Source organism: Callospermophilus lateralis, chromosome 11, assembly GCF_048772815.1.
Source record: "Callospermophilus lateralis isolate mCalLat2 chromosome 11, mCalLat2.hap1, whole genome shotgun sequence".
Lineage (NCBI taxonomy): Eukaryota > Metazoa > Chordata > Mammalia > Rodentia > Sciuridae > Callospermophilus > Callospermophilus lateralis.
The window spans coordinates 42398703-42540388 of record NC_135315.1 but is presented as its reverse complement, the minus strand read 5'-3'; the positions used below and the strand labels follow the sequence as shown (position 1 = coordinate 42540388).

At 47.8% G+C, this 141686-nt stretch overlaps 2 protein-coding genes and 1 non-coding gene across 19 annotated transcripts in view; 2 read left to right on the top strand and 1 right to left on the bottom strand.

The window, feature by feature from the left end:
* Cryba1 (crystallin beta A1) overlaps window positions 1-6635 on the bottom strand; it is a 7484-nt gene extending 849 nt beyond the window's left edge. Inside the window, exons 1-4 of one of the 2 annotated variants that reach the window (XM_076870857.1) lie at window positions 6605-6635; window positions 4432-4496; window positions 3326-3444; window positions 1833-1974 (exon numbers count right to left, since the gene is read on the bottom strand). In XM_076870857.1, the coding sequence (XP_076726972.1) occupies window positions 1833-1974; window positions 3326-3444; window positions 4432-4496; window positions 6605-6635 (357 nt within the window). The remainder of the gene's footprint in view (window positions 1-1832; window positions 1975-3325; window positions 3445-4431; window positions 4497-6604) is intronic. The other variant, XM_076870858.1, reaches the window with a different exon arrangement.
* A 35839-nt stretch (window positions 6636-42474) lies between these two features.
* Window positions 42475-141210, top strand: Myo18a (myosin XVIIIA). 16 transcript variants are annotated; one of them, XM_076870894.1, is made up of 47 exons: window positions 78177-78236; window positions 80774-80849; window positions 84078-84179; window positions 86701-86759; window positions 89169-89876; window positions 91676-91753; window positions 92970-93005; window positions 94969-95056; window positions 95267-95373; window positions 95489-95665; window positions 96019-96232; window positions 96462-96604; window positions 97199-97299; window positions 98108-98171; window positions 98348-98492; window positions 100660-100836; window positions 101062-101152; window positions 101409-101601; window positions 102459-102545; window positions 104517-104658; window positions 104812-104971; window positions 105763-105949; window positions 106270-106513; window positions 108824-108933; window positions 112407-112472; window positions 115593-115721; window positions 116428-116571; window positions 117072-117161; window positions 117293-117412; window positions 117606-117717; window positions 118083-118210; window positions 118504-118658; window positions 120383-120506; window positions 120591-120791; window positions 121316-121426; window positions 121867-121971; window positions 122302-122448; window positions 122856-122969; window positions 124313-124429; window positions 124632-124715; window positions 125162-125299; window positions 127316-127501; window positions 127975-128114; window positions 128892-128936; window positions 132413-132535; window positions 133880-135165; window positions 139835-139924. In XM_076870894.1, exons 3-46 carry the CDS (start codon window positions 84140-84142, stop codon window positions 135159-135161), a joined length of 7212 nt encoding a protein of 2403 aa, XP_076727009.1. In that variant the 5' UTR covers window positions 78177-78236; window positions 80774-80849; window positions 84078-84139; the 3' UTR covers window positions 135162-135165; window positions 139835-139924. The 16 variants fall into 16 exon arrangements, with proteins under 16 accessions (XP_076727021.1, XP_076727005.1, XP_076727018.1 ...); XM_076870893.1 differs by lacking the exon at window positions 80774-80849 and having other exon boundaries at window positions 78175-78236; window positions 84063-84179; XM_076870899.1 differs by lacking the exon at window positions 80774-80849 and having other exon boundaries at window positions 78181-78236; window positions 84063-84156; window positions 86700-86759.
* On the top strand, window positions 48405-48507 carry LOC143411046 (U6 spliceosomal RNA). Its single transcript, XR_013092773.1, has one exon. It is a non-coding gene; the product is annotated as a U6 spliceosomal RNA (small nuclear RNA).
* Window positions 141211-141686: the final 476 nt, after the last annotated feature.

Sequence of the window (141686 nt, the reverse complement as noted above, 5' to 3'; positions counted from 1 at the left end):
ATTCAATACAGCAGAGGGGGGAAAAACCCCAGCCAACCAAGGGATTAATACCCGTGATGTGGAAATTCCCCAATACGTATGTGCAGGTATGTGCATTTGAAATAGCATGTTCAATAGGGGACAAATACAATGCAAACATTTAAAAGGTAGAGAAGAAGCTCGGTGCAGTGGTGCACGCCTGTAATCCCAGTGGCTCTCGTGGCTGAGGCAGGAGAATCGCAAGTTCAAAGCCAGCCTCTGCAAAAAGCAAGGCACTAAGCAACTCAGTGAGACCCTGGTCTCTAAATAAAATACAAAATAGGGCTGGGAATGTGGCTCAGTGGTCAAATGCCCCTGAGTTCAATCCCTGGTGCCCTCTTCGCAACCTACCCGCAAAAAAGGGCAGAGAAGAACCTGTATGAATTTTAAAACAAAGTAACCCAGGTAGCCAGGTGTGGTGACACATGCCTATAATCCCAGTGGCTTGGAAGGCTGAGGCAGGAGGATTGCAAGTTCAAAGCCAGCCTCAGCAACTTAGTGACCCTGTCTCAAAAATTTTTAAAAAGGCTGTGAATGTGGCTCAGTAGTTAAGTGGCCTGGGTTCAATCCTTAGTACCAAAAAATAAAAAAAAAAAAAACAATAACAACCCTGGTGGTAGTGGCCTGGGAGTAGTTGACTAGAAAGGGGTGCCAGGGAATTTTACAGGGTGATGGGATTATATATATATATATCTGGCTAGGTGTTGGATACATGGGGGGTATACATTGTTTCAAAATTCATGAGAGTGTACGCTTGGAATCTGCATTTAATATATGAACTAAAAATAATAATAATAAAATCAGTTCCAGATAAGTATTTTTTAGGTTTAGAGTCATTTATGTTACTGTCTGTAGGAGTTGTATTTTAGTCCGACTTTGAACTAAGGAGACCATTAATAATTAAAATCAGAAAAAAATCACATGAGTATTTAGAAAATTTTTAGCCAAGCCTTACTCCCAGTACAGGGATCCTTTTTAACACATATCCAAAGGTTGTCCTGCTTCAGTTTGAAATCTTCCAAAGATTTTAAATGCAGCCAGATGCGTTATTGATTGATGCTTAGTGTTAGAAATAAGATAATTGTGAATCAATGCAGATAAGAGGTACTGGAAGGGCTAGGGATATACCTCAGTTGGTAGAGTGTTTGCCTTGCATGCACAAGACCCTGGGTTCAATCCCCAGCACCAAAAAAAAAAAAAAAAAACGATACTAAAAGACTTTGTCTATTCATTTGTTTCCACTTTTTCAAAGGTTGTTTAAGCATTTCCCTGTTTCTGCAGTAAAATATTTGGATTGAAATTTAAATGGCTAAGAATTTACTTTCTACTACAAGGTAGGCGCTTTCTTTGCACTGGTCCTATAGACACTTTGGCCTTGAATGTTACTTCTGCCACCCTTACATACATATGTACATACATACATACATACATTTATTGTAATACTGGGGATTGAATCAGAGGCACTCTACCACTGAACTACATCCCCAGCCCTTTTTATTTTTTATTTCGAGATAGTGTCTTACTAAATTGCCCAGGTTGGCCTCAAACTTGAAATCCTCCTGACAGTCTCTGGAGTTGTTGGTATTACAGGCAGGTGCCACTGCATTGGGCCTGTGACCCTTACTTTTTAGCTTGAGAAAAAATACCACCAGTGAAGGAAAATGGCCGACTTAAAGGGAGTGGTGGTATTCTTTTCTCTTTTAAACTTTTTCTCTTCCTACCACATTCAGCATAACAAGAGTAGTAACTGTCAGTCTGTTCATGCCCTCTCTGTCCCCATCCCAAGCACAGAAGTGGAAATTTCAGAGACTCACAGCTGAACAGATGGGGCGGAAGGACATGAGACGCTCAATGTGGTAGGCATTGCTCCCACTCCAGGCATCCCAGCGAGGGTATTCTCCTCTCTCCAGGATAAACTGTTGCCCACAGAAGCTGGTATGCTCATAACCAATCCAGCTGTCAAAGACAAGTAGTGGTTTCATTCATGATATTCAAAGTCTATATGGCCTCAGGGATAAGGCATCTTTCATTTAAATAAGTTTATAATGAATAAAATATCAAAGCAATCCCAATAGAACCATACAAAGTAATAAATTTATCATAAGGGGGGAAATGAGCTAGGAGCTACACTAAGCAGGTTTGTAAATGCATTTGTTTTGAGATTATCCACTGAAATGATCTACTTCACTGGCTCAGTAATGTGTGTTAGCAAAGTGATCTTTCTTTTCCCCCCCAAGTCACCTATTCTCTATCTTTAGCTCCAGGTTCATGATCTAGTGACTGACTATTGCTTTGGCTTCAGTCAAACCTGCAAGGAGGCAAAGAGATGAATAGGCAGCTGATGAACAACTAAACTTGTTTTCTTGTCACTTTGTGGGTTCTTTCTCCTGCTACCTCATACTGAAAATACACTCATACCCTGAAAACACCCTTGCTCAATTTTTCACAATTGGGTCTTGGTTACTGATGACATCTTAAGGTGTTGTCCATTTTAGGGTTGCTGTTTTGGTGGCAAACAGCTTGTGGAATGCTGGCCATATGCAAATTTAGTTCTGCCTTGATTATTGTTGTGTGTGGTGGTTTTTTTTTTTTTTTTTTTTGGTGCTAGGGATTGAACCCAGGGCCTAGTGCATGCAAGGCAAGCACTTTACCAACTGAGCTATATCCCCAGCCCTGTTCTGCCTTGAACTTGTGCTCTCTTAGGCCAAAGGAGAGTTCTCTCTTTTTGTGTTTTCACATTAATGATAAAGGCCTGGATCAGTCTGCTGAGAGTCAGAAGACAAAAGCAAGAGAATCTTCCTCACGAAGATTGACCATCAACAAGGGACTTGTGGGAGGCTAGAAACTGATAGGTCTCTGGGGTCTTGGGTTGAATTCCTTTTTATATGGAGAAATTACATAATAGTGTCTTTTCTAGGACATTCATGAAGTGAGTTTGCCATAAAAAGGCTGCCACTTGGCAGTTTCTTCTCCTTACCTATATTTTGTAGGCATGAAAAATACGAGGGCCTGTAATTATTTTGAGGGAATCCTAGGTAGCATCCTGTTTACTACAAAAACATAGACCTGATTACTGTTACTGCTCCCACCCGATTGTGTATATTTATTTAATTTCACTCCTCCACCAACTCTGGTACCAAGCCACTAAAAACCTCATGTTCCTTCTAGCTTTTGATTACTAAATTATGCATGGAGGTCAAGAAGTGACTAGTGGGTTAGTGTCTGGGGGACATTATACCCCTATCCCTATCTATATCTAAAGGGACCCAAAACAGGGGCCTGTCATTCTACTGAGATCCATACTCACGCGCCACATTCCACCTTGAGGGACCTGACATTATCAAAACTGCGCTCAGAGACATTTGGGCAGGAGCTGGTGAACTCCATCCTCTTGCCCTGGAAGTTCTCCTGATCGTAGATGGTTATCTGAAATGGGATAGAATGGGACAAGAAAGCTAGAACCTGGTACAGCATGAAAAAGAGAAGCTTAACTAGGATCTATCCTGTATTTTCTATCACCAGCAGTAGCCCATCAGGCCTAATGAGGTCTCTTCCAGTGTAGATAGGATAGAAAAGGGTTTGAATTAACACTACTGGTTGGTGATATGCAGTGCTCAGGATAGGAATAAGATCTGTGGGGGGACTGGTTTATAACAGGAGATTCTTGTCAGGGGTGAAGATTAGCCCAATGGACAGACCAAAGGGCTTGTGTACTCTTCAAAGCTTCCTAAATAAGTGTGGCCCAGAGGCCAGAGTTCAGAGAGTCCCAGGAGCTCCTTGTAGATTACTACTTAGCTTCTTCAGCCACACTCACTATAAAAACCTGAAGTGTATAGGGAGGGTTTGATAAACCTCCTTGATCCCTTCATCTAGAATTTGGCTCTTGAACCTGGCCAGAGGACAACTCCTGAAGTTGTAAACTGGCCTCAGAGTTGACAAGTGATGGGGGCAGGGTAGGAAGTGCTGGGAAAGGACTGAGGATCAGCACTTCAACCCATGGTTAACCTCAAACTCAGGTTGATAGAATACCTGGGTCCTATGGCTTATTTAGGATCTGATGCCAAATCTCTCTTCACTTATGGCTTCTAATTTTCTCATTGGGCATAATCCCCTCTGGGCTACTCTATTTTGAGATGATTTTAGCAGTGCAGAGGAGAGTTGACTAGAAACTAAATATCATCTCTCACCCATCATGAGTTTCCAGGGTAATTCTTCCTCTGTCTTAACAAGTGTCACCCTGAGAAATCTTTCGACAGTGTCCAGATGTTGGGTGGACTCTCCCCTTATGGACTGGTGTTTTATTGATTGGCCACTATCTCATGATCAAGTATAGCCCTGGTGGCTTCTCTGTAGCAGCACACAACCCTGCTCTGTGGGATCCCTTGATTTTCCACATGATAGGGGTGGGCTTACCTTCCATGGCCCCAAGGACCCAGGCATAGGGTTGGTCTGAGCCATCTTGGTGGTTGGAACGGTTTCTGGAAGACAGATCACACACCAGTGATATGACTTCTGGGCAGGGAGAGTGAGGTGAGAGAACATAGGGAAAAGAAAAAGCAGCTAGCAGTTCAATAGACAGACTTTGGTTGGGGTCCTGACTCTGCCACTTACTACCTGAGCCTCAGGTTTCCCATTGGGAAAGTTCTACATGCAGAGTTATTATAAGGATCAGAAGCAATGTAGCAGGTAAAGCACAAGCATTGTGACCTTGTGATAAATGTGGCTTCTGTCCTTTTGATTGCCTCTAGGTGATAGCATCGCCTCAGTCTCACATACTCCAATATCGACTTTTTGGCAAGGGTCTAGTCCAGATCCTTCATGCCACTGGCCACACAGCATGCCATGATCCCCTCCATCCTCCCCACACCGATTCAAGGGCAGCCTGAGCTCTGACCCTTCACTCTTAGCTGGCTTCTCATAGCATTTACACTGACTGGCTCTAGTGTCTGGGCATGGTACCATTCTCTCCCTGCTTCTCTATCTTCTAGACTTACCTCGTCTTGATCTTGCTGCCTCACAGAGATTTTCTTGCTTCCTCCATCCTGCAGCTACTAGCTTTCTCCCTGTATTTTTTTTTAAACTTTTTTTTTAAGTTGTAGATGGACACAATATCTTTGTTTTATTTATTTATTTTTGTGTGTGGTGCTGAGGATCGAACCCAATGCCTCACTCATGTGAGGTGAGCACTCAGTCACTGAACTACAACCCCAGCCCTCTCCCTGTATTTTTAACACTTATAGTAGCACTGAATTTTTTTTTTTTTTTTTTTTTTTTTTTTTTTTTTGTGTGTGTGTGTGTGTATGTGGGGGGAATACCAGGGATTGAACTCAGGGGCACTTGACCACTGAGCCACGTCCCAAGTCCTATTTTGTATTTTATTTGGAGATTAGGGTCTCACTGAGTTGCTTAGTGCCTCACTTTTTGCTGAAGCTGGCTTTGAACTTGCGATCATCTGCTGGGATTATAGGCATGCATCACCATGCCTGGCCTTAGCACTGATCTTGTTCCCATTGAATATATCTTGGCTGAGCATTTCAGTCCCAGGATGATTGATATAGCACCATGCCCAACCAGTTTGGATGGGTCTGAGGATTAAAAAAAAAAAAAAATACTTGGGCTGGGGATATAGCTTAGTTGGTAGAGTGCTTGCCTCACATGCACAAGGCCCTGGGTTCAATCCCCAGCACCACAAAAAAAAAAAAAAAAAGACTTATTGAAACTGACATGCTGGCACAGGTCTCTAATCCCAGGCTCAGGGGACTGAGGCAGGAGGATTGCAAGTTTGAGGCTAGCCTCAGCAATTTAGCAGGATGAAATGAAAAATGAAAAATAAAAAGTTTTAGGGACATAGCTTAATGGTAGAGTTGCAGTACTAGAGCCAGCAGCGGGAGAGGAAGGAATTACTGAAGGAAAATGAAAAAAGAAAAGGAAGTGATAATAATAGTTAACACTTAACAACGGCTCACTCTATGTGAGTGAATATTCTAAATGCTTTGCATGCATTAATTAATGCGTTTAATCCCCTCAAAAAGCCTAGAAGGTAGTTACTATCATTATCCCCATTTTATAGATGAGAATCATAGAGGTCTGGGAGACAGAAAAAATGGTAGGATAAGTAAAGGAAAGAAGGATAGGAGGAAGAAGGGGGAAGGGAGGGAAAAAAGAAGATAGGCAGGTGTGCAGCAGATTTCTTGACTCAGGACAATCATTTGTGACCCTTCCCTCTGTCAGCATGGGGTCCAGGAAATAATGCATGTAAACTCTGATATTCCTTTATATTCTGAACCACTGAATGAGCATCATCTCCCAGCTCCTGCTTGATAGACCTTCTCCCTGTGCCCAGGAGCCTGCTCATTTCTTGCTGTCCCTTGTGCCCGTCATGGTTTCTAGGGTAGTGGTTATTGCCATATCAGTGACTGCTGTTGGATGGCAGAAGAAGAAGGCCCTCACCGAGAATCCCACACTCCTCTCCAGCTAACCTCAGAGACTCTGACCTCTGGGCAGGAAAACTGGGCTCTCTCCGGTATGTCTGTTCAGGGGAGGGAGAGAAGGGCAAAGGCAAGGGCACCCTCAGGGCCTTACTCACCCAGCTCCCGCTGCACAGTCTGGGTCTCCATCTGGTGCCACTTCCTCTGCAGTGCCCCTCTTTATAGCCCTGTGACTGATGGCCGAAGTCCCTGTCAGCATTCTGCTTTCCCTCTCCTTTTGTTTCCCCTGATCCCCAGAGCTTTGGTGGCTCAGCCTACTGGGCAGGCTTTTGTTTAAAACTAGGGTTATTGAAGTCCAGGGAGGCCCCACTGCCTGGGCAAGGCTGGCAATTGCAGGCCTTGCCTGCTGTGGTCTCAGAACCGCTGGGAGCTGAGGACAGGTCTCTCCTATCCTTCTCCTGGTTTATCATGTCATCCCAATATCTTTCTAAGATGTTGGGAGATCTTGTCAGATGCATAAAAATGCACCTTATTTCTATATGGGTATTCATTTCCTGTTGCTTAAAAAAAAATCAAAGGATTATTACAATTTTAAATGTTGTTGAGGAAAAAATATGGCTTACAGTGTTTTTGAAAATCTTTATTCTACCCTAGCTACTTATAACTAGTAAGAGCTAAATTTAATTACAGTTGGATTAGTAGATATGAGTCTCACTATAGCTAGTTTATTAAATATTCATTTTAATGTTGCAGTTTGCTTTTAAAAATTTGGAGCCAATAAATCTTCTGGGGTTTTAATATATGGTTTTAGGACAGAAGAAATCTCTCAGGCCCAAGGTATTATGCCTATAGTATCCTAAAGAGGAAAATGAGTTTCCCTGGGAACTCAGGCACTGGGTGAAGGTAGGATACAGGAATCATGGAACTTTGTCAAGGTCCCTGAGGGGAAGATGTGCTGTCCAAGGTAACAGCTGCTGTGAAAAGCAACAGGGTGAAGGGGTAAGGAGGACCCAAGTAGATATGGGTTCAAATCCCAGCTCCCCTGGCTGGATGACCTCAGGCAAGTCACCCAATCTCTCTTTCTCAACTTCAGAAAAGGAGATTATATCTAATAGTACTCTTGTCCTGGTTGTGGACACTATAGAAAATCTATACAGCAACTTGGAGAGAGGAGGAAAGTTTTCCCAGTCCCTCTGTAATCATTCTTGACTATAACTCAAGTTTCACTGGAGCATCTTTTTTTTTTTTTTTCTTTCTCAGAGCCAAAAATTAGGGGGTGAGGTCTGGTATATATGCAAGTATTTGCAGTCTTGGGCGGAACGTTCTAGGCATAGAAATCCAATGCTAAGAACAGCGTACAACCTCAGGGTGTTTCTGCTGTCTTGATTAGTGGTGATGTTGAACGACTGGCTGGCAAGGGCCGGAGTTGCCTGAGGATAACAACAGGCCCCAGCTGCCTCGTCACTGTGCAAAGGGCACAAGGAACTAGCTGTCTGACTAGTAGCTCTCTCCCTCTTTTCCTTGTCTTCCTTCTTCTTCTTCTTCTTCTTTTTTTTTAATCCTCTCAGAACTGGGGAAACATTTCTTTGAGCATGTGTTCATTCGTTTTCTAACTACTGAGATGGCTTAGGTACCACCAAAATGTGCCCTTTGGGAATCCTAGACTCCTCCAGTTTCCACATTGATCATGCTATAGAAATTTCTTTAGGAATTAGAAATATTTGGCTCCAAAGAGGGATTTGGAGCTGAGGCACTTGGAGCTCAGGTATAAGACAAACCTTTTATATACACATGCACATGAAAAATATATGACTTATTTATCTATATGTCTATATATAGATATATGTATTTTTCCCCAATACTAGGCACTGATCCCAGGGGCATTTTACCTTTGAGCTAATTCCCAGTCTCTTTTATTTTTTATTTTGAGACAGAGTCTCATTAAGTTGCAGAGGCTGACCTTGAACTTGTGATTCTCCTGTCTCCCAGCCTCTCGGGTAGCTAGAATTACAATCACAAGCCACCATGCCTGGCTTCCAGTATATATATTTTAATATTTAAATCTTGAACATCAAGAACATATTTTCTTTTTGATAGGGGGTGGTACTAGGGATTGAACTTGGGACACTTTACTACTGGTCTATGTCTGCAGCCCTTTTTATTTTTTTTTTTGGGGGGGGGTATTGGGGATTAAACTCAGGAGTGCTCAAACACTGATCCACATCCCCAGCCCTATTTAGTATTTTATTTGGAGACAGGGTCTCACTGAGTTGCTTAGTGCCTCACCAAGACTGAGGCTGGCTTTGAACTTGTGATCCTCCTAAGTCAGCCTCCCATGCAGCTGGGATTACAGGTGTGTGCCACTGCATCCAGCTCCTCTTTATTTTTTAAATTTGAGACAGTGTCTCAATGAATTGCTGAGGCTGTCCTCAAACTTGTGTTGCTTCTGGATCAGCCTCCTGTGTCACTGGGATTACAAGTATGTGCCACTCTACCTGGATGAGAATGTCTTCTTCTTCTCCTTCTCCTTCTTCTTCTTCTTCTTCTCCTTCTCCTTCTCCTTCTCCTTCTCCTTCTCCTTCTCCTTCTCCTTCTCCTTCTCCTTCTCCTTCTTCTTCTTCTTCTTCTTCTTCTTCTTCTTCTTCTTCTTCTTCTTCTTTCTTCTTCTTCCCCTTCTTCCCCTTCTCCTTCTTCTCCTTCTTCTTCTTCCCCTTCTTCCTCCCCTCCTTCCCCTTCTTCCCCTTCTTCCCCTTTCTTCCTCCTCCTCCTCCTCCTCTTCTTCTTCTTCTTCTTCCTCCTCCTCCCCTTCTTCCTCCCTTCTTCCCCTTCTCCTTCTTCTTCTTCTTCTTCCTCCCCTTCTTCCTCCCCTCCTTCCCCTTCTTCCCCTTTCTTCCTCCTCCTCCTCCTCCTCCTCCTCCTCCTCTTCTTCTTCTTCTTCTTCTTCTTCATTGGGGATTGAACCCAGGGGTGCTTAACCACTGAGCCACATCCCCAACCCGTTTTATATTTTATTTAGAGGGAGGGTGTTGCTGGGTTGCTTAAGTCCTTGCTAAATTGCTGAGGGTGGCTTTGAACTTGTGATCCTCCTGCCTCAGTCTCTCATGCCACTGGGATTACAAGTTTGTGCTACCACACCCAGTCTATATTTTCTATTTAAATTATTTTTTTATAATAAAAAAACCTGATTGCATCATGGTCTACTTCTTCCATTAGACCGCATGCTGTATGAGGGCAGGGGCCTCATCTGTCTTGTTCATTGTTATATCATCATCTCTGAGCAAAACTCCTGGCTTGATATATATATTCTGAATGAAGGAATGAACAAATGAGTGGGTTTTGTGACTCTGGGGAACAGAGGTAACTGTGGTATGTTCCAGACTGCTAGGAGCACCTGCTGAGTATGGCCCTCTCATCCCGGCCACCACTGGCCTGCGTGTGCTGTGTGTGGGCTTCATATACTCTCAGCGTCTTATCTGGGATATTCACACCTTACCACATTGTTGGTGCAATGAAAACTGATTTTGCGTTTTTTTACAGAAAAGTAGAGCTTTTACAATTGATTGAAAAAGCCCAACCCATGCACAAAACTATTGTGGGGGATCAGTTATTGGGCAAACAATCTACAAAAACCCATCAAACATTCCTGGAGTTATAAATCACCGTATGTCCCCAGAAGCTTGAGGATTGTCACATCTCCTGCAGTAACCACCAAGCCTCCCAAATGTGGTGCTGGGGATTGAACCCAGCCACCTGCACATGCTAGGCAAGTGCTCTGTGATTGAGCTACATCCACAGCCCCTTGATGTTTTAAAACTAAGTCCTAGAGAACCTCCTCTCTGATATTGTCACCATTGTCTTTACCTGCCCCGTGTTCATCATGGCCTTAGAGCACCAGCTACTGGTCCCATCTCTTTTCAGGAAATTTAAGGGAAAAGCTCCTGAAGGAACAGAATTAAAGGAATGACAGTTTGTGATCCCATTTCCATGCTGGGCTTGGGTCTTTTCCTGTTCATCCTTAATCACAATAGCTACAGCTCACCTGGCATTGACTATGAACCAGATAGTGACTTTCTAATCCTCCCCACGACCCATGGAGTAGAAAGTTGTATTAACCATTTTACAGATGAGCAGACTGAGGTTCTGGGAGGCTAAGTTCCAGGTCAGGTAACCTAGCAAAGACTTGACTTCAGCTCATAGCTGACTCCAAAGCCCATATTCTTTCCTCTCTGGCAAAAAGTAGGACGAATAATTCCTACTTTACCCACTGCTGTCAGATGAAAGAAAATAAAGGTATTTAGGACAGTGGTGGGAACTCAAAACTCAACAAACAGTAGCTGTTTTATTGGTTGTCCCAAATCAGATACCATCTTGTGCTAGGTTCTCACAGAGACAAGTAGGAGGAGCAAGCTGCCAAGATTTTAGAAAAATTTATCAGATAAAAGAACTCTTCCTTCCTCTCTCCCTTCCTTCCTCCTTCCCTCCGTCCCTCCTTTCCATGCTAGGGATTGAATCCCAAGGCCTTCTGCATGGTAGGAACATGCTCCACCACTGAGCCATAGGCCCCGCCATCATCAATCCAGTTTTCTGAAATTCTGCTGGGGACATGGACTGTGAATCATGTTCTCAGGCCACATATTCATTGCACAAGCCCGTGGGGCAACTGTGTGTCCACTAGAACGAACTATTAGCTTTAGGGGTGATGGCTGACATTAAGGGGAATGTGACAACCCTCCAAGTTTAACCAGGACAGTTTGAACAGTGGGCTTCTTGACACTAAGGCCACATGTCAAGAATGGTCGGTGCCACTCAGTAGAAGTTTATGGATGGCTCGGACCCCCTGGCATTGTCTCGGGGGGGGGGGGCGGGGGCAGGAGGTGGGGGAGTGAGGTCATGGGGGCCAGAGAAGCCCTTGGACTCAGCACTTTATGGTGACAACACAATGGGACCAGCCAGGCGGTTGAGCAGCACTTTCGTTGTTTGAGAATAAGCAGGACAGTTACAAAGCAAAGGGCTCAGTCAGCGTTCAGGCAGCGCCTACCTCCCCCACAAGTGGCTGCCCCTGGGGGATCTTTTTAGCCCTATCTTTTTTCTACCTCTTTCAGGAAGCATAGAACTGGGGTCTGGCTGGGTCTGAAAAGGCAGCCGGCCAGGTGCTGGGGGAGAACTTGGGAGGCATCTTGAGCCTCCAGTTTTTTGTGGCCCTTTCTGAGGTCATCCAGTCCTCTTCTTCCAGACCTGGGGGCCCAGCCGCCTGCTCCCTCTGTATGTAAGCAGCTGGAGAGCATTTCACTTCATTCAGTCTCACTGAATTTCCCAATTCTCCAGCTGGAAAGCCCTTGAAATTCTTAGAAAAAATAGGTACGAGGATGGAACTTGTCCTGGTGGACGATGCTTAGCCTATTGTCTCTACTTCAGCCTGCAGTCCAACTTGGTCTCATTCGGGATCACCAGATTGAGCAAATGAAAATGCTGGGCACCCAGTTAAATTTGAATTACAGATAAACAATGGATTTTTTTTAGAATAAGTAAGTCTCAAACTTTTTTTTTTTTTTTTTTTTGGTACCAGGGATTGAACCCAGGGACACTTAACCACCAAGCCACATCCCCAGCTCTTTTTTTATATTTTATTAGAGACAGGGTCTCAATGAGCTGCTTAGGGTCTCAGTGAGTTGCTTAGGGCCTTGCTAAGTTGCTGAGGCTGGCTTTGAACTCGAGATCCTCCTGCCTCAGCCTTCTGAGCCACTGAGATTGCACCTCTGCACCTGGCAGTCTCAAAATTAAAAAAAAAAAATAATTTGTAGTATAAAAGAGTCTTTTGACTCTTTGTTATTTGAAATTCACATTTTATTGGGCACCTTGCATTTTATCTGATACTCAAGTCTCCTAATGCTTTGGTCTGCATCCTCCTGTGATGCTTCTCTGCCAATCAGCTTCTCATTTGTCCTTTGGAAAAGTGTAAAAAGTCACTACCTACTAGGTATATATAACATCTTATATCCCTCCCCAGTCGCTGGGATTGCAGGCATGCACAGCTGTACCTGGCCCTCTTATCTAGTATTCTAAAAAATGATTTCTGCCAGGCATGGTGGCACACACCTGTAATCCCAGCTACTAGGGAGGTGACGCAGGAGGATTTCAAGTTTGAGGCCAATCTGGACAATTTAGAGAGACCCTGTCTCAAAATAAGGACAAAAGGGCTGGGGATGTAGCTTATTGTAAGAGACTTGCCTAACATGTGAAGGCACTGGGTTCAATCCCCTCCACCACAAGAAATCCTTATATTTATTATAAAATTATATGTAACTTAAGAAGTTATCTATTTTTGTGGGGGAGGGGGTGTACGGGGATTGAACTCAGGGGCACTCGACCACTGAGCCACATCTCCAGCCCTATTTTGTATTTTATTTAGAGACAGGGTCTCACTGAGTTGGTTAGTACCTTGCTTTTTGCTGAGGCTGGCTTTGAACTTGCAATCCTCCTGCCTCAGCCTCCCAAACCACTGGGATTACAGGTATGTGTCACTGTGCCCAGCAATCTATTCTTTTTTTTTTTTTTTTTTTTAAGAGACAGACAGAGAGAATTTTTTTAATATTTATTTTTTCAGTTTTCAGTGGACACAACATCTTTGTATGTGGTGCTGAGGATCGAACCCGGGCCGCACGCATGCTGGGCGAGCGCGCTACCGCTTGAGCCATATCCCCAGCCCAACAATCTATTCTTATATAATAATTTTTCTGGTGTATAAAAGGTGGAGGACACAATATTTTTTTTAAAACCCAGCAGGTTAGTCCCCAGAGGTTACTATTTTCAATTCTTTCAGCTTTTCTTCTGATATTTATCAATTTTAGACATTGTGTATTGACTTCCTGACTTGGTGGATAGGATTTTATCTCTCTTACTGCCTATTTCCCCTCCCCTCCATTCTATAGGCACATCACAAATTTTGCTGAAATCCACATTCAGTGATTACATTTCTATGACTTTGTTAGTATCGCTCATGCTGAACTATAATATGTGATGACATTTCCTTTCTTGAACCACATTTGGCTTTTCCTGTAGTTTAAAATTTTCTGTACCCCATAAATATGTAAAGTTCCTATGTGTCCATTAAAAGTAAAAAGAGATTTTTAAAATTTACTTTAATTTTTCATAGGCTGTTTTCCACATCTTCATTAACACCTCTTATGCCATGTTCTCCGTGCTCTGACCTATCAGATTACCTATCAGCTTCATTTACCCCAAGGAATCCTCCTTTCTGGAAGCCTCCACACTTTTCCAGCCTGCAGAAGTTTCCCCCTATGCTGTTGTATAGCTACTGACCACAGATGTCTCTTGACTGACATCCTGGGAATTCCCTTGCTTCTCTCTTGTGAATCCTGCGTCTTTTTCTTTCATGGTGTACCTTGTTTTTTAAAAAAATTTGGGGGGCTGGGGTTGTGGCTCAGTGGTAGAGCGCTCGCCTAGCATGTGTGAGGCCCTGGGTTCAATCCGCAGCACCACATAAAAATAAATAAATAAATAAAGGTATTGTGTTTAACCAAAAAAAAAAAAAAAAAAAATTATAGTAATATGGGCTGGGTTTGTGGCTCACAGGTAGGGCACTTGCCTGGCATGTGTGAGGCCCTGGGTTCAATCCTCAGCACCACATATAAATAAATAAATAAATAAATAAATAAAATAAAGGTCTATTGAAAACTAAAATATATTTATATATATTAAAAATAAATTTTGTAGTTATAGATGTACAGCATACTTTTATTTTTTATATGTTTCATTTTTATGTGGTGCTTAGGATCAAATCCAATGCATGCTAGGCAAGTGCTCTGCCACCGAGCTACAGCCCCAGCCCCATGGCGTACCTTCTCTTTTGGGTAAAGTACATTCTCTAATAAAGTTCTGAGACATGAAGAAAATGTGTTTCAGATCAAAATGTCTAAAAACCTATCTTTTTGTATGGTCACATTTGGTTACACGTTCAGCTAGATTTAGAGTACTTAAACCTCTAAGCTGTTTCCCCTTTGTCCTTTATGTGCAATGTTGCTATTGGAGAACATGATGATGTTTTGTTTTGTTTTTGGTACTAGGGATTAAACCCAGGGGTGCTTTACCACTGAGTTATATCCCCAGCCCATTTGTTTATTTTTGTTTTATTTTATTTTGAAACACAGTCTTGCTAAATTGCTAAGGCTGGCCTCAAATTGTGAACCTGCTCAGATTCCCCAGTTGCTGGAATTATTAACATGTGCCACTGTGCCCAGCAGTATGATGACTTTTTTTTTTTTTAAAGGCATTCCCTCTAAAATCTAGAACAAGACAGGGATGCCCTCTCTCACCACTTCTATTCAACATAGTTCTTGAAACACTGGCCAGAGCAATTAGACAGATGAAAGAAATTAAAGGAATAACTATAGGAAAAGAAGAACTCAAACTTGCACTATTTGCTGATGATATGATTCTATACATAGAAGACCCAAAAAAAACTCCACCAGGAAACTTCTAGTACTGGTAAATGAATTAAGCAAAGTGGCAGGATATAAAATCAACACCCATAAATCAAAGGCATTTCTGTATATCAGTGACAAATCCTCTGAAAAGGAATTGAGAAAAACTACCCCATTCACAATATCCTCAAAAAAATGAAATAAAATAAAATAAAATACTTGGGAATCAACTTAACAAAAGAGTGAAAGATATATATAATAAAATATATATCTTTATACATATATACAATAAAAACTACAGAACCCTAAAGAGAGAAACAGAAGAAGACCTTAGAAGATGGAAAGATCTACCTTGCTCATGGATAGGCAGAGTTAATATTATTAAAATGAGCATGCTACCAAAAGCGCTATACAGATTCAATGCAATTCCGATCAAAATGGCATCCCTCATAGAAATAGACAAAGCAATCATGAAACTTATCTGGAATAATAAGAGACTCAGAATAGCTAAAGCAATCCTTAGCAAGAAGAGTGAAGCAGGTGGCATCGCTCTACCAGACCTTAAACTATACTACAAAGCAGTAATAGCAAAAACAGCATGGCACTTGCACCAAAACAGATTGGTAGACCAATGGTACAGAATAGAGGACACAGAGACTAACCCACAAAATTAGAACTATCTTATATTAGACAAAGATGCCAAAAGCATGCACTGGAGAAAGGATAGCATCTTCAACAAATGGTGCTGGGAAAACTGGAAATCCATATGCAACAAAATGAAATTGAATCCCTATCTCTCACCATGCACAAAAGTTAACTCAAAATGGATTAAGGTAGACCAGAGACTCTGCATCTAACATATGAAAAAGTAGGTCCTAATCTTCATCATGTGGGTTTAGGCCCCAATTTCCTTAATAAGACTCCTATAGTACAAGAATTAAAACCAAGAATCAACAAACAGGATGGATTCAAACTAAAAAGTTTCTTCTCAGCAAATAAACTATGAAGTGAATAGAGAGCCTACATCCTGGGAACAAATTTTTACCCCTCACACATCAGATAAAGCACTAATCTCTAGATTAGATTAGGGTATATAAAGAGCTCAACAAGATAAGCACCAAAAAACCAAATAATCCAATCAACAAATGGGCCAAGGACCTGAACAGACACTTCTCAGAAGAGGATATACAATCAATCAACAAATATATGAAAAAATGCTCATCATCTCTAGAAATCAGAGAAATGCAAATCAAAACTACTCTAAGATACCATCTCACCCCAGTAAGAATGGCAGCCATTATGAAGACAAACAACAACAAGTGTTGGCGTGGATGTGAGGAAAAAGGTACATTCATACACTGCTGGTGGGACTGCAAATTAGTGCAGCCAATATGGAAAGCACTTTGGAGATTCCTTGGAAAGCTGGGAATGGAACCACCATTTGACCCAGCTATTCCTCTTCTTGGACTATACCCAAAGGACCTAAAAACAGCATACTACAGGGACACAGCCACTTATAGCAGCACAATTCACAATAACTAAACTGCAGAGCCAACCTAGATGTCCTTCAGTGGATGAATGGATAAAAAAAATGTGGCATTTATATACAATGGAAAATTACAAAGCACTAAAAAATAATAAGATCATGGCATTTACAGGGAAATGAATGGCATTAGAGAAGATTATGCTAAGTGAAGTTAGCCAATCCCAAAAATACAAATGCCAAATGTCTTCTCAAAATGGGGTTGGGAGGGATAGTAAGGGAGGAAGATTACCTCTAGATAGGGAATAGGGGTGGAAGGGAAAGGGAGGGAGAATGGAAATAGCAAGGATAGTGAAAGGAGATGATCATCATTATACAAAATTCGTGTATAAAGATGTGAATTTGGTGTCAACATACCTTATATACAAACCGAGATTTGATAAATTGTAGTATAAATGTGTATTAAGAATTGCAATGCAAAAAAATATGAATGTAATGCACTCCTCTATTGTGATGTAAGAAATAATAAAAAATAAATAAATTTTTAAAAATGTGTTATAAATGGGTAATAATGAGTGTAATGAATTCCGCTATTGTCATGTATGTAATAATAAATAAATAAATAAATAAATAAAAGGGAAAAAAAGAATTTAACCTTTTTATTTATTTATTTATTTATTTGTATGTGGTGCTGAGGATCAAACCCAATGCCTCACCCATGCTAAGCAAGCGCTCTACCACTGAGCCACAATCCCAACCTAGTATGATGATGTTTTGATTCCTTGTTATTTTTGTGATTTGTTTATTTATTTTCTAGAACCTTCTGAGGCTATGCCTTAGTGAGATTTTTCTCCCTTTATTTTTCTGGGCATTTGGTAGACTCTTTAAACTCTCAGAAAATGTATGTTCTTCAATTATTGGCAAAGTTTCTGTATTCTTTTTCTGCAACTTGCATTGTTTGGATGTTGGACTCCCGAATTGATGCTCTAATTTTCTTGTATTTCTCTTCTATTTTATGTGTCTCTTCCCCCCGACCCCCAACTCCTAAGAAATTTTCTTGATTTTGGCTTTTAATCCTATTAACTTCCTATTGCTGCTATAACAAAACACCACAGACTTAGTGGTTTAAAACAACACAAATTTATTATCTTACAGTTCTGGAGTCAGAGCTGCCTTCCTGCTGTGGTGTATGTCTGTAATCCCAGCAACTTCGGAGGCTGAGACAGGCGGATCGTGAGTTTTAGGCCAGCCTCAGCAATTTAGCAAGGCTCTAAGCAACTCAGCAAGATCCTGTCTCAAAATAAAATATAAAAAAGGGTTGGAGATGTGGCTCAGTGGTTAAGTGCCCCTGAACTCAATCTCTAGAACCAAAAAAAAAAAAAAAAAAAAAAAAGCAAAATGAAACTGCCTTTCCTGCCTTCCCTCTGGAAGTTTCAGGGGAGAATCAGTCTGTTCCTTTGTATTTTCCAGCTTCTAGAGGCTGCCTGTGTGTCTTGGCTCATGGTCTTCCTTCCATCTTTAAAGTCAGCAGCATAGTATCTTCAAATTTCAAGCTGTCTCTTCCTTTGATCCTTCCATTTGCCTCCCTCATAGGGACTCTTGTGAGTACCCAAATAATACAGCATCGTTCTCCCATCTCAAGTTTATTAATCTCATCTGCAAAGATGCTACATTGCCCAGCTAGTCCTGGGCTCAAGGGATCCTCCTGCTTCATCTTCCATGCACTGGGACTAGAGGTATGCACCCCTATGTCGGGTTCCATTTTTCTTGTGTGTGACAGCTCTATGCTATTTGGATAATTGAACATTTATTTCCTTCTTTATAAACACTCTCCACTGTTGCTCCTCCTAAATCTTCTTTGTCCATTCCTTTTCTTCCGGCTCCCTTTGTGTCAGTCTTCCTCTTGGCCTTTTTTTCATTCTACCCTCCTTGGGGTCCCCTCATCTACTTCCAAGAGTTCAACAACCACTTTGCACTGATGATTTCCAAATCATCCAAATTCAAGCATCTCTTTGTATTAGTTTCCTAGTGCTGCTGTAACAAATTGTTACAAACTTGGCATACAGCAGCAGAAATCTATTCTCCTACAGTGCTGGAGATTGAACTCAGGGTCTCCCTCATCTTTGGCTAGCATTCTGACACTAAGCTATCTCGTGCTATCTCGTGCCATCTCGTGCCATTCTGAAGGCCGGAAGTCTTAAATTCAGGATTGGTTCCTCCTGGAGTCTCTGAGGCAGTGACTATGTCAGGCTTCTCTCCTTGCTTCTAGTAATTGCCAGCAATGCTTAGCATTCCTTGGCTTGCAGATGCACCCTTCCAAACTGCCTCTGCTGCACTGAGCATTCTTCTGTCTTCACCTGGGTGGTAGGGATTAAATCCAGGGTCTCGTACACCCTAGACAAGTACACTACCACTGATCTCTAACCACTGCCCACACAGTCTTCTTATACGGACATTGGTTATTATATTTAATACTTACCATAATCCATCTGGTCTTATTTTAATTTACCTTATTTTATCTGCAAAAATCCTATTTTCAATTAGGGTCTGACTGAGGTTCCAGGTGGGCAATCAACTTCAGATTTGAGTAGTTAACTACCTCTGGAATGTCCCCAGTTAGATGATGTTCAAACATCATCTACCTCAAACCTAATGTAGCTAAACTATTCAGATGATCTCCACTGTTGTCCCTAACCCCAACCTGATCTTCCTTTGATGTTTCCCAGCTCAGAGGTGATCCCACTCAAGCTAGAAATCTGGGAATTCAATCTTTTTTTTTTTTTTTTTTTTAAGAGAGAGAGAGAGAGAGAGAGAGAGAATTTTAGTATTTATTTTTTAGTTTTTGGCGGACACCACATCTTTGTTTGTATGTGGTGCTGAGGATCGAACCTGGGCCGCACGCATACCAGGCGGGCGTGCTACCACTTGAGCCACATCCCCAGCCTGGGAATTCAATCTTGACACCTCTCTCTTTCTCTTCTCACCATCTCCAACATTTGACTGAATCCTGCTGATTCTACCTCCCTGATAGTTCTTTATGTGCCTACTTCTCAGCTCCGTTATATCAACCATTGTTAAGTTTGGCTCTTCGTAATTGAAGACCTAATGCAACTTGGCTTAGACAATAAGAAAACTACATACTTCACTTAAAAGAAAACAATGCAATAAAGTTAGCTTCAGACTGGGTTGATCCAATGATGTTTCAATGACCTGGGTTTTTTCCATCCCTGTTCTCCTGACTTCAGTGTTGACTTCATTCTAAGGCTGGTTGCTTTCATCATTATTGGATATTTTCCAGCAGCACTTGGGGCTGTGTGCTTCATTGTTCACATCCATGGGGAGACAGGGAGAGAGGAACTTTCTCAGTACCTTAGCTCATGCCTTCCTCATCCAAATTAACAAAAGTTAGCATTTTGTCATATTTGCTTCCGATTTTTTTAAGAAAACCTACATTTAAAATTGAAGATTTCTTGGGCTGGGGTTGTGGCTCAGTGATAGAGCACTTGCCTTGCACATGTGAGACACTGGGTTCAATCCTCAGCACCATATAAAAATGAATAAATAAAATAAAGATATTGTGTCCATGTATAACTAAAAAACATTTTAAAAAATAAAATTAAAGATTTCTTTGTACTTCAGTCTAGTCATATATATATATATACACATATATATAATTTAGTATTTATTTATAAGTAAAATAATATTTATAAGTAAATATTTACAAATGAAATAAAAGTGTTGTGTCCAACTACAACTAAAATTATATTTTATTTACTTTTTATGTGGTATTGAGGATTGAACCTGGTGCCTCACATGTGCAAGGCAAGTGCTCTACCACTGAGCCACAACCCCACCCCTTCAACCCAGTCTTATTTTCCTTCTTCCTGCCTCAGAGGGAACTACTATCTTAAAGTTGGTATGTATTCTTTCCATCTGTGTGTGTGTGTGTGTGTGTGTGTGTCTGTGTATTTGTGCATATATATATATATATACTTAGTTGTAGATGGACACAATACTTTTATTTATTTATTTTTATGTGTGCTGAGGATCAAACCCAGTGCTTCACACATGCTAGGCAACTGAGCTACAACTCCAGCCCTATTTAATTTTTTTGAGGTAGGGTTTTGCTAAGTTGTCAAGAATGGCCTCAAATTTCCAATCCTCCCAAGTCAACAGGATTACAGGCATGCACTACCACATTTGGCTTAGACGATAAATGTATTCAGTTTCTCTGTCCTTTTGAACAAGATAGAGATAGAAATTTTCCATTCCTTTCCTCCATGTTAGTATTTTTTTAAATTTTCTTTAAGTTACATACTTATTTATTTATGTTACATACTTATTTCTTTATGTTACATATTTATTTATGCATACCTGTATTAAAATGTCACAAGGGGACTGGGGATGTGGCTCAAGCGGCAGTGCGCTCGCCTGGCATGCGTGCAGCCTGGGTTCGATCCTCAGCACCACATACAAACAAAGATGTTGTGCCCGCCAAAAACTAAAAAAAAATAAATAAATATATAAAAAACATACTCTCTCTCTCTCTCTCTCACTCTCTCTCACATTCTCTCTTTAAAAAAAAATGTCACAAGGTAACCATAAATATGTACAATTACTATGTATCAATTAAAAATATATTTTTTTAATTTGACATTTGTTTATGCACTTTACCTCTCCTTTTTAAATTTGTCTTCCTTGTTGTTGACGTAATTCTTAAATAGTTCTTTTAGCAAATCAACTTTCTCATTCATCACATCTACCACCTTTCTGTCATGGTGTTTGCATCTTTATTAATTTGTTTTTGCACAGGGCAAGATCTTGATCATTCTCTAGGTTTTGGACAAATTCCTTTTGGGAGGGCTCCACTTTGTGTTTCTTTCTTTCTTTCTTTTTTTCTTTTTCTTTCTTTTTTTTTTTTTTGGTACTGGGAATTGAACTCAGGGTGCTTAAGCATTGAGTCACGACCCTAGCCCTATTTTGTATTTTATTTAGAGACAAGGTCTCACTGAGTTGCTTAGGGCCTTACTTTTGCTGAGGCTGACTTTGAACTCACCATCCTCCTGTCAGCCTCCAGAGCCACTGGGATTACAGGTGTGCACCACCACAGCCAGCTTGCTTTGTGTTTCTTCATTCGAGCCCTTTATGTGTTTTGCCACTTCTGAACAGTGTTTAGTAATTTCATGAGTGGGGTTCTGAGCAAGTCTAGTGTGTACTCAGATGCTATAGCTGACATTTGCACAGTGTACAGGCCTGATTTTTCCTTCCCACAGACTCCAGGTGGATACCTAGCTCTCTTAGTGCGTTTCACAGCCCAATGGCTGTAGTTTTTCTAGAACCTGTTTTATCTACAAGACAACCCTTTTGTTGTTGGCTTTGAGCAGGAAACCTCGTTCCAGCTTCTGGGCCTGAGGCCACATCTCCCATTCCCAGAAGGGCATTAAATTCCTGATTCTGATACCCTGTGGGACTCTGGGCTTCAACTTGTGATATGTGAGACCTGAGCATGTTCTGTAACTGGTCATGAGGAATCCACCAAGAGTTGGTTTTTTTTTAGGTAAGATTTTTTTTCTTTCTTTTGAAATCTAACATACTTACAAAAAGTACACAAATTATGAGTGAAATTTTTGACAAATGTTTATCAAGTTCACACACTTATGCAATGGCCACTTAGACCAAGAAATTGACCATTACTGGCAGCCCTTCCCCAGAACCACTTCAGCACCCCCCCACTACTTTCCACTTAAAGTAACCACTATTGCAATTTCTAACAGCATGGATTCATTTTAACCATTTTGTGTTTCATAAACATGAAATTATATCATATGTGCTTTTCAGTGTCTGGCTTATCTCTCATCATTATATTTGTGAGCTTTACCCATGTTGTTGCATGTTGTTGTGGTTTGTTTATTCTCATTTCTGTATAGTATTCTAGTCTATGAAAATATCAATTTTTAAATCCTTTTTTTTTTTTTTTGGTACCACAGACTGAACCTAGGGGTGCTTAATCACTGAGCCACATCTCCAGCCCATTTTATTTTTTATTTTGAAACAGGATCTCACTAAATTGCTGAGGCTGGCTTTGAACTCGTGATCCTCCTGCCTCAGCCTTCCGAGCCACTGGGGATTTCAGGTGTTCACATCCACACCAGGCTTAAATCCATTCAAATGCTGATCACTTAGGCATTTTTCAATTTGGAGGCTATTTTAAATAGCATTGTTATGATCATTCTTGTATGTTAGCATATATCATATGCATTTCTCTGGGGAATACACCTAGGAATGGAATTCCTGGATCTTGGACATGCTCTGTCTTAGCAGATACTGTTCAAACAATTTTTCAACATTTACTAATTTATACTTCATCCACGGTGTGGAACAGTTTTGATGTCCATGAGTCGCATAGAGGATTCAGAACCAGAGCAGATCTTGTCCCTCAACTATACTGGATTGAGAATTGTTACTGTTCTTCTCAAGGCAAATGAATCAAGACTGATGTGAGAACCCCTGGTACATCTTTTATACTTCATGACATACAACCACAAAGTGCATCAAAAGCATTACAAGTCTTTTGAGCTCTTACCATGTACCAGGCTCTGTCCTGAGAGACCAGCTCATTCTCATCACACCCCAATGAGGTAGGTACGATGATTAGTCACATGGCTCAGGTGAGGTAGCCGTAGCTCAGAAAGATGAAATAACTGTCCTAGGGGTCACAGAGCTTAAAGCAACAGAGTGGCAGCAGCCTGACACCAGAGCCTGGGTTCTTCCATCTCATTCCAGAGCTTGAGCTCAGCCTTTTTCACAAAACTCTTTAGTGGGTTTCCTAAAGACCTAGAGTTCAGGGCCATATATTGTCAGATGAATAATTGGATCAGATAAAATTGCCCAATTGCAGCTTCAAATAGATGTCTTTGTATCAGTGGATGAAAACAGCTGAGCAGTCACTTTGAAGAATTCTGTTCCCAAAAGTCTCCCCTCTGTCAGGTATGTGATGTGTTTTATTGGCTCAGTGCTGGCACATAGTGGTATCTCAGTAACAGTGACTGAATGGGATTCTAGAAAAAATCACATTTGTGCTGTCGACCTGGACACTGTTGGCTGCTCTTTTGGTCTCTCATCTCTGACCACCAGGGGGCATCTGTCTGTTCCCAGAGCACCCTCATTCCAAGTCTACTTCTGATGATGAGTTACAGGGGACCAGGGAAGGGAGGGACTCCACTAGAAAACTCTGAATTTAGAATTATTTTTTTTTTCAGAGTGTGGCCCACATTCCACGAAGTCACAATCATCTAGAAGGCATGGTTTAAATGAGGACTCTGACTTTCTCACCCCAGGCCTAGAGAGTCACTTTCTAAGGGCAGGGCCTGGGAATTGCATATTAAAATCAATAGGTGATCCTAGCCCCCCACCCTGCATGTGGAACTGTATTAAAACTATATCTGTTCAATATTGATTTTTTTACATATTAACTATACGACTTCCAGTAATTCAATTAACCTACAACCCAATATTATCCTACTAGGGGACAATAAAAACACACCTTGCTTTTGCAGTTGCTAAAATAAATCAATCTATGTAAAGATTCCTTGCAGCTCCTATATACCTATTAAGATAGCATTATCATTGAATAATATTAGGAGGGAATGTGATGAGAGGGCAAGAACATGTTGGCTGGGAACTGAAAGAAGTTTGAGAAGTGAAGATTGACTACATAGATGTATTTACTGGGATTTGAACATTATACAATGTATCTATGTATCAAAACATCACATGCTACCCCACAAATGTGTAGAATTTAAATGTGTTTATTAATATTAAAAATAAATAAATATATAAACAAAGAAAGAAGTGTGAGATATATGGTTCCAGTCTAGCATGCTCATGCACCAGCTGAATACTGCCAAGTGCCCAAAGTCAATGGCACAGGAGAAAAGAAAAAAAAAAAAGTCCATCTGAGCCCTGCCTGGAAGTCATATAAACCACCACCATGTATATCAGCACTGACCAGAGTATAGTCACATGGCCGCAACAAGCTGAAAAGAAGGATTGGAAGTAAGGTCTTTATTCTAGGTGGACATTGTCCAGCTATAAATAAAGGGTTGTATTCTTACTGGGAAAATGGAATCTCCTATTAGGGAAAGGTTAACGGTCTCTGTTACAGAGAACACGTGTGCGAGTGCACGCACATGCATGTGCGAGTGCACGCACATGCATGTGCGAGAGCTTGCACACAGTGAGGGAGCATCCAGGCAGTAGCTAGACTTGAACTTGCAGCTTCTGATCCCTCTTGCCCACCAGGACCATAGTGCTATCACCTGCTGTATCTGGCATCTACTTCCTGCTACCCACAGTTGCTCCTGGGTGGAGGAGGAGATGATTGGATTAGGGCGGTGGTTTTCCAGTATTGGGGAGATAGGCAGGAGGCTCCAGCCTAGACTCCTGCACAATAGTCCTGAGCCTAACCTGGGGAGCCCCTGGCCAAGTGGGTCAACCTGGCTGAAGGACCCAAGGTTGGTCCTTGAGAGTAACCTTCCTCCTAAGCAACTCCTGCTTCTGCATTGGGAAACTGGCTCATGTCAAGGTTTCATCACACCTTCGTGTAGGGAGGCACCCATCTGCTCTGCTCATGTATGGTGTTTCTTGATGCTGGTTAACAGGCAGCCTGCGTGACTCTGGTGAGTGTTTGTGGTACATGTAGATAGTGTGTCTCAATGGTGGAATGATCTTGCACCAGGTGTTTTTCTCTCTGAGGATCAGTTTCTCCATATGTAAAATGGGGACAATAAAACATGCTTCTTAGGATTTTTATGAGCCTCAAATGAAATAATACAGGTAAAGCAATTATCCTAGCACCTGGTCCATAATAAACACTCAAAAGATATTATAAAGATGATGGTGATTACTAAGGCCAGTAGGACTAGAACATCTCCACCCACAAGAAAAGGGAAACAGGGAGAAGTAATAATCATAATTTTATATATGGTTATTATGGTTTTTGGAGATCTTATGCATTTTTCCTCCTTACTGGTGCACTTAAAGTTTTTTTTTTTTTTTTTAGTTGTAGATGGATGCAATACCTTTATCTTATTTATTTTTGTGTGGTGCTGAGAATTGAACCCAGTGCCTCACACATACTAGGCACTGAGCCACATTTACCAGCCTTACTGGCATTTTAACACCTCATCCCTACACTGTCTACTTTTTAAAAAAATTTTAATATTTATTTATTTATTTATTTTGAGAGAGAGAGAGAGAGAGAGAGAGAGAGAGAATTTTATTATTTATTTATTTTTTTTTAGTTTTTGGCGGACACAACATCTTTGTTTGTATGTGGTGCTGAGGATCCAACCCAGGCCGCACTCATGCCAGGTGAGCACGCTACCGCATGAGCCACATCCCAGCCCCCACTGTCTACTTTTTAAGGGCTACATTCTTCTGTGCTTATTGCCGGAGTGATGAGGCCTCAGAAATAAAGTTGCTTTCTGACTTCACTCTCCAGAAATTTCACTTTTAGGGCAATGAAGAGTTCTCCTAGAGTTGATTGAAAGCCAAGGGAATTATTGTTAAGTGAAAACTGGGTAGAGTAGGTGTGTGGGCTGGATGGAAGGGAGTAGAAAACTAGAGAAACTAGAATGAGAGAAGAAATTAGAGACACTTTCTCCAGGTTGAGGGTAGAAGAGACAGAGGGGAAGGGATGCTCTGTTGGTGGCCATGAGTCCCAGCAATTGTATCATATATTGCCGGATAGAGTGGATAATGGCAGTATATGGCTCTGGAAGGATCCTTCTGTGTTTCTGGGGCCAGATCCTTGGGGAGCAGAAGGACAACAGCAGCATGAAAAGCTGGTCAAGTGACAACTTGGCCCCCAGCACCCCTGGGATCACATGCCTGGCATGGATGGAGCAAAGAAAGCCACCAGATCAGACACAAAGGATATCTCAGAAGTAACTTATATGTGGGTCAATAACTACTTGGCAGTAGGTGACCCAGTGATATCAGTCAAGGACAGATGACAGAGAGGGGCAGAGTACCTGCATCCCTGCCTCAGTTGCATCTTGACAAAATCCTGCTGAGGAAGGGGGAGCCTGAAACTGGGGTTAAACTGAGTTATACAAAAGTTCATTTCTGTTTCCCATACCCCACAGTTGAGGACACAGACATCCCTGCTACACTTGTGCCAAGTACTGGATGATTGATAACATGGAGCTATAGAGTTTGAATCAGTCAATCAGTCAACCTGAGCTAAGTAACCTATCAACCTCTCTGCCTCTCAGGGCTCCTCCGTTACTTTCCTCTGCTACGACATAGGGATTTTTTTTTTTTTCCCAGTCCTGGGATGGAACCCAGGGCCTCCTGCATGCTAGGCAAGTGCTCTACCACTGAGCTACACCTCCAGCCCCAATGCTGGCATTCTAATATCTAATAGGGTGAGGAGGATTTGAGTGAATGGAAAGCTTCTAGGTGTTTGGCACCGAAAAGCCATCTCATATTTGTTGGTTCTGTTATACACATAAGGACCAGTGAGGGTGAGTTACCCAGAGTCACCCAGGAAGTGATGGAGCCCTGGACCCCTGATTTCAGGCTCACATGCTGAGAGAAGAAGACCAGAAGAGCTGGGAATTTTCTTGCCAGGACTTATCTTTTCTGGGCCTCCTCTTTTCTTGCTGGTTTCTATTTCCTGTGTAGTTCAAAGGGAGACTCAGAGAATGCTGGCCCTGCCACTTCCTCCAGCCCCAGAAGATCTGAATTCAGAGGCAAAGGACGATTCACCCAGGTCAAGCTGATTGGCATGACGGGGCTTGTCGGTTGCTGAAACCCAGGGATTTGACCCTCCTGACATTGCAATTTCCTTCCTGTGTGACTTTGGGTGGCTGGCTGGAGTGTCATCATTTTCTATGACACAGACTTCTGCTCTTCTCTCTTACCTCTCCGCCAGTCTCAGCCTCTTGTTCACCCAGTTCTGTAGGTTTACCTTTCGGATCCTGGGATGAAAAGTCAACTTTTCCCTTCCTTCCTTCAAAACACTTTGCTTAGCCTAGATCAGTTGTTCTCAAGTGGGTGGCAGGGGACAGTTTTGTCCTTCAGGGAATATTTGGCAATAGATAATTTTATTGTCATGACTGGTGGTTGGAAGGGCTACCATCATGTAGTAAGTAGAGGCCAGAGATGCTGCTGACCTCTGACAAGCCACGGCATAGTCCCCACCACTGTAGAATTCTCTGGTCCCAAATGCCAGTGTGCTGAGCTTAAAACCGAAGTTGAGAAACCCTGACCTAAAAAGATAAATCTCTGCCCCATATTCAAAGTTCTCCTGGGAGACTATGTTCTCTTCCATTGCCTTAAAGCTCCAGCAATCAGAAACGTTTAACCTCATTCACTCATATTGTAATTTTCTTTTCCTAAAACCTTTCCCCCCCAACCTCAGCTAAAGTTCTTCAATCCCACCCTCCTCTCGGCTAATTGGCATTTTCCTTTCACTACTGCTAAGCCTCCTTGATTTCTTTTTTCTTTCCTTTTTAAATCAATTAATTAACTGGCACCAGGAATTGAACCCAGGGGTGCTTAACCACTGAACCACATCCCAAACCATTATTGTTATTATTATTATTATTTATTTTGAGACACTAGGTTGCTTATAGCCTGACTACATTGCTGAATCTGGCTTCAAACCTGCAATCCTCCTGCCTCAGCCTCCAGAGCAGCTGGGATTATAGGCATGTGCCCACCACACCCAGAGGCCTCCTTGATTTCTTTCCTCTCCACCCTTCTCCTTCCAGAACAAAAATTCAGGGAACCATTGGCTCAGTTCTGGTTTCTTGGATTTGGGAAGGAGCCAGAGCCTTTGTTCTGTGGAGAGGCAGAGAGGGGGAGCTACCAAATGAGTTTCAATCTGTCACAGGTGGAGGACTGACCAGGATGAGTAGGAAGCCCACCAGAGTAGGATTAATACTTTTGGGTTTTTTGGTGCTGGGGATTGAATGCAGGGCCTCCTATGTTCTAAGCATGGGCTCTACCACTGATTAATGTGTGTGTGTGTGTGTGTGTGTGTGTGCGCGCACGCGTGTGTTTTACTAGGGATTGAACCCAGGATTGAACTCTACCACTGAGCCCTTTTTATTTTTTGAGACAAGGTTGCTCAGGCTAGCCTCAAACTTGCAATCCTCCTCCCTCAGTCTCGTGAGTAGCTGATATTATAAGCATGTGCCACCATACCTGGTTGGTTAATACACATTTGATCAATGATGGATAGGTAGTTTCCTCTTGCCACCAACACCTGGCTGGTTTTTCTTGTCAAGAAAAGAAAAAAGTTCTAGAGGCCCCCATCTCCTGGGTGTCCCCTCTCTGACTGAGGAGGCCAACACAGAATGCTAGCCCTATTGTAGCTCCTACTTCCTTGGAGGGAGATAGCTTGAATAATCAATCTGGGAGTTCCAGTATCTTCTTCCTGAAGGAGCATAAAGGTTATAAACTCAGACTTGGATTTAGATGTCCAAAGCTGTGTGACCTTGGGCAAGTTGCTTGACATCTCTATGTTTCCATTTCTTCATCTGGGTAATGGAGATAATAATGGCTTTTAGCTCATGAGTTACTTAAGTTAGTATACCTAAAGGATATAGAAAAGTTCCTGGCAGCCAGGTGCAGTGGCACATGTCCATAATTTCTGCAACACATGAAGATAAGGTAGGAGGATCACAAGTTTGAGGCCAGGCTGGGTAACTGAGTGAGACCCTGTCTCAAAAAATAGAAAGGACTGGGCATGTAGCTCAGTGGTAAAGTGCCCCAGTTAAAAAAAAAAAAGTGCTTGGCATATAGTAAGTGCTTCATTAATCATAGATATTATTATCTGTCCCAGGAACTTACCCTTCTTCCTGTCTTGGTGAACAACACCAGCATCCAAGCCAAAATCCTGATCACTACCCACAATTCCACCTTTTTGCTTCTTCTTCACATTTAATTGGCAACCAAGTCCCCTCGATGCTCCCTCCTTAATATTCCCACCAACCACTGCCTTCTCATCATAGCCACTACACCTCTCCTTCCTGAGAGAGTAAGTTCCTGTTCACCAAGACAGGAAGAAGGGTAAGTTTGGGGAACAGATACTAATACCTATGATTAATGAAGCGCTTACTATATGCCAAGAACTTTTTTTTTGTACTGGGCACTTTACCACTGAGCCACATGAACATGCTGGATTGAAGATGCTCATGACCATCCTAACAGAGTGCATTTGCCAGAACCAACCTGCAAGAGGTTTGAGGTAACTTGAGGACACAAAGAATATTTTAATCAAGGAGAGGAGAAGAACAGCACCCTGACTGCAGTGGAGCAAGGGCTTCCTGAAAGCTAGGGGAGGAGAGGGAGGGTACCAGCAGCAGCTCCATGATACCACGTTGGAGGGGAATAGGGAAGACCATCAGTTGCAATGCAGGCTTATCTCATCCTGGTTCTGGGTGTGTGCGCTGCTGCTGCTACATCCAAATTGTGTGTCTATTTGGGAGGCTGAAGAGAGGGTGTTGGTGGGTGTAAATGCTCCCCTCAACTATCCCTTGCAAATGTTTTCAGTAATTTCCAGGGCCAGACTTGCAGAAATGTAAAAAAAGATGAGATGTTCTGCCAATGTGAGCCCTTAAAGAGCATTCCCTGGTCAGGGTCAGGGGAACATGAGACTTGTCTTTACCAACCCCTGACATAGTGACAAAAATCATGTTTCTCTGGAATCTGGAGGGAAAACAATCTAATGCATCGTCATGCCTTGCCCACTCTGGCATCTTAGGGAAAATATGCCCGGTATGACGGAGGTCTCAAGAAAATGTCCAGGACACTTGAAAGGCATAAATGTCTATTAAGGAATATTTCTATAGAAGCCTAATTGCAAGATAAGGGTGTGGCCTATTGGTTAATTTTGGGTTGCATTGGGGCTTCTTCTGGGAGCTGCTGCTTCCTGAGTGTCCTTTTCTAGCTTGTTCCTCCCGTCCTTGTCAGGCAGAGTGGCATGCCTGGGCGTCAGGCACAGATGGGAACTGGAGCTCTTGCTGTGATCCAGAAATAGCTTTGCAAATATCTGACTGCAGGAGCTTTATGTTTCCATCCCCACCTCTCCCTGTCCCTACCCCCTCAATTTCTCCTTCAAGGCTTGTGAGTTTTGTGTCCTCCAGATCAGTGACTTGGTCATTGGCCCCTTATTCAAGTGTGGAATCCTTCCATTGTGGTTGGCAGGTGAGGCTCTCCATCCTCCTGGTCTTCCACATGCTGCTGGTTACCTCGGCGGGAGATGTGTCTATGGGCGCCATCCAAGTTCCTGTCTGGCTGCACCAACCACTCCGTCTGCTTCTTGCCCTTTCCCTCTTCCATTTCTGGGCTTTCTGGAATATGCTAGTGACATGCCCTGTACCTTCTGTGATGTCTGGGTGAGAGAGGAGAGAATGGATATAGAGAGGAGGTGCCTGCTGGAGACCTCTTTGCAAAAATCAGCAGGCAGGGACAGCTTAGTAGAAAAGGAGGTCCTTCCTAGATGCCTCAGGGCTATAGCCTGGTACCCCAGCCTGCAAGTCACAGGGGATCTTGCCATTCACATTGCCCACATGGTGCTTCCTGTTGGAGCATTTCTCTCTGTTTAGATTTGGTGCTTCATAGGATTTACTGCTAGTCCTCTCTCTGTCCCACCAGTGCCCACTACTTTGTGTCCAGGACCATGGAGGAGTTGGTCTTTCTGAACTTCCTGTTCAGGTGAGGTATGCTGCTTCCTCCTGAACCAGATTGGGACGTACTACCTGGGCTGGGTCTTGGCTTTCCAGGAACTCTTTGTGGCTTGTACCTACTACTCCAGCTTCTGAGGCTGCCTGCCCATCCTCTTCTGTTCCACTGTGCTGAAGAAGGACTCAGCTCCAGGTACACTCCTGCTGGTCAGTGCCTGGGCAGGGCAGGCCCCAGTGCCACCAGCTCACATCTTGGTGGTGAGAAGCAGCCAGCTGAGACCTAAGTTCTGACCAGGCAATGCCACCCAGTGAAAAATTCTACCATCTTGATTGATCCTCGAGGGTGGGGAATGTGGGAAGCCCTGCTTCCTCTTGAATCTGTTGCCTCTACAGATATAGCATAGTAAAGTGAGCAAGGCCTTTGGAAACAGACTGTCTGGGTTCAAATCCCAGCTCTGTCACTTGCCATCTGTGTAACCTCAGAGAAGTTGCTTAACCTCTCTGCACCCAGGTTTCTTTACCTGAAAAATGGGAATAGTAATAGATTCTGTCCATAAGAATGTCATGAGAACCCATTAATTCATAAACATAAATATTTTTAAGAGTTAGAAAAAAAGGATGACATGAGGATGAAGGTTTATGCTTGTAAAGTGATTACCAATTGTAGCAGATAACAATAACATCAGTCCTTGTATTAAACGTAGCCGTTTGGGGCATAGCTTTGACCTTGCTGCCTGGTTTGCTCAGAATGGTGGAATCCATTGTCAGCTCCTCCCTCGGTGACTCTGATAGTTATTAGTAGATAAGTCTCCATAGAAATCTTCCTTCTTCATCTCTCCTACACCTGTCCCCTGCATCATTCCCTGCTTCAGGCTGCCATTCTACTTTCGCTGGACTGCTATTTCTGAACCTGCCAAGCGCCTCTCTACATTGCCCACTTCTTCCATTCCAACCTGCACCGCCTCCCCTTGAGCTCTCCTGCAATAATTCTCTTGAAGCTCCTCAACATCTCACATCTTCTGTGAGACAACCCAGACCTCTCCTGAACCAGATTGGGATGTACTACCTGGGCTGGATGTACTACCTGGGCTGGTCACCCACTTTTTTCCATAGAAGCTCTCAATTTTGGCTGCCCTATGAGCTAGTCTGGAACCTCCATGGGCTTCCTCATCTCCCACCCTTTGCTGATGCATCTCCCAGGGAGCTTTGACCTTTGAGGTGTCAGAGCCAAACAAAGTTTAAGTCCTGCTGTGCCATGGCTGAGCATGGTGGTGTTTGCCTGTAATCCCAGAAGCTCTGGAGTCTGAAGCAGGGCGATCGGAAATTCAAAGCCAGTCTCAGCAATTTAGTGAGGCCCTGTCTCAAAATAAAAAGTGCTGGGGATGTGGCTCAGTGGTTAAACACCCCTGGGTTCAATCCCTGGCACCATATAAATATCTAAATCTTGCCCTTTTATTTGCTGGTCTTGGGCAGGCTATCTAGTGCTTTGGGGACAATTTGCTTATCTATTAAAAAATGACTAATAATACCTGTTGTGAGGATTAAGTAAGAAAAATGCAAGTAAGTGCCAGACACACAGACACTCCTCAATAAGTAGAATTTTAATTCTGGGATGGAGGCATACTTCAGTGGTAGAGTGCTTGCCTAGCATGTTAATCCCAGGTACCAAAGGAAAAATTTTAAAAAGGAAAGAAAAAAAAAAAAAAAAAAAAAAAGAAAGAAAGAAAACCCATTAGATGCTCACACACTACCCCCTCCTTTTTTTTTAAAGCCTTTCTTGACCACTCCTCTGCGCCTTTTCTCCTCTGAGACTTCACTTGATAATTAGTCATGCATAGTTTTGTGACTTCCTCTTTGTTGCAGTCTTGAGCAGTTATTTAAATCCATCCTGTGTGTGTAATTCTGCACGTGTCTCTGACTGGCCTTTTCATCTCAGGGTCCCAGAGGACTGGTAGTGATGGGCTTTGCAGAAGGACACACAGTTCTTCTTCCACTTAGTGTTTTGCATGGAATAGGGGTTGCACTCACATATGTCAGTTTCATTCCTCTGAAGCAATTCTTGAGCCTAAAAATGACAAGGAGCAATATCAAATATAACTAGAGATGTGAAACTCCTGATACCCAGCCGTTTGTGTCTTTAGATATAGAAAATCTCTTGCACTATTAGCACCCGCTAGGCACCTGCGGATGTAACTTAGTGGTACAACCCTAACCTAGTATGCATGAGGCCCTGTGTTCAATCCCCAGCACTCTGGATTCTCAGAAGGCTGAGGCAGAAGGATTGCAATTTGAGGTCAGCCTGGACAACTTAGTAAGATCCTGCTTCAAAATAAAAATAGAAAAGGGCTGGGGGTGTAACTCAGTAGTAGAGCACTTGCCTGGCATATATGAAGCTTTGGGTTTGATCTCAGCATGTAAAAAAAAAAAAAAAAAAAAAAGATTTTTTTATATGGAGCCATTTTCCAAGGAAAAAATGAGGGTGATATAACATTTTAATTTACTCTGTTTGTAAGAAAAATTATTCCTTTTCCTTTATAGCTGGGAAGTCTGAGATGGAGAGGGTTTAAATGACATGCTAGAAGCTATGTGAGAAATCAGGAGACCTATAATGGTGCCTCTTCTTTGGATTTGTGGAAATTGTGTTTTTTGAGCTAATGAGACCTGAATTCTATTCTGTTCTGTGTTCTCTCTGTCTCTGTCTCTCTGTCTCTCTCTCTCTGTGTCTCTTTCTGTCTCTCTCTCTCTCTCTGTCTCTTTCTGTCTCTCTCTCTCTCTGTCTCTTTCTGTCTGTCTCTCTCTCCCCCTTCCTTTCTTCCTTTCTTTTTTTCCCTCTCATTCTCGTCTTCTTTCTCCTCTTCCTCCTCCTCCTTCTTCTTCTTCTTTTTCTTCCTCTTCTTCTTCTTGCTGCTGGGGATTAAACCCTAACCCTTATGTGTGCTAAGCACAAGCTCTAGCACTGAGCCAAACACACCTAGGTTAAATTTCTCATACCACAAAAATAAATAAATTCATAAAGTTTTTCAATAGCTGTTACTAACCCATCATGATCCAGGCAATGAACTTGGCATGAGGAAGGAGGGAGGAAGAACTATGAGCAAAACTGGTCTTAAGTTTCATGGTTGAATGATGGTTACAAAGAAGTGTACTCAGAATGATAGATGTGGCAACAGAAACAGGTAGAAAGTGCTGGAATAGGTGAGGGAGAACCAATCCTTCCCAAAGGAGTTGTGGAAGTGATATTTGAAATAGACCTTGAAGAATCATTGGACACCTTAGACTCAGGACGTGGGGAAGAATGTGATGTATTCAGGGAGGAATAAGGCATTTCCATTTCTGCTGTAAGGGCCTTTGGTTATGTGATGAAGCCTGGATTCTATTCCTGAGGCTAAAAGTTGGCAAACTATAGTTCTTAGGCCCAATCTGTCCCACCACCTGTTGTTTTTCCCCTTTCTTTCTTTCTATCATTGTTATCGAAGTGCTGGGCATCAAACCCAAGGCCTTCCACATTCTAGCCAAGTGCTCTGCCACTGAAATACACTTCCAGCCCCTACCACCTGTTTTTGTAAATACTGTTTTATTGGAGCACAGCCATGCCCATTCATTTATGTATTGTCGGTTGCTGCCTTTGATGCTATTTTTGAATAGTTGAGACAGAGACCATCTGGTTTACAAAACCTAAAAATTTTACTGACCCCTACACTAGGCCATTGGGAAGCTTTCAAGAAATCCAAACTAGGAGGCAACATGATCAGATTTGTATCTTAGAAAAATAACTCTGACAGCCACATGGAGAACGGGTTGGAGAGAATGGAAGCAGGTAACTGTGGTTGCTGCAGTTATCTAGACAAGAACTAATGAGGCCTGTAAAGAGGCAATGACAGTGGGGATGAGCAGATGATGAAGATTGGAGTGTTATTATGGAGTTCAGTCAATAGGCCTTGGTGCCTGAGTAGATGGGGGCTGAAGGAGAGGGAGGTGGTAGGGAGAATGAACTTGTGCATCACTTACCGAATGTTAGGGTCATTATTAAAGAAAGAAGTTGGAGAGCGGCTATACATTTGGCTTTGGGCACAGCTGATTTTGGAACTTGCAAATGATGCTGGCAATTTGACCTGTCATTAGAATGGTGTCTGCTAATAGAGAATTTGGGAATTATCCATTGTGTGGAAAGTAATTGGGAGGCCTGGGAATGAACAAGATCTCCTACGAAGGTATAGGATCATAAGAGCAGAAGACAAAGAAATTCTGAGAACTGCCAAGATTGAAGTTTGAATAGAAGAAGTATATCCAGCATGGAAATTCAGAGTGGGTTTGGAGGCCAATTTTAGATAGGAGATAGATCAAATATGCAAAGGTCAGTGGGCCTGAGAGGTCACTCCTAGAATTGGCAATTGAGAGATCACTGTTGTTGTTTTTTTTTTTTTTTTTTTTTTTGTACTGAGCCCACGAATGGTTTATTACTGAGCTATATCCCCAACCATTTTTGGGGGGTTTTATTTATTTATTTATTTTTGGTATGGAGGATTGAACCCAGGGGTGCTGAATCCCTGAGCAACATCATCATCACTTTTTATATTTTATAGGGTCTCACTGAGATACTTAGGGCCTTGCTAAATTACTGAAGCTGACTTTGAACTCAAAATCTTCCTACCTCAGTCTCCCTAGCCACTGGGATTATGGGCATGCACCACCATTCCTGGCTTCCCCAACTGTTTTTATTTTTTACTTTAATACAGGATCTCACTAAGTTGCTTAGAGCTTCACTAAATTGTGAGGCTGGCCTCGAACTTGTGATCATCCTGCCTCAGCCTATCAAATCACTTGATTATAGACCTGTTACAACACGCAGCAGGTGTTAACTCACACCTGGGACTTTCCCAGTTTTAGCACTGAAAAATCCCATGTCCTCAGTCTCAGGCAAACCAGAACTGTTAGTCACTGAATTATTAGCCTTACTAAGAGTGATATCACAGGAAAATTTAGCTTGCAAAGTAGATGACAATTTTCCGATGAGTTTATAACCTAAATCCTAGGTTTATCCCCTTTGAAGCATTCCAAACATAATAGTGAAAAGCTCTCTCTTTGTACAGTACTTGGCCATTATATGACCTAATTCAGTCTTTATAAAAACTCTTCGAGGTAAGAGTTTGTAGTCCAAGTTCATAGGAGTGGCAACTGAGTCATTTGATGAAGCTCTCATGGAAAGCAAGTGACAAAGTTAGGGCCCAGCTCCACCCTTTGAATTCCAGAAACACTTGCCCTGGCGGCCTCTACCGTCCACCTTGTAGATGTCTGTGGTCTGGGATGCTGGGTTTATGGCTGGTGGGACTATGGATTGCTGTAGAGTCAGGCAGATGTCAGGAAGTTCTTGGAAGATAGAAGGAGTCCCATAGTTATGTGTAGGTAAGTACAGGAGTAAGGCTGCAGATTCAGAGAAAGGCCAGCATATAAATGGAGGCCTTCATGGGTTGTAAAAGGGGCCATATTTTATGCAATGACTGGGCTCTTAAAAAAATGTGTGTATGTGTTAAGGGGCTGGGGATGTAGTTCAGTTGGTAGAGTGCTTGCCTAACATGCACAAGGCCCTGGATTCAATCCCCAGCACCATAAAAAAAATGTATGTGTGTGTTAAAATATTAATAAATAAATCTTACCATTTTAACCTTTCTCTTTTCAGTGCTGGGGATTGAACCCAGGGCCTCACACATGCTAGTCCAGCGCTTTCATCCCTGGTTCCTTTTTAACCATTATTAGATGTACAAGTCAGTAGAATTCACCATGACTTACGTGAAGTACGTTCACAATGTCATATAACCATCACTTCTGTTTCTAGAAGTTTTTCATCATCCCTAACAGAAACGCTGTACCCATTAAATAATGACTCCCCATTGCTCCCTCCCACCAGCCCCCAGTGACCCCTATTCTATTTTTTTCTCTGTATGAATTTGCATAGTCTAGGTATCTCAGATAAGTAGAATCACACCATATTTGTCCTCAATGTCTGGCACCCTTCACTTAGCATGTTGTTTTCAAGGTTCATCCATGTTGTAGCATCTATCAGAATTTTATTCCTTTTTATGGCCAAATCATATCCATTGTGTTATATGCCACACTTGTTTACCCATTCATCTGTTGATGGAAGGGCTCTTTTTATATTCTTATATTTCAACTAAAGACAAGCATAAAGACATGATGTCTTAAAACATAATTTCAGAGACAACCAGACACCACGTGCTTCCCGATGAAGATGGTCTCTCACTTCTAAAGTGTTCTTGTCCCAAATATCAAATTCAGATCTGATCAGGCCTCTAGATCTATCTACCAGTTTATAGGATATTAAATAACAATATACTTTGCCATTATATGGGGAGGCAATCAGCAATATTCAGACTGTGAAAAAATATATAGCATAAATGGATTATTTTTTTTTTCTACAAATAAATTGCAGGAGGAAAAAGAAAGACTAGAAGGGAAACCTATAGATTAGAATATACTTAAAAGTCATATGGATTAATTCCAATGTGTGCATCTTTTTTAAAAAAATTATTTAGCTGTAGATGGACACAATACCTTTATTTTATTTATTTATTTATTTTTATGTGGTACCGAGGTTCGAATTCAGTGCTTCATATGTGCTAGGGAAGCACTCTGCCACTGAGCTACAACCTCAGCCCCCAACATGTGGATCTCGATTCAAACAAATTATTTCAGAAACATGTTTATGTTCAAATTATTAGAATCTGAACTTTGAAGCCGAGTGTGGTGGCACATGCCTGTAATCCCAGCGGCTCAGGAGGCTGAGATAGGAAGATCTCAAGTTCAAAGCTAGCCTCAGCAACAGCGAGGTGCTAAGCAACTCAGTGAGACCCTGTCTCTAAATAAAATACAAAATAGGGCTGGGTATGTGGCTCAGTGGCTGAGTGCCCCTGAGTTCAATACCCTATACCACCCCCCAAAAAGAATTTGAACATTTAAGTATTTTACATAAAAAAAATAATAAAATTATTGTTAATTTTTTTGAGGAGTGACAGTGGTATTGTGGTTTTATATGAAAATAGTTTTTATGTTTTAGAGATGCACAGTGAAATATTTTCAGATGAAAGAGCATGATCTCTGGGATTTACTTCACAGTTATACTGGGAGAGAGAAGTGGAGAGTTAGCTGAGAGAAGATTTCATGAGCTGATAACTATCGAACTGGTGTAATGCATACTCAAGGACTTATTATATTATATTGTTTATTTTTATATGTGTTTTAACTTCCCCAAATAAAAAAAATTAAATGTCATTTCAGGGATTTGCAACTTACTTTTGAATTAATCTTCGCTTAATACTCTAAGAATTTAGCTTTCAGTTTTCTAGAAAGCATTCTTCACCCACACTCCATGCTTCTATGAAAAGGAGTAAAAGATGATAAATTAACACATGCATTTTGAGGAACAATATTCAAAGATATGCTTTTGTCATCTGAAGAACATCAGATATGAGGGAGTTTTGTAATTCTGTGGACCTTTAAAAAAACGGTCTTACTTTCTTTCTTTTTTTTTTTGATGCTGGGGATAAAACCCAGGACCTTGTGCATACTTACAGCCCAGTCTTATTATTATTTTTTTTTTGACAATCTTTTATTATTGTTGTTGTTCCCCAGGCTGGCCTGGAACTCCTAGACTCAAGTGATTCTTCTGCCTCAGCCTCCCACGTAGCTGAGACTATAGCCCTTGCCTCCATTTTTTTTGAGGGTCATGGTATGGTAATTTACCATGCAAGAGGTATTATTTCGTGTGATTTATATTTGCTGTTCTTTATTAGCCTAATAGTAACTCTTTCCCATACATAGTATCAGCCCCCATTTCACAGATGAAGAAATGGAAGGTCAGAGAGATTAGTAATAGCTGACATTTATTTGTTAATAACTTACTGTGTTTCAAGTTCTAGGATAATTGCTTTAAGTGAATTTGCTTATTTAATCCTCTCTCAACCTTCTTAGGTAAGCACTATCATTATTCCCATTTTATAGATGATGAAATTGAGGTTTAGAGAGGCTAAGGAGCTTGCTGGCAGTTGCTAGGGCCAAGCATCCTCTCTGTGTGGTCCCAAATCCCAGGCACTCTCCATTCATCACTACCAAGATGCAGCCTAGCAAATGCTTCTGAGCAAGGATTGGAGCTCTGCTATTTATTAGCCACACTGCCTTGGGCAAATTACTTGGCTTTCCTAAACCTGATTTCTAATCTGTGAAATGGGGATAATAATAGCAGCTCCCTAATAGGGTAATTGCAGAGATTAAATGAGACAGTGTATTAAAGAGGTTAGCATAGTGTTTGACCCATACTCAAGGGTCAGTTGATGTAATTTTTTGTGGTGCTTAGAAATTGAACCTAGGGCCTAGCCCAGGCTAGATATCACTTTACCACTGCACTGCATCACTGGTCCTTTTCATTTTCTAATTTTGAGACAAGGTTTCCCTAAATTGCCCGGGTTGACCTTGAATTTGTGATCCTCTTGCCTCAGCCTCCCACCTAGCTGGGACTACAGATCTGTGCCACAGTGCTCAGTGATGTTTCTGGGGAGGCTTCTCAAAGTCAGATTGCCTTACACCTTTAGGAATCTTCTGGAAGAACTGGCCTTTCCATGACCATCTGGACTATTTCGTGTGGACACTACTCTGGATTTTTTCTGTGAGGGGGAGAGAGGTTCTTTCTTTCTTTCTTTCTCTCTCTCTCTCTTTCTTTCTCCCTCCCTCCCTCCCTCCCTCCCCCCTTTCTTCCTTCCTTCCTTCCTTCCTTCCTTTCTTTCTTTCTTTCTTTCTTTTTCTTTCTTTCTTTCTTTCTCCTCAAGATTGAACCCAGGACCTTCAGAATGGTGGGCACTGTACCACTGAGCTACATCACAAGCTCTTACTTACTTTTACTTTAATTTAGATCCAGGACTGGTATTATTCTGACCTTCCAGAAATAAAACACTAAAAACCAAGTGACCAAGAACCAGAACCACTGTGTCGGTATGGGTATTGCCCTGGTGTTTCAGTCTTGTCTGGTGTCTGGTTCCCAATTCCAGCAATAGGAGCCCTTAGGGACACTGTGTGCTACCCCAAGAGTCCTAGATGTGGACATATACAAATAAAGAGTTGTTCTCATGCCTGTTCACTTCACTTCCATGGTATAAGGAAAAGAACATGGGCTTTGGAGGCTTGAGGGGACCTAGGTTTGAATCCCAACTCTGCCACTCACAGGCTGTGTGAAAGTCACAAACTTCTCTGTGCTTCATTTTTACAGCTGTTGAGTTGGCAAAGATAATAAAGCCAATAGCCATAGACTGCAATGTGCCAGATACTGTTTGTTTTATTATTAACTATTTTTTTTTAATATTTATTTATTTATTTATTGTTAGTTCTCGGTAGACACAACATCTTTGTTTGTATGTGGTGCTGAGGATCGAACCCGGGCCGCACGCATGCCAGGTGAGCGCGCTACCGCTTGAGCCACATCCCCAGCCCCAACTATTTTTTTAATGAATGTAAGAACATATAAATTTTTTATACCTTTATTTATTTATTTATTTTTATGTGGTGTTGAGGATTGAACCCAGGGCCTCACACATGCGAGATGAGCCCTCTGCCACTGAGCCACAACCCCAGCCCCTGTACTAATTAATTTAATTTAAAAAATTAATAAACTTTATTTATTTTATTTATTTTTTAGTTGTAGTTGGACACAATACCTTTATTTCACTTATTTATTTTTTTATATGGTGCTGAGGATAGAACCCAGGGTCTCCCATGTGCAAGGCCAGCACTCTACCACTGAGCCACAACCCCAGCCCTAAACTTTATTTTAAAAGCAATATTAGGTTCACAGCAAAATTGAGTGACAAGCACAGGGTTCCTCTGCACTCTTTGTCCCCAACCTCTCCCACTGTTATCATCCTATACCAGCAACTCATGGAACATTTATTACAATCAATGAATCTACACTGACACATCATAATCACCCAAAGTCCAGAGTATATATGAGGGTTCACTCTTACTGTACATTATGGGTTTTGGCAAATATATAATGACATGTATTCACTGTTGTAGTATCATACAGAATAGTTTCACTATCCTAAAAAAATCTGTGTTCTGCCTGTAATCATCCCTTCCTCAACTCTAAACCCTGGTATCATTGATCTTTTTACTATTTCCATAGTAATCTCATCAATTTTGTCTTTTCTAGAAGGCCATATAATTGAAATCACGGAGTTTATAGTCTTTTCAAACAGGTTTCTTTTACCCAGTAATTTTAAAGTTTCTTCTGTGTCTTTTCATGACTTGGTAGCTCATTTCTTTTTCGTGCTGAGTAATATTCTGTTATCTGGATATACCAGAGCTTATTTATCTATTCACCTAATGAAGATCAACTTTGTTGGGCTGGGGTTGTGGCTCAGAGGAAGAGTGCTCTCCTAGCATGTGTGAGGTATTGGATTCAATCTTCAGCACCACATAAAAATAAAATAAAAGTATTATTTCCACATAAAAATATTAAAAAAGAAAGAAAGCTTTGTTGCTTCCAAGTTTTGGCAATCATGAATTAAGTTGTTATAAACATCATGCACAGGTTTTTGTGTGGACATAAATTTTTCAATTAATTTGGGTAAGTACCAAGGAGTGATATTGCTGGATTGTACAGTATTAAGATCTTAGGTTTTGTGAGGAACTCTATCTCAAAGTAACTGTACTATTTTGCTTGCCCATTAGCAATGAATGAGAAATCCTGCTACTTTGCAACCTCACCAGCATTTGGAATTGTAGGTGTTGAAGATTTTGACTTTTTTTTTCTTTTCTCCTCCGTGCTTGGATGGAATCCAGGACCTTGTTAAAGCCACAGGGGTATTTCAGACCAAGCCATTGTGATCCTGTTCCCACCTTGCCCTGTGAATTCCTGCAGTGCCACCTTGGAATTGGAAGACAGTACTTGATCTAGACTGAGTCATTTGGGACCACCCAGCGGGGACCTGTGTATGCCTCTGCAGAGCCACTCTGGGAAGAAGTGGCCAGAAAGACTCAGTTGCTTCTGGAAAGCACTACCCTGAACACAGGGAAGTCCAGAGCCTGCCTTGGACAGAACTTCTATACTTTCTGTAGGACCCTGGTGTTTGCTCTGGGCAGGGCCACTCCATATTTCGGACGTGTCCAGCAGCTTCCCTTGGCCAGTAGTAACAGGATCTACAGGCACAGTCTCTCGGATACGGCGACAAGGACCTCAGAGCTCACTGCGGATAGTCTCCCTGGGCAGTCCCGGGTGCCCGCATGGCCAGCATCTGGCGGCGCGCCTGAGCGCTGACGGGCAGGCCGGGTGTTTATCCCCGGAGTCGCCAGCAGGGAGCTCCCTTTCGGTTCTGCTCGCACGGTCGCGGGGGGCGGCGCTGCGCTGCGCCGCGCTGCGCTCCAGCCCCGACCGGGCCGGGGCCGTGGATGCCTGGTCTCCGCTCCTGCTGCCTGCCGGGCGGGCTCCGGCGGCCGGTGAGTGTGGGGCTGCGGGGGACGGCTGCTCGGTGGCGAGCAGGGCCCAGTGGGGAGGTGGGGCGGGCTCTGGCCGACCGACTGGCCGTGCGGCGGGCCCCGCCGCCGCCTCCTCCTCTCCTGTCCCCTGGAAGCGGCGGGCCCCGACTCCCGGCTCCTGTCCCCTGTCCCTGGCGGCGCTGCGGGGCTCGACAGCCGGGGGTGGGGGCCGACCCGGAGGGGCGGGGAGGGAAAGCACCGGCCCCTTTTGGCCAGTCTGGGGGGCGCTGGAGGCAGGACAGAGTGGCCTTACGTTTGGGGGGATTTGGGGCTTGGAGGAGTCCAGGTGGCCCAGAGCTGCGGGATGGGGGCTGCAGCCTCGGGGCTGGGGGGCTTCTCGGGGACAGGCCCAGGCCCCCAGATGGAGCAATCGAGGGAGGCGCTGAGGAAGACAGCGGGGAAGGGGAGCACCTTCACCGAGCCCTTTATCCCTCCCAGCGGCCTTCACCCTTTCACTGCCAGGCCGACAGCGGGCTCTTCTCAAAGGAGCAGCTGCTAGACAGCTGGCAAAACAATGGAGACCCCGCTTCCTGGCCCCCTCTTCTTGGGACAGAAGATGGGGGGGGGGGATGGTAGGCTTGGGGGATTAGATGGTGCAGGCGGTCCCCTGTGACTGGCTGCTCACCTCACCTTTCCCTGCAAGGGGTGGGGTGTGTGTGTGTGTGGGAAGGTCGGACAGCCTGCCCCAGGCCTCCGGGAGAGACCGCCCCGACGCCCCGCCCTGCTAACCTGTCATGCCAGTTGTTTCTCGCCAATGGAAGAGTCAGCTGCTCCCCCCATCTCATGATAGGGGGGCACAGGCAACTTGGTAGCAAGCCTAGTGAGGAGTGGGCCATGCTCCTGGCTGAGATAAGGCCTGCAGGGACACACCACACATTGGGGCTTTGTTGTGGGGGTGGAGGTGGGGTGTCACTTGGTTGCAAGGCACATGTATCCTGCTGATTAGTTAGTAAGAGTGCTGCCAGAATGAGCCAGAGATGGGGAGGAAGATAGTCTGTTTTTTAAGTGGTACTCATTTTGCCTGATCACTTGGCCAACTGTGAATGTATTTGGTGGAGGCCTCATAGTTGGTGTGTATGTGGAGAGGGCTGAAGGCTGCTTCCTGGAGGGACTCTCTTGACAAGGTCCTTCCAGTCCTCAGATGGTTCCCCAAAATGAGAATTGGGATTCTTCTCTCTTCACCTTGCCAATGACTTGGGCTCCTTTGCATGTTTTCTCATGGTGTCCCTGGCATGTCTGTGGCAAAGGAGATCATGTAAATACCCTTATGGGAGAGGGAACTGTGGCAAGCATATATGTATGTACTATTACTGTATTGAAAGGTAAGGTAAGGTCATCCAGGCGAATAAGAACAAGATCACCTTAGCAGGATACTGAATCAAGAGGATATTGAATCAGGCTGGCTTTCCTCGTGCTTACGGGATGTGGAGTCCTTTCTTGAGCAGGTTGGTGTCCTGTTGCCATAACAACAGGCATGGTCTAACATTCTCCACCCTTTCTGGTTCAGGGGCTACTTTCTATTTGGGGATTCTGAAAGTTACTCTCCTGAGGTCTCTGGCTTCCTGACAAGCCTTGCTGGCTCTTTGTCAAAGGCCTGCCACCTCTTCAGCTTCCCTTCTGTCCTTTTGTGATGAGGCTTTCCAGGAAACATCCTCCTGGTTGCTGGACATGACTTGGCTGGTTATATATAGCCTTGGGTGGAGGTATGCTTGTCCATTTGGGATTGAGGATATTTAAGTGGGGACTCAATTCCAGGGAGACAATGGCTTTGGGGTAAGCTGTTATGTTAAGGGGATTAGGGAATGAGAAGGATTGTGGCTAGGGGTAAATGGTGGGAGTGGGAGGGTCATAGGCTAGAGGTCACTTCCTTTAGGATCTTTGAACTTTGGACAGTTGATGACCAGGTGCCCAGCAGTTCTGAGTGTCTAGTTTGTTTACTCTCTCCAGACCTGGCTCAGGTGCCAGGGTGTATGCCTGAGGGTTTCCTCCCCTGCTCCAGACTCTTGTTAGAAATCATTACGTGTATTATGACCTTCCTGACTCCTACCTGTTCTCCGAGCATTCATGAGTAGTCTGGGCAACTAAGCTGTTTCCCAGAACCCCTTTCACTGGCCTTGCTTGAGGCTGCTCATTGAGGTGGGCATTAGAAGTTGGGCTTGAAAACTCTGGGGGTCCCTCAGAGGCAGGTACCTGAAGGTGGACTGGGAGGGGCAGAACTTGGGCTTAGGATCAGGGAGTTGTTGGGATTCTGGAAGCCTTGATCCTGACTTGGTGTGTCACATGTCTCCAATGCAGCTGTGGGGTGTTCTTCCTCCTTCAAACCAGAGAGGTCTGCTCCCAGTCAGCTGCCCTAGCCTTGAGTGAATGCCAAAGACAGAAATCAAAGCATCCATGTGAGCTGGGTCCTGTTGGTGGCCCTGGGCTGCAGACCTTGTCTCAGGCCTACCCTAGTTGTGGTGGGTGAAGCCAAGGGGCTGGGGCCAGGTTTAAAGATTTGAGGGGACTCACTGTGGGATATGATTGACAGATTCCCATAGGACTCAGGATAGGGGTTTTTCAGGTCTGCTTTGGGCCAGGCCCTGCGTGCTCTAAGATCTAGTACCCCACTTTGATCACCATTCCCCCCCACCCCAGCTTTACTGAGGTACCATTATCATTTTTTGAGGTAGTCTGAATTTGAGGGTAGGGTGATGCCCAGGTAGGAGCTTAGTTGGTGGAGTGGGACTTAGACCTGGTTAGTTTTCACTTCTCCCATTCACCTTTAATTTCCCTGCCCTTTGAGGAGGTAGGAATAGTGTGGTTTGTAAATTATTCACATTTCCTTGACATTTCAAACTTGAGAGTCAGGCAGCAGTTCAAGTCTGATGATTTTAATAGGGCCAAGTTCCATTTTCTCTGCCAGATACTTCATCATCACTTGCAAGGGATTATTTTTATTTTTCTCTGGTGTTCAAAAATGTTGGATGATGGGTTCAAGGTCACACAGCACATGGAAGGCAGAGCAGGATGAGAACCTGCAGTTTGTAGTAGAGTGCAATACCTATGCAGCAAAGGCTTGGGGCCATGTGCCTGCTCTCGCAGGCATGCCTACCCTATGGTTGGAATAGCGGAGTCTAGAGAGGAGATGCCACTTGCTCAAGGTCACACAGAAGGGGGCGTGTGGCAAGGGGAGCATAGCGGAACTGGTCTGCGGGCAGGCCCCGTTTTGGACCCGGGTTAGTACTTTCTCTCCCCGCACAAGTTCTGTCGGGGCTGGCACGTTGCTGCGTCCCAAGTGAGACCCTATCGCGGCAAAAGGCGCCACGGGGCTGCGGCTGTGGCTGCGCCTGCCAGGCCGACGGAAAATGCTAAGGGCTGCCGGGCTCCCGGGCTCCCAGGCTCCCGCGCTGCGGCGGGCGGGCCAGCTGATGTCATGCGAGAAGCGTGCATTTGGAGCAGGGTGCACACCTGGAGCCAGATAAGCTCCGTGTGACCTGGAGGTGAGTCACGCGGCGCTGCGGAGCTCAGCAGAACCAGCGGGATCAGCGCGGCGGCGGTGACTGGCCGCTCTCTGGGGCCGCGCGGCGGGCCGGGCCAGGTGTTGCGGGACACCTCTGAGCCGAGGCTGCGATCTCCGGTGCGGGCTTGGGACAAGATAGGGGCCTCGGGCTGTAGGGAGCCGCCGCTCTAGGAGGTCAGAGGCCAAGGGAGAGAGGTCGGCTCTCCTGGGAAACTATTTCCTTTGTATGTATTTATGAGGGTGGTCTGCCGGTGGGAGGTGGGGAACCGACCTAAGTATTCACCCACAGCAGCCAATCCTGGGTGCCCCTGTCTGCCCCTGTCCTGGGAAGCTAATGTTATAGTTTCCATTTCCTGGGGTTTCTGCTTTGCCAGCTGCAGGGTGACCCATTTAAATCTGTCCCTACTTAAAGCCATAAGATACCAGTAAAGTCTCTTTTATCCAGGTCCCCTAAGTCACTGAATTCAACTTTTAAGACAGGAAGGTATTACTCTGCATTAAGAAATGACAAAATCATAGAATTTGGAGGGAAATGGATGGCATTAGAGCAGATTATGCTAAGTGAAGCCAGCCAATCCCTTAAAAACAAATGCCAAATGTCTTCTTTGATATAAGGAGAGTAGCTAAGAACAGAGTAGGGACAAAGAGCATGAGAAGAAGATTAACATTAAACAGGGATGGGAGGTGGGAGGGAAAGGGAGAGAGAAGGGAAATTGCATGTAAATGGAAGGAGACCCTCAGGGGTATACAAAATTACATACAAGAGGAAGTGAGGGGAAAGGAGGAAAAATATAAGGGGGAGAAATGAATTACAGTAGAGGGGGTAGAGAGAGAAGAGGGGAGGGGAGGGGGGAGGGGGGATAGTAGAGGATAGGAAAGGCAGCAGAATACAACAGACACCAGAATGGCAATATGTAAATCAATTGTTGTGCAAATGATGTGATTCTGCAATCTGTATATGGGGTAAAAATGGGAGCGCATATCCCACTTGAATCAAAGTGTGAAATATGATATATCAAGAACTATGTAATGTTTTGAACAACCTACAATAAAAATTAATTAAAAAAAAAAAAAAAAAAGACAGGAAGGCAACTTTAAATTGATCCTTGTAAACCCTGTTTACAACTGTAATGCGAATGGATTGCTTGCCACTCTATCAGAACTACACTTTTTGTTTTGTTTTTTTTAAATCTTTAAAGTTAGGAAAGTAACATGGGGGGGTGGGTAGTTGAATCATTAGGAAATGTATTCAGTGGAAAACTTAAGTGTAACTTTTCCCATTGCCACCTACTCCCCAGGGACAACCAGATACATTTTTTCCTGGGTGGAGGGGGTTGAGGGTGGATACTAGGGATTGAATCTAGGGGCTCTTTACCACTGAGATACATCTCCAGTCATTATTATTATTATCATCATCATCATCATCATCATCATCATCATTATTTTAAGACAAGTTCTCATTAAGTTGCTTAGGACCTTATTAAGTTGCTGAGGCTGGCCTTGAACTTGCCATCCTCTTGTCTCAGCCTCCTGAGCCACTGAGACTATTAGTGTGCATTGTACTTGGCCCCAGACTAATTTTTAAAAGCTCGTTTTTTTTTTGTGTGTGTGTGTGTGTGTATATGTATGTGTGTGTAATATTTACCTATTTATTACTAAATACATTATTTTAAAATATTTAATGTAAATATTCAACATCTTTTTTTGTAAGAAATAAAGAGCCTACAGAAAGAAGAAAAATCACACATAATTCCATACTCAGAGCCTCTAGGCTTAAATTTACACACACACACACACTCCTACCTGCTTAATATTCTCGTTTAAAAACTTAAAACCATATAGATGAAACACAAATCTGCTTTGACTATTCTAAAATCCCAATCTTTTCCCCAGAGCATATATTTTTCTGACTATGTAAATATTGTATGTAATATACCTGTGTATTATTCATACCCTCATATATAGTTTAAAAAACTTTTTCTATCTTGCTTTCTGTCTATCTTGCTTTCCTCATTTAACAAGATAGTATAGAATTTTTCTAGGTCAGGGTATACAAATCTACCTCATTCTTTTTAATAACTGCCTAGTTATTTTATAATTTAATTATTTCCATAGTGATTCATATTTATATGTATAGATTTGTAATTATAAACAATTCTGCAAAGATTAGTCTAGTTTATTGTGTGACTATATCTATAGATGACCTATAGAGTTGTGGAATTGTCCAAAGGTTATGAATGAACATAAATGTTTCCATAGGCATCACCAACTTATCCTCCTAAAAATTTATTCAAATGTCTGCTTTGGCAGCATGTACACTAACATTGGAAGAATATAGGTAAGATTAGGCTGGCCCCTGTGCAAGGATTACACACAAATTCATGAAGTATCCCATATTTTATAGTATAGACCAACTGGCCTTTCTGCTGCAGTGATGTATATGTCACACCAGTTTGTACTCCTACCAACATATATGAGCATTCCTGCTTCCCATCTCATAATGTTTTCCATCTTGATAGTTTTTATTGAACTGATAGATGAAAAGCAGTATATAACTATGGCTGTTACTGAGGCTGAATACCTGTTCATTTGTGTTGGCTATTTGTATTTCTGCATCTATGAATTGGCTCTCTGTATCCTCCACAGTAGCTATAGGGAGCTGTGGACTCAAACATACGATAGAGTTTGTCCGAGTGCTCACTTGGTTGCCTTTACTTCTTTGGGCTTTGTTTTCCACATAAAAGGGGTTGAACTTATTTTAGTCATATTTGTGCTGATAGTCACTTGTACACTCTCTTATCCTCTTCATCATCTCATTTAGGTTGGAAGAATGTACCACTCTTGAAAGCTTACCATGGGCTAGGCATTGTACATGTCATGCTTAAATATGCCATACATATGTGTGTGTTTAAAATTTAATTCCTGCTCCTTATGTGATAGATGCTATTATCTCTGTTTTATTTTATAGATAGTGAAACCAGGCATACAGTGGCCTGAAGTGATTTGCCCAGGGCTTCATAGGTATTAACTCAGATTTGTTCTCAGTTTTGTGAACTGACATCCAAAGCCTCTGAGCTCTTTCACTAGGCTTACTTACCTTTACATCCCTTGTATTTAGTAGCTTCTTGATAGATACATTTTTAAAAATTTCTTACATACATGACAGTAGTGGAATGCATTACATTCATAATTATCCATTCACAGCACAATTTTTTCATAACTCTGTATAAAAAAAGAGATAGATACATTTAAAAAAATATTTATTTTTTAGGTGTAGTTGGACACAATGCCTTTATTTATCTAACCCAGGGCCTTGCATGTGCTAGGCGAGTGCTCTACCACTGAGCTACAATCTCAGTCCCTAGACACATATTTTTTCTAATATTTTATCACAAAGATCTGCAAACATTTAGAAAAGTTAAAAGAATTTTACAGTCAACACCTCCCTACGTCATAAATTCAACAATTGGCATTTTCCCATCCTTGCTTACCATATTTTTATCCCTTGATTGATCTACCAAGCTATCTTAAATTTTTGACATATCTCAAAGTAAATTGCAGCCATTGGTATACTTTACTCCACATCTTTTAGCCTATGTATCATTAACTAGAGTTCAATATTTGTTTACAATTTTTTCTTTTGAGTAAATACTTGTGTTCAATAAAATGCACAAATCTAACATACACTGTTTGATGACAGTTGACAAATATATAGATTTGTCATCTCAAGTCCCTATGAACATTCAGGACATGAACATCACTCTAGGAGTTCCCGAATGCCCTTTTTCATACATTCTCCCATTCCCCCAACCCCAGGATAATCATTGCTTTGATTTTTTTTAACTATAGGTTAATTTTGCCTGTATTAGAGCTTTATATAAATAGAATCATACCAATATGCATTGTCAACAGCTTCTTCCCCACTTGCTTCAGATAATGTTTTTGAGATTTGTCCCTGTTATTGTGCTTATCAGCAGTTGTTTCTTTTTTGTTGCTAAGTAGCATTCCATTTTGCGTCAACATGTAAACTATTTATCCACTTTTGTGGATGGACAGGTAGATGCATGTTTGAATTGAACAGTCCTTGCCTTCAAGATGCTCACAATTTCAAAGTGATAAAGCAGCTGAGTTGACATATTGTATTTTGTTTTTAAAATAGAAGGGTCAAGATAATTTAGGCAGATGTCTGAATTTACATATGTACCTTTCTTCCACTTAAAGTTAGGAAAGGCTGGGGCTGGGGTAGTGGCTCAGTAGTAGAGTGCTTGTCTAGCATGCATGAGGCACTGGGTTCCATGCTCAACACTGCATAAATAAATAAAATAAAGGAATTGTGTCCATCTACAACTTTAAAAAAAATTTTTAAAAAAGTTAGGAAAAGCTTCCTGGAGTGAACTATTAAGTTTTCTTCACCGGTGTGAAGTGAGAGGGAGGGAGAGGAAGAAGAGGTGGATAGAAAATGTAGCCTGGAATGGGGATAAGGTAGATGTTGGTTTCGGAGCTGCTGAAGGCCTTGGGCCCAAGGACAGGTGATGTTCACAAATTCAAGGTTTACAAGAACACGGTGGAGCCCAGCTCTCTAGTGAAATGAGGGCTGAGGAGTATGGGAACAGCAAATCTGATCTTGGAAGGGAAACCTGCAGGCAGTCAGGTAGCTCCAGATATGTGGCTCAGGAAAAAACAGTCCACACTCAGGCCTGGCAAAAAGGGGAATGGCAGTGGGGAAGAGGTGCCTTTGGGAGCTGTGCAGGTAACAATGGCTGGATAGGGATGGTGGGTAAGGTCTGACATGTTTCAATCTCTGAAGCCCTGAGGGTTAGGATGACAGGGGTGACTTTGACAGAAAGTTAATAACTAACCTATGTCCACATTGGATAGTTGGAATTTTAGAGCTGGAAGAGGCCTAGATCATCTGGTTCAACCTTGAGCAAAGTGACAGGCCCAAGGTCCCCCCAACTGTGATTTCTTGGCAGATTCAGGCCTAGATATCAGATCTCCTCAAATTTCTAGCCAGCACCATTCCTTGTCCTGCTGCTATGACTGACGCTCTGTTTTTCCTGCCTGCTGCAATGACATGAGGGGCAAGTTTTTGCAGAGACAGGAATTTGCATGAACTTTCTTTTAAGGGACTTTTCTAGCTCAAAGACTCTAGAATTCTGGGGGCTGTTTTCCGTTGAGAGTGCCCAGCTACCTAACCTCCAGCCAAGAGCCAGAATTAGGTAAGGTTTGTAGAGTATCAGTGGCTTATTGGGATAGAGTACTATAGGCAGGTAGGTTCTTTGTGATTGGACTAAGGCTAAAATACTCTTGTTAGTCCACAAGGATTTTTTTTTTCTTCCTTCATATCCCCCACAGGTACCCCTGGAGCCATCTTCTAGACCAGTCAAGATGTTGTGGGTAGTGACCTGCCAAAGATCCCTTGTCTTGGTATATAAGGTCTATGCTACATTTCTATCAACATTCAGAAGAGAGACTCCTCTGTCAAAAGTAGTGCCCTGAAGGGGTTAGGGCTGGGGCTCCGCGGTAGTGCACTTGCCTGGCGTGTATGAGACACTGGGTTTGATTCTCAGCACTGTATATAAATAAATAAAATTAAAATAAAGGTCTATCAACAACTTAAAAAAAAGTAAATCCCTGAAGAAAGGATTCTGTCTGTCAGGTACTCCCTGGCTCCCACCAAGTCCAGACCCAGCTGGCCAATACTGCTCCTGGCTATATGCCTTTTGGACTTTAGATTTCCTGTCTTCCAAATCCCAGTGTTCACCGAGCATTTAGAACTAACAAGTCCAGAGGGAACTTTGTTTTACTAAGTTGAAACTGAGGTGAGAGAGAGCGAGAGAGCGAGAGCGAGAGAGAGAGAGAGAGAGAGAGAGAGAGAGAGAGAGAGGCTCTTGCTATGCCCACAAGGAGCTAGTGACCTGGTCATATTTCCTACCTCTTTGGACATGCTCTACACTAAAGATTTCTCCAGAATTGCACTGTCAAATCTAAGAGCTGCTAGCCCAAGGAAGTTGTTGAATACTTAAGATGTGGTTCATCTGAATTGAAATATGCTTTAAGTATAAAATACACAGTGAGTTTCAAAGACTTAATATGGAAAATAGAATGTAAAAAAACTGTCAATATTTTATATAACTTACATGTTGAGATGTCAATATTTGGATATATTGTATTAAACAGGATATATTATTAACGTTAATTTAACCTTTTTTTAGTATACATAACTGACCTTGCTATGTTACCCAGGCTGGCCTTGAACTCACAATCTTCTTGCTTCAGCTTCCCAAGTAGCTAGAATTATAGGCATGTACCACCATGCCTAGCCTAACTTTACCTGTTTGTTTTTATCTTTTTAATATGGCTACTAGGAGATTTTAAAATTACATATATTACGTGAATTGTCTTATGGACAGCATTGCTCTAGAGTGAAGATGTGTTGGTCTGCTAGGAACCACAAGGGTCAGGGTGTTGTGCAGCGAGGGAACAATTAGCCAGTGCTAACTGGGGGCCTTAGGAGTTTCTGGAGGGAAGACCCTCTTAGTGGAATGGATATCCTGGAGGGCCCAGCTTGGTTGTGGGGATGGCTACGCAGAGAGAAAATACCTGTCCAGGGCCCGGCAAGAGGCCATTGCTGGAAGGGTAAGTTCATAGATCCTCTGTCTGGAACTCAGAGTGGGAAGCTTTCATGGAGACAGAAAAAATTACAGTTAATTTCTACTTAGATGACATGGCCTATTTCTACTTCTTGTTCCTTGCTGGTTAGAACAAGAAAGGCTCTCTCAATTCTACCTCCACCAGGTTTTTCTCAGTTCTGCCCCCAAAGAGGTGCACGTGAGAGTAAGGGTAGGTTGATGCCTTTAGTATACACATCCTGGAGCTGGGGTTTTCTCTCAGGCGGCCACAACTTTCTTCCTGAAGCTATATTTAGGTGTTGGTCTAGGGAAAAGGATGTGAGTTTTTCAGGATCCTGTTTATCCAGCAGACCCCACACCACCCCCACCCCGCAGCTGTCTGTCCTCTGTTTGGTCTGGAATTTCCCCTTCCTTCCCTCCCTGCTTCACTTCGGGCATCCAGGTCATAGAAAGGATGTATTGGCCCCTGAAACTCAGCATTGCCACTTATTAACTGGGTGGCATCTAACATATCCTTAACTTTCTAAGCTCCATTTTTCTCATTCGTAAAGTGGAGATAATGGCACATAACTTGCAGAAATGTTATGAGGGTCAAGAGAAAGTCATTACATAAAGGTTGGATCCCAAGGTCTTCTGGGTGTCAGTGACTAAGTCTGCTGCTGTAGGGGACATAGGAAGGAGCCTGGTAGCATGTGATGTCCGTTGCTCTGGCAGACATGGCTGAAGGAGGTGATGGCAAAGAGCCCCTTTCCTTTGCCTTTTTTGCTTGAATTTTCAATCAGATTAAAGATGGCTTGACGTTTACTCTTGCTCGCAGGTCAGGTCTTTCCAGGTATACCTAAGCCTTGGTCTAAATAATTAAATCAACTGTTAAAATATTGTATAAAGCGGAGTACCTGATACATCATTAGCACTCAGTGAGGGGTAGTTGGTCATATCTTGACTACAGATGCAGGAAAAGACTGCTGGAATAATCTTTTTTCCCTCTGTGTTTCTGTTTACAGCAGCAAGGTGGGGGTCCAAAGGTCCTGTGCTGAGCACCCATAATCCACTGGGGGTGCCACCCAAAAAAAACAAAACCCTACCATGTTTAACTTAATGAAAAAAGATAAGGACAAAGATGGCGGGAGGAAGGAGAAGAAGGAGAAAAAGGAGAAGAAAGAGCGGATGTCAGCAGCAGAGCTGCGGAGCCTGGAAGAGATGAGTCTCCGCCGTGGATTCTTCAACCTGAACCGCTCCTCCAAGCGTGAATCCAAGACTCGCTTGGAAATCTCCAACCCCATCCCCATCAAGGTGGCCAGTGGGTCTGACCTGCACCTGACTGACATTGACTCTGACAGCAACCGGGGCAGCATCATCCTAGACTCGGGCCACTTAAGCACAGCCAGCTCCAGCGATGACCTCAAGGGTGAGGAAGGCAGCTTCAGGGGCTCCGTGCTGCAGCGGGCAGCCAAGTTTGGCTCGCTGGCCAAGCAGAACTCACAGATGATTGTCAAGCGCTTCTCTTTTTCCCAGCGAAGTCGGGATGAGAGCGCCTCAGAAACCTCAACCCCCTCAGAGCACTCTGCAGCCCCATCACCACAGGTGGAGATAAGGACACTAGAGGGACAACTGTTGCAGCATTCTGGCCCAGGCATCCCTCGAGCAGGACACCGTTCTCGAGTCCCTGAGCTGGTGACTAAAAGGTTCCCAGTTGACCTGAGACTTCCCCCAGTGGTGCCTCCACCACCCCCTGCCCCCAGGGAACTGGAACTGCAAAGAAGGCCCACCGGAGACTTTGGTTTCTCCCTGAGGCGTACCACCATGCTGGATCGTGGCCCTGAGGGCCAGGCCTATCGCCGGGTGGTTCACTTTGCTGAACCTGGTGCTGGTACCAAGGACCTGGCTCTTGGGTTGGTGCCAGGAGACCGACTGGTGGAGATTAATGGGCACAATGTGGAGAACAAGTCCAGAGATGAGATTGTGGAGATGATCCGACAGTCTGGGGACAGTGTGCGGCTTAAGGTTCAGCCCATCCCAGAGCTCAGCGAGTTGAGCCGGAGCTGGTTGCGGAGTGGCGACGGACACCGCAGGGAGCCAGCCGATGTGAGTTCTTCCCTGAGTACCAGGGGTGAGCAGGGATCTGGGATGTGGGCATTTCATGCAATTGTACTTAGGCAGATGACTGAGAGTGCCCAAGAGCTGTGGTCAGACCCTAGACAGCACAGAAGTTGGAGGATTGTATCATTCCCTGGGCCTGTAGGGAGAAGTAACATCAGGAGAGGGTGTCCCATGCCAGATGCTTACTATAGGATTCATACCTTTGTCTCTGTACCTTGTCAAGCAGCTAAGTACAACTCCTCAAAGGTTCATTGTGATAGAGTTTTCAATAGTTCCTCCAAGCCTCATGGTTTGATGTTTTCCTCTAGCGTTCTGTTGGATTGACTTGATTGAATTCAGCATAATGCCTTTCTCAAGGGTGTCAGGCAAGAACAGGTTCTGCCTAAACTTTAGCTGTATCCCTGGAGCCCTCAAGAGAGGTTTTTGTTGGTTGGTAAAATTGCCATGTCAGTGTTCAGTTTCATGATATGAAAAAGGGTTAGTTTTGGTCACCCTATGTCCTGAGCCCTAAATTGGGACATGTAGGCTAACATGTGCTACTTTAAGATATGAGAGACAATATGGACACTAAAAGATAGGAATTCCATGTTTATTTAGATTTTGGAGATAAAAGAAAAATGACAAATGATTTCAAATTAGGGCTGAACATTTGGGGTGAAGAGCTGTGTGTACAGAGGAAGTCAGCTGGGAACCTTTTAGTCACCAGCTCTGGGGAAGATGACCTTCTCCAGGGCCTCTTTGTGCTCCTGAGTAGGCAAGGTATTAAATACCAAGTGAGATCTCAGAGTAGCAGGACAAGATCATGGAGGCCCTTGTAAACCATGGTTGGAGTTAGATTTTATCCCACTGAAGTGGGACCATCGAAGAATTTGAAATAGAGGAGTGATTGGGTGTGATTTATAAAGGCTGCAAGAATTTTTATTACTCTCCCGGAAATAAAAAGGATGACTCTGGGAAATCAACAGAAATCAAACCTCCAGAGATAATGTATCCTGACTATCCCTGAGATCCCTAACTGTGATCCTGCCCACGCAAAACTACAGAGGAAGGCATGAGAGCAGAGATTTAGATCAGAGGAATGGGCAGGTCTCCATGGGGAACTAAGACCTCTAACCCCAGTGGTCTTTTGATGGGCCAGGGGGAGGGGTGACATAGTTTGGAATATCCTGCCTGAAAATAGCATATCCTTCTCTCCCTGTTGTGGGTTTTAGGACTGACCAGATCTGGGCCTTGCAGCCTGACCAGTGCACAGCTGGCTGGGACCTTTCAGCACTAAGTGGCCAGCCAGATTTGTCAAAGTCAAAAAGAAGAGGAAGTGCTAAGGAAGCAGGCAGAGTCCAGCTCCAAGCTTTCTCCCAGGGAGAGGAAATGGACATTCAGAATGGCTGTTCAACCTGACAGTATATTGGGCCCAGAGTGGCAGGGTCATACTCTGGCAGAACACACTGAACTTGGGTTCTAGGTCTTCCTTTACCCTGGGGCTAGTTGGGTTTAGGTAGCTTTGTGGTCAGGGTGAGTAGTGAGTGAGAAGGAGCTTGTGTAGAATCCAGGGGAAGGCCTGACTCATTCATTCTGAAAGCATACATTGAGCTCTTGCTGCATGTTAGCTGGCAAGTTAGACTGAACTCAGGGAACTAAGACTTCGAGGAGGAAGACAAGGGCCTTCCCTTGTCTTCCCCCTCGAAGTCTTAGTTCCCTGAGTTCTTTATTTTTAAAACCAAAGGTTGTAATGCATTGCTATGTCTCTACTTTCTCCCAGGCCAAGATTGCTTTTAACAGATGGAATTTTCTTCTTAAAGCATAAATCCCCCTGGGTGTTGTCTCTAGCTCCCTGCTGAACCACAGCAAGGCCTCTGTGGGGCTCCAGGCTTGACATCTCAGATGCCATTTAGTTCTCTCTCTGTAGCCCAGGGATCATCCTGGCATCTCACATTTCCTAGCCACTTTTCCTTTCTGACTAGCTGCTGCTGTCCCATCCCTGGGGAGGTGGATGGTTTAGCGTTGGAGGCGCCGGTGGAATCCATGTTACAGCTGGTATCCCTGAAACACTGGCTTGCTCTCGCCCCAAGGGGCAAGCCCAGCTGTTACCCGGAGGACTTCTTCCCTAGGCCTCAGCTTGGCAGATCTGGCAGCAGACACAGTAGAAAACTCCATCCCATGTGTCTTCCTGGAGCTATCTGGCAGTACAAGACACACAGGACTGAAAAAAACCCTTTCCCCACCTGGGTTTTGGTGGGGACTTGAGCCCCAAGCAGACAGAAGCAGAGCCTCAGCATTTCTAGCTTTCTGCGACAGACTTCATGAGCTGGAACAGAATAGCGGCAGAGATGGCAGCTCTTCTATGGCCCTCAGCCTCTATCTCTTTCTCTTCCTCCCACTCCGATTCCTGCTACTTTTCTTGGCATCCTTTCTAATCTCGGTTCTGCACCAAGAAAAGAATTTTCTCAGGGCTGGGGCTGTAGCTCAGTGGTAGAATATTTGCCTAGCATGTGTGAGGCGCTGGGTTTGATCTTCAGCACGACATAAAAATAAATTAATTAAATAAATAAAAGTGTTGTGTCCATCAAAAATCTAAAAAAATAAAAACTAAAAAAAAAAAAAAAATACAAAGAAAGAAAGAAAAGAGTCTTCTCACCTCTAGGCTCCTGGTCAGGGTACCCTGATGATGGGAGCCCTACAGGGATAACTTCTGGTGGCCACCCTGCCCATCAGGCAATTCATCAACTGTGTCCACTTGTTGTCTATCCCCAGAGAGCTCCGAGGGAGCTGACCAACTATCTGTTCTCTCTGACACACAGAGGGCGGCCAGGGCCCCACGGCTCCTCTCTGTAGCCTGTTCCAAAGGCCCCAGGGAGACATAACCCTTCACCCTGGAGTGTGCAGAATGCTTGGCTCACACTTTCTTCATGTGTCCCTGTAGCCACTTGATGAGGTTCCATGGGAAGTAGGGGTAAGGCACAATGATAGGATAGATTTAGGACCTGACAAATTCTGAGAGAAGCAGTTCTTTTTTCTGCCTTCTCTCCTTCCATCTACCTACCCACAACAGGCTTCACGTACAGTGTTGGGAATGGTCAGCAAAAGCTGCCATCTGCATAGGAGTTGAGTGATAGGAGTCAGGAGGAAGTGGAAGACTGTGATAGACCCATGCCAAGGCCTCAAGGTTGGAGAAAGAAGGACATGTTTGGGGAGCAAGGCATATTTTGGGAAGGTCAGTGAATGCTGACAGAAGCAGCAAGAGAGAGAAGCAAAGGCTACCTAGGTCCCTGTGAGTTTTGCTGAGGAGTGTGAACTTTAACCCAGGGGCCTCAAAGCCATTCCAATCAGTAGGGAGTAACAGGAAAAGAGTTTAGAAAATCTCTCTGTCAGCTTCTGGAGAATGCTTGAGGACATAGCAGGGGTCACCATAGGGAGGGCTAGTTGGGAGGCCTTTGAAGTAATCCTTGGAGAGCAGATGGAGGCCTCAACATGGGAAGAAGCGGCAGGAATGAACAGAAGTATTTGACTCTGTGAACCAAGGCAGGCACTTAGTCTTGGTGACTGACTGAGTGATAAGGGGTCAAGTCCGCTGCTAGCTTGGTGCAGACATGCTCCTTCTTTCCTTGATTCCTCAGAGAAAGTTTCTGTGGGGGCACCTATGTTTGCTAATTGCCAAGTGTTCCCTGAGTCTGGTGAGGTCAGGGGAGGTGTTGGTAAAGATAAGGATCATAAAACTTAATCAGATCAAAAGTGCTTCCTCCAGTTAGTTCCATGAGTCTGGATGGGAAAGTTAAGTCCCACAGTCTGGGCTGGGAACTAGGGACTGGGAGAGAAGGAGGCTGGCCCCTCTGGTTTGTGAAGCGGGCCTTTACAAAGTCCTATGCTTATCCTCAGTGGGCCCATCCTAGGGGACAAGCAAATTGTCAGGGAGTATAGGATGTTTTTTCTGGAAACATCAGAAAAGACTGTCCACCTAAACCCTGGTCCATGTGGTTGTCCCTTCCATAAAGAGCCAAAGGAGCCAGCCTGCATGGGCATTCTCCCTGAAAGCAGTGTCTTTCTGGTTTTGAGAATGGGAGGAGTCAGGGGGTTTTAAAGAAGACCATGACTTCCTCCCAGACAAGCCAAGTTTCTGAAATCTCTGATGTGATTGCTTCTTCTCATGGAGCATGGGGTTTGTAGTCAAGGACTCAGGTTCTTTAAAGCTCCTTGTCCACCTAAACTACCTCCACCCTCAGGAGAGGTTGGGAAGAAGCAGACTTTAGTGGAAAGAACATGGGCTTTGAGGCCCAGAGGACCTGGTTTGTGTTTTACCTAAGTTAACTTTTCTGAGCCTCCACATACTCATTTCCTCAATAAACAGTTAATGAAGTCTGCTTATGGACCAGGCACTGTGCTGGGCTCTGGGGGATTAAATGAACAAAATGTGATCTTTCCTTGAGGAAGCACAGGACTAAGTAAGACCTGCAACCAGGCACATAGATGCTATTAGAGAAATCTGTGCAAGTGCACAGTGGGGCAGGAAGGAGGAAATAGCAGTACTACCCTGGGGGAAAGGGTGGCAATTAGGGGAGACCTCCTAGGGGAGGTGACCCGTCATCCTTATAAAATGGACTTATTTTTTTCCTCCCAGAGTTTGAGAAGGTTAAATTCGAGAAGGATGCACACTCATGTCCTATTTCTGAGGATAGAATTGAGGCTAACAGGAAAGACTTCTGTGTATCATATTTTGTGTGCTTTACTTAAGTATGTTTATGTAGTAGGTGAGATCACTATGTGAGACTTTGGCAGGTGGTATCTTAGAAAGAGCAGGACTCTTTCCCCTGCCCAGCCATCCAAGGAAGTTAATTTTGGGCTTCCTGATACTCTCCTGTCCTTGTCCAAAGAGGACCTGTTGCTTTTGTCTTAACTTTCTCTTTTAGCTCTATCCTTTAAGATAGTCAACTGAAGGAAGAGAGGAAATTCTGGGTGTTCCCTTTCCTTTTCTAGCTTTCTGGAGCCCAGCAGGCTTGGTCATGGGTGGCCCTGTAGGATGGAGATTGGCCCTGTAGGGTTGCCTGAATCTGAGAGAAGCTTAGGAGAGCCTCCCTGCTGGCTGTTGTGGAAGCCTGCGCCCCTGGGTGAAAATGGTATGAACCACATCTGCCTTGTCCCCAAGGTTCCTGGGTGCTTGCTGTCCGTGGGAATTGCAGGATTCAAAGGACAGGCTGGAAAATGTTCTGCTTCCAGTTCTGCCAGGCCGACTTCTGCGCACCAAGCTTTCCTAGAGGCTTCTGGTGGTGGCAGAGCTGCTGGGTACTGCCCAGGCTCAGTGTTCTAGAATGCTTCTGTTCCTAATTTTACTTCAAATGATCCTTAGAGGGCTTTTTTTGTTTTGTTTTTGTTTTAAACAGGAAATTTTTATTTCATTTTGTGCCAAAGCTTCAGGCACCTCTGGCATCAGAGAGTCTTGCAATGTGAGAGTTATGGCTTGGGGGCTCAGTGTGGAACCCAAACTAAGTCCTCATGGTAATGTGGAGCCGGTGGGAAGGTGTCAAGGGGGCAAGAAGTGGTGGCTGGAAGGTCTCTGGGACCATTTGGGGGGTTATCTATCCAGGATTAGTGGAGCACATGGGACCAGCAGGGTAAAGCAGTGGGCTAGGTCATTTCTGTTCTGCCAGGTCCCCTTTTTCTGTCCTTGAAGGCACTATTCTGCCTTCTTTCCATTGAGATGGTAGACAAATAGCAGTCCCAGAGTGTCCTGGCCACATAGCCTGTGGGTGGTGGGCACAGTGCCCAGGCCACATTGAACTGGGTGTGGGTACATGTCCTGGTCACTGGATATTTTTGCAGGCTCAGCTAGGAGCCCTGGCAAGGGGTCAGGGTCTTAAAGGTAGCTTTCTTTGGCCCCCTCCAGCCTGCCCTGATATCTCCCAGCTACCCTGCCCTCTGCCCTCTGCTTCCTTCTAATCTCTCTTATTTACATTGAAATGGTTCTGGAAAATACCAGATAGGCAAACACCCTGACTGGGGGTGGCTGAGGAGTGGGGTGAAGGGGAGTGTGTGGCGGGTGGGAACACAAGTATTTTAAAAATGCTGCAAATCTCTACAGCGTTTCCCAGAAACCACAAGCACGCGTTCTGCCTGCCAGCAGGGTTCCCGCCACCCCACTGCACTGAGCTGCTAGACTGTCCTCACTTTGGCCCAGGGTGGAAGGCAGCATCTGGGGTGGCAATGGGGTCCCATAACCCAGATGGGGTGGGGGCTCCCCTGCTGCCCAGGCAGGCTGCTTGGTGCCTGCGTTGTCAGTCTGGGCAGCGATATGGATGTGCCCCAGGCATCCGGATGCACTGTAGGCACCGAGTATGCCAATCAGGCACTGTGAAGGAATGGTGTTTAACAGTCCCCTGCCCCCTGCTGTGCAGTTTTAGGGGGGCAGCCAACTCTAGAGTCCTGCATGGTGTTTGGCAACAGCTTCTTTTCTGTTAAATACAGGGGACAGTGTCAGCAAAGCTTATTTTTTCAGTTGTTGGCTCTGGTTTGGTTGGGAAACTATTTCCTTAGACCTAGGTCACCACTCTGGCTCCCTTAATCTCCTGCCATATGTCCCTCAGAATCAGGGCATGGTGTTCTGCCCTGGCGCAGCTCAGCCCCTGCACTTTCCATAGACTCTGGCCAGGGAAGATTGTAGAGGGTTCTCCATGTGGTGCCCAGCACAGCGGGTGCTCCTGGGTGGCATTTAATGGCCTGGTTAAGATTCTACTGAGAAGTACCTTGAGGGAAGAAGGCATGGCAAGTAATGGAAGGTGAGATTCATGGCATGCATTCACTGGGTGTCAGGCACTGCTCTAGATGTTTCACATAACTCATTTAATTTTCCCAATAATCCTTTGCATTAGATATTATAATAATCTGTTTCACAGATGAGAAAACTGGACTACCACCAATGATTGTATAATGGGTTAAGGTTAAGCAAGTTGTATAAGGTTGCATAGCTATTAAGTGACTTATTAGGATTTGAACTCAGGCCATTGACTCTTAATTAGTGTGCTAGAGCATACAAGAAAGCATTATGTGACTAGCCTTACAAATCTCCTATCCAGCACAGACCTGGGCCCTTCTGATACCTGCTGCCTGTGATACTAGAAGACTCTTCATCTAGTCTTCCTTCTAGAAGGAAGGGGAAGCCAGGGATGACTGGCCTCTCTTGCTCTGTGGACAGTGTCCAGAAGACTGTGACTGGTGCTTTCAGTGTCTCCTGAGGGTCAGTCAGAGGAAGTGAACCCAAGTGGCAGCAGGCAGTTTAATCTGGTGGGGGCTAAGAAATGAAGGAAAGGATGGCTGAGGGAAACTTCAAGAAGGGATGAGACAGCTGCTTTGACAGGTTTGCTGTTGTCCCCCAGGGGTGGAGAAGGGACACACAGTTGGTTCTTATGCAGCTTCTTTGCTGGATCCTAGATCCAGCAGGCAGGGGAACACTGGCTCCCTCACCTTTTGTTGCCCATACTGGCATGCTAGTACTGATCTCCATAGCATTTGGGGTGGCTGGATCCCCATAGTGTCACTTCTGAACAGGAACACTGCCTAAGACTGTGCACTGTTGTTCTGTGTGCATTGTGGGAAAAAGGTGGAGGAGTAAGGTTGGCCAAGGGTCTAACAGGTGGTGGGTGTGTAACCCAGAGTTCTCATCAGCTTCCATGGTGGAGACCTGACACTCACTCTTGTTGATAGTGCCTTTCCCTGCCTACATGCTTACGCATGCACATTGGCCCCAATTTGAATGTCACTTCCTCAAGGAAGCCTTCCCGGATCCTCTCAGACCTTATATGAGTTCCTCATCCTGGCAGCACCCATCCTTCTCCTTCATAGCACCTATCAAGTTCTGATTGATTAGTTATCTAATGTTATTAACACTTCATGAGAGCAGCAGATATTTGTTGAAGGAAAGATGATTCTCAAACTGTGAACTGGTTGCCCATTCTCTCTGTCTAGTCTTCCTTGTTTATTTCAGTTTTGGTTATTAGAACCCTCTCCTCTGACAGGCCCTGGTGACGGTCTGCAGTACATTACCATGTCCTGCCTCCACCCACTAGCTCTGTCTCTTCTGTGCTTGGGGACTTGGCACAAAGGAGTGCGGGAGAGTGGGTTCCATAAGCATCCAGGAGCAGAGGCCTGGGGAAGGCACCAGCTTTGGTGAGAAGGAGCTTCAGGGTTACATGGGGGCCGTAAAGTATCCCATCCAGGGGACCTGAAGGAATGTGCCTGTCTGGCCATAGGTCTCTGAGGGTTGGAATGTGGCCCTGTAGGGCTCAAGGCTTCCTCTTCCCTCCTGCTGCTTTCCCTGGACTGCCTTCCTGCCAGAATGTCAGTAGACTGGGAATTTTCACGACAAAGATCTTTCCCAGTCAGAGCACAACAAATTCCAGCTGGAGCCTGGGGACAGCTCCCACATGGGTAGGGGCCACCAGAGAGGGTAGGACTGGTGCTAGGGCAGCTGGAACTGCTCTGCTCTGGGGGCCCAGCATAGATTCCATTTCCTACTGGGAGACACAAACATCTCTCTCCCTCTTGGGCTTCTGGCACTAAAGGGCTCAAGAGAAGAAGTGGGAGGACTTGGAGATGAGAGACTTCACCTCTCGGAGCAGAGAAGTGGCTGGCCATTTCCCACAAGGCCTCATTTCCTCCAGTCCATTGGTGATTCAGGAAGGGGAGTTGCCTCAGATTCCATCCTCAGGTGGGGCCTGCCTGCCAGATCCAGGTTCTCTGGCCTACAGCATCTACCCAGCCCCTGTAGGTGATGCACTACTGAATTTGTCACACATGTCTGTCCTCTACTCTGTGGGCCCCACAACATCTCCAGGACCTGGTACCTCTGTTAGGGACCTTTCTGGCCCCTGTACCCTTTGCCCTCTGATCTCATTTTTGCTGGCTCCTCCCTCTCATTCCCATTTCTTCAAGGAGCTGACTCACTTCCTCCTTCCCTCCCTGTGGCAAGCAGGGCAGGGCACTTCTAGTATGACTAGGAGGTTGCCTGTGGCTTTGGAGCAGGAGGGGGCTGAAGGTGAGGTGGGGAGCCTTGGCTCTGGGCCATAGGGAGATCAATGACCCTGGAGCCTTTGTGCAGTCAGGGCATGTCAGGAAGTCTTGAGGAGCACCTGTTCCATATCACACTGTGGGCTTGGTCTGTGGAGGAGAAAGGTCTAAGGTGGTCCCTGTGATTAGGGAGTCTGTACTTTCTCCAGAACTAGACAGCTGTGAAAAGCTAGATCTTGGTGTTGGGTGGCATAGGCTAGAGTCCAAACAGTGACAGCACTATCAGGCAGCATGAGACCATCATGATTCTCTGTGCCACCCAGTTTCATGCCCAGCCCCCTCACATGGAGGGGAGAATATCTGGAGATCTCAGTGGAACCTTTCAGGGCACAATGAAGTAGAAGGATCTGATCTATCTCCTTAATGAGTTCTTCCTGCTGGGGCCCTGTCTCCTACTCCTCTTCACACTGCCTCCCTCACTTGTGGATTGGTTTGATTATGGAGTTGATTACAGAAGCCCTGGCTTCAGAGTGGTAAAAGGCCTCCTCCATCACTGGGCTGGCATCTTCCACCTCGCCCTCCCCGGAGCTGTCCAGGCTGCAGCAGCTTGTGTGCCTGGCACCAGGCGCTAGGGAATCCAGCCTATGCTGAGCCTGGCACAGCCTTGCCTCCTTCTCAGTAGGCGCCTAGGTTACCTAAAGGACACAGATATGGGGTAAGGTCCCATTCCCACTCATTTGGACATGCACTGAGATCAGTAGAGGCAAGAGGGAAACTGGGCCCATGGCCTGAGAAGCCTTGGGGGAACGGCTGTGGTTTGACTTCCTGGAATTCAGTGACTAGCAAACATCCCTGTTCTCCTTAGTACTTGGCTTTGCCTGGCAGAACGGTATTGCACAGCAGCTTGAGATTCTGGCCTCAGGATTTCTGGACAGTGACAGGAGTTTCTTGTTTAGCTGGGTGGATGGGAACAGGCAGGAATGAGGCCTAGGCTTGGAGAAGGTGAAGGGTGTCAATCTGACCACCTCACCCAAAATGCCCTCACCTTCCCTTGTGGGAGGTGAACCACCCTGTACAGGCACATAGATGCCTGCCTGCATTCCTCTTTATTATTTCTTTATGGTTCCTCGCCTCCACCCATCATTTCTTGGCTTTGACCTGAGGAAGAGAATCATAGAACTGGGATCTGTGACAGGACATCCAGCTTAGGAATGGCCTGGGTGCCATGCACATACCCCCTACAGAATCTAGACCTGATTTTTCTTCTCTCTTTCCCCTCCTTCTGCCACCAGTCTTTAGTCCTTCTAAGCTGTCCTCTCACCTTCTCTGTCCAGGGGAAGGCTGGCTTCAAACCTGAGGAAATTGGCTGGCCTTGGCTTCCCCACCCAGCCCCTTTGTCTTTCAACTAGTTTTCAGGCCTCTTTTCTGTGCCTCTAAAAGAGTGACCCATCCTATAAAGGCCCCTGTACCCTCATTCCCACCCATTCTCTTCAAAATGCCCAGTCTGCAGCTCTTATTGTTGCTGTAGGAACAGATGCTTGGTAAACAGGAATTGAACGAAAGGGTTTGGTTTTGCTTATAGGAACTGCTTTCAGCTCATTTAGGAAGGAGAAGGAGATAGAAGGCAGCACAGGCAGAAAGGCCCAGAAATCAGAAGCTATGTTTAACTGTGTGTATTGTCAATATATTGTTATGAGTTGGGTCGTACGTGTACTCCAGCTGGACTGCCTGGTCCAAATTCTAACTCTGCTGTTTACTAGGTCAGTGACCTTGGGCAAGTTATTTAATTTCTTTGGGCCTCATTTTCCTTGTCTATAAAATGAGAACTATGGTAATTCTTTCCTTCTAAGATTTTTCTAAGGATTAAAGGACTCACTACATATAAAATCACTTATAACAGCCTCATAATAATGCCTCCTGAGTATGTTAGTACCCCTATTCACAGGGAATACATCCCAAGACCCTCGATGGCTGCCTAAAACTGTAGACAGTACTGAACTGTGTGAGTATCATGTTTTACCTATACATGCATATATATGAAAAAACTTAATTTATGTTAGATAAAGTAAGAGATTAACAGTAATACTGAGTAATTACAACAGTATACTGTAGTAAAAGTTATTTAAAACTGATGAATTATTTATTTTTGGAAACTTCCATTAAATATTTTTGGATTGAAACTATAGCAAGTGAAACCATAAATAAAGTGGGGGGGGGACTATCATGGTCATCATTAATCCATCTCTGATACCTTGGGAAGCATTTGGTGCCTGGTAGCATAGACCATCTGCCCATAGGAATGCCACAGGCCCTGTTCCTATTAATGACTCAGCTGTGAGTCCTTTACTCTTGTCCTCAGGCTGGTGCTTTTGCTCAATGTGTCCTTAGGGTAGAGATAGGGAAACAGGCCCAGGTTTAACTCAGGGTAGCAAATCATCCCAGAGTGGCTTTGCCCTGAGTTTCCGATCTGGTGTCTCGTTTGATGCCAGTTTTTCAAATTATGCTGCTTTTTCTGTGACTTCCCTCAGTCAAATTCTTGGCTGATGCCAATACCTTTAGAGTGCCAGGCTTCTTCCTACCTATTTGTTTTCCAGTTGGACCACCCCTCCCTCCCCGCCCCCCTATATTTTTTTTGTCATTTCATAGTTTATTCTGTTTCTTCACACCCATCTTGCTCCTGGAAACCTACCAAGGGTTAGGGTTAAGCAAGAATTGAGGTACAGAACAGAAAGACAACCTTGACCTGCCAGTTCCTGGGTCTGTCCTCTGCTCCTTCCATCATATAAATGAATTCACCTGGATTCTCCTGTTGGATTTTCTAGCCACTGTGGCAGAATCTCTCAGACTGAGTCCCTGGGATGCATGCATCCAGGTCTAGTGGAGCTTGCCTGAGCCTCCCTAGCTTGTCACAGGGTTTGGTTTATCCAGCTGGCCGAACAGGGAGGTGTCCAGTTATGGCCCTCATTGCCCCATGAAGGAACTCCTAGCATCTTGACTTTGACAAGGTTTCAGAAGTCTTATTGCCCTTGAAAGTTCAGGGTTCTGTTGGGACTTCTCTCTTTGGAGCACTAATAGCTGATGAGTCCTGCAGTGGGTGCCAGGGAAACCCTCAGGCCACTACATTCCAGATGTCTTAGCCATGCAAGGTCCAGAGACTGGAAACAAGGAACGATTGTGCAGCACTGAGGGGCTTTCTCCTGAGCCTGGGACACCAGTGGGGTGGGGGCAGGCTTCCATTCAGCCTTGCCTTTTCAGGCCTGTGGCATCTGGCTTCTGCTTTCCAGCTGGGTGTTAATTGTGACTTCAGTCCCCTCCCCCACTTCTTTTTGAGGCCTAAGAAATAAGACATGTGGGACAAGGGTCTAAGCAAATTCTGGGCAGAGATAGTAGAGAACAGCAGGTAGTCAGGGCCAACACCTAAAGGAGGCTTTGTCAAGAATGACCAGGACAAACTAGAAGGGGGAACCTCCAGACCAGACTTGTCCTACTGAACATACTGCAAAGATGGAAATGTTCTGAGGTCTGTGCTGTCCAACTCAGTAGCCATGAGTCACAAGTGGCTATTATGCACTTGAAATATGGCTAATGGGAACAGTCTTTTAAATTTGTTTTTATTTACTGAGAAGTACCTCATTGTTTTGATTTAACTTCAATTAAACAACCACCCCTGGCTGGTGGCTACCATATTGAACAGTGTGGCTACAAACAGGAAGGTTCATCTCTTTCAGTGTTCCTCTGGAGATGTTGGGCTGGTGGCATTTCCCCTTTCTCTCAGGAAGGAAGGTTTGTCCTCTGGCTATTTCTCCACTTCACCAGCTTTGGAATCCTAATGCCCCAGGGCCAACAGGTCCCTGGCAGTGTGCCACCACAACTGGGGCTTCCTCACCTTGCCAAGCACATCTTCTGCCCAGCCTGGTAACACACAGGTGCTCACATGCCCATGGGTTTGGCAGGCTACATGTGGGGGAGGAGGGCTGATAGGCAAGGCAGGGGCTTTTGTTTCTTCCTACTTCCTTGGTTCTGAGTGGGTACTTTTACTTCAAAGATTTCTAGAAATAGGCCCCAAAAGGGGTTCCAGAAGTGAATGCCCAGATCCTCAAATACTTACTGAATGTTTGGGGGAACTGAGGGACCTCTAAAGGAGCCTGACTTTGAGAATAAGCAGCATAGGTCTCCAGCTCTCACACCCAGGAAGGCCTTTGGGTACCTAATTTAAATCAGTATTGCTGACCCTTGAACTGGTTTTCCTCTATTCTTCTGTGGAAATTGAGAAGAGTTGTCATTTATACAAAAAAGAGAACAATGCTTCATTATGCTCATTCACAAATGTCTGCCAGAGGGGGTGGGATGGAATATAGTGTATGTGGAGCATTTAGTAGACTAACAAGTGACCCAAGTCTGGATGAGATTTGGGGCAGAGGTGTGAAGGGTTTTGGGAAACCATCCTCAAGGCTGGCCCTTGGCTTTGGGCCTTTAGGGAGCTTGGCAAGACAAAGACAGTTTGGAAATCCCCACTGGCCATGAGGAAATTCCTAGCAGTTGAGTCCCCAGAGAGCAGCATGCCTACTGGAGCTGCCATTCAGGTGGTCCCTACAGAAGCTGGGACCTGACTGCCTGGTCTTGGCAGAGAACAAGCTTAGGGGTCTTCGCATGGGTTCCTCGCCCAAGAGCAAACCTCGGGTGTGCCAAGTCAGGGGCCTGTGGAATGCAGGGTCTGGAGGAGTGCCTGAGGCCTAAGTCTATGACCACCTCTGGGGCAGCGATCTGTCCATGCCCACTGACCCTCCTGATTCTTTGTCCCGGACCCCTGCCCACAACAGAGATTCAAGGCGTCCCCAGAGTCTTCTTACCTGGATTCAGTTATTCATTCATTCATTTTATCCCATAAATAAGTACTTATTGAATGTAGACTACATTTAAGGATTGTTTTAGGCACTGTGGATAGGGTGATGATGAAAATGAATTGGGCGCCGAGCTCATCTCTGCCTTTTCTTGCCGCATCCCTCCGGGGTAAGAGGAGAGGCCATCTTGTCGCAGCATCCCCCACCCCCACCCTGTTTTGAGCTCCCCGGGGACGCCTCCTGTGGGCGGGGCCCGGAGGCCCGCCCGGCGGAGGTGAATTCCCGCGGCCTCGGCGGTGCCAGCAGGGGAACAAGAAGGGAGCTGCCGCCCTCTGCCGGGTTCCAGCAGCGCTGCAGGGCGGAGCATCCTAGATTCTAGGCGCATGCGCTGAGCTTGGCTCCGCCTATGCGCCGACGGACGGGCGCGGGGGACGGGGGGAAGCGCGGGCTGGGGCTGGGGCTTAGGTCTTGGGTTGACTCGGAGAGTCCCCGCCCCTGGCCCCGCTGCTCCGTTGAAGGAGCTGAATGGACCATTAGGCACTCCAGGTTTCTTCTCAACACCTCCCCTCTACCCACTTTCAGTCTTCCTTGGTCTTCTTTAAGGGGATTTGCTTTCTTCCACTTCGTGATTAACTGGTCATGTTACCCAGCTGATTTTCTTTTTCTTTTTTAAATTTCGGCCCTTCAGTGGGATGCCAATCTCTATCTACATCCTCATCCCCATCCCACCCCCACAGAGGAATTAGGATAATTTCTCCCGAGAAGGGGAACTCCTGAACTGGCATTTAAGGAACTGCCCTCTAAGTACTGTGCTGAGGAACTTCTGAAGTAGCCATCTGAGGGGGTGCACCTGTCACCATGGCAGCTGGTACCCTCCTACCAGGAAGCATAAGTGCTGTAGGCGACCCTTCTCAGGCCTGAGGGCTGAGTGCTTGAAAAGACTGCCTGCATTTTCTGTAAATAAAGAGTTCCATTAGTGACTTTTTTTTTTTTTTTAATGTTTTGTTAGTTGTCGATGGACTTTATTTTTTATATAAGGTGCTGAGAATTGAACCCAGTGTCTCACACATGTTAGGCAAGTGCTCTATCACTGAGCCACAACCCCAGCCCCCCATTAGTGACATTTTATACATTACACATTAGTAATACAAGTATTTGCAATTGGTATCCATTATGGAGACAGTGTTGGTAGAATTTTTTTTTAAGGAGTTTTGATTTACAGGGGAATTAGTGAATAAATGGAGAATTTTTTGTTGTTGTTGTTGTTAATATATTAAATAGAACTTTGGTCTCAGTGTTTTCCAAACTCTTTCCTGCTAAGCCAGCCTCCATCTTACATCCTTATTTTGCATAGTGGTGCCACATTGTCCTATCAGACTCCCAACTTTGAAATCTTGGTGTCTTTGATTCCTTCTCTCTCTCTCTCTCTCTCTCTCTCTCTCTCTATATATATATATATATATATATATATATATATATATACACACACACGCACACACACACACACACTTGTAGAGGAACACAATACCTTTATTTTATTTATTTATTTATTTTTTATGATGCTGAGGATCAAACCCAGTACCTCATATGTGCTAGGCAAGTGCTCTACTGCTGAGCTACAACTCCAGCCCCCTCTTCCCATCCTCTTGTGCCCATTTCCCCTCCTCCCCCAATGGCCACCTCATCTAGAAGATCGTTTCTCTTGCATGAACCCCTCTTTGCCATTGCCTGCTAGAACCCTAGGTAGACCCTCTTATCCTTCATCTGGCTATTACCTTGCTTTTCTCATGATCCTTCAGCTTCTAGCCTCCTTTCTTTCTCTCCACCCTTCTGTTAGATCAGCATTCCTAAAGCACAGGTTCAGTCATGCCCCTTCAGTCTGCAGAAATCTACCATGACTCCATTGTTTACAGGCAGGGAATAGCATGGAAGGGGCAGGTTTTCAGTGTCTGAATGACTTGAATCCAAATCCTGGCCCTACCAATCACTATCTGTATGATCATAAGCAATTATGTAACCTCTGTAAACTGCCATTTCTTTGCCCACAATTTTCCTTTTAATAATTATCTCTCTAGGTTTTGTCAGGAAAAGTAAGCAACACTGTGTCTATCTTCTGGCCAGTGTGCTCAGCATGTGCCTTTTTTAATTTTTTATTTCCTCCCTTAGACTGCTTACCTTGCTTTTGTCTTGGATACACCTGTTTCAGTTGCACGTTTGACAGCCCAGCTCAACTGGCTTAAAAAGAAGAAGTATATGGTCTCAAGTGTCTGAAAAGTCCAGAGGTAGAACTGGCTATAGGCTCAGCCTTATCTGGAAACTTAAACATCATGACTAGGCCCCAGGTCTGTTCTCTCTCTTTCAGCTCATCTAGGCTGAATTAGTCTTCAGACAAGTAATGGCAAGATAACTCAGCCCTAGGTTCAAGTCTTGTAGGAAAAGAAGTGTGATTCAGTAGTCCAAAAGTTTTGTTATAGGTCATTGATACTGATCGGTTCACTCATGAACCAACCCTGTAGTCTGGGAATATGATTCTCTTACTGGCGCAAATCATATGTCCGGGTAGGTCCTCAGAGGAAAACTGGGGTGCTGTTATCAGAGGATGGACAAATGTATAGCAGGCTGCAGAAAGAACTGCAGGAACAATAGCACTTGGCTCCTTGATGGGCCCTGCCTACCTTCCCAGCTTTGTCTATTGTGTTTTCTTTTTCTTTCTTTCTTTTTTTTTTTTTAAAGAGAGAGTGAGTGAGAATTTTTTAATATTTATTTTTTAGTTTTCAGCGAACACAACATCTTTGTTTGTATGTGGTGCTGAGGATCGAACCCGGGCTGCACACATGCCAGGCGAGCGCGCTACCACTTGAGCCACATCCCCAGCCCTCTTGTGTTTTCCTTTATGTGTCCTACACTTTATCCAGGCCCCCATTGGAGCATTAAGCCTGTTCTCCGTATTCTAACTATTGAAGTACATTTGCTATCTCCTCTGGAACCAAGTCTGTTTCATCTCATTTTACTCACTTTTGTATCCAGAGTCATCTCTGAGCAGGGCCCAGAACTAGGTGGGTGAAGGGGTTATAATGACACATACAACCTCTGTCTCAGGAAGCTCACAGTATAGTTGTGGGGAGACTAAAGAGCAAGCATTGTGCTTCCCCACAGTGTTCACCTCAGGGTATTACAGCCATTGATAGTTGAGTTAGTGAATGCTTCCTCTACCCTCACAGTCTCCTGTCTGGCCTGCCCTCGCTCTGCTTAGCCTTTCTGCATGCCAACGACTTTTCGCTCAACCATACTGCAAGTGGGGGAGAGCAGAGTAATTGAAGTTGTTACAGTAATTGTAGTTGTCACCCTGTAAGGGTATCCCCTTCTCCCCATTCTGTTCCACCTGCCTCATTATGTGTGCACCTTTCAGATCAGCTGGGTGAATCCAGAGGATTTTTGTTAAATACCTACTGTGTGCTTAGTGCTGGGAAATGGGATAGGATAGAAAGAAAATAGAAAATGGTTCTTGTAGGGAGGAATTGATTACAACTCAAAGCATTGGTTTATGCTCTGTAGTCCTGACATATGCATAATAAACTTCAATAGATTCAACTATATATTTGCTTAAGAAGCTATATTATTGTAGCCAAAAATTATAAAAATAGTTATTTTGTATATTTTCATTATAAATGTTATACATGGCTATACATTATGCTTTCATGCAGATACGTATTATATAAAAAAGCATAGAGGGCTGGCACTGTGGCTCAGTGGTAGAGCGTTTGCCTAGCATGTATGAGGCACTGGGTTCAATTCTCAGCACCACATTTAAATAAATGAATAAAATAAAGGTCTATCAACATCTTAAAAAAAAAAAAGCATAGGAGTCCTCCCCACTTATCCACAGGAGATACATTCTAGTGCCCACAGTGGATGCCTGAAAGAATGGCTGGTACAAAATCCTAGATGTACTGTTGTGGTTTTTTTTTCCTGTATACATGCCTATAGTAAAGTTTGATTTATAAATTAGGCACAGTAAGAAATTAGCAATAATAGATAATAAAACATAACAATTACAACAATATATTGTAGTAAAATTTATATAAATGTCTTCTCTCTTAAAATTTCACTGTTTTTCTTTTTCTTTCTTTCTTTTTTTTTTTTTTTTTTTTTTTTTGTGGTGCTAGGGATTGAACCCAGGGCTTTGTACATGTGAGGCAAGCACTCCACTAACTGAGCTATATCCCCAGCCCTCACTGTTTTTCTTAAAGGAAGCACTGTGTAGCTTCTCTTTGGCATACCTGAGTTGCTACCATCCCTACTGCTGTTCCTTGGGACCATTATTAAGTAGAATAAGGGTTCCTAGAACATAAGCACTGTGATACTGTAATAGTCATCTGATAACCAAGACAGCTACAAAACAACTAATGGTGTGTAGCATATGCAGAGTGGATATGCGGATGAAAGGATGATTCACATCCTAGGTGGGACAGAGTAGGATGGTGCAGATTTCATCATGCTGCTCAGAACTGTGTGCAATTTAAAACTTATGAATTGTTTATTTCCAGAATTTTCTATTGAATATTCCTAGAGTATTACTGATCCCAAGTAACTGAAACCACAAAAAGTGAAACTGCGGATAAAGGGAGACCATGCATGTACAAAGCCATATGTACTATACTCTCTGAGCAATTTACTGGATTTTCAGGAGTTTTTGACTATACTCTATTTTTGCCTTACATGCTGACCTAAGAATCTATCCCATATAGCAATACTCCACTGTATATAATAGTACCACACTTTATGTAATTAAGAACTACCGTGTGTGTGATGTGTTTAAGTATAAACAGTGAGTGTTGTGGTTTTTAATGACAATTTAATGGTATTAATCATTTAGTCACTCTCCACAATTTGCCAAGCCTAAGATTACATAATATTCTTTCTCTTCTTACAACAACCCCATAAAGCAGCAATATTATTATTGTTGTTGTTATGATTTCTAGTGCTGGGGACTGAACTCAAAGATGCTTTGCCACTGGGCTATATTCCTTATCCTTTTTACTCTTCATTTAGAGACAAGGTCTCCTTAAGTTGCCAAGGCTGGCCTCGAATTCCTGCCTTAGCCTCCTGAGTTGCTGGGATTACAGGTGCACATCACTGTGCCTGGCTATAGTATTGTATTATTTTTAAGTTTTTTTTTTTTTTTTTTTTTTTTTAATGGAGACTCTTAAGAAGTAGAGCAACCTTTCCTTAGATCAAACAGCAAGAAAGAAGCCAAGCTGGGATTCAGTCCCTGTTGAACACAACTGCCAGTTCCCTGCTCTTTGTACTACACTTCTTGGTGGGCCTTGAGTTTCAGGTGGGCTTCATAAGAAGATGGACCTTTAGGAATGGGGAAGGTTGGGCATTGTGGAGGCAATGGTAGAGGACAGGCTGTGGGGAAGGTGCAGGCAGGGAATGCATGGCGATCTGCCTGAGAGAGGGCAAAAGAGTGAGAGTCAGGAGAATAAAGAAGGTGAAGTGCTGAGGGGGAGTCAGATTACAAATGATGTCTGTCCTTGGAGACAGGTGAAGAGGCCTGAGAGCCCAAATGTCCCCAGAGCCATTCTTAGGTTTATTGAAGACATGGACCACACTGAGACAGTGCCCTCTTGGGGCAGCAGAGGGACTGATGGTGGCTGGGTGGGAAGGAGAGTGGGCTGCCAGGACTTACGCCTTCTGACAGAAGACCCTGCCTTTTTCACTAGGGGAAATGAAGCTGATTTAAGATGATCCCCCTACACACACACTAACCAAACGTTTCAGAAACCGAATTGACAGGAGTTAGTCATCCGAATAGAAAAAGAGGCATGATAGTAACTCATGAGACTGCAGATCAAGTGTCACCTCAGTCATTTCGAGAGCACTGCTGAATGGCAGTGGGCGTAGAAGGCCCTCAAGCAATCACAGTGGAGGGTACTAAGTCCTTGTGTGAAAGGCCCTTCACTTGCAGGAGAACCTCTGGCATCCATTTTTTCTGTTTTGGACACTCTTTTATCAGGCCTGGTTATTTGTCTTTTTAGCCTTTGGCAGAAATAGCACATTAGAAGGAACTGAGACTGCTGGACACAGGCACACTATCAGGTAAGTGACAGAGGATGGCTTGATGTCATAGAGTGTAGGGAAGAAAAGATCTAAAAAACAAATATACAGCTACAAAGGGTGCCTGGATTTCCACATATAAGCATATCAGAGGCTTCAGTTTGGCCACCAGGCCTGGGAAGCAGCTGGTGTCCTCCGGGAGAGCCTTGCAGCATTGGAGGGGCACAAGCCATGGGTTGTAGTCAGGCTGGGAAGTCAGGAGTCGTCACAGTGAGGGCAGAATTTGAGACCTTTGAGTTAAGTTCAGGTTTTTTTTTTTTAAGGTGGACACAATATCTTTATTTTATTTTTATGTGGTGCATGAGGAGTGCCTCATGCATGCTAGGCCAGCACTCTACCTCTGATCCACAACCCCAGCCCAAGTTCAGTGTGTTTTAATGAAGAAAGTAAGGAGTATTAATGAGTGTTTCCTAAACTGGGCATGGTGGTGCATGCCTGTAATGCCAGCTCCTTGGAAGGCTGAGGCAAGAGGATTTCAAGTCTGAGTCCAATCTTGGTAATTTAGTGAGACCCTGTCTCAAGATAAAATAAAAAGGCTACAAGTGTAGCTAAGAGACAGAGTGCTTACATAGCCTGTGAACATGTGTGAGGCCCTGGATTCAATTCCCAGTACCAAACTCAAGCACACACCAAAGTTTATTATTTTTATGATTGTAAATAGTGATAGATTTAGAAAGACACTTAAAATAGAAAATATTTGGTCCTTTAAAAGGAGTAGGCTTCAGTTACCTGGAAATTTTTCTTTGATGCCTTTTTTACTCCCCTTAATGATCTAGACAGAAAATAATAGTTAAAATTTAATGAAAGCTAATGTGCTGGGCAATGTTTTTAGAACGTTGTATGCACTAATTCTTTTACCCCCTAAAATAGCCCTATGTGGTAGATACTATTATTTTCCCCATTTTACAGGCAAAGAAATTGATCCACAGAGAAGTTAAGTTGTATAGTTTACTACATGGAAAAGCCAAGATTGAACCAGAAAGTCTGGCTTTGAAGGTTTTACCTTCAAAATAACTTCTGTCAGATCAGTGATTTTCAGAATTTAATATGCATTATTTGGTTAAGGATGCTGGGTCCTATATTGAGTTCTTGATTCAGTAGGTGTGGGGTGAGGCCCCAGAATTTGCATTTTTCTTTTATCTATCTATCTATCTATCTATCTATCTATCTATTTATTTATTTATTGGTACTGGGGATTGAGTCCATGGGTACTCTGCCACTGAGCTACAACCTCAGCCATTTTTTTCATTTTGAGACAAGGTCCCGCTTAAGCTGACAAGTGGAGCCTTGAAATTGCATCCTCTGCCTCATTCTCCCTAGTTGCTGAGATTACAGGCACACACCACTGCCATCACAGGGGCAGAATTTGTATTTCTAACAAGTCCCCAAGTAGTGCTCCTGCTGCTATTATGGGGACCACACTTTGAGAAGCAAAGCTCTTTTACATCCATTCCATACCTGTCTCATATTAACTGGATAAGTGTCAATATAGGCATAGTCCTTATTTTATAGATGAGGGAAATTTAAATCATCTGCCTATGGTCAAATGGCTAACTCATTCATTCATTCATTTAACAGAAGGGAACATCTGTGTTAGGAAACAGTTTTCAGCCTTGGCTGCAAATAAGAGTCACCCGGGAAGTTTTAAAAAATCATAGTGCCAGCGGGCACGGTGGTACACACCTGTAATCCCAGCGGCTCAGGAGGCTGAGACAGGAGGATCACAAGTTCAAAGCCAACCTCAGCAACTTAGTGAGGCCCTAAGCAACTCAATGAGACCCTGTCTCTAAATAAAATACAAAGTAGGGCTAGGGATGTGGCACAGTGGTTGAGTGCCCCTGAGTTCAATCCCTGGTACAAAAAAAAAAAAAAAAAAAAAAAAAATACAGTGTCTAGGCCTTCCTCCCAGATCAATTAAATCAGAAAATGGGAGGGTAAGGATGGGATCCAGGTATCAGTATTTCAGGCTCCTCAGGGTCTTTCAGTTAGCAGTTGTGATTTGCAACATTGTTCTATGTGGGCTATGGGGGTGCAGAAACCTATGACACGACACATGCCCTCAAAGGACCAGAGAACCTCCCTGGAAAGCAGAGGCACAAGCAGGTGTGCACGATAGTGTGACTAGGAAACTTGTACAGTGTCTGGTAGGTAGGTAGGAGGAGAGCTGAGTTTTGGTCCTCCAGGGTAGTGCTTACCAATAAGTTTTCCTGAAGAAAGTAATACTAGTTACAGGACCCACTGGCTCTTTGGATTGGCCAGAGGTGACAAGCCTGAGTTCCTGCCAGTCTGGTTAGGCGACAGCTCTGTCCCAGTGCTTCCTAGCACCACCTGCCCCTCTCCCTCTCCCCCCTCTTTCCCTCTTTCTCTTTCTTCTGGAGAGGAAGAGGGAGGTAATCACTTTTACTTTTTTTTCTGCAAAGCTGACAGCTTCTGAGACACACAGGCCCTGTCTTTTGGCTCCTTCCCATCCTGCTCCCAACAACCATTTCAGCCTCTTGGGGATCCCCATCCCTGATCTGGGCATCCTGTGGTGCTAACTAGAGCACAGGCCAGGATTTCTCCTGGGGGACACTTGCTCTTCACTGGCAGCCGCTGCTCATTGGCCAGATAACCACAGTTTCCTCTGTCTGCAAGGCTTAGGCCCACCCACTCGCCCCACCCACACCACCTTCCGCACAGCCGCTGGCTGTGCGTGCAGAGGTATATAGACAGAGGGAGAGTGATTGATTCCTTGCATGTCCCTGCATGTTTATTACAGTGAGACAGTGACAGTGGGCTTCAGACTGGTCTTGTGGATCCTGCTGGACTTCATAGGACTGCTGTTGGCTGCTATTTGGGCACTGTATATACTGGGCCCTGTGTGTTGTGGTGGATGGGATGTTAGTGGCTGTCTTGGCCTCTGCCGCAGTAATTAGATAGTAGGGGTAGGCCTATGATTTGTGCATTCTCAAAAACACTGCACCGGGAGTGTGTGTTCATGCATGCTGGGGTGTGTGTGCGCGTATGTGAATGCGCATGTGCTTATCTTAATCTCGGCCTGTGGGGCCGGGGGCTGCAGGTCTCAAATTCCTCTGCTATTTTTAGGGATCATATCAGCTCAGCTGTCCGAGAGTCTGAGTGTGTTTCAGAAGGAAAGTGCCACCTTCCCTGACTCTTGCCCCTCCAACACTGCCTGCCCTCCACCACTTAACCTTACTTTAAGAGCCTCCTCCTCCACCTAGGCTGCATCGTGCTCTCGCTCCGATACCCGCATACCTGGTACCCGCAGTCCTCTGGGCTCTGCTTTCTCCACTGGCTGGGCCTGGGTTGGGCAGCTGCGGCGGGAGGGGCCTGGGAGAGGGAGGAGAACAGGGGCGGGGCTGCAGCCCGTGCTATTTTGAGCCACTAACTGAGCAGCAGCGAGAGGAGACTCCTTGCTCTGGGCTGCTCCAGGCCAGGCCATGCGGGTGAGTGTCCCTCTGACCCCCCCACCCAGAAATGTCCCAGGCTCCTCATGCTGTTTTCTCAGTTAGGAAAGGAGGGGCCTTTTCTTATTTCTCCAGATGTGGCTGAAGTAGGTGGGGAGGAAGGGGTGGGGCTGCGTTGGGGCTCTTCTCTTAACCTCTTGGTAGGAAGGGCATTACCCATTTCTGGCAGCGTCAAAACCTCTCATAGTTTAGGGATATCCTGGGCCAGAATCATGACTTTGGGAGCTTTGCAGGGGTGGGTACTGTCTTCTAAACCTCAGTTTCCTGGGACTGCATCTGCTATCCCATAAGCTATGACACGCCTTCCCCACAAACCATTATAGCTTTGCATGCCTCATTCCTGGGGACCCCAGCAACCTCAGGCCTTTGGAGGTCTTGTCCCTGCTTTGGGTTGTCCATGTGACCCACTGACCCCTCTTTGTCCTGGCTAGACAGAGGAGAGGGGATTGAGGCGGGATTGAAGTTGTCAAGGATCCTTCTTCTTACTGTCTCAAAAGAGGACCCAGCATGGCCTCCTCCATTCCCCATGCCTAGGACACTTAGAAGGGGCACAGATGGCATATTGGGGATGCCCTGACTGTTTGTAAGTCTCCTTTTTAGCACAGATTACTTCAGAGAAGTAAGTTCCTTAAAAAAGCAAGTGAGAAGAGACATAGATGCCTCCCAGTCCGTCTTGTCCCCCTCCCAGCCACGGAGGGTAAGGTTTCCAGTTGAGTCAGCAGTGGGCAGTGTGTGGGCTGGCCCAAGGCGGAGGAGCCTGAGATGTGCCCATGAGCATTTGTATCTTTTTATGCCCAGGTACTGCTCCATTCTAGCCCCCAAATTGGCACTAGTGTTGAGGTGTGTATGGGCAGGGTAGGAGTGAGGCCTGGAAAGCTCTTTGCCCTGAAAGATTGATGCTTCCTGGTCTAGCTTACTACCCATCCCACCCTGCACCCCCAGGGTTACCAACTCCAGGTCCATCACAGATTCAGGGCCACACACAATGATGGCCAGACAGATGGCAAAGTGCCCTACAGAGGGGCAGTGAACATCCCCAAGGAAGGAGGCCTCTAGCAGGCCCAGCCAGCCGTTGGAGGAGGAAACCCCGGCCCTTCTGCAACTGCAGTGGCAGCAGGAAGCCATTCCAGTGCACCTGCTTCCTCCAAGCTGGGCTGGCCGGTAGTGACCGAGGGCACTGGGTTGCTTTCTGTTCTGCCGTGGGGAAGGGGAGGGCTCTGGCTACAGGCTGGACCAAAAGGGCCAGGGTGTCCCTGCCAAGCTCTTTTTCTCCTTCTTCTGTAGCTAGAAGCATGATCTTTAATTCACTCTCTGCAGAGCTTCCTCTCCTTTCAAGCAACTCTGTGTAAAGCATGTTCAGGTTATGGGTGGAGGGAGGGGCAGGCCATATATGGAAACTCTTGCTTTCTATCCAAGCTGCTGCTCTGGCAACTGATGTGTGGAAGGAGCACAGTGCAGATGAACAGGGAGGTGGGGATAGGGCTGGCTTCCTTCCTTTAGAGTGAGCCTTAGAGACTCTTGCCAGAGGACAGACCTGGGCTTGAGTCCTGGATCTGCCACTTGCTGCCATGAGGCCTTAGGCAAGTCACTTGACTTTCTGAGCCAGCCTTCTTTTGCTCAATTGTAAAGTGGAACTTCTACTGGTATGCTAAAATTGGAGTAGCTCAATATTTCAGAGGGATGTCATGAGCATCAAATGGGATAATGCATGTAGAGAGCTTGGTACATCATAAAATCCTCAAAAAAGGGAAATTGTCAGGGCTCGGGGTGTAGCTTAGTGGTAGAGCACTTGCCTACCATGCCTTGGGCCCCAAGGGCAGGGCTGGGGTTGTGGCTCAGTAGTAAAGTACTTGCTTAGCGTGTATGAGGCACTGGATTTGATCCTTAGCACCACATAAAAACAAATAAATAAAATAAAGGTATTGTGTCAAGCTGCAACTAAAAAATGTTTTTAAAAGATGAACTGAACTGTTATTGCCATGTATTGCTATTATTTCTTCACTTCTCTTTCATTTGTCCCCACCTGCCCACCTCCCATTCCTTAGATAAGTCAGGGCTAGGTCAAGACTGTCAGGGAGAGACCTCCTGAGAGCTGCCCTCTGTGTCTTAGAATAGGAGTGGAGAGAGGGAACAGGAGAATGCTGTGTTTCTTTCTCCTCAGGGTGAGAGGTCCAAAGTGTTGCCAGTTGGCAGACGGGGAGAGGCTAGCTAGTGACCCTGGCAATAGTCTCTTTCTTAGCTCCCCCTAGATTATCTCTCGGGGTTACCTGACACACTTTTTTTTTTTAGTTGTTGATGGACCTTTATTTTATCTATTTATATGTGTTGCTGAGAATCGAACCCAGTGCCTCACATGTGTGAGGCAAGCGCTCTACCACTGAGCCACGATCCCAGCCCCTGACACTCTTTTTTCCCCCGCAAGTACTGGGGATTGAACCAGGGTCTGGTGCTTGCTAGGCAAGCATTTTACCACTGAGCTACATCCCCAGCCCTTTTTATTTTTTATTTTGATACAGGATCTGCTAAATTGCCCAGGCTGGCCTTGAATTTATGATCCTCCTGTCTCAGTCTCCTGAGTTGCTGGGATTATAGGTGGGTGCCACTGTGCCTGGCTTTTCCTGCCACTCTTGAGGGTTCACAGTGTGTAGATGTTGGACTTGGACACTTAGGCCTTGATGCATCTGTCCTGCTGTGCATTCCAGACCTATGGGGCTACCCAGTGGGTGGAATTGTTCTCTGGGGTCATTTGCGCCCCCATTTCCTCCTGGAGAGGCTCAGAGTATGGCAAGTTAAGGGAGGGTTTCTGTGGTGGAGTGGAAGAGGGTAAAACAGCCTGACCCTGCTTCCTGAGTGACAGACCCCTTCTGGGGCTAAGAGTAGATGTCCCTCAGCACATTTCTTGGAGTTCTCCTCTTTGAGAACAAATGCATCTAGCTGTTATCTCCTTTGCTTTTTCTTTCTTTCTTTTTGCTGACTATTTAGTCATTTTTATAGTAAAAATGAACAATAAGTAATATATGCATAATAAAATGAATACCAAATCACTATTGTGTCCAATTCACACAATTTACAAGCTTATTATGATCACCATTCGCCTACTATTTAGGTTCTAGTTTTTTTTCAAATTTTTTTAAAAGTTGTAGATGGACACAATATCCTTCTTTCTTTATTTTTATGTAGTGCTGAGGATTGAACCCAGTGCCTCACACATGTGAGGAAAGTGCTCTACCACTGAGCTACAGCCCCAGCCCAGACCAGGTTCTAGTCTTTTTGATTGATATTATTCTATATGGAGTTTTCCATATGGTGCATTGTCCACATATCTGTCCGTTGAAATGGCAATATAGCAATATGTTGAACTGAAGCTCTATAGTTTACCTAACCATTCCCTGATTCCGGGCACTTGGGTTGTTTTCAGTTTGGAGTTGTCATATAGAGAATGCATCTACAAAAATATTTGCGTGGGTTTGTGAGTTTTCTCATTCTCTTTAGGTCAGCTCATTGGACATACATTCCTGAAGATGGGATGACTAGGCCAGAGGATGACAAATTTTGTTGCTATTGTTGTTTCACAAAGAGCTGTCACCTCCCCCTAATCCCATGGCATTGAGTTTACTATCTATTTGTTGTTGCTAAATTTAGAGATTACAACTCCCTTGTTTATACCACATCACTGAAATATTCTCTGAGGGAAGAGACTAGGTGGGAATAAGAAGTTTGGGCAGAGTGCCAGTTCCAGCACTAGCGTGCTGCAAACATTTGACAAGTGCTTGCAGAGTCCTATCTATGAGGAAATCAGTTCAGGAATGACGTCACCCAAACAGCTCATCAAGACCCATCTGTGTTGTGAATTGATACTTATTAGTTGTGGGACTCTTGGCAACTTACCCTGTTTCCTTATCTAAAAAGTAGGTGGTTGTGAGGATTTAATGAGAGGAAAGTATAAAGTGCCTACCCCTGTGCCTGGCTCATAATAAGTATTCAGTGAGTGTTGGTTCTCTTCCCTTGTCTCGACGGAAGAGACGAGAATTGCCACAGAGGGAGGAGGTGGCCAGAGCCTCTTACAGTGACAGGGTCATGGGTCATGATGGGATTTCTCTTTGCAAATCCAGAAACAACATTTGAAAAGTTGAGCGTCAGTGAGCATTGCTCTATCGACCTATGCTTTGGTTTGACCTGGATCTCCAGGACCTCAGCACTGATGGAGTCTATCCACCAGATTTTGGCTACTAACAGTGATTTAGTCCCTCTGGTGCCTGCCTAATATACCAGAAAAAGTGGGCCACCAAGGAAGCAGCACAGGTTCTTGGAATCAGGCCAATTTGGGTTCAAATCCAAGTTCTACCACTTGCTTTGCCACAGATTCTCTTCTGGAATCCTTTTCCTCATCAGTAAAATGGGAATAATAATAATTCCCATGTCATGAGACTGTTGTAAGATTCTTACTAGAAAATCTATGTTAACTATCTTTTGCAGGGCCCACATCATTGTAGGTATTCCATATTCAGAAAATAATGTTTTTGTAGGAAGTGGCTGAAATCTCTAGAGAGGGAACAGGTCAGGGAAGAGATTTCGGCTGTGGGCACACTTGCTCCAAGGAGCCATTAGTTCCCAGCTCTGGGGGCCACTATAACAGAGACATTGCCACCACCTTTGGGGCCTGAGTTCTTTACCTGTTCCTTAGTGTATGAAGAGATTCTAAGCAAGGCTTAGTTAAAAGCCAGTGATAAGGAAGAGAGGGAAAATGTCCAGACAGTTCTGCACAAGAGCCCAAGAGAATTTCCTTTGGGGAGATCCCCACACTTGGATTCAGAGTGATGCTTATGAGGAACAGCTGATGTAGATAGAGGAACAGACCAGATGTCAAAGGTCTGTGTCTTTCTGAGCTGGATGGGACCTCCTTGACAAATAGGAAGACTTGAACAAGAGATCAAGGAACAAATGAGCCAATTAAATTAGCTTAAAGTCTCTAGTATATTAACTGAATAGTAAGACAGTAGTTGGTGAAGCCAATTCAAAATAATTCAGGGTCAGGGCTGGGGATGTGGCTCAAGCGGTAGCGCGCTCGCCTGGCATGCGTGCGGCCCGGGTTCAATCCTCAGCACCACATACAAACAAAGATGTCGTGTGCGCCGAAAACTAAAAAATAAATAAATATTAAAATTCTAAAAAATAAAAATAATTCAGGGTTGGGGGTATAGCTCCCTGCTAGAGCACTTGCCTAGCATGTGTGAGGTCCTGGGTTCAATTCCAGCATGAAAAAAAATTAAAAACAAAAAATTCTCCAATTTTTAACGACTTGTTCATTATAAATAGTTGTAAAGATGAAACGAGTTAAACTCCATTGAATTGAACCGATTCAGACTCCGACTGCTGATTTTCTAAGGGCTAGATGTGGTTCTTAAGCCTTAGATGAGGCAGGTTTACGGTTCCCCAGGCCTCTTGGCCTTGGCAGGCAATTGTGGGGTGTAGGTTTTGGACAGCTTCTTTACTCCCCTCCCCACAATACACACACAAATATAAGGGCTTGAGTGACTCTCTGCATCCATACTGCTAGGGTGCCAGACCTGGAAAAGACTTTAGCCATTATTTAGACTAGTCCGGCCCCTAATTCTCCACAGAGGCCCAGAGAAGTGAAGTGGCTTTACTCGAGGGCACACAGCTTCCAACAGTGGGAGGTTCTTTGTTCTGAACCCGCCTTGCCCTCACTTTCCTCTAACAGTTTATTCCTTACTCCTTCTATGATCTTTTGAATTTTGTAATTCCTCCTCCACTCCATCCTTCCTTACCGCTTGTTGCCCACAGTGCTTGTCCTAGCAGGTCCTGGCCTTTAGGAAGACTCCAAGTCCCTGAGAGACCCTGCCCCCATTTCTTCTCTGACCATGGCCTTTTCATCAAGGTTCGCCTTCTGGGAGCAAAAGGAAAGTCTCGTTTCAAAATCTTTGTTTGCGCCTATGTGTTCAGCATGGTGTGTCTGCAGGCAGGAGACTGGCTTGTGGGAGAGGGAGCTTTGGAAGCTAGGGATGGATTGTGCATTTGGGGGTGTGGGGAGTAAGGCTGGGGTTGGGGGCTGATGAACTTTCTCCTGTCTTGGCGGGGCTCCTGCGCTGAGTCATGCTCTTCCCCTGGGTAAGCTGAGCTGCCTTTTGTCCCACTGGTACCCCTCCAAATTAACCCCTCCATGCCCCTCCACCAGCTTGCTGCTCTCATCGCCCCCATGCCTTAAGCTGCTGTGGAAGGGCTTGGCACCAAGGCCTCTGGAACTGGGTCTCTCTGAGTCTGGGGCTGAGGTGGGTAGGAGAAGAAAGGGGCTGAGAGGGAGGCAGGCTCGTTGGCGCCTGGTCCAGAGAGTGATTCAGGCTGCCGCTGCTGCAGACCTGGGCGTGCCTTTGTGTGTGTGCACAGTCCCCAGCTGGGCAATGACCTACAGTAGCAGCCAGAGCCTTTTGGGAGGGGGAGGGGGCAGTGAGTCAGCCAGAGGCTAAATACAGAACTGAGCTCAGATCTGGGCCCAGTGTCCCAGACACTTTGGGGGGCAACCAGTGTTCTCTCCAGTGCCTCACCTTGGGCAGGATGTTTGGGGTCCTAAACTCAACCCGCAAGAGGGAGGACATATTTGGAGCTGGTGAAGGACGTGGAGTGAACTTGGAATCTGGGCCATGCCTGAGCCTGAGCTAACAGCACTGTGTGCAGTGACAAGTGTGTCTGTGTTTTGAGAACACTTGCTGTCCTCTAACCTGGGAGTCTCTGTGTGTGTGTGTGTATGGGGTGGGGTTAATGCACGGTGTGATCCCTGGGTTTGGGTGGGGTGGGGGGCAATGGCCCTTGGTGCGGAGCAGGAGGTGCAGACCTAGCTACTCTTCTTTATTCCCTCACCACCCTTCCTTCCCTTTAACTGCATCAACCCCAGTTTCTAAAGCAATGTGGTCTCTCTGATGAATATTTGCCTTTTCCCTCTGTCCATGGTAATGTGAACTAACTTTGAAGCTTGAGCCCATTGAACATAGCTCTGTGGACAAGATGCAGCTTTGAAGCTGAAGCAGCCATCAGGCTTGCTAGTGCCCCAGGCACTGCTAATTGGAGCTCAAAATTTACCATGGACCCTAGTTAAAAACAGAATCCCCCCCCCAAGTAGATAATTGATTCTGGATGTTTCTAAGTATCTTTTCCATTAGGAATCAAGGTCTTCTTCCCAGGCTCCTACCCCCAAGAAAGGCATGCTGAGGGTGGGGTGGGGCTGGTAACAGGCTTAGGTGACCTGAGATGGGAGGGAGAGATGTTGTGAGGTAGGAGAGGAGAAGGCGCTCCCAAACTTAGGGCCTGTCCCCTTGGAGTCCATTTTGAGTCAGTGAATTGAAAGAATTTTCAGAGCTTCCACATTGCCTGTCCCTTTTCCCCAGAGTTATGGAGTCTGCTGTTGCCCCTGACACTGTGTCTCCCATCTGACTGGAGCCAGCCAGCTCTCTGGCTCTAGCACAGATTGATGGCCAGAAAGTCCAGAGCTCAGGCATCTTCCTTCCTCTATACCCTGCCCCTAACCTTGGGGTTCCTTCCCTTAGTTGCATGGCTGGCAGTTTTGTGACCGTGAGGTTGGAAAATATCTGTCCTTCTGAAAAATATCTGCCCTACTTCCTGCTATGGTCTCGGGGGCTAGGGATATAGCTCAGTTGGTAGAGTGCTTGCCTTGTATGCACAAGGCCCTGTGTTTGATTCCCCAGCACCACACACAAAAATGAAAGCCTGCTTACAGTCTGATCTCAGCGGTTCGGCTGGGAGGGCACTAGGTTATGAACAAGGGGAAAATGACACAAGACCTAGAAGCAAGCCAGAGCCACCCTGGTGGGGACCACCCATTCACTTACACTGAATTCTGTGAGCCAACAGGCACCCCACACTAGGGTTATTTCCTCCTCCTCAGTCACTAGATCAGGGGCCTTTTGTTCAAATCGCTTCTTGTCTGAACTGGGAATGACCTGTAGTTTAGCATGAGTTGAATTAGCTAAATCTTTCTATCTAGCATGTGTAGCCAAGGCCATGATGTCACATGTAGATGCACCTCTTTAGACAGCCCCTTTAGGCACAGTGGCTTAGTCACTAAGCATCAGGATACTGGACTTTTGCCTCCACAAAGACTCTTCATTCTTGAAGTTGTCCCTGAGCAATTTTTTTAAAAAAAACTTTATTTTATTCATTTATTTGTATGTGGTACTGAGGATCCAACCCAGGGTCTCGCACGTGCGGCGCAAATGCTCTATCGCTGAGCCACAACCCCAGCCCCGTGGGCAATTTTGATTAGAGGAAAGGAAATCTTTTGCCTGTTCCCTGGCCCCAGTACTGCTGTAAACTCAGGAGCTCTGCCTCTTAGGAAGAGAGAGGCCTGGCCATTTAGTACTGCATCTTTTGGTCCTGACCTGCAAATGACTTCTTTGTCTAATCCCTCAGGTTAAAGAGGAGGACAAAACTCTGCCCAAACCTGGCCCTCCCGGCAAGGAGGAAGGGGCTGTAAGTGCTTCTTTGAGGTCCCCGAAAAATGTGTGTGTGTGTGTGTGTGTGTGTGTGTGCGCTTTCGTTCAGGTGGGTTGGCCTTACCTCTGTCCCCATCAGTCTTAGATTGGCCTGTGAAGCAATTTCCAAGGAGTAAGGAGAGACACAGGGTCCTCTTCCATGTGGCATGACTAGAGGGAATGCTGGTAAAGAGGAAGAAAAGGCAGTGTGTGCCATGCTAGCCTGTCGTGTGAGAAAGGTGGGAAAGCCAAGATACTTTGGGGGCTATCCTCTAACTTCCCCCAGACCTCTTTAGTTGACTGCTGTTAGTTCTGGTTTCCTGAACCCTTTAGGAATGGAGGGGCTTAGGTGGGCACACTCTCAGGTTGGGGAACACTGAGTTCAAGCTCAGCTGTTCAGACTCCGCAGCCTGCTCTGGGCAGCACAACACAAGGGCACAGAGGGATTTCACTGCAGCTGCTGCTGTCCCTTCCAGGACCCTGTCAGCTGCCCAGTGCAGGCACCTTGGAGGTGGTTATAGCTGCCCCCTGCCCCCACCACCCTAGGATAGAGACCCTAAATAAAGCAGTCCTCTTCTTAGAAGGAGAAAGGCCAGGCCCAAGGATGTGTAGTTAGGAGAGAGCTGTAGGTAGTTGGGACAGAGGTGTTCAGGGCTCTGGGGCAAGCTAGATCACAGATCAGATCCATGGTTCATAACCCCAGATGGTGGCTGTCCCAGCTGTCTCTACTTCCTTGGATGATTTGATTAGCCAGGCATTGTGGCTTCCTCCGGATCTGCAAACAGTCGTGCAAGGCCAGCCTTTGATTTCAAAGGGGTGTGTTTGAGATACATAAAGGAGGAGGCTCATAGTAGCTTAGATTTCTGTTTTGCAAAAATTACATATAAAGTGCTTAGAAGAGTGCCTGGCATACGGAAGTACTGTGTGTTAGCAATTCTATCATGTTATTGTCATCATCTTTGGATAGGGGGTTTGGAAGGAAAACCAGAAGAGGGAGGGAGAGGGAATAGGACTCAGCAGTTAGGGCCACTGCCAGCTCCGCAGTGCCCTGGCATGCCATTGAACGTTCTTGGACTGAGAGGTTGAAGAAGAGCCACCTTTAAACACTCCTCCAGTCCTGCAGCAGAGCCTCCCTATAACTAAGGCCTGGACTAAGTCCCTTGCCTCAGCTCTGCTCAGGAGCTGGGGCAACCTCTCCAGGTGGCAGGCAGAGGCAGCACCTCCCAGGTCTGTCACTCTGTGAGCATCTTCCTACATGCAAACAGGCATGACGGCCAGACCTTCATAAAGCCCAGTGCTAAGGTCCTTGTGTGCAGGGAATGCAGACTTGATCACAGCTTAGTTACTGGCAAGGCACTGCCTGACCAGAGAGGAGTCCCCTGGTTGACCTTGCTTCCCCCAGGCAATGTGTCTGGCTTTGCAGGAAACCCTGCCCTACCATTAGCCAGCGTGGCCCTCCCAGTGGCAGTCTCTTGTATTTCCAGACAGTTCCCAGAAGAGTGTGGGGGAAGGGTGGGTGCCCCACGTGGAGCTCTTGGGTTCCCAGAGGCTGGGAGACTGGCGGCTGAGCCAGGGCCCACTCCAGGGTAGAGTGGAGCTGTGACCACTTAAGTGCTTAACTGTTTGTGGGCCTCAGCTGCCACCTCTTCCTCCCATCATTCCATACATGTTCTCTGGGAACTAGAAGGTTTCCAAACCCTTGAGAAATGTGCAAGAGAGAAACTGAAAAGAGACTGGCAGAAAGCAGGATGAAGCGGAAGCTTCCAGGACCAGCACTGGAACTCTGCAGCCCTTGAGAATGTAGGTGAAGGGTAGACAGTGGCTGCAGGCCTGAGTTGCTGGGGGGAGAAGGCTTGGCATGCCTTGGAGCCAGGAAGAACACCTGACTCTTGCTTTCTTCAGAATGGGCAGGCTCTGGGTTTGACTGCCTAGAAAACTGGGTGACAAAAGGAGTAGGGACTATAAATGTAGGAAGTCCTGAGTTAGATCGAGAATTAGTGGTTGGACATGGCTGTTTGACCTCTCCACACCCCATCTCTACTGTGCATGAACTGTGAGGGAGTAGGATTTAGTTGTCTTGGGGCTTGATTGCCATCCTAAGATAAAGCCAGTAACTCTGGGGTATCCATGGGTCTCTAGGCCTCTATACTGGCATCTTCCAGTTCCTTGCTCAGTCTGGGTATAGATACCAAGTGATCACAATACCTGCTTGAGCTTTGTGGGAAAGAGAAGCCAAACTCTTAGATGCAGTTGTCCTATCTGGAAGATACAGAGAGGACTCCCCAGATAGCCTCTTGGAGCTTTGTGTTGTCTGGTGGGTGAGATGACACCCTCTTACTTCCTTTTCATGGGGTGAGTGGGAGTGCAGGGTTGATGCTGATGTGTACCTATATTTATGTGACTATAGCTAGAGGGCAGTTCCAAGGACAGTGGTGGTCCACCTAGGAGTCCTCAGCCTGCTACCAGCCCAATACCTTCAGAGACTTCCCACAGAACCAAGAGCCCTGCACCCTCACTCGCCATGAATGGTCTAGGGGCTGCCTCAACAGAGAGCCCTAATGAGGAGACTCAGGGCCTGTCCCGGAAACGAGTGGCAAATGCAGTGAGGAAGGTGGTGAGCAAGGTGCTGCCTGGTGAGGAGCCTGTGAGTTCCAAGGAGCCTCCAGGCCGAGGGACCAAGTCCCCTGAGCACCCAGCTAGAGGCAAGAAGGGAGAAAAGGCAGCCTCTAGTCCCAAGCCACCACCGCCTCCTCCACCTCCTCCTCCCCCTACTCCACCAAAGCCTGAAGCAAAGAAGGAGGCAGCTAAGGATGAGCTCTCAGCGGGCCTGCGGGGCCTGATGTCTCGGGGCCGAGGCAAGGACCACAAGCCCCGTAGCAAGCAGTCTCCTGGGAAGGGGGAGAAGCCCTCCGGCCAGGAGCCAGGCTCCTTGGGGAAACCAGGCTCCCCATACCTCATGGACGCCCCAGAGAAGGCAGCCAAGCCTGAAACCCCAGAGAAGCAGTGTTCCCCGGCCCCGCCGAGAGAGGTGGCGGACCCAGGCTCTGTTGGCCCGAAGTCAAACCTCACAGGAGAGCAGCAGTCCAAGTCACCAGACTCTGGTGTGCAGCAGGAGGTACTTGAGTGTGACACTAACCTCCCATGTCTCTTGCCACTCTTGCCTGAGGGTCAGCTACCCTCATAGCCAGCTTCCGCAAGCCTCACGATGTCCCAAATGACAGATGCTGGTCCAGGGTCATGAGTCCATGGCAGGGGCTGCATGGCTGTGTGGCTTTCCTTAACTGAATGCCAGAACCCTGGGTTGGGTCTGGGCTCTGTCCCTATGGCTGGAATAGGATCTGCTAACCAGCATGCATGCTGTGGCCTTGCCATAGGAGTTTGGGCCTGGTCCCCAGCTACATGGTGCCAGCTTGAGGCCCCAGATCTCAAACTGAGGGTCAGATTCTTAGCAGATAAGTGCCTCATAAAAAAACAGTATTTTCTCAAGTCAGCTTATACTCCCAGCCATTTGTCCTCATCGGACCATCTCTTAGCCTCTGTCTGTCAAGTGGGGTAATTCAGGTCCACAATCCCTTCTCCAAAGCCCTGGGAGCCAGAAGTATTTTGGCTATTAGTAAATTTTATATTTTACAGTGTCATACAGTATACATCATAAGCAGCAAACATTTAGCTGTTCCCAGAGCAAATCCATGAATGTCTGTACTGAGGGATAATAGATCAACAGGTTTTGCCACCAAAATAGTTGAGAAAAATCTTCTGTTTTGTGGATTTTGGAATTACAAATAAAGGATAATGCTTTGAAGGACTGCTGTGAACATTAGAAATGATGCAGGTAATGTGCCAAGCCAGGTCCATAGCATGGAGGATCCATAAATGGTAGTGTAGACAGTGATGCTAATGATAGTTGTTATTAATGTCATCTCTGCCTTCTTCAGACCTTGCCCCATCAGGACCCTGAAGGAGCCCTGTGCCTGGGTGGTAAATGGGCAGAGTGAGCTCTTTGGGTCTGGGGCTACTCCATCTTCCCAGAAAGTGTCCTCTGGTGGGAGACTAAGAGGCAGGGGGAAGACCAAGCTTGACCAGTCCAGCCCTTCCCTGAGGAAGGTGGTGGCTGCTTGGCTGGTCCTTGAGTTGGAGACCATTCTTTTTAAGGTTCTTCATTTTCTAGACCCTGCTGAGGTTTCTGGGGTGTGTAAGGAGTGGGGAGACATCAGGTTTTTCCTTCACTTCCTGTGCTTTCACAGTCTATGTAGCTAGAAAGAGAGGGGCCAGGAGGATGCTAGAGGCAGAGCCTGAGGGTCCTGGAGGCCCTTGCTCTCTGTTTCCTTCTGGGAGCCAGGGTCCTGGAAAGTGCCTTGCTCTCCATTCTCCCTGGGCACTGCAGTACTTAGAAAAAAGGCCAGCTACAGCTCCCCCCACCCTCCTGGCCTGCACTATGGTGATTCCTGGCATACAGGGAGGGGTTGGCAGGAGCATTCTGGCTTAACGGGCAGGGCAGGAGCTCAACTTCAGTCCTTTGGGAGTACCTATAAGTAGCCAGGAATATCACGTGCCTGTCCTGAGCTACTGCCCTCCCCTCTTACTAGGGTGGAGTTGGGGCTTAAGACATGTCCTGACTAGGACAGTGGACACCTGTTACCTTGGTCTGGGGCATAGGCCAGAAGGACAAATGGCATAATAGGGCCATTTGGTGCTTGTGATGGTTAGGATGGTAGGGAAAAAAACCCCAGCTCTCCCAGGCACTTGTTCTTTTATTCTCATCTGCTAGTTTAAAAACTCAAATTGGCACCTAGCTTGTCTCCCTGGCCCTCCTCTACTTTCCCATCGGGTCCCAGTGGCTTTCTGGGCTGGGAGCTTGGCATGTGTTGACCCCACTGTTCCCTGGGCCAGGACTAATAGTGGTTTAACCTTTAGACAGGAACCGCCCCTGAGGTCCAGCTGAGCCCTGCCGAGGAAGCCCACCAGCGGCTTGAGAGGATCTTCACTGCTTCTGTAATGCCACCTCTCTTGTGTGTGGGCCCCCAGTCCCTGGCCCTCCTCTTTCTGAGGCTGGCAGCCAGACTGTTTGTGTGTAGGAGTGCCTGACTATGGAAAGGAGACTCCATGGTGGTCCATAGACCCTCACACTGGCTTTCTGCTTAAAGAAATGAGACAAGGGCTCTATGGAGAATTGTCCCTCTAGGGACAATTGTACATATGGGAGGGGGCCCTTTTTGGCTGAGAGTCCAGTTTCCTTTTCTGGCCCTGTCCTCCTATCTTGGCAAAATGCCTTGGTGCCAGGGCCTGGTGGGTAGCAAGGTGGAGAGTCTGGCATGTTCTCCATTTTTGATTCCCTAGTTTGCCATATCCGGGGCGGGGGGGGTCTCTTAACTCTTACCCATTTCTAACAGGCCACATCCCAGGCTGGCTGTCTTCCTTTCATGTCAGAAAGGACTTTGAGGGCTTTAAGTAACAAGGCAGAGACAGAAAGGACAAGGCTGTCCCCAGAGTCTGCCCACAGTGTTCTGGCTCTTAGGCAGGTGGCTGATGGCCTCTAGATTAGACCTGTATAGAGTGAGGCACTTGTCATGGGGTCAGTTTGCCTGCCTGGGAGTAGCAGGAGTGGTACAGAGGGCTTGAGGAAGGGGCCCTAGACTTGAGCTAGTGGTGGCCTGGTTCCGGATATAGTAGTGACAGCCCTCACATGGGGAGTAGCATCCCCTTAGGTGTGTGTTTCCAGGTGAGGGGACAACTCTGTGCTGATTGGTGGCCATAGAGGAGCTGGGCTGAGGAATGCCCTAAAGATAAGGTGGGAGGCTTCCAAGGGGCCCAGAATCTGGGTTGGATGAGATGGCCTGACCTGGCAGATACACAGAAAAGGGAGTCTAATTCAGGCTGGAATGGATGGCCAACCCAGGAGAAACTTGCCAGAGGCAGAGTGGCAGACTCCTGCCCAGCCATAGGGACTGTCTCACATGAATCTCTCCTCTGAGGGGTCTGATGATAACAACTGAATCTTTACTTTCCTGGTCTGGCCTCTCCTGGACTGTGCAATTCTTCTGCCCAGGCCACCTCCTGAGTCCTGGTGACATGCTCCTCTGACAGCCACTGTATCTTGGCAGCTGGAGACTGCTAGTCCATTGGCCCACAGGTCTTGCTAAGGGGACATGCCAGTGGTCTGCTTGCCTTCACCCTTCTTTTCTCTCTCTTTTTTGCTTGCTGCCGCTAGCTGGACCCTGAAGCTGCCTCTCCTGCCCACAGCCAGGTAGGGTGCTCCTATCCCCCTCAGAAGTTCTCCGCGTCCTCCAGTGATCACCCACCACCTCTGGCCTGTGCCTGGGCTGGCGTCTGTGCTCGGGCCTCATGCTGGAGCGTAAGGCCTCTTTCCCCTCCAGGCTCCCACCCTATGTTGGGGTCGGGGGTTGCCCCTGGGGAGGCAGTGCCAGGAGCAGAGATGGCATAGCTCTGCACTAGGCCCTTGGGGTGCATCACTGAATGTTTGGCCTCTGTGGCACACGGTTCTTAACCAATGGAGCCCAAGGCCAGTTGAATTCTATGTGTTTTAACCCACTCTCTGGTTAGAGTCAAAAAATCTGATTCTCTCTCTCCCTGGCTGGCACCTGAAGATGAGACAGCCTTTGTCTCCACCTCCTGGCCAATGTGAGATCAGCTCTGAAAGAGTGAGTGACAGGTGGTGGCCTTTGGATGTCCTTCCCTACACCTGGCCTATAGAACATGCCTGTTCAAGACAAAGGTTTCACCTGTCTCACGTGATATGGAAAAAAAACCCAAACATTGTAGTGATTTTGAAAATAAATTTGTTTATCTTAAAATATTAAAAATAGCCTTTTAAAATGCCCTCACTTTAACAAATCAAAACCCTGGTAACGTCATAGCAATTATCCTATTAAAGGATAATTCCCCTGGTCCAGTCCTCTTCATAGCTGGGGAAAGGGCCATCTGCACCAGAGGGATTTATCAGTAGGACCCAGTTCTCCTTTTCTTTCAACTCTAAGAAATGTGACAAAGAATATAAGTCCCTCTTGTTATGTGTTCTTATCTTTTCCTGATCCCTCACCCAGGAAATCATTATCACAAAGTACTGTCAATGCCTCAGTCTTGGGTCTCATAAGAAATATGAGACATCTAGAGTGAGAGTCTTTTTGGTGACTAATTGTTCTTCCTAGCCAGTGCTCCCCAAAGGGCTGGCCCTAAGGGTGGCTAGCCCTGTTCTAGGGGCCACTGAGTGACTTGGCTGCCATTTTGTCTACACATGACAAAAGAACCTAACAGGCTATGGCCTCTGCACTCCTTTCCTGTTATCCCTGCTCCCCCAGGCACCATTGCTTCCAAACTCAAATGTACTTCTTAGGAGACACCAGGTTTGATTGCCTATACCCTAACAGTGCCTATGAATGCCTGTTTCTTGTTGGTGACCATTTTGGGCCACCTTGGGTGCCCAGCCCCTTTGCACCCATTCCTGTGTCCACCTGTGTGGCATGGGAGTGCCTTCCTGTGTTAGATGAAGAAGTGCCATGCCCCCTACCCCCATTTCTGGTCAAGCTGCCTTATGCCCTTGTGGCGCATTAATGTGTTGACTGGATCTGTCAACTGCTGCCTTCCAAGCAGGGGACTTTGCTGACCATAACAAGGAGGAGGAACAGAGTCTGGCATGTACCCCCCAGGCACTTTCCCCTTGCCCAGATAGTAGCATCCTCAGGTCTGAGGTCAGAGCTCAGGACCCACCTATCATTCTGTACTATAAAGTCCTAGGAGGATACTTTTTTTTCCCCCAGGCCTGGAGAAATGGCCTTTCTTAGCATGGTGAAAGAGGCCTCTCACTTGGCTTGGCTTGGCTGTGGCCCAAAGTTTAGGTCTTGGACTCAGGATACTGATTTCACAGGCTTGGCAGGGAGGAGGGGCAGAGGGCGGCTGCTTTCCTGGGCATTCCCTTTGTGCCCTGTACTTCCACATCCTCAGTGCTGGTATGGTCCCTAGCTTTGACATCCTTATCCTTAAGGTTCCTCAGAACCACCACAAACTGGCTTCCCCATCCTCCTTTTCTGACACCTTTGATGTCCCTGCATTGTGCGTCTGCCACCTAACTTTTCTCCTTGCCCAGTGGCTCATCTCGAAGCCCTTTCCCTCACTTGCCTCCCCTCTCCAGCTGTCCTTGCCTGTCTCCTAGAGTAGGGTCTGACTATTTGCTCTTCCCCTCCCTCTGATAGGCCAAAACAGAAGAGCAGATTGCAGCTGAAGAAGCCTGGTATGAGACAGAGAAGGTGTGGCTGGTCCATAAGGATGGCTTCTCTCTGGGTGAGTCTCAAGAGGTTGGGTACAGATTTAGAACTCTTTGGGCTTAGGGCTGGAAGCGGGTATACCTCTGGGTCTAGTAAGGGCTGGGGGGCAGGGGTGAGCAAGGAGAGGCTAATGACCCAAGGGGAGGAGGGGAAGACCTAGAAGAAGCCAAATAGGGTAGCAGAAGCTTCCCAGGCCCATGATCAACTGTCTGTGCCTGTTCTGCAGCCAGTCAGCTCAAGTCGGAGGAGCTCAGTTTACCTGAGGGGAAGGTGCGTGTGAAGCTAGACCATGATGGAGCCATCCTGGATGTGGATGAGGATGACGTAGAGAAGGTTTGAAGGAGGGAACAGGAGGGAGGGCAGTGGACGGGACAGGACAGGCCTGTCCTTTATGGTGGAGCCAGGATCTGCTTCTTCATTGCCCACCTGCCTATCCTGTTCCATGCAGGCTAATGCTCCCTCCTGCGACCGTCTGGAAGATCTGGCCTCGCTGGTGTACCTCAACGAGTCTAGTGTCCTCCACACGCTGCGCCAGCGCTATGGCGCTAGCCTGCTGCACACCTATGCTGGCCCCAGCCTGCTGGTTCTCAGCCCCCGTGGGGCTCCTGCCGTATACTCAGAGAAGGTGCCACTCCTTCCAGGCTACTGTGCTGACTTGTGGACCTACTCACCCATCATCCACCCCACCTCCCCTTGCTCTCTGCCCTATCCCTTTAGTGTCTACTGGGCTCCTGTCCACCCATGGTTGACCTTGGGAAGAGGAGTTATTTCAAAGGGTGGGGCAGAAGGATCTCCTGCAGACTTTAATGCAGTCTAGGACTTGACTAGTATCTGCATTTCCGTGCATACCCTTGGCCTCACAGTCCCTGGGTACCCCTGGAGTGAAAATTCAGAAAAAATGTAGACCTGGGGGTGAAGGGTGTCCAGGTGGAACCAGCTAAGAGCCTACCCCTTCCCTCCATATTTCTCCTTATCAAGGTGATGCACATGTTCAAGGGGTGCCGGCGGGAGGACATGGCACCCCACATCTATGCTGTGGCCCAGACAGCATACAGGGCAATGCTGATGAGCCGTCAGGATCAGTCTATCATCCTCCTGGGCAGCAGTGGCAGTGGCAAGACCACCAGCTGCCAGCACCTGGTGCAGTACCTAGCCACCATCACAGGCACCAGCGGGAACAAGGTGTTTTCCGGTGAGGCAGGGACAGCTGGGAAAGCAGAATGGATGAGGAGGGGGGTCAGGAGGGAGGATCCTCCTAAGTTGCAGCTCTTTTTCTCCCTGGCTTCTCTGTCCCCTTGAAACCCTTCTGTCCCTGGGCAGTTCTGGTCTGAGTAGCCCCAAGCCTTCATGCCTCTGGAGCCCACAGCTGGGGGAAAGCTGTCCCTGGCTTTCCTGATGTCCCCTGGGCCTGTGTTCTGCAGTTGAGAAGTGGCAGGCTCTGTACACCCTCCTGGAAGCCTTTGGGAACAGCCCCACCATCATGAATGGCAATGCCACTCGCTTCTCCCAGATCCTCTCCCTGGATTTTGACCAAGCTGGCCAGGTGGCCTCAGCCTCCATTCAGGTGAGGGGGTGCTGCCCCGGCCTTAGGGTAGTGGGAAATAGGCTGCTAGTTTCATGTCCTAGAAATCATTCTCTCTCTAGTGCCTCATTTTCCTGGGATTTTGTCCCAATTAAATGGACCTGGCACAAGAAGGGCTGGTCTTTGCTGCCCTCTAGGCCTCCTGCCCAATTTCCTTATCCCTCTTGATCCTGGGGCTGTGCCCACTATGTGAGAGCCATGCTCAGGGCCTTCTCTCAGGCTGTCACCAGGCACAGAAGAGTTTGTCAGTCAAGTAAGGTTCAGCCAAGGCTGACTTCCTCCCATGATAATTGATCTTTCTCCCTACAAACATCCATTTCTCCAGAAAGGCTGGCCCCCAGGCTCTGGGCAGGGTGACATACCTATAGGAGCTGGGCCCATATTCTTCTACCTGCCCCTGGTTTCTGCCTCCTGTTTGACCCTGGCGTGACCTGGTCGCTGGTTGAGCACCTTGGGAATAAGATGCAGCTGCTTATTCCTAGGGCTGGAGGATCAGGGTCCTGGTTCCTTATGCTCTGGGGTAGGAGGAGGTTGATCCACCACCGCCCTCCTTCCTCATCTTGTGCTATGCTACAGACGATGCTTCTGGAGAAGCTCCGTGTGGCTCGACGCCCTGCCAGTGAGGCCACATTCAATGTCTTCTACTACCTGCTGGCCTGTGGAGATGGCACCCTCAGGTGAGGCGGGACAGAGGATGCAGGAGGGGCTCGGGACTTCATCCCATGACTGGGCTCTGGGACCTCACTGACTGGTTACCCACAGTGCTGTATGTTCCTTCTCTACTGAGTGCCAGCCAGGCTCTCAGCTGGGCCTGGGGATGGTGAGATGAGGGAGACACAAGCCCTGCCCATCAGAGTTCCCTGGCCTGGGTACTGAGTCCTTGCTGTATGGGAGGGCTACAATAGACCCTTCAGTGTTCCCAGGGCCTTCCTGAAATCTGTTACCCAGTAAGACAGGCCTGGAGCGGAAAGCTCACCAGGATGCAGGTGGTGGGTGACTTGCTCTCAGTCACACACTAGTTTAGGGCTAAGCTGGTATGAGTCCACCCTGGTTCCAAAAGCCTAACTCTTCTCCAGTGCCCCCAGGTGGCCCTCTCTGCCCTGCTGGCTGCCCCTGCCATGAATTTCCCTTTAGACCTTCAAACTTGCTGTCTGTTCACTAGTCAAGGATAAACGATGGGGCCAAGCGTTGGCCCCAGACATTATCTTCTTTAGCTCTTCTCATAACTGAGGCACAGTCTGTCCTGGTGGGACTTGTCCTTCAGGCACGTTCCCTGCTCCTTTCCATGGGTCTGGCTGGACCCTCTCTCCAGGGTCTCTCGAGTTACCTGTCCTAGAGAGGCTGGTGCTCTTCCCAGGCATCTAAGCCAAATAGGAAAGGTAGAGCTGGAGTCTGGAAACTGCATCTGTTTGTCTCCATCCTGGGAGGGAGATGGTTGTGGCCCAGGGACCAAGCCCCTTGCTGATGCCTCATTTGTACCCCTAGGACAGAGCTCCACTTGAACCACTTGGCAGAGAATAATGTGTTTGGGATCATGCCATTGGCCAAGGTGAGGGGGCAGTAGGGACTGGATGGAAGCCCTGGACCTTGGGTATAGGAGGAGTCTCAATAGTACCCCATGGGTGGCTGTACCCAAGTTCTGCCCTCCCTGAGGGTCCAGCAGCATGGGGACATGCTGGGAGCCTCTCTGAAGTCTGACACCAATATGCCCATCTATCCCTGCAGCCTGAGGAGAAGCAGAAGGCAGCACAGCAATTCAGTAAGCTGCAGACGGCCATGAAGGTGTTAGGCATTTCCCCCGATGAACAGAAGGCCTGCTGGCTCATCCTGGCTGCTATCTACCACCTGGGGGCTGCAGGAGCCACCAAAGGTAACCTGCAGCGGAGTCCCAACAACCTGCATCATTTCCTGGAGGATGTTGTGGAGGCTCTTGCCACTCCCAATTTGTTCTTGCCCTGCATAGATTCAGCTGTTACGAGACACCCCTCTGTTGCTTGTGCCCCTTCTTGGTCCCTGAAATTACGGCAGAAGACCAGAGAAGCATTTCTGCCAATAATGGCCTGAGGCGTGGTCATAGCTGGCAGGCTGGGTGCACTGTGAGGAATGGGTGGTTGGGCTGGGGCTGAGAAAAAGAGAAGATGCTCTCTTAAAGCTGTCCCTTTAATAACTTTCCTTCTTATTCCCTTCCTAACAGAGGCTCCCGAGGAGCAAGCGGGTAACTAAACTTGGCCCACCTTGGGGCATAAGGGCTGCCTTGCCCAGTCTTGGTGCTACCCCGGGCTCTTTTGGGGGGCTGGGCTCATTTTCTCATAGCATAGGGGACTGGTCTTGGGAAAAGCCCCAGGGTTGAGGGTAGAAGGGGAGCCTGCTGGATGTGGGGCTTCTTGGAGTCCCTGGAATAGCTGCTTCTCCAACATGTTTTGAATCTGGATCCTAGAATATCTCAGGATGCTAATGCCCTCCATGGGGCTTAGATGGGGTAGGACAGATTTGCTTCCTGGGGCTTCCTGAGGCCAGTTTTCTATAGTCTTCTTCCCTTTGGATTTGGTAGCCCTGGCTCTTGGTCTTGCATGTCAGGGTGGAGGCCACTAGGGGGCAGCAGGCACCATAGTGACGATGGTTTCTGCCAGCTTGTGAATGGCTATGGCTGGGTCTTGCTTGGGAGAGCTGTTGCCTTTCTGGGAGATAGCATCCGAGTGCCTCTTTACTCGATTTCTCCTGCTGTTTAGGGAAAGGAGATGCTGGCTCTGAACAGTACCTTGCGCTTTGGCTTTGTCTTTTCTCTGGGGTACAGAGGGCCCCAGTGTGCACAGCAAGAGTGGGAAAGTGGTGGTGGTGTATGCATGAAGGAACAGGTGTATGGGTGTCCAGCCCCTTATGATCCCAGCAGGTGGCACACATGCCAAGAGGAAGCAGGCTCTTGGTTAAAGAAGTTGTCTTCAGACATTATGGGCAGGAGGATGGATAGGCATATGACTGTGTCTTAAGAGTTCTTTACTGTAAGGGGTTCAAGCCTAATTTCCTCTGATCCTCTTCTATGGTGACTGTACGTGGAGTGCTTTGAGTGCTGAGCCCTGTTGTTATCAACTCAGAACTTACAGTACTTTCCAGAGGGTTTGTGTGTGTGTGTGTGTGTGTGTGTGTGTACGCGCATGCGCGCAACACACACACACACACACACACACACACAGAACATCATTGCAGGTCTCTTTCTGCAAAAAGAGTCAGTGTGAAGACATCCACAAGCATACTCCTTTGAGACTGTGAATGTGTGTGTGTGTTTGTCTCCAAAGCTAGATGTGGTTGTGTTTTCTTGCCTGCTCATCCTTATAAACCCCTACCCCCCACAGTCCCTTCCTGTGGGCCTGGCGGCTCAGTTGATGACTGTTTGCTAACATACTGTTTTTCTTTGCATGCTGCATGCTGGTCCTTTGCCTTACAGAAGCTGCTGAAGGTAAAACCTTGTTTCTTGTTAGCTTTCCCTAATTGCTGTGATTAGACACATGTTGGCTGAGGCACATATATCTGTGTGGGCTGTTCCCCTTCCCCTGTGGCTGTGTTGCCTCCCCACTGTTTAGCCTTTGAGATGTCTGTGGTCTCCCCTGGGGCAAGATAAGGAAGCGAGGGGGATGCTAATGCATCCAGGAAGGTGTACCAGCTAGTACTCTCTCATGCTATATTTACCACAGGCACAAGTATTCTTCTGACTTTGTCCTTCTCCAACACAAGTTGGGCATCCTTGGAAATAAAGGGATTTTTGCAGCCGACTGGGTACCCTCTGGTGGCAGCCTGTGGAGTTGCCTCCTTTTTTAGGACCTTCCTATTATTTCCACCCCCAAGGGACACATGAAGTACTGGCAGTGGCTGGCACTCCATATTCCCATGAAGCCCATTGGGTGTCATTAGGGCTGGCTTTTGCCTCCAGAAGATGCCTGCTCCCCAGGCCTATGGGAGCAAGGGAGTCAAAAGGCACAGTGGTCATCAGTCAGCCTAAGGAGAAAGACCCAAGATGCCAGATCCTTATTTCTACCCCACAGCTGGGCGCAAGCAATTTGCCCGCCATGAATGGGCCCAGAAGGCTGCATACCTGCTGGGCTGCAGCCTGGAGGAGCTGTCCTCGGCCATCTTCAAGCACCAGCACAAGGGTGGCACCCTGCAGCGCTCCACTTCCTTTCGTCAGGGCCCTGAGGAGAGCAGCCTGGGGGACGGCACAGGTACCCTAGCCCCTTGCCTGGTAGATGTGATTGGGAAGCCTTACCTGGGGCTTGTTGCCATTCTGGAGGTGGGAGGGACTGCTGGAATGAATAGATGTTCCCATCAGGGGGAGAGGCCCAGCCCCAGGGCCTCATGCTGACTTAGCCTGGGTAGGTAGGGAATATTCCTGGGCAGATGGAGTAGCCCAGGAGACAAGAGATAGAGCCGATCCTACTGCCCCATAGGTCCCAAAATGAGTGCATTGGAGTGTTTAGAAGGCATGGCATCTGGCCTCTACAGCGAGCTCTTTACCCTTCTCATCTCCCTGGTGAACAGGTGAGTACCAGGCAGACCCCATGGGGCTCCCCACTTCCTGCTCTGGCCAAGGTGGTTTGATGGCTTTGTGCCTATATTGGCTGAGGTAGGGCCATCATCCACCAGCAGAGGGCTCACTGTCCCTCTGGGCCCTGAGGTGAGGAGGCAAGTCCTCTCTGGGCAGGGATGGGGATTTGCTGCATGCCAGGAGCAGACCACTGGGGTCTGCTCTGTGGCATTGCATTGGCTAGCTCTGATTCAGGCTTTCCTGGTGAAGGGCTCTCAAGTCCAGCCAGCACTCGCTCTGCTCCATGATGATTGTGGACACTCCAGGCTTCCAGAACCCTGAGCAGGGTGGCTCGGCCCGTGGAGCCTCATTTGAGGAGCTGTGCCACAACTATGCCCAGGACCGGCTGCAGAGGCTCTTCCATGAGCGCACCTTTGTGCAGGAGTTGGAAAGATACAAGGAGGTAGTTCTCTACCCCACCCTGGCTGGCCCCACCTCAGCCTCACCTTCTCCCCAGGACACCCCCAGAGAGGTCCTCTGTGAATACAGGAAGTCACCATCTTCCCTGCTACCTGCTTCTTCCCAGCTCTCTACTCCCTCTTTACTTCTGCCTCCTTCTGTGCTGTGGAGTGGGAATCTATTCCTGCCCAGTGGCCCCAGCCCTTGACCTTGGCTGAAGCCTTACTTCATGAAAGTGTGCTTTCCACAAAGCTGAAGGCACACTCTGGGTCCCTGAGAGCCACTCCATGCCCTTCTTTAAGGCACTTTCCTGGGCCCTGTGAACTGCTACAGGGCAGTACCTGCCTCCAGATGTGTCTGGCCCAGTCACCACCTCCACCCCAGCTTTCCCCTAATCTGGTAGGATGGTGGTTGATGACTTAGGGTCTCTCCCTAAAAGGGTATCCTAGATGGGATCTGGAAATCCTTCCTCATGTGCAGGTGAATTGAACAAGCTGAGGAGGATATTTATCTTGGATGAGAGAAGACTTATGAAAATCACAACAGACAGTTATATTCATATATCAAGGGTGATTATGAAATGGAGAGTAGGCATATACTGCATTGTCTAATCAACTGATTCAAATAACAGGAGAATGTAATTTTGGCCTAGTATAAAAAGAGGTTATGAGAATTTTAGCTGTCCAGAAATAGTGTGTTACCTTGGGAGGTAGTGAGCAGTTTGTCATTTGGGACGCTGGAGGGAGCCCCTGCAAGAAATGGGAGGTTGGACTTGCTGTTCCCGGAGGCCCCACCCAACCTACTCATATGTTGTGCCCTGACATGGGATCCCCATGATTGTGCTCTGCCTTCTTTTCTTAGGAGAACATTGAGCTGGCGTTTGATGACATAGAGCCGGCCGCAGATGACTCGGTGGCTGCAGTGGACCAGGCCTCCCACCAGTCTCTGGTAAGAATGCTGGTGAGACCTCAGTAGCCTCACCTCTCATCTCCCACTCCTCTGCCTGGAGTAGAGCCCTTTTCGGCCGCACTGCCACTGAGGCTGCCATTGTGGGCCAAGGGAGGACCCAGTCAGGCCCAGACACCAAGCACTGTACAATTATAGGGCTCTGCCCCTCAGCACTCACAGCCTGGCCTGGAAGATGGCACTTTCTTCTGCCTGGTGCAATGGGAGCTGGAGTGCCAGCCAGGCAGGAAGACATAGCTCCTCTCTTACCAGCTGAGGCTCTGGTCTGCTTGGGGGTGAGGACTAAAACCCAGAGGATGTAGTCATTGCTTTCCATTGTCCTCAAGAAGAGGACTGATGCTGCCTAGCAGAGTGGAGCAAGGAGATGGCACCTGCTCAGTCAGGGAAACACCAAGCTATAAATGCCCTCTGGGGGGCTGCCATGGATGTGAGCCCTCACTCCTCAAGTGAGCCCTTGCTCCTCAACCTCAGAGGCAGGCTCTGTCACCCTTTGTACTAGCATCTCTGGTACCTTAGGTGCCTGGGGCACTGGCTGGCCTGATGAGCACTTGGCATTTGGTGATTGCCTTCAATTAGGGGAAGTGCATAAGGTGCTTTATTGGAGAATGACATTTTTGCTAGGTTGCTGAACTCCCTCTTCTGCTTTGATTCCTGCTCTGCCCTCCCCTTCCCTGCAGTAAGGCCCTACTGGGTTAGCAAAGCGGGTGGGACTTGGGGACAATGAATCTCCCTCAGGGACAAGTGCTTAAAGTGCTCAAATGCTGTATCTCCCTAGGGAAGTGGATTTCCTTTTTCTGACACCTGTGTTCCCATGTGGCCTCCTGAGAGAGCCTTTGCCATTCCCGGAACACAGGAAGTATTTGTACATGTGACTCATGAACAGCAAGGGTCAGATGTGTATGGGCCAATCTTTCCCTTCCTTGGTGTCCCTATCTGATGGGCCTAGGGAAGGGAAGGGGCCCACAGTGCCGCTCACTATCTGATGGCTTCATTGCTTCTTCCTGCCATTCACCTCTAGCTACTGGAGTCCTGTTGTCACCCACAAGTCCTTGGCTATATTATGCTTCTTTCTGGTTATCATACTGACTCCCTTAGGCAAGCTGCAGTGAGGACATGTGGGTACCTGGGGTCGAAGAGAGGGAAAATATCACTTTCCCCATTTTTCTTGTCCTCAGTCCCTAAAGGCCAGGCGAGAATGTGGTGTGGGTCTGATTCAGTTCTTTCTAAGGAAGGCAGGGGAATTCCATAGAAAAGGCACCTTCAGGCCATATGTAACTATAGGCCTAGTTTGCATGATCTTCAGGGGGTATTAGAAATCAGAATGCAGTATTTTTACCTTCTCTTGAAAACTAGATGATTTATTAACTCTAAGTTAGTGCTACTCTAGGACAGCAGCTGAGTGGCAGTTGTTAAATGAGGACACTTTCTTTCTAGCTTGTTCCAGTCTCCACTTGTTTTGGCTACCACATCCACGAAGTCACCTGTCACACACTTTTGGCCCTTCAGTTTATACCCTGCGGGGATCCTGCAGCAATCTGAGTCCTCCCTAGGTTTTCTCCTTTCAGGCACCAGTGTTAACCCCACAGTTGTCATTTATGGAGAGCTTCCTTTGGGTCATGCACTGTCAGAAGCTTGCTGACTTTATCCCACTTAATGTGCCAGGGAGTGGGGGCAACATGGCCTCACAAAGCCCCTGGTACTCTCGGACAGGAGGAGAATGGAAGAGAGTCTCTGCATAGGAGCTCAAGTAATAGTCTTTGGAGCCTTTGGACCCAAGTGCCAGGAATCATCTCTCTCCTGGCCCTTCTTTCCTCTCATTACTGGCCTCCTCCACAAGGTGTCAGCATTGAGTGGCCAGAGCTGCATTGTTTCTGGTGTGTGGTTGGGGCCAAAACTTTGGCTCCTCTCCCGCAGCTCCATGTGGCAAGCTGGGATTTCTTCCCTTCTCCACAGGTCCGTTCGCTGGCCCGCACAGACGAGGCAAGGGGCCTACTATGGCTGCTGGAAGAGGAGGCGCTGGTGCCAGGGGCCACTGAGGATACCCTCCTGGAGCGCCTTTTCTCCTATTATGGTCCCCAGGAAGGTGATAAAAAAGGTAGGTGGCATTCTTGGAGGATAGCTCTGCGGCTTCCTCTCTAGAAGACCCACCTGTGTGGATCCAGGTGGTACTTCCTGGGATGGCTCACCAAGTCCCTGGGCTGTATGCCTGTCCCCTGACAATATGAACCTTGCTTTTGCTCACTCTTAGGCCAAAGTCCCCTTCTGCGCAGCAGCAAACCACATCATTTTCTCCTGGGTCACAGCCATGGCACCAACTGGGTAGAGTACAACGTGACTGGCTGGCTGAGCTACACCAAGCAGAACCCAGCCACCCAGAATGCCCCCCGGCTCCTACAGGACTCCCAGAAGTAAGGACACTATTCTGTCTGTCCATGTTCTGTCCCCACAAGTATGCTCTGGGCCCCCTTCCCATGGAGGTGTCCCAGAGGCTTCTCACCAGTAAGGTAGATAGTCTTCAGTTCCTGAGAGGCAACAACCAAGACCAGTTGGCCTTGAGAGCGTGGGCATGGCCTTCTGGAATAGAGGCAGGAGGCAGACATGGTTGGAAATACCCATAGTTTTCAATTTGAATAATACCCTCACGTTCTTCAGACAAGGCAGAAAGAGCCTTAGAAACCACTCAGTCGTACAACCCGTGTCATCCATTCATTGCATACATTATTGTGGGACATCTTCTCTGTGACAGGGACTTCAAGGTACTTGGCAGAAAGCAGTGAAGACTATATAAATCCTTGCCCTTGTGGAGTTTGCATTCTAGCAGTGGGGGAGAGAGATAATGAACAGGAAATGTAATAAGTGAATTATATAGTATGTTAGCAGATGTTGAACTCTGACCTCTCCTGCTGAGCTGGAAACCCACTGCCCGGTCCTCCCTGACTGGGAGAAGAGTGCATCACCCCCCTCTGCCCCATCCTTACCTGCTCCTTGACTTCTGCCCACCTCAGATTTTTCCTTCTTGGTGTTTGAAAATATCTCTCTTGTTTCTCTGTAGCGTGTGGGACATGTGACTCCAGCCCAAATAGCTCAGGCCCCTGGCCATAGCTGTCTGGCGGTGGTTTGGTATCCTGGAAGGAGGAATGGCCACTGCTGCCCCATGAATGTGACTCCTTTTTCTCCCTTACCCTCCTGCCTCTGGCAGAAAGATCATCAGCAACCTGTTTCTGGGCCGGGCAGGCAGCGCCACGGTGCTCTCGGGCTCCATCGCCGGCCTGGAGGGTGGCTCACAGCTTGCACTGCGCCGGGCCACCAGCATGCGGAAGACCTTTACAACAGGCATGGCAGCTGTCAAGAAGAAGTCGCTGTGCATCCAGATTAAGCTGCAGGTGGTGAGTATTCAGCCAGGCCCTGGGTCCCTTCCTTATCACTGGCAGGTAGGCTTAGGCACTCTGGACACACCCAGGTCGTCAGGTGCCCACCCAGCATCCCACCCTACCTGGTCACTGCTAGTGGGGTTCACCTTTCAGCCCTACTGCCTCTGAGTGATCAACCAGGCCTGGGGAGGACAGAATTGTCCAGGCTTGGCATGTCCCAGCTGGTAGGGGGACACCTGCTCTCCTGTGAGCAGTGCAGGAGCTGGCATCAGTTCCTGCTCTCCTGAGCATGGGCCATCAGAGCCCACCAAAGGTGGTTCCTTCCCTTTTGGCAGGATGCCCTCATTGACACCATCAAGAGGTCCAAGATGCATTTTGTTCACTGCTTCCTGCCTGTAGCCGAGGGTTGGGCTGGGGAACCCCGATCCGCCTCCTCCCGCCGCGTCAGTAGCAGCAGCGAGCTGGACCTGCCTCCAGGAGACCCCTGTGAAGCTGGGCTCCTGCAGCTTGATGTGCCTCTACTCCGTGCCCAGCTTCGGGGCTCCCGACTGCTCGATGCCATGCGCATGTACCGCCAAGGTAAGGCACCTTCTCCCATCCTGGGTTCCCTTTCCTGGAGATTGCTGCTTCCTGCCCTGCCTTCCAGATGGGACCCAGGAGCTGCTCCCCTCCCTCTCAAAGTGGCTCAAGGTCTCCTTTCTTGTGCTCCTTCCTGCCCTAGTGCCTTCTTCTTGAGTCTCTGTTCTCACCTCTCTCAGCCCAAAAGTGTTCCTTTCTCTATTTCTTTCCACCTGTGACTCCTTTCTTCCTCCTCTCCCTTCCAGATTTAAATAGTCATTAATCCTCTTTCTTCCCCGCCCCCCATGCTCCATTGTTTTTTCCCACATCTCCCTCCTTTGACTAGTCTCTAGTGTGGAAGAGTCAGCTCTCCCTATAGCAGTAGACCCAGTGCCCTTTCAAAGCCATCTGTCCAGGGAGACGCCAGGTGCTAAATCTCTCTGAAGTACTTAAAATTCCCAAGAAATGTCAGGCAGACCCTTTTTATGGACCCAGCAAGAGAAGGGAGAAGGGGAGGGCAGTAGTAGTAGTATACCATCCTTAGCGCATTTATAGCACACCAGGTTCTATTCACAACTCTTCACACTTTAATTCACAACAACCTCTTGAGGTAGGAACTATCATCATCTCCAAATGAAACTGCAGCTTAGAGACGCCAAGTTGCTTGCCTGGGGTCACACAGCTCATGGATGGCTGAACCAGATTGCATCCAAGCAGGCTGACTCCACCGTCAGGTCTCTCAAGTAGGGTTTTGTTTGCTCAAGAAGTTAGGAGTAGCCAGCTTTCTGCTTTTTCCCTAGCTAGAAGAGCAGACAGGATCTTGTCCACCCACAGCCAGGTCCCCTTGAGATATCCCTATGGGCACCATCACTTTTCCTTAGCAGCCAAAGCAAGGAAACCGGCTCCCTGCCCTGCTCTAAATAAATCATTGATCTGTCCCCATGTCTTGATATGGAGTTGGTGTTTATTATTTCAAAACCAGATTGTTACCGCTCTGAACCAAAATCAATGTGCTTTACTCAAACAAGCAGATCGATGAGGCCAGCAGCGGCAAGCCCCCACCATTCCCCATTCCCCGGCCCCCAGCCACCATCGATAGCACTGATGATTAATTAAGATGCCAAGCGTCCAGACCTGCTATCCCGGCCCATCAATTTAATTGCAATTCAGATACAATCAATAGCTCACTTTGTCTTGGCCTCTCAGCGGCCCCCGCCTCCTGTTTCAATTATCAGGCACATGCATCAGCCTCATCTCCCAGTTGGAGGGTTTCCCAGAGCTAGCTGGCCGGCCTGGTGCAGCAAGCCCCAGCTGGCCGACAGGAACCCAGGTGTGAAGTCCAGCTCAGCTTCAGCTAGAGCCTCCATGACCTTGGGCAAGCTATTGCTGCATCTTTCAGGCTAGTTTCCTTGCCTGAAAGATAAGGTGGATTTGGTCTAGGACCCTTTTCTGGTTTGAAATACTATGATTCTGTAGGGGTAGCTCTCCTGATCCTCTACCATGGGCTCTGGAGAGACCAGGTGACAGGGGGTCATTCCTGCTGGCTCCTGTTCTGACCTTGCTTTAAGCCAGAAGCCTCTCACCCTTCCCTTGACTCTAAGCCCAGACATTCTTTAGGGAAAGAATATCTACTAGTGTTTTTGGCCACCTGGCCTAGGGCTCAAGGTCAGGGTGGGGACAGGGAGCAGAGCCCTATTTGACATCCTGCTTCAGCAGAACAAAGGAAAGGAAAGGAATATTTTACTGAGTATCCCATCAAGCTGTGCTTTCTACATATTTTCTCATTTTAGTCTCCATGACTACCGTACAGTGTAAGTGCTAGGGCCCCATTTAAAGGTAAAGAATGTAAGACTCAGAGAGGTGGAATGATTGGCCCAAGGTCACATTTTAGTAAGAGGCAGGACCAGGATTCCAAGCCCTTGTGTCAGTTACAATCTGGTGTCCTGTTGTTTTTCTTATTGAGTGAGTCCTCAAGGCGTTGGTCTCTACATCATCATGGAGTTTTACACTTGGAGGGCTGCAAGGCATCCTAGAAGTTACCCAGGTCCCCTCACCTGTCCTTCCAGGTGGTTAGTGTCACCCGATCCCCCTTACTTTAACCCTTTTTTAATCTTTCTGTCCTGGTGTGGAGCAACCCTGATGGTCCTCTGGGCCTCCTCTCCTTCAACTGTCCTTTCTGGGCCTGCCTCAGCTGCAGGTTCCCTACCCCTGCAGTTTCTCCCCCTTTAGGTGACTTCCCACCTGGCACCAGTGACTGTTGGGCCATGCTGGGAGCAGGCAAATTGTTAAAGACCTTACTGTGGGCCATGTCCTCTCTTTCTCTCTCTCCAGGTTATCCTGACCACATGGTGTTTTCTGAGTTCCGCCGTCGCTTTGATGTCCTGGCCCCACACCTGACAAAGAAACACGGGCGTAACTACATTGTGGTGGATGAGAAGAGGGTAGGCCTAGGTTCCCAGACCACTTGCAGACCCCTCTCACTCGCTCAGACCCCTCTAAACAGCTACCCTTCCCAGACCCATCTGCCCTTCCTCCTCTGGAGACAGTGGGTCTGTCTTTGCTCAGGCTCCTGGTTTTGGTCAGCAAGGGTTAAGTCAGGGACACCGTGTAGTGGAGAAGGCAGTGTGGGACATGTCTGTAGTAATTGGAGAGGAGTTACCCTCCCTGGAGGCTGAACCTGAGGATGTGTGCTCTCTGGTGAGCTAGGCAATTATCCAAGAGTGAGTAGGGCCAGGGTCTCCCAGTTGGCTGATTAGGTGCTTTGGGTGCCCTAATGATAACACGTAGGTCCCTCGGCTTTGTCGTTCATGGATCTGGTCCCTGCATCAAGAAGCTGTCTGAGACTGGGGCCAGCTCTTCCTAAGAGCAAGGTTGATATGGCAAGACCTCCTTGGTGCTTGGGTTAGTGTGAGGCTGCTGGGCCTTTTACCAGCCAAGATTGATAAATTCATAACTACAGAAGGGGGGTGGTCTCTGTCATTCAAGGCTATAACCTTGACTCCCAGGGGCAGCTCCTCAGGCAGCCAGAGGGTTCCTTGAGCAGAGGAACCCTCCTTCCCTCTGTACTGGCCTCAATCACCCAGCACTATTCTGAGGGCACCCCAACCTTAGGAGGCTTCCCTAAAAAGGAGGGTACCCTGCAGAATGGGAAGGATGCCCCACAGTGATGCCCAGATGTTCCCCAGGTGCCCCCTCCCCTTGACCTCTGAGTCGCAGACCCACAGTCATAGAGCCCTCAAAAACCTTTGCTCCATTCTTAGGCCTGCCAGTGTCCTAGGAGACCTTGGTGTGACCTATCTCATACTCTCTTCTCACTGTCCCTTTAAAAAAATTTTTTTATTTGCTCTTTTTAGATATACATAACAGTAAAGTGCATTTTGACATATTATACATACATGGAGTATAAGTTATTCTAATTAGGATCCCATCTTGTGGTTGTACATGATGTGGAGTTACACTGGCCGTATATTCATATATGAACATAGGGAAGTTATGTTTGATTCATTCTACTGTCTTTCCTATGCCCATCCCCCTCTCTTCCCTTCATTTCCCCCTCAGCCCTTGACCCCCATTCCAGTCTCCCACTCCTAGCTACACCCTGCACCTTGCCATCCCTGGAAATGCTCCACTTCCAAAATCTTAAACTCTCGCGTGGCCTTCTCTGAATATAACCTCCTACCTGTGGTTCTCATTCTTCTCTTCCTCTTAGGACAACTGCTCTTTGATGTTATCAAGACCTCTAATTTCTGGACCCCACTCTATTCTCTCTATTCTTTTCTGATTTTTTCTTCCTTTCCCTTTCAGCCTTGAAACCATGGTCCAACTTGTCAGTCACTCAGCCTTTATCACCCCCAGCTCTCCTGAGCCTTCCATGGTACCTGCTCTGCCAAACCCCCACCCCCCAAAGGCCAGCCTTTGTGTAGCTACACTCTTCATTTTAACATCCCAAAGGTTGTGGGAGAAAATTATACAACCATGTAGACTTGAATTCCTACAGATTTATGGTCTTCAGCCTTAGGTGGGCCTTCAGGGTGGCCCGGCAAGTCTTCCATCTGTCCCATCTTTATCTGTCCCTAACCCCAAAATCCTTACCTGCTATTCTATTCTTCGTCTTTCTCCTCAAAATCCTTTCCCCAACCCTCCTGTCATCTTGCCTTCAAACTTCAATAGAATCAAGGCTCCTCCTCCTATCATCTTCAAACTTCTCTTCTGCCTCCTTCCCCCCACCCACCCCTCCTGTGTTGGTGGGAGAGTACCCCTTCTCTTTTGTAGTTCCTTCCTCTGTGCTTTGGAATCCATCTCTCCCCCAGGGACCATTCCATCAATGTTAACCCCTCTCTTGTGCTTCGGCCTCTCTCAGTTCTTCTCGCCCTATGAAGAAACATTCTGTAGACTTGTTCTCTGAAAGGAATCTCTGTCAAGCCTCTCAGGCTGGGCTACATTCTGTCTCTCCCTTGTCCTGTACCATCAATACTTACTTCTGCCAGGAGTGGTAGCGCATGTCTGTAATCCCAGAGATGGGGGGTCGCTCAGGTAGGAGGATCACAAGTTCAAAGCCAGCCTTAGCAACTTAGCAAGGCCTTAAACAACTTAGTGAGACCCTGTCTCAAAATTTTAAAAAATAAAATAAAAAGGGCTGGGGATGTGGTTCAATGGTTAAGTACCCCTGAGTTCAATCCCCAGTTCCAAAAAAATTAAAAACAACAACGATAAACTCCTTTCCTGGGCCCTCACCCCAGCCACCATCCATTTCTTTACCACAGCTGCCTGGTCTCCACTCCTTGGTACCCTGGGACTGATTTTCTCATCTTCTCATTCCCTCCATGTTGCCAGAGTCAGTCCTTCAGTCACTTGAATTCTTGGCAACAAGTGATTTTGCTAACGGCTCTCTTCTTTTTGAAACCATCTCTGCTCGCTTCTTTGTGGCCACTCCTAGTTTCCCCATCTCTGTTCTCATCCCCGCGGAGCTGCTCCACTTCTACTCACCCTCTCAGTGAGGTCTCTTTCTCTCCAATACTCTCTTCTTGGCGGTATCTGTTTTCAATTCTACTCCCTCTTCTCGGACAGCCTCATTCACACCCATCACTTCAATTACCGCATATATATTGATGACTCCCAGATCGATACCTCAGCCCAGGCTTCTCTCCTGAGCTCCAGACAAGCCATTCATAGCCGCCTTTTGAACCTTTCTACCTGTGTTCCTCTTACACCTCAAACCCAGCATGTTCAAACCAAATTCATTCTCTCTCCTCCCAAACCCACTTCTTCCCTGTGTTCCCTGCCTTGGGAGTGACCCCATTATCTGTTTCATTACATAAGTCAGAAACCCCAGCGGTAGCCCTAGATTCCTCCTCCTTCTGTGCCCTCCTCCCCTGTCTTCTTACGTTAGGGAGCTCCCTCTCCTTAGCATCTCCTGCATTTCCCTCTTCTCTTGCCTTTGAGGCAAACTCTAGCCTCCTTTCCTCCTTACACACCTTACACACCTCCTTGGTCACCCCTTCACTCCAGGTGTTGTGAGGTGTGTGGAGCTTCCCCAGAGCATTCTGCCACCTTTGCTCCAGGCCTTTGCTCCTGCTAGTAGCACTACCTAAACTGCCCTCTCCCCTCCTTTCTCTAGCTAATTCTACATGTATCTAAATTCTCAGCCCAAACAATGCCTCTTCCATGGTGCTTTTCAGGACTTTGATGCTTCCTTCTCTATATATTTCCCTTGTCTCACACCCCAGAAAGACAATTTGTTCCTCTTATAGTCACCTCTGCATCCCCAGAGTCAAACACAGTCTCCGACACTGCAGAAGCCCACCAGAAGGGCTTGTAGGAATAAATAATGGACTGCCCGGAGGAGGAAAGGGAGGACTGAATCTGGAGCTGGGGAGGCACCGACTGGCCTCCTGACCCAGGCCTCTCTTCTCAGGCGGTGGAGGAGCTGCTGGAGTCCTTGGACCTGGAGAAGAGCAGCTGCTGCATGGGCCTGAGCCGGGTGAGTTGCTCTACAGGAAGGTAGTCAGGTCCTCCCTCCTTGGTGGCCTTTGTCAGGTGGCTGCTCCTCTCCTCCTGTTCTCCCTCCTCCTCAGTCAGGTTTCAGAAATCTTCCCGGTACCCTTCTGAGTCCTGCCTCACAAACTGCACAGACAGTCAGAGGCTGCTGCTTCTTGCAAGGTGCCCATTCAAGGGCCAGGAGCCAGGGGTGTAGGTATTCTAGGGGCAGCAACCTTGACTTTCTGCCCTCTGGACAACGGGCTCGCTCCCGTGTCAGGAGGGAGTAGGGAGTGGAGGGACAGAAGGACTGGACTCAGAGGAAGTGGGCCAGGAGAGACTGGAAGGCTGTAGGGAGAGTGCCCCAGAGGGCAGAGCCCCCATTAGAGAGTCTTCTAGGGCTGCCAGGGTTGAGAAGAGCAAGCAGGTCAAGGAGAAGCAGTGCTGCTACCACCTGCACACAGGCCAGATTCCTCATCTGAATGGAATGTGATGATAAAAGGCAGGCACACCCAGCCCTGGGTGCTGTGTGCTATCATTCCACACCACAGGGTCAGCCTAGTGCCCCTTCCACAGGCAGAGAGCCCTGCATGCCCCTCTCCCCAGACAGGGACACTTGGACAGGCAGCATTGGTATATGTGCTCTGAGGGTTGAGGTGGAAGGGAGGGTAGTGGGGAGCCAGTTCTGGGCCCATCCTTCTGTCAGCAGAGAGGGCCCCAGGGCCTCTTGGGGAGTGGAAGGTGGAAGGAGGTACTGTGTGTTACTTGTCCCCTCTGTTCTCGGTCCTTCCTTTCTGCATTTTGAATCAGGGTCTTGGTTTTCCTACCCTTCCTCACTGGGAATCCCTTTCCCCTCCATCCTTGTGTCTTTGTGGCTTCCCGCCTGCCTCTGCCATCTTTGGCTTTCTGTCTTCCTCTGGGCCTCAGCAATCCTTGCTGCTCTCTGTTTCTTACTTTCTGATCCTGTTTGTTCCTGTCTCTCTCTTGGTGGTCCCACCCTCTTTTGCTGTCATTTCCGGTTTTGGTCTCTGTCTGTCACCTCCTTTGGTCTCTGTTCTGTCACCTCCTTCTCTCTGGTCACCCCTCCTTCCCAGGCTTTTCTTAGGCCCAGGGAGTTTCAGCTGGGCTTCCTCTCTGGGGCTGCCTGCAGTTGAGGACATGCCCTAGGCTGCTTGGTGTCTCAGAGGTAAGCTCACACTCAGGATTTTCCACAGTCTATAGCCATTTCAGCCAGCCGGACAGCTGCTGGGTGACACTGGGACGGGTGGTACCCCTCCAAACAGGTTTCCAGGTTCCTAGGCATATCCCAGGCAGGAGTGGGCCTGTACAGACTGATCCTCTTCTGGTTGGTGTCTCAGACCTTCCGTCCTGAGTCCTCCCTAAAGCCCAGCTAAGGCAGGGGAGCCCCAGGGCCCAGTCTTGGGGGCACAGCTTGGGGGCAAGGTTGAGTGTTTGCTCACATCTGGTTGGGTGAGAAGGCTCCCAGTCTTATAGGCTGTGAGTTGTATCAACTGATGGGGTACAACTCCCTGTGTGGTCATCAGTCTTCAGAGGAGGGGTCTTCACATGAACCCAGAGGGTCCTGAGGTTTCAGGCAAGGACATGGGGAGCCTGAAAGCCTCCTGACATTGTAAGATTTGTGTGAATGGCCGTGAGCTTTCACCTAATACTCAGAGGGACTCTTGGCCCCAGGAATGTCCAAAAGAGATCTGAAGCTCACTTGCTCTAGCACAGGACCATTCTTTCTCTGCTCATTATGTTTCTGGGTCATTCTCTGTCCCCTGTGCGGGCATCTCCCTCTAGCCCTGGCATATAGACGGCTGTGTGTGCTAACCAAACATGTTTGCCCACCTCTGGGGGGAACTGGATATTCCCTCCCCACCCTCTCACTGGAATTTCAGGCTCACCACATTATGGGAAATTTAGGATCATGTTGAGCTCGAGACCCATGGGAGACTTCACTTCGCCCTCCCTTGTGAGATTGGGGGAAGTGTCACAAAGGCCTGAGCTGGCTTTTTCCAAGACCAGACTCTGGGATGAGGCTTCTGTGGAGCTGCCAGAGGCAAAGCTTCCTCAGCAGAAAGTTTAGGCCCTCTTCCCATTTCTTTCCCAAAGAGGGTCTTGGGATTCATCCCTATGGTTCCGAGTGCATTTTCATAACTTGGGTTTCCTGTGGAATTCCTATCTTCTCTGCCCCTACAAGAGGGAGTCTTCCGTGTTCTGAGCCAGGTGTAGGTCCACACATACCAGGTGTATCTCTTTGCCCTCTCAAGGGCACTGGAGTCTCTCTTCACCTGACCAATCCCCCTCCCCATTTCTCTTCGTCGGGAAATTTTACCTAGCCCCAGCTCAGAGCAGCAAGGAGTGAGCCGAAAGGCTGGGTGTGGGGGCGTCCAGCTGGTTCCTTACTCTCTGTCCTCCAGCCCCCAAACCTGTATGACGAGTCCCTTGACAGAGCCAACTCCCGCCCACCTCACTGGCTTCTTCATGAGAAGATGAAACCTGGGTGTGTGGGGGGTGGAGCCTTGGTACATGAGAGGACACCTCTGGAATGAAACTCAGCAGCCGGGCGAGAAGGACAGGAGCTTCCCACCGCCCCATCCCCCTTCTTCCTCACACGCTGCTTCCTGGACCATCCCACACCCAGACTTCACCATCCTCTTTACCTGGACCCAGGCACCTGGAGCCAGTGGTTAAGATCAATAGTAAGGCCTGGCACAGGGGGCATTGACAGCCACCGATGTTGCTGAAAGGTGTCTCCTCCCTGTCTGACCCGTGATGGCTTCATTTCCCTCCTTGCCCCAGGTGTCTTTCCTTTAGCTTCCCTGCCTTTCATCTGTCTTTGATTTCCTACCTGGCTCCTCCTCCGGGTTCAAATACTCCCCATCCCAGCCTGGCCCTTCCCCACTCACCCTCCCCTGCTTCCTGCTCCTTCTTGCTCCTCCCCTCCTCTCTTGGACAAAGTGGATTTTCAGGCTCTTCCCAAACCAGGGGCCACACTTCCTGACCTGCCGGCTCCCTGTGCCAGCTACTTATCCCTCCAGCTCCTCACCTTGCCTCCCTTTCCTTCCCTGGGCTGTTCTGACCAGTCTCAGGTGTTTACCTGGCTGCTTTTCCCCCACAGGTGTTCTTCCGGGCAGGCACGTTGGCGCGACTGGAGGAGCAGCGGGATGAGCAAACCAGTAGACACCTAACCCTGTTCCAGGCAGCCTGTAGGGGCTACCTAGCCCGCCAGCACTTCAAGAAGAGAAAGGTGCTTCTTTGTGGACACCCCACCCTACATGGGCACAGCTGAGTTCTGGGGGAGGTGGGAGTGCAGGAAACATGTAGGACAGGAAATCTTGGGCTTATTATGGGTTTTCATCTGAGGAAGAGGCACCATGGCTACGTGGGATCTCCCATGGGTCTCAAGCTCAACATGACCCCCCTCTCCCAAGGACACCATGTCCTGGGCCAGGGTGGGGAGCACACTGGTATGCCCAGCAGCAGGACCATGCATCCTGGTTGGAGGGCTCAGTAGAGGGGGTGGGGTGGGAAGTAGGGCCCAGGCAAAGGTGGGCTCTGGATCACGGGCTGCTCCATGAAGATTAAGGAGCTGTGTCAGCGACTCCTTTTCTTATTAGCAAGTCCATAAAACAGCCAGCACTGCCGCCTCTTGTGTTTCAGCAAGATTAGGTTTTATAGCACAGCTAGGCCAGGGTGCTAGAAATAATCAGGCAGCAAATAAAGCAGATGAAATTATTCCTAATGACAGTGGAGTGGTTAGTGCCCAGTATGGTGCTCCCAGGCTGCCCACTCTCTGAGAGATGGAGGGAGGCAGGGGGCAAGGTGGGGATGGATAAGGTCTGACTCTGGGTCAGGGGGCCAGAGGAGTAGGCCCAGGGGCTGTGTCGGTGGTGGGTAAATTCCCTGACCAGGCTTGGCCAGGGGACTGAGAGCCATCTTCACCTCAACTGCAGATCCAGGACCTGGCCATTCGCTGTGTGCAAAAGAACATCAAGAAGAACAAAGGGGTGAAGGACTGGCCCTGGTGGAAGCTCTTTACCACCGTACGACCCCTCATCGAAGTACAGCTATCAGAGGAGCAGATTCGTAACAAAGACGTAAGCAACCACCTGGGCACTGCTGGGTCACTGCAAAGAATCCACTTGTGAAAGGGTTTGTCTTGGGCTCCAAGATGTTTCCATGTCCCGTGAGCCGGTGTCCAATGTTCTTAAACTATGCCCATTAAGCAGGTTCCCTCTGGGATTATGCTAGGGCCCCTGGGTAGCCATTATTTTTCAGTTGGACACAATACCTTTATTTTATTGTTTTATGTATGGTGCTGAGGATCGAACCCAGGGCCCCGCACGTGCTAGGCAAGCGCTCTATTGCTGAGCCACAACCCCAGCCCCCATTGGGTAGCCTTTTGGGATGGAATCTTGACATCCTCAGATTATAGGGAAGGGTCTAGGGACAGGAGCCACAGCTCTTCCTTTGGGAATATACCTTCCCCATGTCCTGGTCAGGCCTGAGCTTCATCAGCTTTATTTGACACAGGTATACAGACCCAGGGCCCCAGCCCCTCAGAGTGCCCCACTTTGTCCTCCTTGCTTCACCCTAGGAGGAGATCCAGCAGCTGCGGAGCAAGCTTGAGAAGGTGGAAAAGGAGCGAAACGAGCTGCGGCTCAACAGTGACCGGCTGGAGACCCGGGTGAGTGACTGTTGGCACCAGAGAAACGGCCCACCATCTAGGGCGCCCCGGCCTTCAGAAGTTCCCCTGCAGTTCTGGCTGAGTGAGGCAGGTTTTTCACCTGGGTAGTGACCCCCCTCCCCCAACCCCAGATCTCAGAGCTGACATCGGAGCTGACAGATGAACGTAACACGGGAGAGTCCGCCTCCCAGCTGCTGGACGCGGAGACAGCGGAGAGGCTCCGAGCCGAGAAGGAAATGAAGGAGCTGCAGGTAAGGGCAGGGCCAGGGTGAGCCCTGAAGGCTAGTGACTGCAACAGTCTGCTCCCTCAAGGCCAGTTGGCATCTTCTCCACTGGCTCAGATCCCCGTCTGCCCTGGGTAAGCGTGTGGTCTGTTGGGGGTCAGGGTGTGAGTGGGTCTAGGGGAGGGCCAGGATGTACACCTCATAATCCCCTCTCCTGCAGACCCAGTATGATGCACTGAAGAAGCAAATGGAAGTGATGGAGATGGAGGTGATGGAGGCCCGGCTCATCCGGGCAGCTGAGATCAACGGGGAAGTGGATGATGATGATGCAGGTGGGTCTGACACAGAGGAGCTGAGCAGTGGCCTGAGAGATACCCGCCCAGATACCCACCCCTGGGCAGTTGTGCCCCTTGTCCAGGCCTGTCTCCCCTCAGAGGGCTATTATAGGACTGAAATAAGTAGATGAGAAAATAGAGGTGCTGATAAGTACAGGGATTAACAACCATGATAATGACAGTGTCTGAGGGCCATCATCTTGGCAGTCCTTAGGAAGGGGACAGCGCATGTCGCCACAGCACCCTCCTCTAGTCTTCTCTCTTTTAGTGCCCATGGCTCCTTCCTGCCCCTCCTTCCCCTCTGCCCCTTCTTGGGGATTCTCAGCACTTCTGTCCTCCCTTGTCTGCCCCCCACCCCACAGGGGGCGAGTGGCGGCTAAAGTATGAGCGAGCCGTGCGGGAAGTGGACTTCACCAAGAAGCGGCTCCAGCAGGAGTTAGAAGACAAACTGGAGGTGGAGCAGCAGAGCAAGAGGCAGCTGGAGAGGCGGGTGAGGCTGGCCAGGGAGCAGGAGTCTGTGCTTGAGAGGGCTGGGGCCTCAGCTCCACGTGTCAGCCCAGTGAGTGGCTCAAGGCAGGCAGGCCTCAGGAGGAATAGGGTCGGCATGTTGGCCTGTCCTGCAGGGACAACCAAGAGCAAGCTACTGTTGGGGCATCTTAGTTTCCCGCACCTCATCCCTCATCCTGGGATCTTCCCCTTTTCCACCTATCTCCCTCACCTCTCTCCACCAATACTTATGGGTTTTTCAATGGCTGCTGACCTTGTACCCATCTCGGCCTCTAGCTTGGGGACCTACAGGCAGACAGTGATGAAAGCCAGCGGGCTCTGCAGCAACTTAAGAAGAAGTGCCAGCGACTAACAGCTGAGCTGCAGGACACCAAGCTGCACCTGGAGGGCCAGCAAGTCCGCAACCATGAGCTGGAGAAGAAGCAGAGGAGGTGGGTGGCCCCCTGCCCTGGGCTCAGAGAGCCTTCTAGAGTGACTACAGATAGGGTTCCCTCATCCTCTCAGGGAGGAAAGGACCTGAATTTGACCAGGAACCTTGCCTGCATGGTCATTGGTCCTGGCATGTGAATGGGGACTCACTCCCGCCTCCAGTGATATCTTGCATCAGATCCCCTCACTGAAGGCCTGCATAGGCCTCTGCTCAGATATGCTCCTCCCAGTGTGCTCCTGTCACCCTGTCCCATGCCTAGTGAGGACTGGCATTAGCCAGGCCCCATGCAGAACTACCTCATCCCTGTCCCTGCCCCTTGCCCCACCCGACTCTGTGTTGCTCTCTCACTTGCCTCAGCTACACAAACACACTCTCCTGACGAATGTCGTTAAACTACCGTGCCACTTCCATCTCATTATGGTAATGACACAAAGGAGGGGGGCAGCCCTCACAGGAGAAAATCCAATCTAAATTAATTTCCCTGGCTGGGGATGGGAATGGGACGCCTTTATTAGCAGCACCGAGGAGCCCACACACCCTGGGAACAGCAGGGTGCCCTAGGGAGCGGGAACAGTGCCCATTTCCCCTCTGCTGAAGGGCTTCTGGCAGAGGCATCAGTTGCCTTTGTGAAGGACAGACACACCCCCTGCCCCGGGAGTGAGGGGGCAGTGTGGAGCCCTCCCAGCTCCCAACTACCAGGGTCACCCTGAGCCTCCCGGACTCCCTGCTGCCTTCCTTACTGGCTGTCACTCTGAGGAGAGTGAAGGGAAGTAGGAAGATTTTCTGTCCCTCCCAGCACATGATCCATGTCCCCCATTCTTATCTTTACCCCTACTCTGCCCTTTTATCCAAAGACTGGCACCCTTGCTGGACCCCCCTCCTGAGCACCCTAATGACAATGCCAGCTTGGCCTAGTTACCATGTCACCACACTCCCTGCTGGGCAACTTATTAGGTTTCAGCTGCCCGGAGTTTTCTTTTCTTTTTTTATTGGGGGGAGGTGTTCAATTTCCACAGGAACCTGATTAGCTATTCAGAGAAGGTGTTAAGAGGGATTTCAGCAATTTGCTCCTTATTTAGAGTCACTGGGCGGGAAATGGAAGGCTGAGAAGTGAGGAGTGGAGAAGGAGGCCCCCCGACTGTGTGCCTGTGGAAGCATGCTGCCAGCTGGGCCTGGCGGGAATGCTGGCCTCCAACCAGTGTGGGGTGTCCTGGTGGTGACCTAGGTACTGCTGGGGCAGGTGGCCCCGGCCAAAGGCAGATGCCCAGTGTCAGGGTCAGGAACTAGCAGCCAAATGCACAGAGGCTGAGTTGAATTGTGAGATGTGAGCAGGATGAGGCAGGACGTCCATTCCTACCCATTCCCATGCCCACTCTGCCCTCACCCTGGCTCCTCATTCTTTGATCTTTTGAAATGGCAAAGGTAGAGACTTAACTCCAAAGAAGAGAGTCTGTCTGCCTTTTTCCCAGGAGCAGACCCCACAGAAAGGACCTCTTTAATGAAATGCCCCAGACCAAGGAATGGCTACTCAGCAGGGCTTCAGTAGCTTGACCTATTACCTCTGAATATCACTCCCACCTCACTGCTGTGCCAAAGTTAGGGCTATATGCCCCCCCCAACCCTGCTTATGCCTCATCCAAATCCGGGGTACCACTTCCCAGCAGTCTCTGTGTGTGGGACCCCAACTCCACTTGTACCTGAGGAGGTCACGATGCTCCCTCACAGGTTTGACAGTGAGCTCTCACAAGCACATGAGGAGGCCCAGCGGGAGAAGCTGCAGAGGGAGAAGCTGCAGCGAGAGAAGGACATGCTTCTTGCTGAAGCTTTTAGCCTGAAGCAGCAACTGGAGGTATGTGGTGCCACCTTCCACATCCCATCCCCCCAAGAGACTGGGACCTGCCCTGCACCAGCCTCATCTTCTCTTTTGCTCCAGGAAAAAGACATGGACATTGCGGGATTCACACAGAAGGTCGTCTCATTGGAGGCTGAGCTCCAGGACATTTCTTCCCAAGAGTCTAAGGACGAGGCCTCTCTGGCCAAGGTCAAGAAGCAGCTCCGGGACCTGGAGGCCAAAGTCAAGGATCAGGAAGAGGAGCTAGATGAGCAGGCGGGGACCATCCAGATGCTGGAGCAGGTGCTTGAGGCTTGGCCAAGGGAGGGAGGAGGCATGGCAGGAACCACTGTCATCCCACCACTAACCCAGGGTATGGGCCAAAGGAGTACAAGATCCACATTCATTTATTCATTCACCTCTTCACTTATTCACTTACAAAACGTTGAGTGAGCGCAGGATCTGTGCCAGCCCCAGTGTGAAGACAATTAAGCTTTCCACAAAAACAAATCTTGATTGAGCTCTAGTAGTGAGGGGCTCAGGAGGCACTGCAGCCAGCAGGCCATGAGCTCACCCAGCCTGCCACTGAGCTGCCAAGTCCATTCAGGGAGCTAGAGCCTGCAGACCAAATAGAAAAGCTGCAGGATTGTCCCCACCCCCAGCAGTCTCTCCCTGGGCCTGTGCCAGACATCTAGTCAGGGAATCCAGCTTCTCTGGAGAATCCTGCTGCCACTGGAGCAAAAGTGTGAGCAAGCAAAGGGAACCGGTGGCAGAGATGTTCCCTGCTCCTAAGGTCAAACCCAGGCCCAACTCCCAATCACCTCCAGGCCAAGCTGCGTCTAGAGATGGAGATGGAGCGGGTGAGACAGACCCATTCCAAGGAGATGGAGAGCCGGGATGAGGAGGTCGAGGAGGCCCGGCAGTCATGTCAGAAGAAGGTATGACATCTGGGCCCTTATTTACTAGTATAAACACCTGTTGCTCCGTAACCACTTTAGAGTGAGGGGCTTTGTTTCCCTGCCTTAGCCACCCTGTCTTTCATGGACCTAGAATCTCTTCTCAGAATCCCTGCATGGGCTGGGATGTGTCCCTTAGAGCCTACAGCCTCTGCCTACCTGTCCTGCTCTGGGGGTGTCCATCACCAGCTAGCCTGGCCCAACAGGTCCTCACTCTGTAATGAGTTTTACTGTGGCCCAGGTAGCTGTGTGATCTGACATCCCGTCCTCTTAAGCTTCTGTGAGACTTTAGGAATTTGGAGTTTGGGTTCTCTCTCTGGGGTCACCCATGCTCTGTCCTGCCCTACTGTTTTCTTGCGGTGGGAGACCCATCAGGGAAGGGGACTGCCTGACCCTGGTCTCCATTCCCCATGGCACTCCAGTTAAAGCAGATGGAAGTGCAGCTTGAGGAAGAGTATGAAGACAAGCAGAAGGCGCTGCGGGAGAAGAGGGAGCTAGAGAGCAAGCTTGCCGCACTGAGCGACCAGGTACAGGGGCCCGCCATCTGCCTGTCCCACCAGCCTGGGAATGAGAGGGCAGTCTTGGGGCCAAGAAGCTGGGATGGGTAAGGTTGGGGAGAGCTCTAGAGTACCCACCTGTGCTGCTCAGGGGCTGTCTATCACCTATGGGATGGGGACATCCCCGTTCATTGGCACACCCAGGCCAATGTATGTTGGTTGGTATGATCCTGGTGGTTTCAGTATTCTTGCTCATTTGGGCGACCCTGAGAATGAGGGCAGGGATGAAGAGTGGACTTGGGAAAGACAGGAGGAGGCCCTGTGGTAAAGCCCAGATTCCCAACTGCTGGTGTCTACCAGGTGAGCCAGCGGGACTTTGAGTCAGAGAAGCGGCTGCGGAAAGATCTGAAGCGCACCAAGGCCCTGCTGGCAGATGCCCAGATCATGCTGGACCACCTGAAGAACAACGCCCCCAGCAAGAGGGAGATCGCCCAGCTAAAGAACCAGGTATCTTTACTGAAAGGAAGTTATTGGTTCCAGGAACAAGGGAGTTTGTTTTTAGTTGTTTTTTTATCCCTCTTGCTTCTCATGGGTTCTTGAGTCCTTGGGAAGAAGAGTGACAGGAATGTGGGGAGAAGTCCTCTGTAGCAACCAAAGCCCCCAGGGTCTTTGTATGTTGTACAGCCTGACTGCCAAACCCTGGGGTGGTATGGGCATGGCCTGGTGCCCACACCCCTGTTGTGGGAGGAATGCCTGTGTGTGCACCGCAGCATGGCTGTGGCCTTGGGTCTGAAGTGAGTAGAGGAGGAAGAGAGCATCTGGGCCCCCTCTGCCCTTTGAGCACCCTGCACATCCCTCCTGCCTCCTGGGAGTGGCTGATGTCTCTCCCTGGGGTGGGGTGGCTCTGTGTCCAGCTGGAGGAGTCAGAGTTCACTTGTGCAGCCGCCGTTAAAGCACGGAAAGCAATGGAGGTAGAGATCGAAGACCTTCACCTGCAGATTGATGACATCGTCAAGGCCAAGACAGCGGTAAGTGTCCGGGTGTCCATGGCAGAGATTGGGGGTAGGGAAAACAGAATCATCACAGTGGCTGCCTTCACCCCAGATGGGTTTCTTCATGCCAGGGCTTTCTGCAAAGACAGTGGTCTCCTATCCTCTGCCTCTCTCCACTCAGAGCACAGGCCCTGGAGGAGGGAGCCATCCAAGGCCCATCTCCCTGTTTAACCACCTGCTTTCGGGAGCTTGGCCACTTGGCCACAGGCCCCAGCACCATAAATAAAGGCAGCTAATGTGGCTGAGGGATGTAAACAGGTGCCTGGAGATTAGCAGAAGCACCGATAAGAGGATGGGATGGCTCAGCTTCCCTCCCTTCCCCCTGCCCAGCCCACTGACAAGCCCAAGCGGCAGCTAATTAGAGCTCTTATTTAATGCCTCTCTTTTAATTCCCCACTCTCCCACGGCCCATCCATCGGCAGAGAATTCACTACCGGGATGCGGCCACTGGTAACTCCTTGGGCTGGAAATGGGGCAAGGGAGGAGGCTGGGTTTGGCCGTTGGCTTCATGGTCCCCTAGCTAGTCACCCTGCTGCCCAGAGATGCCAATCTCATGGGCTTGATTTATCCTCCTGACATTTGTGCTCTTCAGCAGTTTTCAGGTGAGTAATTCAAATTCCTTAATTGTGTTAAAAAAGGCTGTTATAAAATTACCATTTTATTTAAATCCGAGTTAATAAATTTCTTGGCGGAGGCTTCCCCAGCTCCCCACAGCCCAGTAACAAGATGGATGGGGCAGAGAAGGAGCCAACGCAGTCATTTTGGTTTGGAATTACGGGCTAATAGATTCATTCATTTCCTGAAGCTGCTGTTGGCTGTCTCTTCCCCTCCCCCAAGAGTGGACTGGCTGTGGGAGCTGGATGACCCAGGGGAAATGAGAATCCAAGCCAGGGGTCATCATCACCTTGAAGGGTCCTTCTCTGGGGCCTGAAGCAGGCAGAGTACACATAGGTCAGGGGCTAGGTTGATAGTGCCAGGATGTCGGGTCATTTGTTCTGGGAAGACTTTTTCTGTCTTCTCATTAGCCTCAAAAGAGCTGCCAGAAAGCAGCTGTCATTTAACACAGAAGCCAAGGGCCTGCCTATCCTGCCCAGACAGCCCTTTCCCTCCTCTCCCTACCCAGAGCATGTCAAACAGCTCCCTGAGTATCACTGGTCCTGGAACTCACTCCAGCCAGTGACCCAGCCCATCATCATCTCCCCACCCGACTGCCACCCCTACCTAGAGGAGGTGGCATGGGGGCAGGTTTGGACTTGCCACCTGGGGCCTTCAGGCATGCCAGGCCTGCTGCCCTCTGAGCTGTCTCTGCCTTCATCCAGCTGGAGGAGCAGCTGAGCCGCCTTCAGCGTGAGAAGAATGAGATCCAGAACCGACTAGAAGAGGATCAGGAGGACATGAATGAGCTGATGAAGAAGCACAAGGCTGCAGTGGCTCAGGTACCCCTTCCTCAGGAGTGTCCCGCCATGCAACCCACCAGTCACTGCTCTTCTGGGTCACCTTCTGGGTCCCCCTTTTAGCCACTTTTTGTAGGATGGCTACAGTGTTGGAAGTCAGGGTGCCCAGGTCCTCAATGGAGGCGGGGGCCCTGGACTTATGTTTAGGGGGATCCTGTACACCATGTTCTCACCGTTTTCTCAGGCCTCCAGGGACCTGGCACAGATGAGTGATCTACAAGCTCAGCTAGAGGAAGCCAACAAGGAGAAACAGGAGCTGCAGGAGAAGGTGGGCACTGGGGACTCCCTTGATAGAGATGGTGCAGGGTCACTCTGTGAGGATGGTCCCCTAAGCTCAGAATATGGAAAGTGTGTCCCTCTACCATCTGTGTTCCAAGTAGTAATATAAACTAGCAAGAAGAACTAGGCTTGCAGCCATATCACCGTAGCAGACATTTTGGCTTTGGCTGCCTCATTTCACATTTCTATTCCCTCTCTGGTCCTTAGCATTCTCCATTCTCTCCAAAGAGCAAGATCTATGCCAAGCGCTGGGGCAGTGAGGGATGCCTGTGGCCCCCTCCTCCCACCTTCCCCTCAGCATGCCTCCCTGCCTCAGCCTTCCGGTCACCATGGTGATGTCGCCTGCCCCAGACTGACTCTGCCCCAGACTTTGCCCCCCCCCACCCATTTCTGGGCTCAGTTCTGTCTTCCTTTGCTCCCCCCACTCCACTCCAGCTACAAGCCCTCCAGAGCCAAGTGGAGTTTCTAGAGCAGTCTATGGTGGACAAGTCCCTGGTGAGCAGGCAGGAAGCAAAGATCCGGGAGCTGGAGACACGTCTGGAGTTTGAAAGGACCCAAGTGAAGCGGCTGGAGGTAAGTTCAGCTACGGAGCAAGCAAGCAGGGGAGAGCTGCCCCAGTAGTTGGAGGCACGCATGCTCCACAGAGCTGGGCAGGCCAGGGACACTCCTCAGAGGCCTCTGCCAAGCTGCCAGGCCAGCTGACGGAGCTGGGGCCCTTCTCCCACCCTCCCGGCCTGCTCTCTGGGCACCATAGAGCCTGCCTGCTTTACATTCTGTTTCCGTGCTTGCTTTCTGCCAAGGGACCAGAGCAGCTTAGCTTTTCGTCTTCATATTTTCCTCCACCGCGAGTTCCCCCCGCCTGTCCCCCTCACTTGGCTCTCTGGCAGGGTCATAAATATGCAGCGGATGGCGCCACTGCTCCAAGGGTTGAAGTCTGTTCTCATCTCACCGCTCTCTCCTCCTCTCCCCTTCCCTTTGCATTCCCTTTTTCTCTTCCTTCCACCCTTCCCAGCTCTGCTTTTTCTCTGTCTCTATTCATTTTTCTCTGTTATTGACCTATTATTTTTTCCCCTTTATATTTTTCCTCTCGTTGATCTTGTCTCTCTTTCTTACCCTCTTCCCCTTTCTTCTTTTCTCCTCTTCCCATTCCTCTTCTCTCTTTTTCATTTTTTAACCCTCCCCTCAACACTCTTGTTGTGGTTGACCTCTATTCTTCTCTGTTTATCCCTCCTTTCTCCCAGTGGAATCTCTGTTCTCCACATCAGTCCTTTCTCTCCAATCTCCCTAAGCCAACATGCTCCAGCCCTAACAGAGAGAGAGAGAGGAAGGCAGAATTCTTTCTCTGTGTTTATGCCCCTCTTGCCTCATTTGGAAGTTCTCCTCCTTCCCAAGCTTGTCAACATTTGTTTAAGCAGTCCTGCCTCAGAACTGTGTTCATGGGTATGGTCACTGAAAAGCATCCCTGCTACTTTGTCCTTCAGCTGCTCAGTCATCAGAGCAGGCACTAGAGGAGGAATGGAAACAGGTGGACACCTGAGGGCATTGATAAACTTGATGTAAGAGGGAGTCTGGCTGAACTTCTCCAGACAGGGTCCTAGTCCTCATGAGAGGTAGCAAGAGTTATAGAAACTTAGTAGTTCATTTTCTGCCTTCCACTGCTCTAAGACAGTTGGTAATATTTCAGTCACCATTTCACATACAGGAAAGCGTTATATGGGTTGCCTGAGGTCACAAACCTGTCAGGGGGCAGAAGAGGCCATTGGACTGGTGGCAACAGGGCCGACCTGCTAGGTTTCTCTCCTTTTCTTTTGGGCCCCAGTCCTTCCCTCAGGTTACCCTTTGCTCAGAAAGGTAATGTTGTGGTTTACAACCATCAGTGTTGATCACAAATGACCCTCAGTCATCCTATAACCTGGGTCTGTTACTTTAGAGACATAGGGATTAAGAGGTCCCCGTCAGTGATAGAGCAGGATTAGATCCAGATGCAGGGTCCTTCCCTCACATGCTGTACTCCCAGCTCATTTCTTGCTCAGTGTCCTTCTTCCTGTCCAGGAAAAACATGTTCAGATTTCTGGAAGTAGAGAGATTCATGGGTTTAGAGAGATGGCTGTCTGCTTGGAAACTGATGACTGCTTAGTTTCCTCTTAATCTGGGAACTCTAAATAAAGCCAAGTATCTCTGAGCATAGGATCTAGCTTTTGGGGCTTCTGGATTCAGTGTTTCTGAACTGGTTCAGTGTCTCTCTGTGGTCCTACTGACCACGGAGGAGACTTTTACATGATAGGCCCTGACTCTGCCCAGAACTTCCCTCAGTCTTGGCAGTGATAATAATGACCTCAACACTTTCTCTTCTGAAATGCCTTGACATTCACTGCCTTATTAGATCCTCAAAAGACCATCAGGACAGTTGTCATCCTCCACATTTTTCAGAAAAGCAAAGGAACCCCCCACCCCTGGTTTCACTTGCTTGCCCACATAGCCAGTGAGTGGCAGAACCAGAGCTTAGCCAAAGACTCAGAACCCTGCTGCTCCTGCCCTGCCTGGCCGATGGGCCTATCTGCTGGACTTTCTTTCTACCTGACCATCCAGAGCTTGGCCAGCCGACTCAAGGAAAACATGGAGAAGCTGACTGAGGAACGGGATCAGCGTGCTGCAGCAGAGAACCGGGAGAAAGAACAGAACAAGAGGCTACAGCGGCAGCTCCGGGACACCAAGGAGGAGATGGGTGAGCTCGCCAGGAAGGAGGCTGAGGCGAGCCGCAAGAAGCATGAACTGGTAGGCCTCCTGCTCCCCAGACCCCACAGTGGAGGCCCCCTGAGTAGCACTGGCTACACACCTCATTCTGGGCTAGGAGGTGGGATTGTAAAGACACCATGGTTCAGAGAATGGGAGTGGGGAGGAGCATGTCAGGAGGACAGTCCTGAGGGCAGGCTGGAGAGCCAAAGGTAGCACCAGAGTCTCCATCAGGTAAGGCCAGGCCCTACCAGCCCAGTGGCCCTGGAGCTCACAGCCACACTCAGGTAGCTCCTGCCGGCTAAGAGAAACTTGCTGTAGACATCTATATCCACTGCCCAGCTCCCACTGGGCAGAGAAAGGGAAAAGAAAGAAAGGTTGGGTTTCCTGGGCTTCTAACACCTGACTGTACAACACCCAGAGTCCCCACCTGAGGTGCCCACAAACTAAACATCTGGGGCTGTTGGAGGAGAGAATGGCCCTCTGCACACTGGACTTCCCACCTTCCCTCCTAGGAGATGGACCTGGAGAGTCTGGAAGCTGCTAACCAGAGCCTGCAGGCTGACCTGAAGCTGGCATTCAAACGCATTGGGGACCTGCAGGCTGCCATTGAGGATGAGATGGAGAGTGATGAGAATGAGGACCTCATCAACAGGTGAGGAGTGGCCTCTGTGGCATTATGGCCAGCAAGGAGGCCTTCTTGACCACCTCTGGGATGAGGCCCCAGGTGACAGTTGCAACCTCTGTGTCCCCCACCAAGCCACCAACCCACCCTCCCCTTGCTATCAGATTCCAGCCTGGACCCCGGCCTGAGGGGCAAAGGGTAGGCTAGACGCTAGGTAAGGGGTCTCCTCTCCTTCTCTCCCCAGGCCTCTGAAGGACCTGGCTCTCTAGCTCTGCCTGTTCAAGATGAGTTATTCCCCCGTTTAGCTGTGTTTCCGATGGCGCCTGCCCCACTCTGGGGAGAGCAGAGATTTAAAGGCTGTGATGCCTTGTTACTGTGCCAGAGATTTTCTCCCATAAAACCCACCCAGGGAATGGCTTAGGAGAGAGAGATTTGTAGTCCCAGGCTGAGGAAAGAGTCACAAAGTGAGAAGACGAGCAATGTGGGGATGAGGCCAGGCCCTGAAGAAGCCCCCGAGGGACCTCAGACCTGCTCCTCCCACCTCCGGGCCAGGCCCCATCCTACAGGCAGATCTAGGTGGCCTAGAGATCCAGCTCCTTGGAGTGGAGGATGGCTTCTAGGGGTGGTCCAAGCCAGGTTCTAAGGACAACACTATCACTCATGCCCTGGCCTGGTCTCAGCTAACCAGAGCCCTCCCTTGATGAGGAAAAAGAGGGCCTTGGCTGAGGGGCCCACCTCCATTTGCCCATTGATTTTTTTTCCTGTCTTCCTTTGGCTTCCCTGCCCACTGTTATTTTCTGTTTCCAGTTTGCAGGACATGGTGACAAAGTATCAGAAAAGAAAGAATAAACTGTGAGGACTGGAGCGCATGCGCTCTCTGCCTCTCCTGGCGGGTGTCTAACCACCCCTAACACGGGTTTCCCTCCAGGGGTCCCTGCTGCATGCCGCATGTGGACACACGGGTCTCCCCACACTCTCCTCCCTAGCTGGTCTCTAATGCTAACACTGCTGACTGTCCTCAGGGGAGGTGGGAACTGTCCAGAGGCAGAAGGCAGGCAGAGAAGCGTGCTCCTCAGAAGGATGGGGCATAGGATGGAGGGAGGATACGGGCAGGATGGAGGCCCCATCAGAAAGCAATGCTTCGCTTCTTGGGGCAGCACACCAGCCTACCTTCCTCAGTTCCAGCCCTCCCTCCCTTATAGCCAAGTGTGCCCACCTCCCTTGTCTGTCTCTCTGGAGCGATGCCTGTTCTGGCTCAGTTTGTCTACATCCTTAGGCTCCTTTGGAGCCTGAGCTGCATGAAAAGAGCAGTATGTTTCGTGTTTAAGGTCTACCACCTTCCTTTGGCAGAGAAGGGTAGAGGTGAGGGGTATCCGAAACTGCTTGTTTGGAGAAAGCACTCAGGCAGCTAATCACTGGCCACTCTGCCATGGCAGGGGAAGGAAACAAAGCCAGTTGTATTTACTTTGCTTACTGTGGGCACCTGGGACAGAGGCCCTGGGTGTCTGTTGGTGCTGTCTATCAGACAGTAGAAGCCAGGAAATCCACCCCTCTCTTCTTTTCTCTCTTTCTGGATGGGAGCTGGACAGCAGATGCTGATGTGTAGGCCTTCAGGCAGATCCGGCTGATCCTCTGTCAAGTTCGACAGGGTTGTTTTTGGAGGTTGTTTTTTCAGCATGGCACTGGGTTTCCTCCCCCACTCTCTTGCCTGGCAGGCCTCCTCCCCTGGCCAGGATGGGCTGGCGGCTGTGCAAAGGACTCAGTGAGAGCTAATGATAAATGTAATAGTGTGTAACAGTGATAGAGGGCCGCTGGAGCCCAGTTGTCACACACAATTAATATCCCCCACCGTTCTGTCTCCGTTTGTTTGTTCCCCCGCGATTCGGCTCCCAGTTAACTAATAGCACATGAGCCTGGACATAAATTGTATTTGACACAAGGTTTAATTCCAACCATTTAAAATTTCAACTGCCCCCTGAGCCTGCCTGCCCCTGGAGTTTGTTTACGGGCCTGATTATTTAAGGAAAAGAACCCGAACATCATTTGGATGCTTGCAACTAAAGGGGAGGTGAGGGCAAGCAGGCCAGCCTCTCAACCCATTTGCTGTTCTGAATGTAAGGAGGAAAATTCGTATTCTGGGCCCACATCTATGTGTCCCATGTGTGTTCCAGCCTTGCCATCCTTGGGCAGTCGGAGCTTCAAGGGCTGATAAAATGCGCATTTAATATCATATTCCCAACCAGTGCCAGGCACACACACATTCACGCTTGTATGCATGCATGCATACACACACACACACACACACACACACACACACACACACACACGCCAGCATGCACTCAACGCAGGTGCATGGGAACGTGTGGTTCTGACTGGGTCCCGCTGATGGCAGAGAGGTGGTATGGTTCTTTCTTAGCATCTCTGGGCCCCAGCTCCAAGTTATCGAGCGAGCATGCTAAGGCGGGCAGAAAAATAATGTTTCGATTTACTTAGAGATACAGTTGTTATTGCCATAACCTTAATGAAAGCAGTAAACAGCGCAGTATTAAGGGAGATTTATACAGAAACGCTTTTAACATGTAGACATAGATTTCGCGATGCATACAGCACCTCCTTTCTAAGGGCAATCAATACGGTTATGAACGGCGGTGATAAATTACCAGCTCTGAAGCTACAGAGGGAGGTTTTTTGCACGGGTGTATAAATCAGGTGGTATTGGCGTTCCATGGGGCCCATGCACCACAGTAAATCTGCCAGGCTCGGATGGGCACAGGGCTTGCGTTAGCGGTTTTGGGGCTGTCTGCTAAACTCCTGTTTACCCGGGGCATCAGCCAGCCTCGTCTTTGTTATAATTCTGTATTTGACGGAAACCCATAAAATATGCCTCTTTATTCCCCTCCCCATGAGTCAGGCTCTCTCACGGTCCCCAGAACTGAGTCTGGTGGTTTCCTCTGGTGGCAGTGGTAGTGGTGTGTGTGTGTGTGTGTGTGTGTGTGTGTGTATGCATGGGCTATGTGGCTATTTATTCAAGAACATAATTCAGAAACAGGGCCGCTCCTGTTGACACAGATGAAAGGAAATTTTTATCAAGGAGAAATCCCAGCCTATCTGTAGCAGGGGAACTTGGTGAGCAGACATTTTGCAGAATTTGAAAAGCATTCTCACTTAGAAGCTGTCTCTAAGACCCAACAGCTTCATGAGGGGGTCACCTGTGACTCCAGCTTCAGAATCTGCCTTGTTGGGGCTTTCCTGTAAGTCCCTGAGGTCAGCCTGTCTAGAAGCAGCAGTGGGGAGCAAGGGCCAGAGGCTGCCTGAGGGAGGAAGGAAGAGGCTTGGAGAATCAGATGGATGGCCTCCTTGTCATTTTCATTGGGTTAATCAGCTGAATAGCCTGGGACTTCCTGAGCCCAGTTGGGCTTCTTGGGGCAATCTGGATCCTAAAGCCTTTGCCTTCCCTAACCTGGAAGATGCAAATGCCTCCCTGTTCTCCTTTTTCTTTCTCTATTTATAAGAGCCAGGAAGCCACAAGGTGGGTCTGGGATATGGCCAATACCTCCTTACCCTAGTGCCCAGGTTGGTATTACCAACAGCTAAGGAGACCTCCAGGTTCAAGTTAACTTGAAGTCATGTGAAACCCTTTTTTCCTACCCGGGGCCTGCAGCTCCTCTATGGTATGCATGCAGAGCCAAGTGTGGTGCCACATGTCTGTAATTTCAGTGACTTGAGATCACAAGTTTGAGGTTAGCCTTAGCAACTTGCCAGCCCTACGCAACTTAGCAAGACCCTGTCTCAAAATAAAAAAGGGCTGGGAATGTAGCTCAGTGGTAAAGCAACCCCAGGTTCGATCCCCAGTACCAAAAATAAACAAACAAATAAATAAAAGCCCACAGAACGGCTGCAGCAGTAACCACCATCTAGGGCGTGGCAGACAAATAGCAGCACAGGACTCAAAAAACAGCTGAAGGATCATGATTTTAACCAAAAAGAGCCATTTGGCTGTAACTGCTGATGGATGACCTCCTTGTCATTTTCATTGGGTTGATCAGCTGAATAACCTGTCACTGATACCAGGGATAGGGTTGTCTCCATGCTCTCAGGATCTTCTTGGTGTCTCTCATGCAGTGTGGCCTGCCAAGTGGGGACAGGCTCCTTGCGAGTGGTGTGCTGTCTAACCTTTCTGTTCTCCTCCCTAACTCACCAACATGCATGCTTCTCTTCTCCCACCCCTGCCCAAGACACACCATCTCCCCCTTTGGCTCCCTCTCGTGGGCAGCAGGTGGTCACCACCTGCCTAGCCTTGTCTACCTTTCTGCTCCTCACACCTACAGTGAAGGGGACTCGGATGTGGACTCAGAGCTGGAGGACCGGGTCAACGGGGTCAAGTCCTGGTTGTCAAAAAACAAGGGACCTTCCAAGGCCGCTTCTGATGATGGCAGCTTGAAGAGTTCCAGGTGAGCACATGGCCTTGAGCTGGGAGGAAAGCCATCCTGGGGCACTGAGCAGTGACTGAGCAGTGCGTTGGTGCGGAGAGGGCAGGCCTCACACTATCTGTGTGGCTCTCCTGCTGTCCACATGAGAGGCTCGGTGTCTGCTGGCCCACAGAATAAGCACAAGAGGAGGCTGGCTTTTTAGCCAGGCGTGTCTCCCTTATTTTTCCCAGGTAATGTTTTCCTGCTAGACTCAGGGCTCGATAGACTTCACCCCCACTTATTCATTCAACAAGTTTGATAGGGCTACATGATTGTTTGAGCCCTTGGAATCAAGACTGGGATGTGACACAAGGGACTCTGGACCCCACAAGCCTGCACAGGGGCACTCTGGATCTCTGCTATTCTGATAGGAATGGTATGAATAGGCACCAGTTCCTGAGTCCTGTCATTGCATGGGTACACTTCTATCCTCTGCCCATTCTCTCCTTCCTCTAATCTCTGGCCCCCACAGGCTTCATACTAACACCCATCCATAGGGACACTCGCACCCTATTTTCTAGCCAGTCATAGTCTTCTGATGGTATAGACAGCTACCCTAGGAAGCCAGGTCTCACCTTTCTCATTTCCTATTCACCAGCATAGCAGCAGGCAGGAAGAGCTGCCTCCTCTGCTCCCTCCTCTCTCCCTCCCATAGCCACTTCCCTGCTTGCTTTCTCTCTTTCTTACACACACACACACACACACACACACACACACACACTCACCTCCCCCTCCCTATCCTTAACCTTCGTGGCACATCCTTCCCCAGCCCCCACCCCCAACTGGGTAGAAAAAGTACTATTCCTCCTCCTTCTGCAACTCCCTGAGGCCCCGTCCCCAAGTCCAGGCCCTCACCACCAGTACCCAGTGGCCCCCTCTAATTGGTTTAATTTATTCGGCCAAACAGCATTTTGTTATTGCAGATAATGTCGCCTTCCCCCGCCCCACTGCCGTTCACCACAGTGTGGCACGAGGCTCCAGGTAGTTGACAATGAAATAAATTGAACTAAACGTTTTAGAGGGGGGAAAAGTGATGAAATAGAACAATAGTCTAATTTACATGACATTCTCCATGAAGCTATTTTCACTGACGCAAATTATTTTGCTTCATTTCCTCCAACGCTCTCACCACCACTTTGCCAGGGCTGCTGCGTTTTCTCCTCCTTTTGCCTCCCTCCCCCTGTGTCTTTATTCTCGAGGTTTAATGCCTGTTCCCCTCTCTCTCTCCCTCTCTCTCTCTCTCTCTCTCTCCCTCTCTCTCTCTCTCTCTCTCTCTCCCTCCTTCTCTGCATCCACTCCTGGTTATCTCCTCCCCTCCCCACTCAGAACGGCCCTCAACAGCCTCCCCAGGGATGCCAAGGGGGTGGAGGAGAGGCCAGCCTCGGTGCTGAGCTCACTCAGCTATCGAAAACGGCTGACCCTGAAGGACTCCATCGGGGGCACGGGGGACGAGGACTCACTCTTCACCACCCTGAGTGAGCGTGCCACCTCCCCGGAGAGGCCCCCCCGCAAAGCCCGCCAGGGTCCCAGGGAAGAGCTGGGCCAGGGCCGGAGGTCCAAGGAGCCTGATGAATGTGGCTCCATCTTTTCAGAGATTGGAAGCCGTGCAGGCCGGGGGCTGGAAAAGCGGTGGGGTTCAGATTTTGACCGGGCCTCAACGGTCTCTGCGCCTGTTAGCCGAGCCTCCTCAGCCACACGACGTGGCTCTGGGGAGGATGGGGCCCGTTCCGCCCTGAGCTTCTCGCTGTCAGGCTCACCCAGCTCCCGCCGCAGCACCTCCCGGCTTGAAGGCCTGACCAGGACTCTCAGTCCATCCTGGAGCCGGGCCTCAGGCCTGGGCCGGGAGAGCCCTGACTCCCGAATGTCCCTGGGCCGGAGCTGCCTGGATGAGTGGGATGATGGAGCCAGTGTGGCCCTGAGCGAGGCACACTCAGAGTTCAGCCATCCATCGCTGGCCCGAAGTCTGTCCGTGCCACCCCAGCCACGGGGCTTGGCCTCAGCCACTGATGAGCCGCTCAGTTCTAGCGTCCGTCCTGTCAGCCGACGCTCCTACCTGGACCCAGACCTGGAGGCTGCCATCAATGAGGTCTTGAGCTACAAACCTGTCCCATTCCAGAGAAGCAGCCTAGAACCTGACTCTGAGGAGGACGATCGCAAGAGTATCCAAAGCGCCCGAAGCGCCCGACTGGGTTCCCCAGAACGTGGCACCAGCATCCGCCGCTCTGCCTCAGCTGCTGATGTCTCTAGGACACGCAGTGGACACAAGAGCCGGAGCAAGCACAGGAGGAGAAGGAGCAGCTCCAGCTCCAGCTCCAGCTCCGAAGGCTCCTCAGAGCACAAGCGGCGGAGGAAGGGGCACTCTCGGAAGAACAAGAAGAAGTCCAAATCGAGAAGAAAGAGAACCGAGACAGAGTCTGATTCCTCCTCATCCTCATCCAGTGGCTCAACTGTCTCAGGTCACAGTGGGTCAAGCGTGAAGAAGGGTCCTGCCACAGAAAGTGAGGAGGCTGGGCAGACGCTCCGGCAGTCGAGGAAGGAGGAGAAGAAGCGCAAGAAAGAGGTGGACAGTCTGATGATGCGGTACCTGTACCGACCTGAGAGCGACTAGTGTAGTAGGTGGCATCTGGCGTGGAGTGCAGCATGGTGTGTCCCACTCAGCACAAACTAACTTGCTCCCTTCCCTACCTGCCACCACCTCAGGTCCTATCTGCATTCCTCTTGGGCTGGCCTGGCCTTGGAGAGCCCACATGTGGCTACCTCAGAGAGCAGGGACCAGCTAAGCCGGTTAGTCACTCCAAACCCTGAGCCAGTCTCTCAAATCACTGGTGATGTGGATTATAGCTCCTACATACCAAGTCCTTACCCTGGACCGGGGACTGTGATATTCTTTTTATCTTTTTTTAGTTGTAGATGGACACAATACCTTTATTTTATTTATTTATTTTTGTGTGGTGCTAAGGGTCAAACCCAGTGCCTCAAACATGCTAGGCAAACGCTCTACTACTGAGCTACAACCACAGCCTCCCATGCTTTATTCTTGATCCTCATGAAACAGCCCTGTTTCAGAGAAGAGAAAGCTGAGACTCAGAGAAGTTAGGTCACTTACCAAGGTCACACAGGTAGGAACTGATATTGTCAGGAGCTGAATGGCATGTGTTTAACTCCAACACTCTTGCCCTTAACTACTTCTCCATTCAGTTCAGTGCAGAGCACGTGGGCAACATGTGAGTGCCAGACAGTACCTGTTTGAGAGCTTTTGTTCATGTCCCCATAGGGCTGGGCCCAGAAAAGGGCCCTCCCTAACTGATACCCTGGCTGTGGGTTGGTGCATCAGTGGCCACTAACTCTTGCGTGGCCTTTTGGTCTGCTCTCCCCCGACTCCCAGAGCCATCTTCCTCCCTGGCATGAATCTCAAGTCTGGGAGGACAAGGGTCAGAGGGCTGCAGCCCACACTGCACCACACCCTACAGCAGACCCAGGAGATGCCCGATGCCCTCCCCAACCTTCCCACCTGCACGCAGCCCACACATGGGCGTCACCTCTGTTCTGCTCATCTTGTAAAGTTCTAATGAATAGAAATTAGCAGCTGCTGAGTGACAGCCCCCTCCTGGTTCTCCTGCCTCCCCTGCCTCCTCCAGCTCTTCTCCCTGTGGGGAGGGAGATCTAGCAGTTAGGCCCATTATGCCCACACCCCCACTATGGAAGAGAGGCAGAGCCTGACTCACTGGGATCCCATTGTTGCCAGTTACCCTGGTGGGCGGTGACATTTTAGATCATCCTGGTTATATGAAGCTGTTTTTGACATGGTACCCTCCCAGGGTAAGCTTACTGCTTCCCAGGAGGTATAACCCCAAAGTGTACCCCCCTGAGGCTCAGGCAGTTGTTCCCCAGATGCATGAACTAACACACACCTGTTGCATGCTTGTTCTGTGAAGCAGCTGGGCAAATACTGACGTTAGCTTAGTTATACCAAAGGGGTTCAATGGAAGGTCCCTTTAAGGAATGGAACAGGTGGAAGTGCAAGTTACCTTAGGCAATGGAATGGGATTGGGGGAGTGGGTGGGGTGATGGAACTTGAACCCAGATCAGGCTCATGGCCAATTCATTCCTTGGGCATGAGCTGCTCTGAAACCCTTGGGCTCAGCTCTGCTCTGTCCCTTTCCCCATGTGGCAGATGGTTGCAGGGTGCTTTGTAAAGCATCTCAATTGCATTAGGGTCTCCTTGTCAGCTCCATTGTGGGAAAAAAACAGGATATCAAAATATTTGGCCTACTATTTCAGCCTTCCCCTTAGCAGCCCTGTTAAGTGCCCCAAACCCCCATGACAGGAAGTCAGTGGGTGGATGGAGGAGGAAGTCTAGAAAGCATGGAAGGCCAGGCTCTTCTGTGTGTTGCACCCGTTCCCAGAGGAAGACACAGGCCATCTCACCAACTGGTGGGCAACTAGCATATTTCAGACGCTAGTGCCCTCAGCCCACCGTCACCCTTGACCTGAAAATCATTAAGAACAAAGACATAGAAAGCTTCTTTCCTCCTCCACCCAGCAGCTCAGTTCCTCTTGTCCAACTAGAAGCCGGAATAGTCCTGAAACCCTCTCCTCAGGCTCTGAGGAGGATTGCATTCACTGTTGGTAGAGTGGCCCCCAGCCAGAACCCAGCCAACCAGCACGGAGCTGGAGAGAAAAAGCAACAGAGGGAGGATCTCCCTGGCACTCAGCATTAAGTGGCTTTGGGGTGAATACTCTGCCAGGGGTGAGGGTGGGAGTGGGACAGGACAGAGACAGAGCCAAAGCCAAAGCTTAGCTTCCCATCTGGTGATGAGGAACGAGAATTCGGAACACGGATTCAGCATCCATAGCAAAGTCAAGGGGAGGGGAGCTGCCACCCTGGGCTCTCCCAGCGGGAATTAGCTTATGTACCAAATTGTTTGTGACATTGCTGAGCAGGAGACACTGGCTTGTGGAGAGGAAAGCTTTTTAAACAATTTGGTTAAAATGTTCCAATTGCCAGCCGTGACTCTTGCCCTGGGGAGGAAGGGAGCTGCCTGCTGTTGGCCCGTTGATGGCTGTGGCCGTATAAGCTACTAAGGAGACTGGCTAAAGAGAACCCAAGGAAGAACCAAACAGAGATCTAGTGCATCATCCACAGCCCAGGCAAGAGAGAGACGTGGGATTTACCACCTCTCCAGCTGCTACCGCCTCTGCCTATCACCTCAACAGAACAGAGTAGAAACCCGGCTGTCATTTACCCAGGTGTCTGAATGTGGGAGTGGTGAGGGAATGACACAGGGCTGCAATTGATTCAGAGGGCTGGGCTCTCCAGCAGTGCCTCATTTGCATCTGGATCCCAGCCCTGGCATCTACCTCACCCCCCTCTGCCCACAGAATAACTCCACTGTCTTTCCTCAAAGCCAGGCCTTCCTTTTCAGCAGATCTTTAGCACTGGGTGCCCAGAAATTCTGTATAAAAAATGAAAACAAAACCCGACTTCTGATAATGTAGAATTCAAAAAACCCCAAAGCTAAAATAATCCCCACCCCCGTTTTGTTTTGTTTTTCCGTGTTGTACAGCCATCATTGAGTTTCACAATTTTGTCCTAGAGTCACCTCAGAGACCTTTAGTACCTCTGCTCCATCAAAATAAGACTCATTTATGTTCAATGTAGTTTGCACTAAGTGTGTTTTGTGCTATTCTGATTCCTTTAAAAATGTTAATTCATTCATGAGAACTAGAATAACTATTAGCCAGACTGCCCCCTTCCTGAGCCATTTTGCATAATTGAACATATATTCTCTCAGGCTCTTCGGGGAGGGGAAGAGAGAGAGATACATGTCTTTTACACCCCTTGGACACTTACCCAGGCCAGCAGGAGAATGCAGGTTTGATCTTGTTTTCTTCTCAGGTATCTAATCTAGCGGCAGAGTGGAGTTTTCTCAAGGCTTTGAAATTCAGGTTCAGGTTTACATCCTGACTGTGTGACCTTGGGCAGGATGCTTCATCTCTTTGAACCAGCTTCTCCATACCAACCTATAGGGTTGCTGTGCAGAATAAGACAGCATATCCAGGGGGCCTAGGCCTGTGTCTCGTACAGAAGAAGATCCAGTGATGGAATTCTTTCTTCTGGATCTCTCACTGACACCTTGGGGGAAGCTGACAAAGTGACTTTTTCTCACAGAACCTTGTTTCCTCCGATAGAACTTTAAAAGGACCAGTAAATCAAGGGCCTTCCTCAGATTCTTAAATCAGAATTTCAGGCAATAGAGATCATGGAATTCGTGTTTGCCCAAGTAGACTATATCTAGGATCTGTAGGCAGATCTGTGTGCCTCTGTCACTTGGAGCAGTGGGCAGGGCAGCAGTTCTAAGGACCCAGCTGAGAGCAGGGACCCAGTAGGAGTGGTGTCACACTGGGCTATATTTTCTAAAATGGTGTTGAAATTACAGTGCACTTTAATAGTCAGGAGGGGAAGGTAGCTCCTGGGCCTTGGGAAATAAACAAAAAAGAAGGTGAATGGAACTGGGTAGAACATGATCCCATCTTTTCTTGTGAGAGGTCATGATCCTGCTTCATCCAGTGGATAATGCTTCTTCATACCTTCAGAGAGATAGCTGGAGGCTTCCAGAGCCAGGGACCTGATGAAGACTCAATGGGATTATGAGATTTTTCCATTGAGCCACCCTGAAACAAAGGTCTTGGCAGCCCAATTCCTGAGGCTTCATTCCTTATTGTTAACAGAGGATGCCATGATCAACAGTAGACGTTCCCACAGACCTTAGGAAACCCTGATTAGGAGAAAAAATTCAGATCTGGGAATATTCAATGGGGAAAGCTCCTCTTTCTTAGAAGCCATCTTTTTTTTAGAATAACTTGCTTAAGAGAGCCCCTACCTTAGTCTAAGCATCCAGTCTCCATCACTGTGGCTCATGGATGGCCTGCATCAGAATCTTCTGGGGAATAAGCTGAAGATGGGAACCCCTGGGTTACACCCAAGAGTTATCAAGTCAAAAATTTTAAGAGGAAAGACCCAGGACTTTGTAGGCGATTCTTATACCCACTCACGTCCCAGACCTCTGCTCTCCAGTACCCGTGTCCTATGGGTTTTTAAAGTTCTCAGAGTTAAACTGGTGTGCTCCTTTTTCTAACTATATTGAATGTCTTCTAGGTGAGCCAAGAAGTCTTTACCTAGCAACCTCTGGTGTTTGGAGTGCTCTAACAGGGATTTGTTACTCCAGGGTAGAAGTGTCATTTGTCCTTGACCTTGTCCTTACTCCTCTCTCCCTGCAGCCCCACCAGCCACTGGAAGCCCCTTCCCCCTGACCGATCTGATGATGAGCACGACCCTGTGGACGGCACCTCCAGACCCCGATACTCCCACAACTATCTGAGTGACAGCGATACAGAGGCAAAGCTGACCAATGCATAGCCCAGGGGAGTGGCTCTCAGCCCTCACACCCCACAGCCTCTGCCTACCTGGGCATCTCTCCCAGGAACCAGTGGGGCACTGGTCCCCCCGCTGACTGCTGATCTGCATGGGAAACACCCTGACCCTCCACTATCAGGGGGACTTTCCAGGCTGTGGGTGTCTGACATCCCCACGTGGAAGAGGTGGGAGAAAGAGGAGTTTCTGAAAAGAGAACTTTTTGCTCCTCCCTGCCTCAAAAATGCCACACTCTTGGCTTCTACCCAGGGCCACCATGGTCAGTGGCAGGTGGCCTGGCACTGCATGGAGCCAGCAAATTGACCTCCATCTCAGCCCCCTGCTCAGGGATGATGGACAGATTGCCTGCTGGGCCACTCAAGGTTGCTGGGTCCATGGGGAGGAGTTGGGGAGGGAACAGCAATTCCTTCCCACTGGTTTGGGACGAGGGCTTTCTCTTCTCAGTGCCTGCTGTCTTTTTACTTCTTAATTTAAATATCCAACTTCTCCATCACAGCCACATCCCTGAGAGTGGGAGCCGGCTGCAGTGGCAGCTGGGGCCCCCAGGAACAACTTGGAAATCTCTTCATCTCCACTTTTCTGGGTGCAGTCCTTTCTCTGTGCAGCCAGGGAGACTGGTGAGCAGAGCTGGGGCCAGGTTCTTAAGAGTCAGTGTGGGGAGGGGCTGCCAGGTGCTTCTGGTTGGGCTGAGCAAGCCTCCACAGACGGGGTACATAAATGCCATCGAATTTCCAGCCCCCACCCACCCTCTCCGTCTCATCAGTGCGTTAAGTGCAATGACCTATTTAATAGTAAACCCATTCCACCTGCACCAGCTTGGGGACTTGTCCAAGCACTGCCTCCCTCTACTCTGTACCAGTTGCCTGGGTCATAAGCTCAACTTGAGAAGAAAGGCCTGGGGTTGAGGGCTTGTGGTCAGAACCACTGAAGATGGGAGTGTCCTTTGATACTAGTGTGTGTCAGACACAAGTCCTCACCCAGTGTCCTGAGCTGGTATCATCTCCCTGTCCCCACACACTTATCCCAGACCTGGAAACAAGCGGTCCCAGCCCCCTCCAAAAGTTATCCCCTCAACTCCACCAGACTTGGGGGCCAAGGGCAGTGCCTGGAGCCGCTCCCATCTGCTGTCCCCCTTCTCTCCTGCAATTGGTTTGTACTCACTGGGCTGTGCTCTCCCCGTTTACCTGATGTATGGAAATAAAGCCCCTTTTCCTCCTGGCTATGCCAGTTTTCCTGCCTCTTCCTTCAGGCCCAGGGAAAGTCCCTTGTGATCACAGGGGTGAAGGCAGAAGCAGGACTATTGGGGACACCAGAGAGTCACCTTGTTCTCGCCTTCTCCCATGTCAAACTGTGCCACCCAAAGAACCCTGGCAGGTCATCTGGGGCAGGCAGGATGAGGAAATTAGGAGATTAGTCGAGGATTACACAACCCCAACTTTTGCACTGAGGGCCTGTGGATTGTAATTCAGGTTGGCAGAGTTGTCCAAGCCTCCTCTCCCCTGGCCTCCATGAGGAAATACTATCGTCCATTTGATTGTTAAATCTCACCAGCTGCAGGGATTTTATCTTCTCTTACCGTTTTTCTTTTTTTTTTTTTTTTATTCAAGCCCTTTTTAAAAGTTTGTTCTAATTAGTTACAGCAGAAAGCATTTCGACTCACTGTATACAAATGGAGCACAACTTTTCATTTCTCTGGTT

What these genes read in the sequence shown, in the direction of transcription:
- Myo18a (XM_076870890.1), top strand. Translation starts at nt 53,825, where the DNA reads ATGTTTAACTTAATGAAAAAAGATAAGGACAAAGATGGCGGGAGGAAG. An exon ending in CTGCCGTATACTCAGAGAAG is followed by an intron (nt 95,666 to 96,018) that starts GTGCCACTCCTT and finishes CTCCTTATCAAG; the next exon opens with GTGATGCACATGTTCAAGGG. An exon ending in TCGCCCAGCTAAAGAACCAG is followed by an intron (nt 122,449 to 122,855) that starts GTATCTTTACTG and finishes CTCTGTGTCCAG; the next exon opens with CTGGAGGAGTCAGAGTTCAC.